Here is a 144,179-nt window from a genome sequence, read left to right as displayed (position 1 = left end):
TTGTTGGCTAGAAAATAAGACATCCTTTTGAAAGGAATGGCTGAGACATAGAGCCGGTAGGATTTTAAGAAATCGGATGATGAGATTTTCATATCACAGATATCAGTAGAGATTGTCGAACCAGTGCCTGCTAAACGCGCCTCTAGACCATTAGCAACATGATGGGCAACCCTTTGGATGCTATCACCATATGGCGAGGAATACTGTCTAATTTGCTTAAGCAGCTCATTAGCCGACCTAAGATCAAAACTTGAAACTGCTTGCGCACATTGAACCAAAAGATTCCTTAAATCAACTTCATCCACCTTGATGCTTTGCTTCTTCCCACGAGCTCCTCTACTTCCATGACCCTTTGTCGTTGATAAACATTCTTTGGGACTTAAAGAGGCATGCATCTTGTTTTCACTACAAAGCAATACATCATCATACTGCTCCAACTCAGCATAATCTTCACTACTAGAGGCTTGAAGTTTGTTACACCTTCCTCCTTCATGATCAACATCATCCCTTTGACGACTTTTCTTCCTCCTCAAGCCCTTAACCGGCTTCTCCCCTTTCTTGGGAGCAGTCGATAAGGGCTTCTTAGGGACAACAACATCATTTACTACCCCATCATCGCCATCCTCAGAGCTCGAGCCAGAGGATTGTGGATTCAATTCCAAGAAGGATTGAACAAAATCATCCACATTGAGGTCTAATTGAGGTTGGCTATGACTCAAATAAGTCAAATTGGACTCAAAAGAGCTAAAACTCTTACCAGAAGAACTATCATCTACGGATATAGTGTTTGGATCCGAAGTTGACGGGGAATAATGAGATGAAGGAGGGTATTGATTTTGGAATGGGTATGACTCCCCAAGAGCATCATACAAAGATTTTTCAGTGGCTTGGAGAGCCCAATGCTCTTGTGCAGAGGCAGGATTCTCATCCAAATCTTCCTCTAAAAGAATATCACTTATGAATTTAAGACAATGGTCAGGAAAATCAGGTATTTTCAAACAACTACTATTGCTCTCATTTTGATCAATTGAAAGAGTATCCAAATTAATCGAATCAGGAGCTTCTAAGCTGATTTTGCTCTCATTTTCTTCAAATTCAAGGGTTTGAGGCTCAACAAATTCAGGGGTTTGAAAGAAATCTCCAAAAGTTGGGTTCTTTAGATAATTTGAACCCATTTCTGCTGGGTAGAATTTGAAGGCAGAGTTCATGAGATCAGAATCAACAAGTACAGAATTCATGGTAGAAAAAGGAAAAAACAGAGTATTTATGGTTTTTCACACAAGCAAATGATCAAACAGGTGGTGGGTGTTACAGAAAACCCAAAACCACCAACAAAATCAGCTAAAAATCAATCAAAAAACAAGAAATCAAGGGATAAATGAACAAATCGAAAGAAAGAAGCAAGCTTTAATTGAATTTTAAATGTAGTGAGAAGAGTGATGATAGAAGTACCTGAAGAAAAATGAGGAAACTAATGAACTCAAGATTGTAACTTTGAATCGATCATAACCCTTATAAGTAGAGGTTGAAATTGTACTGTGCCAGTAATAGTATGAAGCTTCATGGAAGGAGCTTCAAGATAATTAAATACGGTCAATGTGATAACGACAGCATTAGTAGAATGTTGAGTGAACCAAGAAAAAATAAAGGCAAATTTGAGAAATACGAAGTAAGTTGCTACTTTTCTTTCTTGCTCCCCAAGTTTAAATCCTAAATAATTGCATGTGAGTATGCGACTATCATATACGAAGTACTATATGTGAGGACAAAGTCTAGAGGAATAGTCGTTAATATGTTGAAGGGTTTGCCAAATTTAGATTATATATTATTAATAGTATGATTGGCGTTGGCTTGTTGCATGATTGTTATTTCTTGTAGTTATGACAAATTGAGACCAATTAGATGGTTACATGTCATTACGAAAGTTGTTTTTATTGATTTGCTTAATGGCTAAGAGGATATGTTTTTTAATATTGTTTTATTGATATACTCGTAATATTTCAATAGTAAATACGTAATATGATAATAGCATTTTTGACTCAAAATATATATGTTGTAACAACTCATAAGTTTTCTTTTACACTTCGTTGAGAAATACACCCATAATGATGCGCAACGCATGCATGACAAGCTCTTTAATTTCTACACAATTAGTGTGCGATTTATTCGGCTGTTTTTCACTTAATCACTTATGGGGTAAATGAACTTAGTCGAACTAATCTGGTCATATAATAACTGATTTTAACTGTACATTGAGCTTGAGTGATCTTTATTAACCCTTACAAGAACTTATATTTATTAAACATATTTTGATTTATTTATACTTATTTGAATTTTCAACCCTATTCTGAACTAATTTTTCTTGAAAAACAAGTGAAAATTAGGAGAATTAAATAAGGTAGTCTTAGTCAAGTAGTCCCCACGTCTCCTCCTATGTCTTTAATATATCCTTGTTGGATGACCTTAAATCAACACTAAAGTAAAGTATATACGTTCGATTCAAAATTAGTTCTATGTCTTTCTAGCATAGGACGATCAATAATAAGCTATGCTCTATATTTTTACTTCATATATGATAGTTCTGTTATATGGAGTGTCTAATCTATTACAGAGCATTAATCTTCTTTAACCAATTATATATATACAAAGTATATTAGAATAACTTTAACGACTGTTTTATCTTATAAAATTCAACTTTGATTACAGAGTATAAATATCTCTCATTGTATATAGAGGAAAACTTTTACAAATTCATATTGTAAAAGTACCTCTTATTAATACGTTATATCTACCTGTATGTTGTTGTATGAAATATAATATTAATGCAGTATATTTTACAAGTAAGAAAACCAATATTTGGTCAATGTTGATTCTAAAAAAGCTAGAGGAAACAAAATTATATAAACTAGATGGAAGCCTGTGCGATGCACAGTTTTTTCGTCTAAGATTTTTAATTATTTGATTTATTGTATTTAATAATTTCAGATAAAATTACAGAAGTTTAATTTTATTTTATTTTAAATTTTTTTTACTATAATTTATAATGAATTTATTAAATATAAATAAATTGTAAATATGATATTTTTTTTGTTATATAAAATCTTTAATGTGAAATGATAAATTTTTAATAATTTAAATCCTAAATCATTATTCATTGTTTTACCATATCTTTTATTTCGATAGAATCACCAACCTCGTCCACAACCAACCTACTACATTAATGGATAAATTGAACTGTGAAATGTTAGCCAAACTGAAATTGATATAAATTAAATCTTTACATTTATATAAAATAAATCAATATATTTACCAATAAATGAAAAATTGTTGCGATTTTAAATCAAATCTATGCATTGGAATTTTTTCATCATTTTCAAAAATAACCAAAGCTATCCATATATTAAGTACACAACATCTAATCGTATTCCATTACATAAACAAATAATTGTTAAGTATCCTAAATAAATACAATGTAACTAATAATTACAAATACAAATTTAAACATAAGATTTTAAAAATTACCCGGATATTGATGACCTAAAACTAACATAAAATTACTAACACAAAATTCGCTTGATGGGGTTTTGTATTGATACGAAATTTTATTTGTGTTGTATGATGTGTTAGATCTGCATGTAAAAAAATATTTAGTAAATAAAACATAAACATATAATCCTTGAGTATCCCAAATTAATACAATGTAAGTAATAAGTAGAAATACTTATTTAAACATAGGATTTTAAAAATTAAGCTAAAAATTACCCCGCCATTGATGACAAAAAATTAATACAAAATTACTAACACAAAATCGCTTGATGGGGTTTTTTATTGATACAAAATTTTGTTTGTGTCGTATGATGTGTTAGATCTGCATGTAAAAAAAACATTTAGTAAATAAAACATAAACATATAATCGTTGAGTATCCCAAATTAATACAATGTAAGTAATAATTAGAAATACTAATTTAAACATAGGATTTTAAAAATTAAGCTAAAAATTACCCGGCCATTGATGACCAAAAATTAACACAAAATTACTAACACAAAATTCGCTTGATGGGGTTTTTTATTAATACGAAATTTTGTTTGTGTCGTATGATGTGTCAATTTATAATGGTAGGTATCACAAATTTTAATTTAATTATAATTAACGAACAATTTGTATTTCTTATCATAAATACTATCAAAATTTATCTTATAATGATAAGTATCAAACTTTATTATAAGCGTTTATTATTTAAATATTTCTTAGTATATTTTTTTTTGGATTTCTTATACTTGTAGTATTGAATTAATAAATTTATCTTTTCCTATATTTTTACTTTATTTTTTTTTCATTAAAATAATTTAATTCTTAGATTATAATCTACGTGGCATTAAAATTTTAGATATATCAAATCTAATTCGTTACTTTTATCTAGGTGGCGACATAATTTTTTAATTCAAAAATAAAATACAAATCTTTCTTCTTATTGGTCGAAATAAGTATATTTCTTACGTAGCGCTCCGAATGCTCTCCAAAAATGTCTACTTTATTTATATAATATATTAGATTCGGATAAAGTAGTTTATAGAGATATTAGAGGGACTTTATTAAAAGTGAGCCAAACAAATGACATCCTAATCCCAACTTCTTTGTTTCCACTTTCCAGAGTATGTATCTAGACATGCATGATCTTTTCCTTAAAGCTAACCTCCTAATTAAACTATGGTCAAGGTTTCATTTAAATAAGTGGTTGAATTAACAACTCCTTCTATGTTGTATGTAATTGTCCTCATTGGCCTAGCATAAAGTGGATATATGATTATAAAACTAGCTCGATATTTACATAAGCAAGTTGCCTTCTAAAAGAGAGAGACAATTAGTTTTAAATTTAGAACTTATTCTCTTCACCTGAAAGAAAGAGATCTGGCCTGATTTTATTAAAGTCTGATCTTGTTTGATCTAAATTTTTATTATCTGACCTGGTATGATCTGATTTAATAATTTTACTAAACTTTGACTGCATTTTAACACTAATCTATAAAGAAAAACATCATCAAAATGGATCTTGTTAGATTTGTCTCAATATGAACTTTTCAAATATGTAATTTTCATAATTTTTTTAATACGCAATTAGCGATATTTAGCAATAAGTAAATGATAATTAAAAGTTCTGATCTGAATGTTTCTCGTCTGGTCTAATCTGATCTAAATTTATTAAGGAATGAGTAATAAATATCTGAAACAAGTTGAAGAGAACAGTCCTTAGTGACTACAAATAATTATAATTCTAGTGATGAAATGTTAGATTATATATGAAAATGGACATGACCCTGAGCAATCCACCCTGAGCAATCCAAACAACAAGGAGAATTTGGTTCATATGCAAGACCAAAGAATTGAAGGTTCCATGCTAAAAGCTATCATTAATAGTACCGATAATCCCTTCATTTTATAAAATGGTATTTTATGTATGTCATGTTTCTCCAATATATGATACGGAGTAGTGATATATATTACAGTGAGAGGATTACAAAAAACCTGTCTGTGTTTTTCAGTCACCCACCCTAGTGGTATAATTCCTCAATGCGTTGAGATTATTTGATTCAAAAATAACACCCAATCAGAGTCAGTGTTGTTGACATTTTTAATAGTGGTCAAATTTAGCCAATGCATTATAATTGGCCAAAAGAAAGCACAGAAAAGATTAATTTATGTAAAAGCATCTTTAATAAAAATTGATTGGGTATATTGCAGTTATTGGACACTTGGACTCTTGCAGTCTAGATAATTAGTTACAAACTTACAAAATTTAAGATAAACTAATTCAATATCTGACCAAAACAAAGATGGCAACTTAGCCGCCGACCCCACATTTTTTCTAATTCATGGAGTCATAGTGCACGAGCAAGGATTAAAGGAACACAACATCTGCTGTACATTTGATTGTTATATTTGCTTATTTAAAATTTTTAAATGATTAAAAAATAATAAATGAACATAAGATGCATTCGAATATATATATATTTTACTTACAAGGGACATGCTAAATCTCAGGAAAAATATATGTAAGAGATGAGTATGCAATGATTAGATTAAAATTAGTCTAAACTAACTTGTGTAATAAGACGTTTTTGCTAGCTTTGTATTACGTACGCATATTTAATTTGTAAGGGTTTTTTTTTTTTTTTTTTTTTTTTTTTTTTTTTTTTTTTTTTGTAAAAAAAAAAATACTTTTAGTATTAAAAAAATTTATTTAAAAACATTAAAATAGTGTGAGATAGAATTTTAGGAGATTTCAACTTGGTTTCATTTTTTTTTTAAACAAAAAAAAGGAAAAAAACAAAAAAACAAAAATAGAGCTAGTTTGAAATGTAACTTTTGACTTGGGAAAATTTAGAACAAGAAGAATGGCAAAATTTGAACCAATTGAACCCTTTATTAGGTTGCTTGAAAATACCTAATTTTAATTGAATTTTATTACAATCTAAAAAAAATTGAATTTTTGAGAGATTATTTCAAGATGGATAAGCTTGAGTTGAATTTTAAAGAAAATATATACGAAGTATTAAATATTGTAATTTTATAATTGATAAGGGAGTAGTTTTTTAGTATAAAATATAAAGTTGTGCTGATTTCAAATTAAGTTAAAGTATATTTATATTAATAACACAAAAATAGGGTGATGTATTGTGAAAATTGATAATGCCAGTGGAAACACCTAAATAACTTATATGAGTAATCTCAAAACACCTAAACTTACTTATAAGAGTAATTCTTAAACATTTGTGTTACATGTACAACAATATCTTTCCTTTTATCTTACCAATTATTGTTAAGTTTTGTATGCCAACTCACTTCTTCATATAACTTTTGAGCACCTTTATTTTAATTTGCCACACAACTATTAATTGTAAAATAATTTAGGCCCCGTGTCATGTACGGTAATTCTTGTTCTTTTTTTAAGAAAATTTATTATATCTAACAACTAAACTTGATAAAACATACACTACATCAAATATATAGAAATTATAGTGTCATAATCGATATTAAAAGGCAAAGTAAAGGTTTAATATATTTTTTTTAGATACGTTGTAGTAAATTTTCCGAAACAAAATTGTCATTACTTTGAATGTATATTTGATATTTAAATTGAAATAAAATATTATTAGAGGTATTTGACAAAAAAAAAAGTGGTGTTTTAAAGTTATTTTTTTTAATATCAGTTATATGAATCAATTTTATTATTACTTTTTTGGCAAAATCTTATAATACTCCATTTAAAAGATAATTAAAAAATAATTGAAATAATAGTTTAGGCAAATGTGTATGGAAGAATTAAGAACACCAACTTAAAAGGAATACATTTATTATAAAGATAATATAAAAAAGTTGAAATAATATTATTATAGTGGTACTATACAAATATTTCAAAAAATAAAGATTTTGACTAAAAAGGAAAGGGAAGTTTTGGAAAGAAAAAACAACACCAGAATGTGACACGTATCACTCTCGGTGTCTGTTTTAGTATTAAATTATTGATTAATGATTGATTGATTGATTGATGATTGATTTGTAATAAGTAGTATTCAGTTTAGGAATAATGCATATGCATGCATACATAGCATATTAGCGAATTGAACTTATTGTATAGTTCTTACTCCATCCCTTCATTAAAAGTTCTTCATGTTTATTTGCATGTTTGTCGGTACATATCTTTTAACATCTCTAGTTACTTTATAGTAAATTTATTTTAATTTTTTTTTTTGATATTTTGTTAGCAAATTAGCACTCATTGAAACAAATCAAATACGAAGTGGAGTACATTTTACGTACTCTTGTATATAATTAATTGCAAGACTTTAAATGAGAAGAGCATTTAGAGACACGATAAGTAGAATTATATTGATGTACCTTTTAGACTAATAAATTGCAAAGGTTTTGGATGTTGAGAACTTGATCTTATGATTACAAGTTTGGCAAATATATAAAAGCTTTCAAATTCAAAATATTATAAATGAAGCATTGAAGACACCAAGATGCGGCGGGACTTATAGTTTCTCACTAAACTTGTCACACAAAGCTGCGAGTTAGTCAAATAAAGTACTCCGTATATCCAAGTGTTATGGCGTATAATATAAAGCTCTCAATTTTCATCCTCCAAAACTTTTTCAGCTTCTTTTTATTTCCCTGTTTCTGCATTACTTTGAGTCTTTGACTGACCAAACTATGACTGCATCAGCAACCCTAAAGGCCTTAATTAGAAAGTTAGCAGTTATATTTCCTTAGTAGTTCAACCAAGACAACCCAATTAGCATCATATTACTTATGCACGGCAACAATACTTCTTTGATTTTTTGAGTGTAACACTTTACTAAATGCGGCCGTTTTTTTATAAGTGTTATACTTCTATTTTGACACTCAAACTATTCATTTAAACATTATTTTTCTCTCCTTCCATGACCCACACTTAAACCCTGTTACTAGCTACTTTTTTTTTTTTTTTTAATTATTTCTTTCCCTAAAATTCCTTAAAATATTTACTCCACTATCTTTTCTTATACTACTATTTTTAATACCCCAACTACCCCACTTATATTTTTTTTTTTAATATTAGGTCAATTAATTTACGTAAAACTATGTAATGGTTTAAGTGTAACACTAAAAAAATATGAAATGATTATTACAAATTATTTTGAGGTTAAGCTATTTATACTAAGCGCAGCGCTCATCATTACAACAGAATGGAAATGCTCTAACAACTTGCATTAACAAACTAACCAACTCCCTGAGTTTGATAGGACACTAGTAACTAATTTCATAGTTTATTACAGTAGCCATATATATTCTGTTATCACACCAAGAACTCTAGAAGCTTCTAGGAACTTCAGTTAGCCGGCTCAGCATATCAGCCTGAATCCGTGTGATCATGCTGCACGAACATGAGGATCAATAGGATGATCAATAACAAATAATGTACACCGTATTGATGAAAAACTCCGTGAAGATTAAGATATATGCAACCTTGTCTCTAGTTCTCTACATTTGAAAATAAAAAAGTTACCTTGTCTCTAGTTCTCTACAGTCACTGAATTATAAAAAAGTTAGTTTTAAAACGATACTTTTAACATACTACTTTCGTACTTCATGTTATCGAAATCTAGTTTAGCCAAATTAGAACGAAGTGGACATGACACCAACATACTTTGTAAGCTACTCAGGTAGAACACTTACAATTCAATTATCAAATTGTGCAGTGCAAAATGACTAATAATATATGCATATTAATATGAAATGGAGGAAGTATACATCATATAGATCGATATTACAAGTATATGATCATGAGAATAGTTGTCAATCTTATCAGCAGCGTTTCCATAAGGAGAGGGCACAGATAGTTCTTCCCTTCCAACCTTGGAGCATCCAATACTTGTCTTCATCCACGAAAAAGTCTTTAAGATAATTTGCCTTTACCATGGCCTTTGTTTTACTCACAAACTCCCTATCTAATGGTACCTGCTGCAGTCCTGCCCTTGATGAACGCTCCTGCCACTTTTTGTATGTTTCGGGCCTTTGTACTCTCTCCACACCCTCGCACGCAACAACATTTATGATTTCTTTCCCATACATCTCACTCTCAATCAACAGTCTTTCATGTGCATTGCGAGGTAAAGTTGCATCAAGCACTTCGAATGCAGAAGAATAGTGAAAGAGCGCCTCCTTAAATCGAGTGATGAAGAACGGAGTAGTGAATGTACCGTTCACAATTCCATGTATGAAAAGATTGGGATTAATATGTCTTATCAACCTTAAGAATGCATCTTTCGGACAATTTTGTCCAACTGTCTCATCAAGTAGTGTTCCAGACCTGAACATACAGTTCACAATCACCATTTCGTCACCCTCTATCTTCAAGTCTTCTAGCTGTATATTTTCCCATTTCTCAGCTATGCCCTGATACTTGAAGGGAACACCAAATCTTTTACAATAACCAGCTAGCCGGTGCCCTGTAGCATCAACCCTTTCTGCTGGCCGAAAACCCTGCTGAGGAAAGTCTATTCCTGTAATACGAAGTTCTGGTGGACCATTTGGTCTTTTTGAGAGTGTTTGTATGAAGGAGGGCCACTGTAAACCCAAAAATATACCAAAATCAATGATGTGGATTTTGGTTGCTTTCACAGCCAACTTTAAAATAGTGTTGTTAGCCTGAATATAAGACATTCTTTTGAAAGGAATAGCTGAGACATAAAGCCGGTAGGAGTTTAAGAAATCGAATGATGAGATTTTCATATCACAAATATCAGTAGAAATGGTTGAACCAGTGCCTGCTAAACGCGCCTCAAGACCATTAGCAACATGATGGGCAATCCTTTGGATGCTATCACCATGTGGCGAGGAATACTGTCTAATCTGCTTAAGAAGCTCATTAGACGTCCTACGATCAATATTTGAAACCGCTTGTGCACATTCAATCAAAAGATTCCTTAAATCCACTTCATCTACCTTGATGTTTTGCTTCTTCCCTCTTGCACCTCTACTCCCATGACCCTTTGTCTTCGACAATTTACCGCGTGCCTCGACAGCTGAACATTCTTTGGGACTTAAAGAGGCATGCATCTTGTTTTCATTACAAAGCAATACATCATCATACTGCTCCAACTCAGCATAATCTTCACTGCTAGTTGCTTGAAGTTTGTTACACCTTCCTCCTTCATAATCAACATCATCCCTTTGACGACTTTTCTTCCTCCTCGAGCCCTTAACCGGCTTCTCCCCTTTCTTGGAAGTAGTTGATAAGGGCTTCTTAGAGACAACAACATCATTTACTTCCTCATCATCGCCATCCTTAGAGCTCGAGCCAGAGGGTTGAGGATTCAATTCCAAGAAGGATTGAACAAAGTCATCCACATTGACAGTAGTGAGGTCTAATTGAGGTTGGCTGGGACCCCAATTGGACTCAAAAGAGCTAAAACTATTTCCGGAAGAGCTGTCATCTAGGGATATAGTGTTTCGATCCGAAGATGACGGGAAACAATCAGGTGAAGGAGTGTATAAATGCTGAAAAGGGTATGACTCCCCAAGAGCATCATATAATGATTTCTCAGTGGCTTGGAGAGCCCAATGCTCTTGTGCAGAGGCAGGATTTTCATCCAAATCTTCTTTTAAGAGAATATCACTAATGTATTTAAGGCAATGATTGGGAATTTTCAAACAACTATTATTGCTCTCATTCTGATCAAGTGGAGAAGTATTTTCACTAATCAAATGAGGAGCTTCTAAACTTACTTGACTCTCATGTTTCTCAAATTCAGGGTTTTGAAAGAAATTTTCATAAGTTGGGTTTGAACCCATTTCTGGATTTATTTTGAAGACAAAGTTCATGGGATGAGTGTCAACAAGTACAGAATTCATGAACAAAAAAAAAAAAAAAAAACAAAAAAAAACAGAGTATAAATGGTTTTCCACAAGCAAATGATCAAACAGGTGGTGGGTATCACAGAAAACCCAAACCCAGTAACAAAAATAGCCAAAAATCAATCAAAAAAACAAGAAATTTAGGGATAAATTAACAAATTGAAATGTAGTTAGAAGAGTGGTGACCAATAAGCCGAAGAAAAATGAGGAAAATAATGAACATGTACTGAAGAATGTGGGTATGATTCGATTAAAACCGGTATATAAATAGATAGAAATATGAAACTGAACTGTAATACGTAGTACGTATGTACGTAGTATGAAGTTTCATGGAAGGAGCTACAAATGGAAATCGAGACATTTAAATATGGTCAATGTGACTTAGAAAAATGGCGATATGGAGTATATACTTAAATGGCAATAACGCTTGACCATATTTAAATGGGTATAAATCATAGGTTATATCTGATTTGCATATGAGTACAAATTCCATAAGTATATCGTTGATCTTAATATGTTAAATTAATAAATATATTGTCATAAATCTTGAAGATAAACTCTAAAACCCTCAAACTTATTGAATGACACTCCATAATATTTCGTACATAATAATTATTTTATATGGAGTGATTAATCTATTTTGATGTATTATCTTCTTACAGTCAATTCATGTAAGCAAAACTTAGTCTAGTGGAAAAGTTTGCATCTCACAATCAATAGTTTATTGGATCAAACCCTACCAGAGGCACTTTGGGGTGGGCCGAGGATTCCCTTACCCTTCTCCCTCACTTTCAAAGTGCCTAACCTGAACCGAAAGGACATGTGAGAGGTTCTGGCCCGATAGAGTCTTTCTCCTTACTAACCCAAAAAAAAAAAAAATCATATAAGCAAGGCATACGATGATAATAAAAATGATTTTAATAATTTTTTATGTTTTTCGATATCTTGGTTTTGTTCACTTCCTTCTCCTGAAAATGAGGTGTTTTTTATTAAGCCTTAACCTTACATGTATGTCAATATATAAGAAAAACCCTTCCCAAATGAAATTTTGTTATATATGTCTTAATGTGTACATTTTTCATTTGCAACATTTCAATAGGTACATTATTCCCATACTCAACTTAAATTATCTTTCATGAAACATATATACAGGAAAAAAATAGTTATATGAGACCTTGTTAAATTCATCTTAGTATCTACTTAATTTATTAATCTAATGTACATAATTTTTACAAATGCATGATAAAAAATGTATACGATTGAATTTATACATCGACAAACATGAAAAAATGTTATAAGACATGTTCCCTTCAATTTAAAATAATACATTTAGTAAAAATAATTTCACATCAATAAAATTAAATTTTGTTCTTCAAAAAAAAAAAAAAAGGTTTTGTTCAACAAATTAAAATTAGTTTTAATTTAATAAAAAATTAAAAATACTTTGTTTTAGAATATCTTAAGATTCCAAATAGGACAAAAAATGGAGGGACGGAGTATTATTTTAAATTATTCAACAAACCCGCGTACGAACATACTCCGTAATATTTTTACATATATGGCTTAATTGTCTACCTCGCAGGTCAAAGTGTTGCATAAAAAAAAAGATGGGGGGTATGGCGGTAAGAAAATAAAAATAAGAAGAATCGATCTAGTTTGGTTTGATCTAAGCTTTTTTTTATATGATTTTCAAAAATAATACTATGTAATAAATAATGAAAATGAGGTGTCTCATAATAATTAGAAGAAAATCTATAAGCCTTATGTTGGATTGTAAAGGTACCTGCTCAATCTATGTGAGTGTATTTTGTAAATATTTTATGAATAAATAATGGTGATCCTATAAACCAGAGAGCTTATGTCCAAAAGAAAAGCTACAAAACAAAAAATTTATAATGTATGACATCCAAATCCAACACCTTTTGTTTCCGGACTAAGTATCTAGACATGAATGTTAGTTCTTTGTCTTAATTAATGCTAATCAGGTAGCTAACCTCTTACATTTTTTATTTTATTTTATTTATTTATTTATTTTTTTTTTTTTTTTGAAACATAACCATCTACACTTAGAATAATCTAATAATACTTTACGCTCTAGGTCTCATTTAAGTGGTGAAATTAAGTACTCCTATTATGGTGCATGTATTTGGCCTTATTGGGTTAGCATAAAGGGGATCAATAATCCATAAAAAATACTCGTAATATAATAATGTGAGATCTTATTGAATTTTTTATTTTAGTGTTTATTATATATTATAATATCACATTTTATTTATTTATAACAGAAATAAGAGTAAGATGTTAGAAAACATGGTTCACGATGAAAATTCATTATGCTCAGAAAGAGTTAAGATATAATTTTTATACTACCACTGTATAAATGACTAACACTAAGCAATGCAATCCATTGTTTAATTTGCCTCCCAATTGATGTGTCGCAGGCTTCAATTATTGAACTTGTTGAGAAGGGAGCATGCTTGTACATGCACAAATAAATGCATTGAAACTTTTAATTGAAAAATAAGTATACTCAACTTTTGTTGATTATAGTGAGAGTATATTTTATTTGATTGTGTTTGGCTGCCAAAAAAACATCTTGATAGTGGTCAAATTAAGCCAATGCATTCGTTAATTTAAAAAAAAAATTAAAAAAAAATGATATATATAGTCCTGTAAGGGGTAAAGAAAAAAAACTGAGTGCTATAAATTGCAGTTGTTAGATACATGGAATCTTGCAGTCTCTACAATTCTATAATTAGTTAACAAATAATTAGATTAACTAATTGAAGTTCTGACCTAAGCAAATGGCAACTTAGCCGCCGTCCCACATTATTTTTCAAACTCATGGAGTCATGGTGCACAATTTAAGGGCATTAATTTCCAAAAAAAAAATTAAGGGCCTTATATTTACTTAATCTTTGGAAAAATATATGGTGGTCATGGTGTAACACTTAAAAAAACAAAGGGAGTATACAAGGTAACATATCTCATTTATTGCTTTAAAAAAAAATTACTCTATATGAAAATAAATTTATTACAGTATACAAGATTTCTATGATTTGAATAGGGAAGGGTGACTTGGTTGTTATTGAACACTTATGTAGAACTGGCAAACAGGTCGTTTGGGTCGGGTCAAGAAATATTTGGCTCAGGTTTGGGTCGGGTCAATTTGGGCTTCGGGTTAAATTCGGGTCAATACTTTGGGTTAAATTCGGGTCGGTCAGTTTTTAGGACCAATTTTCGGGTCGAGTCAATTCGGGTCGGGTCAAGTTTGGATCAAGTCACCAAAATAAATTCACTTAAAAAAATAGTTGGAAAAAAAGTAAAATCGTGAGTACCTATTACTTAAGAAAGAAAGAAGCCCTAAAATAAGTAATTCACCATTTCACCTGATGCGAGAGCAACAGTCCTTGAAAATTCATGGAATTTTAGAAAGCCTACACTATCTTTTAGTTATTATTAATCACTAGGATTTTGCCTATGGGTTTTTACCTTTCACTTGAAAGGATTTTTCCTTTTAAGCTTTAAGAGTTTTAGTTATTAGGATATTTGTCTGTTTATTAATTTATTTATGTTAGGATAGATTTAGTAGTTGGTTACAAATAAGATTAGGAGATGTATTAGGATTAGGATTCTTAATATTCTATCGAATTAGGATATGTTTATTAGTTTTCTATCTTATCTTTGTACGATTTTTCACCCTATAAATATGGGTGCATATCAATAATGAATAATGAATGATGAGAGATTTGTTTTGAGAATTAATCCTTGAGCGTTGCTCGTTTGATTGTTAATCAAAAACATCACATGTTGCGACTTGTGATCATCTTTTAATTGCGACTAGGAAAAGACCCTCTATTATTTTTGCGAGAATTAGAGTACTATCCTTTTAATTCTCGTGTAATTTCTTTAGTTCTTGTTAAATCCGAAAATCTAATGTTTTTTTGGTAAATAGAATTGTATTACCAAAAGAGGCTGCTAAGCAGCACAAGAAAACAAGTAAAAGGGAGCTAAAAGGCTAACCAAACCACCAAACACCAAAAGCCCGAAGGGCACACAACCACCAGCCGAGGGTACAAAACAAAGGCTACCTTATAGGAGGGGTTCCTTAGTAAATGTACCCAAACAAAGGCTCTTCTGAACTCAAAGGAAGGAACGACCCTCTAGGAGGGCGATTCCGACCCAAGGATCAGGACATCACACAAAACAAACAGGCTGAAAATACAAAGGCAAAACCAGCCAACAAACCGAGACAAACAACAAAAACTAACAAAATCAAACATCCAACAACAAAGAAGAACAAACATCCAATACAAAAACTAATGAAGCAACTAGCAAGATATCAGCACCAGCAAATCCAACTTATCACACCGAGAGCCAAGGCAGTAGCACAAAGAAAGAAGCTTTATGGGCTGATCCAACAAGCAGCAACCACAACAAGGCTTCACAGCAAACCAACCATCCACCAGCACCTCCCAGAACCCCATAACAGCAATACAACCCTGACTCAGCTCAAAATCAGCAAAGAACCAACTTCATTCCAACCCAAGCAGCAAGACAACAACCTTAATTAGGCAGAATTAAAGCCTGCTTATCAATATCCAAACAGCGACAGGCTACCTTGAACATAATTTCTCTAAAAGCAGAATCAACATCAAGACAATTACCTTAAAACATTGTTCTTATAGCTTGCGAGCCTTGTGAGAGTCTTGAGAGTGAGATCCGATATTATTATAGCTTGCGAGCCTTGTGAGAGTCTTGAGAGCGAGATCCACATCATCACCCTATTCACTTCAGGATTCTGGTCACTTTGAGTCGGGTCAATTCGGGTTGCGTCACTTCGGTCGGGTCGATTCGGGTCAATCAAATCGGGTTTAAATCGGGTCGGGTCAAGTTCGGGTTTCGGGTCAATTTTGGGTCGGGTCATTCGGGTTGGGCCATTTCGGACATCGGGTCACTTTCGGGTCAACTCCGTTTCGAGTCGAGTTCGGGTCGGGTCGGGTTAGTTCGAGTTCGGGTCATTCGGGTCAGGTCAGGATTGCCAGGTCTATAATCATCCTTTACGAGATGTAAATTTTCAATACAAGTACTTCGTACTAAACACCCCTAAACTAACTAATGTCATCGCTTTTGAACAGGCCTAGAATAGTTTTAGATGTCTCCATTGATGTATATTCGTGAAAGTGATAAAATTTGAATGATGCTCAAGATTGACAAATTTGCAAGATAAGTCGTCTAAATCTACAACCCTAGACCCAGAGACGCATAAGTCCAAAAATCTGCATGATGTATATTTTAGATTTGTATCGATACACACATGAAAAACTAACAACAAACAAAACTTAATCGTGAGTCCATCTAACTAAACCCTAAATAGAAGGACTGTATATAATCACCATACTACTAATGATTTTTACTTGAAGAAAAATTTGGGACTTATCATCGTTTAATTTTTTAATTTATTGATATTATCCCCTAAGTTTATCTAGATCTTTTTAAGGGTTTCTTATATTTTGCAGGCATATATATATATATATATATACTCATCACCTTTTCTTTTATTACTCCAATTTTTTTTTATTTTTTTTTTAAGAGCCAATAACTTTATAATTTTGACATCATTTAAGTCTATTTGAATATTTTTGTCTATTTGAATATTTTTTCCCTCCAAAAGACCTTAAAATCCCGCCCATTTCCTTCTTGTTTTTTTTACCTACCTATATTTTTGGTTAAGAGATATTTGTGGTTATTTTTTTTTAACCTTTATCACCTATTTTTTGGTAAAGAGATATTTATTGTTGTTTGGCTAAGTACAATATGGTAATACGTTAGGATACATTAAATATTTATTTATTTTATTTACCTTTATCATCTACCTATATTTTTTGGTTAAGTGATATTTATCTAGCTATTTATTTATTTAATCACCTACCTATTTTTTTGGTTAAGAGATATTTATTGTTATTTGACTTCTAATATAATGTTATAAATATTACTATTGTGTTATACCAGCCAAAACAACAATATTTCGTCAATAGTATATTCAAGTAGTTTTTTTTTTCTTCATATATTCTAATAACAACTAATCTGAATATGTTAACACTAAGATTTTTTTGTCATAGACGTACTAAGTTAACAGTTCGGACATCGCACGGGTATTACCTAATACTTGTATAAATCATCACTTAAAAGTCATGTCAATAATGGCATGTGTCAAAATTAGATACAGAATTTCCCACCATTACTTTTTTAAACTAAACTAATAATATTCAATATGTTTGTTATACGTAGTATTTTATTTTGTGCATTATGATTCCAAATTATTCTTGTCCACCTAATGTGTATATGTTACATATTTATAACAATGATTCTAATAACTTCCATTAGCTAATAAATTGGTGGTATATAATAAAGTTGCAACTATTTTTTTTTAATTATAATGCAACTCTTTTGAAAAATAGAAGTACAATTCAATGGGTGTGTTTGGCAAAATATAATTGTGAAGCTAGTTGAAGCTATGATAGTAGTTGTAAGTTGTGCAACTAATTGTTAGATGTCAACAAGCTATTAACTATGAAAATAAATAATTAAAGTATGAGTGTTCAATAATTAAAATGGCAGTTGATTAACCTTTCTAAAATACTTTTTTATTAATTCAGGATTAACTGAAGTAGACATGACTACATGAGACCACCATAGTCTACCTGTCTAAGGCTATTTTGGTCAAGCCATACCTACAAAAATGGCCCAATCAATCTGGCTAGGACCACAATCAAACCAAACTTGGGCCGAATCGAGAAAGTAGAACGGCTAAAAAATTATGCTAGTCTTCAATTGTTCATGGTTATCCCTAAATAGTGAGGAAGCAAAAGTGTTGGACTTTAAAATAAGCAGCAATTTTAAGTATATACTCCCCCCGTCTCAATATATAGTTCCTATTTGTGATTTTTAACGGTATTTAAAAAATAGAGGAGAAAGTGAGTAAAGTACATTTTAAAAAAAAGGGTGAAAAGTACAATTATAGACAAAAGTTAGAGAAGAAAGTGAATAAAGTACAATAAAAAAGTTAAAAAGAACAATTATAGACAAAAGTTAGAGAGAGAAAGTGGAAAAAAGTACAAAACAAGTGGAAAATTTAAGGGTAATTTAGGAAGTAAAATGAATAAATTTTTAAAAAAATTAGAGTATAATGGTCTTTATATAATATTCAAAAATAGAAATAGAAATAACATTTTGATTCTCCAAAATAAAAAAGCAGAAAGTATAATATGGGACAGAGGGAGTACTAACAAATAACAATATAATATCACCTATTAAAAGCTTACTATCTACCATCTACACAATGCAATTGTACAAAATGGTCAGTAATATGACAATTGACAATAAACTCAGCTAAAAACATACAAAAACAAGAACTCTTTAAGTAGGTTTCCAACAAGAAATGGCATATAAGATCCTCCCTTTCCATCCTTGGACCACCCAGTTTCCATCTACATCATAGCTAAACTCTTCACTAAAGCTCCTCTTGACCATAGCCCTTGCTCTTCTCAATAATTCGCGGTCTAATCCTACTTGCTCAAACCCTGCCCTTTGAGTCCGAACTTGCCATTGTTTATAGCTTTCAGGCCTCTCAACCCTCTCTATACCTTCACATGCTATTATATTCAATGCTTGAGGCCCGTATAGCTTGCTTTCAAGTAACAACCTCTCATTATCTTCCTTACTCATTGTAGACTCGAAGATATCAAACAAGGCTGAGTAATGAAACATGACCTCCTTGAATCGATTTAGGAAGAATGGAACACTCGATGTGCTATTCACAACCGCGTGAATGAATATATCAGGATTGATTTTCCTAACCAATTTCAAAAATGCATCCCTTGGACTGTTTTCCTCTACACTTTCATCAAATAGTAAGTGTGCCCTGTACAAGCAGTTTACCACAAGAGGCTCATTTCTCTCAATCTTTAGCTCTTCAAGTTGTACATCCTCCCATTTCTTTGCTATCGGATAATACTCAAAGGGCACATTGTACTTCTCACAATACTTGGCTAAACACCTCCCTGTCTCCTCAACCCTTTCTGCAGGCCGGAAACCACGTTGAGGGAAGTCAATCCCGGTGATTCGTATCTTTGGAGGACCATTAGGCCTCTTGGAGAGATTCTGAATTATGCAAGGCCATTGAAGACCATAATAAATCCCAAAATCAATTATGTGAATACTTGGTGCTTCCTCAACTAGTCTAGCAATTGTCTTGTTCATAGTGTAATAAGACATTATCTGAAACGGTACTGATGCAACATAAATCCGATTAGCTTTAAGCACCTCAGACGGAGAAATCTCCTCATTAGCATGAGTCAATTCCAACCCTTTTCCCTCCAGCCGCGCCTCAAGGCCATTAGCAAGATAATGAGCAACTCTTTGTAGGAAATCTCCATAAGGTGATGAATGTTCCCTAATCTGCTTAAGCATGTCATAAGCACCAGATAAGCTCACCTGCGCGACACATTGAGCACACCGCGTTAAAAGCCCCCTCAAATCAGGAGCCTGTACCTTGTTATTGCCTCGTTTCTTCGAGCCCTTCGAAGAATCACCTGAATTCTGTGTCCTGCTACTGCTATTACACAGTGCACCTGGCTTACTTCTACCTTCAGGGCAGAGTATCACATCACCATATTGCTCAATTTGCTCAATAACTTCATCATTACAAGGTGCTATATTCTTGTTCTTTCTCTGATCACCATTTTCTTCAATATCATGCTTCCTTCTCCTAGTACTATCAGTATAACTCTGATCACCTTTTTCACATATTGGTGCTTCTAAATTCTCCACTGTGCTTACATTATGACCACTCACTTGGTCTTGAAAAAGATAATTATTGTCATTTATTATAAATCCAAAACCAACCTCATAAAAGTGGATCGACTCTCCTCCTCCTCCCCCAATCAAATCCCCAGGGGCCGGATTCAGACCGGCCCCATGGGATATTGATTCATTCATGGGTGAACTTCTAACAAAAGTAGACCCAAAATTATCATTATTACCAAAATTAGGGGCATAGGAAAATGGAATATTAATGTTATTATTGCTAGAAAACATATCAAGGTAATCATCTAAGCAATGGGGAGATGTCTGACAAATATCAGGAGGAGGGCATTGATTATGCATATAATCATGATTAGCTGAAAATGAAATTGAAAAATTCTCACCAAGATGAAGGGCAGCATCTAAGGACTTGTTGTAGGACAATTGAGCAGCCATATAATCTTCAAGGGTTGAATTTGGGGTATGAAAATTATCATCTGGGGAGCAATATTCTTCCCGTAAAAGATCATTTATGTAATTAAAACAAGTATCTGGGATTGCAGGGATTTCTGTTGGGTCATTTGGTAGTAAATTTCCCAAATTATTTGGGACATGTATTTGACATTCATCAAAAAAAGTATGCTCATGAAATTGATCAGAAATATTGTTGTTACTATTGTTAGCAATGTTATTTCCAAATTGATGATTGTAACTTGGAAATGATGGTTCAGCATTTTCTTCATCACCCAGAAAAGGGTATGATATTTCTGGGTTAAAACCATAAAGATTCATGTTTTTTCTGTTGTTTTTGGTGAATTGAATCAGAAAGGAAGAATATTGAGGTCAAAAGAGGTCTAATGGAGGAATTTAGTGGGAAGAACAGTAGGAGGAAAAGTGGGAGCAGCATAAAGGTTAAAGTTAAAAGGGTGTGCACTTTACTAGAATATTTGGATGTGTGAAGTGGGAATCAGATTATGAAGGTTACTCCCTTGGTCCCGTCTCTTGATATTTGCCCCATATCTCAACCTTCGCTTTGTAAAATGATATATTGCTAAGTTATGCACAGCGGAAATACTTTGTGATAATCTTGATTTATTAACTTGAATGTACAAGAAAGGTATATATATACATGTGATACTCTAAAAGATAAATCTAGCTAAGGCCTTGTTTAGTTCAGCTTATTTTTACTTATTTCAGAAAAAATAAGTTCAGATCAGAACATCGTTTTATGTGCGGTTTTTTATCGCTAAATATTCTTAATTTCGTAATGAAAAAAATTGTGAAAATTACATATTAATAAACTACACATTATTACGATCTAATAAGATCTCACTTGATATATTTTTTCTTTATAGATTATCGTACATTTAAGGTCAAAGTTTGGTCAAATCAGATAATCAGATCAGATTAGACCAGACCAGATCAGATCAGTAAAAATAAGGTGAACCAAACAAGGCCTAAATACTATCCAAATACTATCCAAATACTATCAATATTATCATATATCTCCTATAACTCTATCTTCTTTCTTGATCTTGATCCATGTTTATCGTATTATATATACTCCATAATTTGTAACGAGTTGATAACTACTAATTTTTTTCTCTAACACATAGATTTGAAAAGAAGTGAAGATTAATAATAAAAGCTCTATATTAATAATAATCTAAAATAAAAGTGGAGCAAATTTAAATAAACAAATTTAGAAGAATATCAAAATAATACTAAAACGACCAGAAATAGAAAAGTGGAGCAAATAATTAAAAACGGATGGAGTACAATGACATCCAATCAATCAATAGCTCGCTAGTTGCGATCACGTTACCCTAACCATTTTTTCATACTTAGTTTTTCGTTCAAATTAAAATTAATACATACGGAGAAGAAGCCACGCATTGTTCCCAAGCAAAAAGTAGTAAAATTTTGGAGAAGTGGGTCAGAGTCTTTGAGAACATAGAGATTGTGGCGTTGCCATTAATCCCATTATAGAGGTAGTGAGGTCGGATCCCTTAATATTAATTGGTTTAATCCGTTTTTTATGTTTGATATTTTGTATTCACCATTTACTTTAATTTGTTCTTGTCATGATAAGTCATGGTTTGCATCATTCAAGGACCAAAGATAAGAGATTGAACTTCGAAAACTTCGCCAACTAAATTATTAATATTTATATAAATTTAATAACACTTGCAATTATTAAAGAGAATAATGACTTTGCAATTCAATGAAGCTAATATAAGCAAGATCTCGTCATAAATTTATTTATTTTCTTAAAAAAAATAAAATGAAGCAAGTTGTTGTCGATTTCCCCCTACGTGTTCATTTGGATAGACAAATAATGAATCTTAAATTACTATATAAGGTATAGGAATTATTATTTAAAGGGGAAATTACTTTACTAGGGAGCATTAATTAACTTATAAAAGGTCTAGGTCCTTTTAAAAGTGATTATTCCTATTCCTATTCCTATTCTTCATGAGTTGGTACCGACTATCAAATCAAATCCGCTTTAATTTAACATTAGAGGTTTCTTCTGTTCCTTTAATACAAATATTCAAAATAATTTCAATTCAGTAAAATTAATTTTAGTTCAGTAAAAATAATTTTAGTTCACCAAAAATAGTAACTCTAAAGAAGAAATAATATAGAGAATCTGTAAAAAAATAATTTCAGTTCAACAAAATTAATTTTAGTTCAGTAAAAATAATTTAATTTCAGCAAAAATAATCTCAGTTCAGTAAAATTGATTTCAGTTCAACAAAAATAAGGTGAAATGCAACATGGAAATAAACACGAATTTTTTTTTAAAAAAGGATAGAGATAGAGAGGAATAAATATAGAAACTCATATGGTAAAAAGAGGAAAAAAAGAAAACATGTGCAAATAAAAAACATGTGAAATTTCCTAAAATGCTAATAGTTGCAATATTAAAAGAACGAATGAAGCAAAAAGAACATCACAATAAAATAAGAAAGACACATGACCATCATTTAGATGGACATTGAGGCTTGCCCCACTTTCTCAACAAAAAAAAAAAAAAAAAGGGTTATTCTACGTAGTAACCATGTGGTATTCACTTTTCCAAATTGTGCCCCACGCTTTTCGAACTTCTATGTTGTAATCTCAAAGTACATTAAGTGACTATGTTATAACCTTGCCGTTATCCTACCGTTAACGGATACCGTTAGTGGAACCCACTTTGCACTTTTTAATATTTTTTCTCGATTTGTGTGCTGAAAAATTATGTCGTTAAAGGTTTTAAGGGTCATTTTGACTTTAAAGACCCAAATTGAGCTCAGCAAAAGGGGGCCATGGGGTAAGAACTGCAAACACTTTTCTAAATACGGAACTTCGACCTGCATCTTTCAATGGAAGCTTATCAAGTATCACATGGAGAACGAGTTCCGGCAACCACGAGATCCGATCCACGCTTTCATTCTTGCTCACAACGCACATCCTCTTCTCACATAACCTTAAAGCTACCCGATCTTCTCTGTTCTCCATCTCGTTTTCTTTGGGAAAATAGAATATCAACCAGCCATACGTAATTTTAGCTCAGCAAAAGCTCCAATTTCATACTTTCATCCAAACATCAAATCTAAATTTAATTCCATTATCAAATTAGCCTCGAAAAAGGTACAATTAGATAGTTCCATTCAAACATCATATGTAAATTTAATTCCTTTATCAAATTAGGATAAAAAAAATCATATAATTTTAAGTAAAAAAAATAGATCCAATTACACAGTTCTATCCAAAAATCAAAGGTAAATAATTCCATTATCAAATTAGGCTCGAAAAATCAAACAAGTGTAATTTTAGGTAAGAAAAAAAGTCCAATTTCATAGTTTCATCCAAACATCAAAGGTAAATTTGATTGAGCTATGAGATTAATATCGAAAAGACACATAATTTGGTTCTCTAGCAACAATATTGATCGTTGTAATTCATAAAAATATCACAAGTCGCCCCGATGTGAAGTCGCGCTTCAATGGGAAAACTTAGAGAAACAGTTTGACAATTTTTTTTTTAACAAACTGTATATTTATAAGACTGTACTACTTCCGTACTTCGTATCTATTTATTTGATTGTGTTTTTCTTTTTTTTTTTAGGAATATTTTATTGTGTTTTATATAGAGTATATGATGATATTTTTACATATCTTTTTAGTTATCTAATATAATTAGAACTCTGAATTCTCAATATAACCTTATAAATATTGATCAATGAAAAATCACTCTTATTATTAAGGAAGAGTGATTAATGATATTCTAGTTATCTAATATAATTAGAATATATGATGATATTTTTACATATCTTGTTAGTTATCTAATATTGATCAATGAAAAATCACTCTTATTAGAACTCTCTATGTAACCCAACTTGACATTAATTAATGAAATTGCTCTGTTTTCCTAAATAAAAAAAAAAAAAAAGTTTACTTCTCCTGAAAGAGTCTTAATAGTAGAAGAAACAGCTGATGGTGAAGTCCAAATATCAGACAATGACAAAGCGGCGAGGATGAGTTTATATTATCTAACATGATATTAGAGCCGGTGGATTAGATAATTAAACCACCGACGCGATATATACAATTTTTTATGCTTCTCCAAAATGCACAAATATAGATTTTTTTTTCTTTCTCAAAGTTTTTATTTTTTTTTAAAAGAATATGTATGTGGATGAATAGACCGATTTCCCACAATATTGTTAAATAAAAAATAAACTCCCTTTAATCATTGGTTTAAAAACAAATTTCCCACATACGTCGTCCATGTAAGATCGGTGTTAGGCGCTATTTTTTTTTTCTTTTGGTTCAGCTTAAACCACTATTACGATAAGCAGTTCCAAAAAAGAGATTGTATTTTAGTAATTTTACTAAGAAGCGGTCTCTTTGCCACTTAATTGATTAACTGCTTCCTTAGCCGAAATTCGGAAAGACATCGCCAACATTTACATTGATAAGTTCAAAAGGACTAGATTTCAGTAGCAACAGGTCTCTTGCCTTTATTTTAAAAAAAAATTAAAACCGCTAATAATCTCTTTGCCTTTATTTTAAAAAAAAAAATTAAAACCGCTATCAATTAAATTGCCTAAAACTATGTGCCGATCAGAGTATGGACGGTACTTTGGGAATTTGTTTTCAAATCGGTGCATAATAAGAATTTATTTTTTCTTCAACATTATTGAGGGAAACAACTCGAATACATACTACTCTCTAAAAATTTCCAAATTCACTATCCCATCGAGTCATAAATTTCAATATTATCTATCCAATTACTTTCAATTCCCTAAATATTTAATAACTTCACCCAATCATATATGGTGCACAAAAAAAAAAAAACCTTCCACTGTTTACTACTACCTCCGTTTTTTTAGTTTTGTGATTTAGTGTTAGATAAAAATATAGTTAGTTGAAGTCTTGATAGATTTGTCTCAATGTCTATTTTTCAAATATCAAAATTTTAAATTGTTGCTCATACGTAATTAAAAATTTCAACATTTATAAGCGTTTGTTGACAAACATGCCTAATGAAATTATTTTGTCAACTTTTAACAACCCTTAATTATTCATATCCTATTAAATTCGAAGGATATATATAGGGCATGCAATGTTCAGCAGTAGTGTTTATGTACCTTTTGTGTAGCTTTTAATGTTTTGACTTGGTCAAAACACTGTATGATTAAAAACTTGTGTGTTCGATGACGTAGTGGTAAAAGTAGCTTTTAGCGGTGAAAGTAGCTTTTGCTAAAAGTTACAATGTTTAACTCTTAACCCTCTATTTTAAACATTTAATCTTAATCGTTTAAATAATCTATTAAAACAAATAAAAAATAAAAATTCTTCCCAAATAATTCTTTCTTATAACAAATTAAATTAAAAAAAAAAAAATTATTACTGCTAGTAGTACTAGAAAACTAGGGTGTACTATTCATCTTATTTTAACCTATCATATCTTATCCGTATTTTCATGAGTTTAACTGAACTTATTTAAGTTGTAATTTATATTTGGATAACATTTATCAAAACCTATTTTTTTTTAATTAAATCTAATTGAATTAATTTGAACTTATTACACCTGAATAAATTTAGATAAAGTGAACTGAACATACCCTAATATATTGCTCCATATCAATCTATAATTAGGGTTTTCAAATAATATTTTCCTTACCCTTAAAAAAAATCTATAACTAAAGAGTAGTGAACTTACAGATTAATGGGGGAAGAATAATAAAAAATATTGACTTGTGTATTTCTTTTAATAGGAATTTGTAATGGTATTCCTAGCCTTTGATTTTCTGGGAAGAGGAAGAAGATTGGTCGGCCGAGCCTTGAGTTATTTTATGGGATTGAGGATATATACTCCGTGTAAGGACGAGGAACCGAAGAAACCGTGGAAGCTAACTTAGAATAGGATTCTCCGCCTTTTCTTAACTAGTTTGTTCAAAAAGGTCAAAATATACTCCCTTTGACTCTTTTCAAACTTAACTTAGGACCTGTTTTGATTTACTGAAAATAATTGAACTAAACAGATTGGGGCTGAACTGAATTGAATAAAACAGAAATAAATTGTTTATGAGAGAAGAAAATTAGGAACTGAACTAAACTGAAATTAAGCTGAACAGAACAGACCCTTTGAAAACTAGATCTAGTTTAGAGTTTTGATTCCATAAATTCTTAAATGGAAGTACAAAGTACAGTATTTTAATTGTACTCCATTTGTATCAAAATATACTCTCTTCGTTTTTAAATACTTGCTCCATTTCTCCTAGGTATGTATGCCGAGGTTAATCTTTGATCAATAATATCTTTAATTATCATTAAGTATAAATTCTAACAATTGAAAATTAATAATCTAATCATTGAGAAGATTCTAACAAGTATCCACAAGACGACCAATTGACCAAATTGGTAAAAAAAAAAATATCATTCACGATAATTTGGTAAAAAAAATCACTCCAGCGACAATTTGGTAAAAAAATAAACTCAGGCAACATTTAGACCAAAAAATCTGTTTTTTTTTTTTTTTTTTTTTTTTTTTTTTTTTTTTTTTTTTTTTTTTTTTTTTCTCCCGACAAACTCTTCAAAATTAAGTGAAAATTAGTATGTAAACCTTTTTTTCTTCAAATTTTTATTTCCTTATAAAGGGTTGGAAATTTAGGTGAAAAATATAATTTTAAAAAGAAACTACTAAAATGATAGCAATCGCAAGTTGTTTGTTGGAAATTTTGTATTTTTAAGTTTAATTGTCGTCAGAGATTATATTTTTTAACCAAATTGTCGCTTGAGGTTATGTTTTTTTAACCAATTTGTCGCCAAGGTTTTTTTTTTTTTTTTTTTTTTTTTTTTTTTTTTTACCAATCTGGTCAATTGGCCCCCGCAAGATTATATTTTTTCTAATTTATAAATCACAAAAATTAGTCAAAGTAAGATAAATGAATGAATAGTGCAAAAAGTAGAAATGGAGCAAGTATTTAAAAATGGAGGGAGTAGTATTTTTAATGTTCTACCAATGTTTGGGTCAACTTTTATTATCTTTGACCATAAATTCCTATTAATTTACAAGAGATAATATAGTCTCTTACTAGATTTGTCTAATTGTATATTTTATTAATTTTAAGTTTTTATAATTTTTACGCTTATAGAAATAAGGACAAAAAAAATAAGGCACGCATGAGTAGTTCTTTTTGACTTGTTTATTTTGGATGTCCCAAAATATTTTTCCTATTTTTTTTAAAACCCCAATTAAGTGTTAGAAAAAATAAATAGAGAGAAAGTTGCTTTGTCATTAAATATTGGGAGTCGTTGACACAAATCAATCTATACTAATATATTAAAAGGCGTTTCTAAGAGCGTTGATGTGCCACGTAGGCTCTTTCTAGTTATGCCTCGGCAGCTTCCCAACATCTTATGACGCCACTTCATCGGAAAACCAACATTACTCCATATAACAAAGATGATGACTATTTAATCATCTAAGCCAATTATCAACCACGTTATCAATATGTAGAAAATAATTATATAAGTGATGATTCTGATGAAAAGCACAAGGTTCAATTTTTAGAAAAAAAATTAAAAAATTAAGATACTCAAATAATAAACTTAATATGTATTCAATGTAACTATTACTTTATACATACTAGGGACGAAAGACTTGTCAAATTCATCTACATAAGTATAATACATGAAAACTATAATACAATAACATATAACGTATGACCCGGGAAGCGCCCGGGCTAAACACTAGTATTATTGTAAAAATGAGGATAAAGTAGGCAACTCATAATAAGGACAAAAATAAATGAGGGTATATTTGTCATATTTAAGTCACAAAAGCAAGAAAAAATGAAATGGGAAGAACATTAGAGGCACCAAAAATGACAAATGGGAAAAACATTTAGAGATGGGGGAAGTATGAAATATTTAAAATAGCATTATAATTTTTGCCTTTATTCATTACACTACCTAAAATACCCTCAAATTTCTTGTTACTCGGTATTATATATGCCACTAGTTATTATTTGTACCCCATTCACATGTCTATCACTTTTCTACATTGTCATGTACTTCACGTACTTTATTCTCCCATTTCTTGATTACCGTAGAATTTTACAAAAGAATACTATATCACGGGACAAAAAAAATAGTAGAACTTTTGTAAAATATACCTTTTTTTCCAAAAAAATATAACAAATGTCACTTGAAATTTGTACCATTTTCAACTTCAACCATTTATATAGTTTATCCTTAAAGATTTAATTATGAAAGTTACATTGGAATAAAATTTAATACTCCATAATCACATTGAGAAATGACCGACCGTATGATTGAGAAAACTGTTAAGATGAGGCAAAGGGAGAGAAATATTGGGAGTAAACGGCTTAAGCCTCATCTATAAATCATAAACATATATATAGGTCGTTACACCAAGTAGGGTCAAACATAACCCTAATACAATAAGGAAATTATGTACAATACATATTTATCCTAATGCTCCCCCTCAAATTGGAGCATGCAAATCACAAATGCCCAAATTGCGCAACAAATAATGAAACTGTTGATGGCCAAGCGCCTTAGTCAAAATATCAGCTAACTGACCTGTCGAAGCATAGGCGGTAAAAATATTACCACTTTGTAACTCATCCCTGACAAAATGTTGTATGCCTTCACGCTGCGCTAGAGATCGAAGGTTATGGACAAATGGATTGCATTGATCCAGAATAGACTTGATTCTTTGTATAATGTCTCGTCGCAGTGTGTTATTCTCTGCTAATCGATTCTCAATCTCATGTTCAGTGTCGTATATGTACAATTGAAGGAATTGTGGCCAACCTTCTGACTCATTGGGGAGTAAACCACCTATCCTATGATATATGGAACCTTGAACTCGAAAAGTATATACTCTTTGCTGGGCATTTGCTAAACTCTCATCTATGTAAACACCCATGGAAGTGAAGGCATGTATGTGATTTAGTTTTCTAAGATTATGCCTAAAATCCACTCCAATAGGTGTTTAATCAGTGTATAATGATATCAATTCTTCAGGGTCGGGTATGGTTGGCAGCATTATATTTCCGGACATACAACAAATCTATGAAGATTCGTTATGAAAAAGTTTAGCTTGACAATGTGAACATATTCTTGGAGGAGAAAGTTGGACATTTGGGACTCCTCTTTGTTCATGAAAGTTTATTGCACATCGAGGATTCACTCTTTCCCTAATTATTCGTTGATCAACATTGTTTGCATGCATGACATTACGATGGTTAGTGTTTGAAGTGCCACTAATTTCGCCAATTTCTCGGACACTATTTTGACAGTTTTCCATTGCTATATCAAAATTCAATTTATAATAAGATGCCAACATGTTTAACATCTTATCTTAGATCTTACAATAAACATAGGCACATTCAACCTTTCCAAAAACGACGGGTGGGAAAAAATGATATTAATGATGAATGCGAGCTAAGGTTTTTTTATTTTTTATTTTTAATTATGGTTTCAATAAAGTAAAACGTCGCAATTTTTTTTTGTTTTTGTTTTATGTTAATTAAAATTTCTATTATTTTAATAAAAATTGCAAGCAAATTTGTATTGCATAGAATAACACAATTAATTTTGTACATGATATGTTTTTATGATAATAAATAAATAGTAATTTTAATATAATACAATGTCGGTTGGTGTTGTACAAAGATAGATAAATAAAGAAGTAATTAATCAATAAGCTTATCTACAACATTGTCTTTAAGTAAAGTGAACATTTAAAAAGTCTTAAAAGTGAGTGAAAATTTTACGGTAGCCTTTTCAAAAGTGACTACTATAAGTCTTATTATGTGGCATAATTTTATTGGATATACTTTGTCATGTAATCTTTGACTTTTCTGAATATATTTTAATTAAAATTCATTTTTGTAATTTCTGAAATTATTTTTATTTTTGAAAATTATATTAATAATTTCTGAAATTCTTTTTCTAATTTCTTAATTAATTTCAGAAAATTAAAATTATATTAAAAATCAATCGACATCTACCACCATCTACCACCACCATCCCCAGCAACGTCCTACGTCCCCTTCGCCCCTTTTTCTCGCTCCAACAACCCTTCTTCGCCGTCACACTTGCCGCTAATGAAGACTCCTCCTTCCGCCTTGTCGATGGTAAACCCCCACCTCGCCCTAAATTCGGCCCTAAATGGCGCTTCCACCACCACCATAACAACCCATCTTGCCATCTGCCCATCTCTCTCAACGCTGCGACGAAGAAGTCGAAGCTTGTAAATGTGAGGCTGAGAAAGAGCGTGCTCGACTGCTCGCCGCGATCGGCTTTACCGTAACAACCATCTTATTAGTGGTGGACAGCATCAACGCCACGAGGCCGCCGTATTCAAATCATCAGTTGAAATTCAGAGCAATGAAGAACAGTTATTTTAATTTTAACTAGTATTTAGCCCGTGCGATGCACAAGATCATCTTTTTAGCTAAATATATGTATTTAGAATTTTTTTAATCAAAAACTTTTTTTTAAAAAAAAGATAATCAAAAACATTTGTAAATACAAATCGCACTTTTTTAGTAAATTAAAATGTAATACTACGTACATAAATGTAATGCAATATATTCTTAATGGGAAAAAAAAAATACATCATATCATATGTAACATTAAGTAATACAAATTGCATCAAGCAAAAAAGTAACGGTGCCAACAAATAAAGTTTGGTTTTGCCTATTTATTTCAAATTGTAGAAAAAATAATATTAAAAAATACACAAAGGGTTCATATTCCATACAAATAATTTAACTTATCACAATATTTATAATTGAGATTAAAATTGTAAAATTGCAAATTGAAAAAAAAGAGGGAGTTAAACATAGAGAAAACAAACCTTTTTGTGACTAATTTGATGAAAGTGTGAAACTGATCGATACAAAATTTGGCCAAAATGTCTTACAAAATTAATTGACTCAATTGCGGTGTAAGGTTGTATAATTCAAATTAGTGAAATACTTCGTAGGAAGAAAGGAAATCAACTAATTGCGGTGTAAGGTTGTATAATTCAAATTAGAAAAAAGGAAGGAAAATAAATTTTCGACATGCAAAAATGGGGAGAAAGAAGAGAATTTCTAAGTTATAAGTCTATCATTTGGGATGAGAGTTGGAAACTGAAGTTTTTAGCAACTATTATTGGAGGCTATTAAGATTCATAATAAACATTGAAAGAGTTTTCCTAAAAATAAATAAATAAATAAATAAACATTAAAAGAGTACATTTATTCAGGAAATAGAAAACTAATTAACTATATGATGAAAAGACATAAATGAAAAGGTTTCATTTAAATTAATAAAAAAAAATATAAAAATATGTAACTACAAATGGATATTAGGTAGATGCCACGTGGCACTTTGTATGACTTGCAAAATTTCCTGTTTTAAAATATTAGTATACATTTTTTTATATTGATTTTCTGAAATTAATTAAGAAATTAAAAAAATTTGTTTCCTCTATCACCTCCTCTAAAGAAGCACATGTCACATTGAGCTTCTTCTAAATCGATTTCTTACTTCTCCTGCACTTTGTTGGTCTGGTTGAGGTTTGAAACTGGGCAGTTTCCCTTCCTGTGTACTTCAATATCAAGGTCAGCCAAAGTCTTGAAATTCCCTTGCTACACAGATGCTTCCCAATAAGATCATTTCTCCATCGCTATCCATCCAAAAAGTTTGTCCCAGCAATGACGTCTGCCTTGGCGATATACCTCAGTCTTTGTCAAAAAATTATTGCATTCTCATATCCCTGATAATCCTTGCTGAAATTCACGATGGCAAATCCAAAATGCCCTTGAGGACTTCAAAAAGGAATTACCTTCGAACCTTTTTTTAGCAAGTTCATCCTGCAACTTGCTTCCACTCTCTCCAACATACCTTCCATTTTTAATCCAACAGGGAGATTACACACAATGCCCTTCTATGGCCAGACAAATTTCATTATCATCGTGATCATTCAGCTGTGAAATACTTCCTCGAGAGGGTCTTGATGATACTCTAACACAGCATTTGTCATCATGCTTCCCCAAAAGACATTGACGATATTCTTGGACTGCATTTGTCATCATGCTTCACCTGTGTAATGCCTTTTCCAGAAGATGATACTTGTCCATGTAGTAATTAAGTGCTTTGTGCTTCCCCTTAGCTTAACCACATCTCTTCTAGGGACTTTTCTTACAGCTCTAGCATAATCCAAAACATCTCGGAAGGAATAGTCCTGATTATCTTTCCCATCACAACGTGGACACCTAAATGTATTCTTTAATACCTTAATTTTATCTGAATAATTATCAATCATATATATACATCATCTACATAATTATCCTGTTCTGATTCACTTATATTGAGATTCGAGTGCTTCATCTTTGGATGAAAATTCCATCAAATTACAATACCACAAAAACTACTCCTTATTCTAGGTAAGAAGAAATAGTGCTAAACATGAGGCAATCAAAGTCAAATATTATCCGAGCACCATATTTTTAAATGTTTGCTGTTCACAATTGTTCTACAAACTAAGTTATGCAAGCAGTGGAGCAAAACACCAATTTCAACTTTATATGCAGCATATACATGTTACAACTATTAAAGAGTAAGACATTGATATTTAAATGTAGGAACCAAGCAAAAGAAAACTAATTTGCAATTTTTGTTTTCTTTGAAAATATTTTTTACATTAAACCAAATGGCCTAAATTCCATGCAACTACAAGTCTACAACACACAAACATCATAATTAAGTTACACCTCACACCTTACTCAAACACAACAAATATATTGACAAGTAGTTGAGCAATCACGAATACGAGTATATGTTTTAATCAAGCAGTAGGAGTATATGTTTTAAACCTCATGGATTAGAATTTTAATGTCTAACATATGGGTTGCTTTGCCGAATAGTAAGGCAGATGATACCTTTCGAGACATTAACGCTTTGTTTGGATAACAAATAGGGAAGGAAAGGAAGGGGAGGGAAATAGGAGGAAGGGAAGGGGAAAGAAAGGGAGGGGGGAGGTGAATTCCAATTTCCCTCCAAATCTCTCCAATTTTGGAGGGATTATGTTTATTAAAGGGAGAGGGAAAATGGATCCCTCCCTCTCCTTTCCCTTCCTTCCCCCAATCCTTTACCCAAACAAGAGAGTTTGACTCCCTCTCTTTCTCTTCCCTTCTTTTCCTTCCATTTTCTTCTATTCAAACAAAGTGTAAATGATTTTCACCGTAAGTAAATGGTTGTACTAGAAGCACAAAAACAACCTACAAACTATAGGCCTCGTTTGGTTGACAAATAAAAACATGTGAATTTGAAATTTCTAGGAATGGAAATTCTTTGGAGTTGTTTGGTTGACAAAATCATGAGAAGTAGAAATTCTCATGAATTTTCACTTCCCACAAAATAAAGGTATTTAATTACCTAGGGAGACTTAGGTAAGTGGAATTTTCCATGGGAATTTCACTTCCCATGGTTAACCAAACACAATTTAGCATTTCCTAGGAATTCTAATTACATGGGAATATATATTTCCAAGGAATTTGCATTTCCAACATTCAACCAAACGAGACCTATATAGGAAGTTGAAGTTGGGTATACATGAAATTTAATTGCAAATACTAAACTTAAACAAATTACATTTCGTAATTGCTTCAGCCCACATACATTTCTGCAATAAATGAATTTTCTCCCAATGTGGCATTTTTTGTCTTATTTTACAGTAGAAAAACAAAACCCATATATGAACTGAAATAATAAATCAACATACAAGAAACCCACATACATTAAGAAATGAGAAACCCACATTAAGTAAATTACTTAGATTATTAAAAAAATAAAAAAAATAAAAAAATAAAAAAAAAATTCTCATTTGGCTGAATATAAAGTGACAAAAGAAGCAAATATTTGATAAATGCAAGAGGGAGGAGAGAGAATGATAAAAATGACAAACAGCCTTTGGTTGCGGTTAATTGGACGGGTTCTGGGTAGCTGCGACGGTTCCAGCAGTGCCTTCAAACCGGAAAATAGTACACTGGGTGAAAGAAAAGGTTTTTTTTTTTTTTTTTTTTTTTTTTTTTTTTTTTTTTTTTTTAAAAAAAGGTGTTTTGAGCGGAAGGTGTGTATTTTTTTTATCAGAAAATGAAAAGCTTGTGGCCAATGTAATTCTGACACGTGTAATAGTGCTGGCTTTTAAATCAAAAATTACATAGTGCTTGTATTAATTAATTAAACTAGTGAGTAGCCCGGGCGTTGCCCCGGGTTGCTACTTTTGTAATTGTGTAATTGGAGTATTTTTTCAAGGATTTTAAAATTTGAAATTTGTTATAAAATAAGGAGAAAAATATGAGAGATGGAGAGAGAATAGATCCGCTTGTTATTCCATAGAGTACGGATATATATATATACAATATAACTAGGGTTTGCTTAGATAACAATAAACCCTAGATCTAGAATATTCCGGAATGATACAAGGAGGATAATGGATATCCACAAATATTTCATAACACTCCCCCTTGGATGTCCATTATCGAAGAGTGTGCCTCGTTAAAACCTTATTAGGAAAAACCCTGTGGGATAAAAAAAACCTAATGAAGGAAAAGAGTACAACATTCTTCGTAATACGCTCGAGATGCCGCCTCATTAAAAACCTTACCAGGAAAACCCAATGTGGGACAAAACCATGGTCAAGGGAAAAAGAGTGCAGCGCGTATTTTCTCCCCCTGATGAATACATAACCTGAGATCTTCTAGTGCCGCAACAATGAATCCAATATGATTGGATATATTCTAATATGTAGTCAAATATCATTCTTGGTCTTCGATCCTCCTAAACTGAAAGTGCATCTCCAAGTCTTCAAGTGAACATGTGCAGTGTCTTCATTTCACCATACATGTATTTATCTCTAAATCATTCCAAACTCAGTTTGAATAAAATTACTTTAAAAGTTAAACTTATGCGGTTAGGCCTTCTTCTGGAGGTCGTGAATAATAGAAATTGATGATCATTATTTGATCAAACATTCATTAATAATAATTTGATAACAAAACTTGATATTATTAATGTCGTTCTTCAATTTCATATGAATTGTAATATAACACATGTATTTAGATACGCTAATCATGGTTCTTCTGGACCATAAGAAAAAAATTCTCACGCATAAGTATTCCATTGATATCCCTAAATGTTTCATAATTGACACGATAGCTCTCTTGCAAATACAAAAGCAAATCTCACTAACTTACATATGCTCAAACTTCAGGTTGAGAAATCAATGATGTAGTCACATAGACTTTTCAAGAGTTTGATACTAATTGCAATATTCAAGATATAAAATTTGTAAGGCTATAAATACGTTGCATATAAGTTCTTCGGGAACTTCTCTTACATGATTCATAAATAATGTTAGATCAACGTCATGTATAATTTCATCATAATTATAAGCCTGTTGGAATATAAATATGTCTTTCTAATTTTCCATCAAAGTTGTAAATATGCTTTACTATACTTTTGAATGAACATGCACATACACCACAAATATTGTATAGAAACTAATGCATGCAATATGAGATATATAAAACATGATAACATATTAAGGAAAATATACAATAAGTAATGCATCTAACAACTACTGACATATGCAATGAACAATCCGTTAACCTATGACTTATACATGCATATAAACATACATAGTACTCAAAATAATGCAAGACACTGCACAGTGTGGATTTAAAATCCATATTTCATTGAACTTCTGGTCCATAATAAACTTTTGATCATTATATGTCAACATCAAAATGGACATATATTCCAGATCCCTTATTCACTAGTCCATTCTATCATGCATATGCATTATTTGTCGGTTCCATCATATACCGGTATCATCATATAATTCCTCAGGGTAAAGTTGTAATTTGCATGCTATTTCGACAATGATATCTGAATACATTTTTAATTGGTACCATCATTAATTTTTTTTTTCTCTTACATCATAGGCCATCTATTGTAATAATTCAGATATCTATACCACCTTTTCGTATTTATACACTATGGTATTTATATACTATTACACTATTAAAAGTGTTAACTGCACTATCTTGCCACATATCATATCTTTATTTTGGAACCGATCATACAACCCACACTTCAGGTGTAGTAATTCAAGTATAATTGGCAAGATTTTATCTCAATGTATACACATAATATGACCAAAAAGTATCTTCAACGCTATGCAACATGAGTCATAACTAAATACAAATCAAATCATAAATGTGCAACATATCTTGATAATATATAGACAAAAGTTGGCATATAACTTTTCAAACTACCTTTTATAGGGATCATCAATTATATTTTTCGATTTTTCCAACTTTTGCTATTTCTTCTCCCCCTAAGTTGGTGAAATATCTTATTTATAGGGGCGTCTAATTCTATACCAACTTAGTATACAAATTTGCAATAAATTCTTTTCATTGGGAGGATCACAATCAAAATAATTATCTCTGAAGATTTGTATTAAACAAGTTTTATCTCTTCTAGAGAACAATTTCAATGAAGAATCATTTCTTCATTAACTTTACATTGCATGTGTATTTATTGTAACACATTCCATAATATGTTCTCTTCTGGAGATCAATGTCAATGGGGAGATATGTGTCGTGCAGTTGTACGTTTTTCTTTCCTTTCCAATTTCTTATGTGCTGACATATAATAGCCCCAATCAAAAGAATTATTATACAAGCATAAATCACTTGCTTGGAATTCTACTAGGTAGTCATCTTCGAGATCTTTAAAGATTTAAATAGAGTATTTGGTGAGATTATGGTGAACTTCTGGTCACCCATTACTCTTGACATTTTCATTAATACAAATTATTATAAATCACTATTCAATAATAGCTTAATCTCAATGTTATGTCTTGCCATTTAACTCATTTCATATATGCAACATTGAGAGAGCGTCAGCACATTATTAAATGAAACTTCAAGTTTTTATAACGGGTAATTATTAAACCCGGATGGCCTAATTTAATTATCACATCCAGTCACTTCTCTAAATTTGAACTCTAGTCAGTATTCCAACATTAGTGACCACTTTGCTTAAATTACTTTATGCATGACCATGAATATGATGTGATATTAGAACACCAAAATGTGTTTCTTTATATAATTGGCAAGACAATCAACTAATACTTGATCCAAAAATTTTATACTCTGCTGGAGCTTTGACTATAATCTTGATACATGCTAAGCTTGTTAGATAATTCTATACTCTGTTAGAGTACTCTATATAATCATGATACATATCCGTTTTACTAAATATAATCTCTATAAAGATCTATCAAAATGTATTACTTCCTCAAATTTGCTTTTTTTTTTGTTTGAAGATTCTTATATTCGAAATCTATTGGGCTCGGCTATGGCTACCACGCTTTAGGCGTGCTTTAGGGATGAAATCTATTCATATCCAGTATGGTATCATTTTGAAATATATTAATTAACATGTGGCCACTTTTATTAAATAAAACATTAATATTTAAGTTAATGTATGTATCAAACTGACCATCAATATATTTTATTATTTATGTGCAAGGATTACATAAAATAATGATATAAATACTATCTCCCCCTAATCCTTGCATGTGGGGGCATTAAATTAATCCAACTACCTTTAAATCTCTTGCACCTTTTAAGCCATAAATTCTTTTATCAATGCATGTATCAAGCAAAGTAAAATGATTCTTATAAGACTCATATTCGTTCCTCTTGCCCAATTATATGAACCTTTATACTAAAAATTCACAAATTAATATTGTAATAGAATTAAAGGAACTAAAATAATATTCACTAAACCAAATAACTTAAATTAATAAATGACTGATAATAATAATAATGAAATATCCGATAACATAAAAAAAATATCTAAAAACAAATGTCCCATAAAGCATAAAATCATAATACTACGATAAAATTCTATAATAAATGCAAACTAATTAATAGAGTTTATTCGCCAATGGATCATAATTTATTCAATTATTTTCTTCAGAATTAGGAAAGAAATCAGCTGCTTCCAGGTGAGTTTTATCAACGTAATCAAAATCACCTTCGCCATCCTCGTACACCAAATTTGTTTCCAATAATATCAAGAGCTACAAATTCGAGTTTTGCAAGGTTTGACATGATTCACTGATATTTAAAACAATATTATAAATTAGGAACTAAGATGAAATATATATATATATATATATATATATATATATATATATATAGTAATAATCACTAATAAAATCCACCATCACCTAAATTAGGCTTCTAATTTGAGTCAATACCAGTAACACCCAGAGAAAACTATTAATCAACCAAATTAACAAACAAGAATTAGGAAAACTCATGGCCAATTAACTGTTATCAAATTGATTACACCTTTCTACAAATTTTCAATGCCACAACACATGAAATCTGATTATTAACTTTTATATCAGGGTAATAATCCCATGCTATTTTCACACAAATTGCAGGCAACAACTCACTCTAAATTACTCCTCGAAACCGTTCTATACTTCATAAAACACCAATTATATCAATTAAAACCATGACCCAATTAAACTAAGATTCAAGCAACTAATTTAATCATTATAAGTTATGAAAGTCAACTCCCTGTTTCACATAAACCCCATGAAATCATCAAATCCAAGTGATATAAATACACCACGAAACCGAAATGCGCAAATAGCTATCAACTACAATGATCATAATTTATACATGGATTTTGATTCTTGAAAATTAGACAAGAAACTGGAAGATAGCAGGCTCATGATGCATATAAGTCGCGTAAAATCGGTAGGGGGAAAACAGTCCATAATTTCGTCAAATTAAAAACCGATTTTATACAAGGTAAGCCTAAATCATGCATTCTAAACTAGGTGAAATCTAATCTAAGGGATAGTACTAGTTACCTTAAAATTAGAAGTGCAAGAACGAGTACAAACAAGCCCGACGAACAAGAATCGATGGTATCGGCAGAGCAACGGTGGTTTCGGCAGAGGGGTTTGGGAAATTACCTTTCTGGTTGGTGTTCGTGAAATCAAGAGGTAGCAGTATTGGGGAAAATTTGAGAGTATGTTGGGAGTTACTTTGATTGTCGTTTTGAGATGCTTCAATTGATATTGAAATCAATCTAGAGTAATGGTGCTGATAACGTGTTATAAAATAAGGAGAAAAATATGAGAGATGGAGAGAGAATAGATCCGCTTGTTATTCCATAGAGTACGGATATATATATATATACAATATAACTAGGGTTTGCTTAGATAACAATAAACCCTAGATCTAGAATATTCCGGAATGATACAAGGAGGATAATGGATATCCACAAATATTTCATAACAAAATCGACATTGTTGAATGTTTTTTTTTTTTTTTTAAATTATTAAATCATGTGGTTTATATTTATGTACATATCTTTTTCATATTTATAACATGCTTGATAATGGGCTAAGATGGTTAAATAGCCAACTTTGTTATAAATGGTTAGGTGTTTGAATCTCCTTAGCCTTATATTTTTATATGAAGTGATGTGATATAACGATTAAGGTTAATTCAGTGATGAAAATGATTTTTCGTAGCACATGGACGTTTTTATAAACGCCTTTTCTTATATTAGTATAGATTTATTGGCTTTTAAATACTTCATCTGTTTTTTTAGTTGACATGCTTCTTTAGTCATGTTTGCCAATGTACAAATTTAATCATTAATATATTTAATTATCGATAAGCAAAAATTATAAAAAGGTGATATTTGGAAAATATATAGTCACGAATCTAACAAGATCTCACATGACAATATTTTTCATTACGTATAAAGCACAAAATTCGGTTAAAGGAGAGTGTGTGAATAGTGCTAAAGTTAAAACGTGTCAACTAATAAAAAACGGGGGTAGTAAAAAACTAGTACTGGTATTAATTACGAGTAATTCAAGGAAAATGCTATACATTATTCAAAAAAAAAAGGAAAATGCTATACATTAGGGCTATGAATAAAAAGCCAAAAAAGAAAACTATTAGTGAAATATATTTATTAATTACACTGATTTGCGCGTGATTTTATCATGCATTCCTAAACTAATATCAAACAAGGAAAGTTACCCATTATACGAGTATTAGTAAAAGTTGTTAAGTACTCCCTCTACATTTTATTACTTAATTCATTTGCACTTTTTGCACTATTTATTTGGCCTACTTTAACTAATATTTGTGATTTATACATAAAAAAAATATATAGTTTTGTGGATACTTGATATCGTCTCAATGAATAGATTATTATATTTCAATTGTTACAATTTATACTTATGATAATTAAAGATATTACTAATAAAAATTTTACATCAACATAGGTATTCAGGAGAAATAAAACAAGTAATAAAATACGGAGGGAATACTAGTATATTGTTGGGCCCAGTCTCTGAAAGCCCACGTTAAGCAAAGAAGCAGCACAAATACCTACTCATTGTTAGGGATAGATTTCCATACAATGAACGGGACCTAAACTAGTAAGGGGATATTGGATCACGATTCTTGTTTAATTTATACTTCATTCGTTTCTATTTAGTTGACACGTTCAATTTAGGCACACATATTAAGTAAAGGAGAGGATGAGAGAAAATGATAAAGCAAGTGGGGTATAATAAAAAAGCAAGGTATGATACTTACCCAAAAAAAAACGTGTCAACTAAAAATAAACTTCCTAAAAAGGAATACGTGTCAACTAAAAAAAAAAAAGGATTACCATTATCAAATGTTTGGTTAAAAGGTTTGGTAACAATTACCTTTACCTAAGAGGGATTCCACCCATTTGTTACCTCTTTAAAAACTTAAGGTTAAAATACCCTAACCCTTCAAAGATAATAGTTAAATGATTCCTTTCTCTCCTCTTATTTGTTTTTTTTTTCCAAATTATTTCCATTGTTCTAACCCAACGCCCCCTAAATGTGAATGGTGTGTTTTCAAATCTCATACAAAAACTTCACTATTACATTTAAAAGTAGAAATACAATTTCTAATTATTACAATTTAAGTTTTATAATCCAACTATCAATCTATATTCTATCATAGCCGGCATAAACATGATTAAGATCAATAAAACGAGCGAACTGTGGTTAAAGCTTTACAATGCTAATGATTTCCACCAAGAATTTACCTTTTATTCAAATATTGATTTTTCTGTTTATTGTATAATCAGAATCTTTGCTTGACACTCTCCAGAAAGTCTAAAGGACATACAAAACTTAAGAACGAACATACTCAGACGACCAAAACTATAGAAAATTATGCCATCCTAGCTTAGGTACAAGGCTCGTAACAACGTGCACCACAACTTATATCCTTTACAATTTACTCCTCGGCAGAAAGAGGGACTGATTCCACCTGAAGAAATGCAAAAAGAAAAACATCAAAAAGTGTTTGGATCATGATGAAGGTAATTTAGGTGCTATCAGATACCAGAAATTGTTAGATGACCCTGAAAAATAAGTAAAGAGTGCCATTACGATTTGCTATACTAGTGCTGAAGACGGATTTTAAGTGTCAATAATTCTAATTTTGTGCATGTTTGTAATAAAAATTGAATAGAGGTTTAGATCCCATTAAGATGAGCATAATCAACTTACCAACTTGTTATACCCAATGGCCATCAACATATCAATGTAGCGATTAGCCTTGCTCTTATCAGGCTTAGAAGTATACTTCGAAAAGCCATAAACCCCGGCAAGTGTGAGCAGCTTCTTTGAGTAAATTTTCCATGTATATCTGCATAATTTCGAGCAAATCAAACGCAAAATGAAAGTAGACATAGAAAAATGAAAGTAGGGAAAACAATTAAACAAACTGCATTGTGTATAAATATTGGGCTTACTTCTCCTGGATTCGTTCTAGTCCACCCTTTGAGATAAGCTCCCAATGGGTAGGATCAACCTTGCACTTCTCAAAGAAATCAACTATTAGTTCAGCTGCTTTATCACCTTGGTATGGATCAATATGAAACCCGGACTTGCCATGAGCTATAATCTCAGCAGGGCCACCATTACAAGTCGCAAAAGTTGGCAACCCTGAGGTCATTGCTTCAATGACAGTCAACCCAAAGGCTTCGTAGAGAGCAGGCTGAAAAAACGCCCCCTTTGTATCTGCTATGTACCTATAAAGTTCCCCATTTTTCATCCTGCTCATCTGAACAGAAATCCACCTAAACTTCCCATTCAAGTTGTATTTTCCTATGAGTTCATACATCTTCTTTAGCTCCTCCCTTTCCTCAAAGTCCTGAGACTCTTTACTCCGATCTCCGGCTACTATTACAAGGTTAACCAATTCCTGAAGCCTCTTGCTTTTTCCATACCACTCAACAAGTCCTGTGATGTTCTTCACTCGGTCAAGTCTTGCCATAGAGAATATGATTGGCTTGTTTCGGTCCTTGAGCACGCCCCTGTGTCAAATAGTGACTGTTTCAGAATCTAAATAAGTAATAAGCTAAGTTTTGTTAACAAGTGTGGGGGAAAAGATAATTTTACATGTATTCCTTGTTCTCAACAGAGCCATAAAGCATTTCTTCAAGTCCAGGGTGTAGTTGGGTAAATCTCAACTCCTTTTTGGTGTATGGAAAGTAAATCGACATATCAGCTCCTGGTGAGACGATGTTGAATTTAGGATCAAAGATATTAACTCCATTGACAACTCGGAACAATCCAGGAAGAGTGAACGCCATGTGAGACTCATACTGTCCTACTTTGTTCTTACTGCGAAATAAAAGGGCATAGATATTAATGATATAGCTAGAGTAAAAAAAAAATTGGTACAGAAATAATTGCTCAGAAATATTAGAAATGAGGGCATTTACTTTCCAGCAATTTCTTGAAATGAACTAGTAATGATGAAATCCGTGTAGTTCATGGCTATAAGATCAGCTGTGAACTGACAGGAAAAGTGGTATTTGTCCTCGAATTCCTTCCAATACACGTCTGAATTTGGATACTTTGTCTTCTCCAGAGCATGAGCAATCGTGCACTTCAAATATTTATATAACAATGATAGATAAGAGAAAACATTCCAACAATAAGTCTATAAACAAAGAGGGGATTACATAATCAAGGGAACACACCATAGTAACTCCTAGTTTATGTGCCAAAAGCAAGGCAACCATGTTCCCATCACTGTAGTTTCCAATTATCAAATCAGGCGTGGTTTGCAGCTCCTTGGAAAGTTCATTTGCCACTTCCTAAGGTTAAAATAATATTAATGTTTCTAAATTTGAAGGGTGTAAAGAGTGAAAATAATATGAATGATTCATATATGCTATTTACCTCAGTGAATGTCTCTAGGTAAGGCCATACTTCAAATCTTGATATCCATTTCTTAACCATTCCTTTCTTGGTTCTGAATGGAACACGGATGATGTCAGAGTTCTGAGTTCCATAAACCCTCTCAAGGCGCTGCCCACAGGTGGTACCAGCCACATCTGGTAGCAGACGAGTGACCTGTTATATATACGAATTCAGCAGATAGGAAAAATGAGCAAGTAGTTTGTATATATTAGGCCAAGAAATGCGGGAACTAAACCATAAACATACAATAAGGATTCGTGGGATTATGTCTAGTCCTTGCTGCTTAATGCGTAGTATCATTTCAGCCTCTAATGCACGAACTTGATCTAAGATATATACCACCTACAGATCATACATAAGAAATACATGAACTGAATAAAAAGAAGAAAATGTAATAAAAAGTATTTATCAATTGATTCTAAGTTGTGATGATGAACCTGGCCACCAGTGTCAGGATAACCTAAGACGTTTTCCTGGGCAAAGTAACCATGAGGAGATAGAATTACGAGGTTGAAAACCAAAGGGATTCTGCTAAGAAACTTCTCGAGACTGGATGGATCAGGAGCATTAATAAGGCCTAGAAGCAGGCTGATCATGCCCAAAGAACGCTCAGCATTGTCACCCCATCCTCTCTCAAATCCAATCTCCTGGAGCTTCATCTCAAAGTCAGAGTATGGAGTAGTAGGAGGTTGGGCGAGTAGATATTCCTGTGCGTTAAGCAATGCAGACTTAAGAGCATTCAGGTCCTCAATTTTGTCATTCAACATCAAAGACTGCACCCAAAAGAAGAAAAATTAATCAAACATCAAACTTTGGTTAGCCATTAATTAATGAAGTAGTGGGCTTCACTGTTACCTTCCCTTTATAGTGATGAGCTCGGAGAAAATCAAGAAGATTAACCATGCCTTTTCCGTCTTGGAACATCTTAGCAGAAAGGCTGCAGTTGAGGAACTCAGCGCCATTCCCAATTGACTGGGGAAGAGAGGGAAGGTTTAATGATCCACAGGATGGTTCGAAATCCAGTTCGAGTACAAACTTTTCCTTCAAGCTGCATTATATTAAACCAAGATTCACAAAACAACCCTTGTTGAGGAGGAGGTTATAATAGTGTATTTGACTGTTAAAAATAATAATGTTTACTTCTCATCGACCACCATTTCTTTGAGTCTTAGAAACTCTGCCGTTGTCAGTTCCTTAACCACACGATTCTTGATGTCAAAAGATATGTAGTTCCAGACACCCAGATTCTGACGAATAACAAGAGCAATTGATGGAAGGAAAACTATTGCTTCCTGCAAAAAAAAAAAAAAAAAAAAAAAAAAAAAAAAAAAAAAAAAGGAAAGAGAGAGAGAGATCAGAAAAGCAGTATTGCTTTCAGCATAAAAGAAGGGATCAGTAAGGTTGTAGCACCTGAGTAGACCTAATAACTTCAGCAAAAAAACCCATCAGCAAGATTCAGCTCTTCAAATTCAGCAAGCAGTTGCTGACGCTGAAGGATTGCTTTTCCGTGGGTCTCAACTCTGCATCAAAGTTCATAGATTAATAAGCATTATTAAGCATCAAATTTAAACTCGTATATTATATGCATTATTATCACAATTATGCAAGTAGTAAGTTGATACAATGAATGCCACTGCACTACCTCCCTCATGCCCTTCCACCCCCGTAACAAGATATGCAAAGTAAGGAAAAATCACCTCGAGAAGAACATGAGAATCTCATTTTGGTGAGTAGATAATGCTTCATCTAAACGAGCCTTAAGATTAGCAGCCATTTTATTAACTGAAGAAGGGAGAAATAATAGACAATTGAAATTATAAGCGGCTAAAAATATGTATGAACAAGGATGAAAGATTGCAGAATTTATACCTGATGAGTCCTTGGTCCGAAGAAAACCATCAGAAGTATTTTTGGTAAATTTCTTACCACCAATGCTGACATGCTCTGTATGTGATATTTTAAAGATATTTTATCTACTCAGCAAGAAAACTATACGTGTAAATTTTCTACCAAAAAGATAAAATCTAGTCGGATAATAATATGAAAGTTTCCATATATGCATATATTCCTTTGAATATATTGCCCAAGGAGGATTCACTGCTATAGTGCTATCCAAGAAAGAGATAATAAGTCGTGCAAATCTCAATGATTTTTCTATTATTTCTGTCAAAAACTTTACTTTCCTGTCGTGAAGCTTTTGCCCTATGTTACTCGAACCCTAGGGTGTCCATCCTACACCCAAGTGTAATATCACACCTCTCACATTCTCAAGCTAACATGCATTGTACATGAGCAAGTGAGCTTTTTAGTTTGGACATACCTTCTGGGAGGGCCAAGGATTCAATTGTAATTTTGCCTTTACTGGTAAATTGCTTGGCTGCTCATAGATAGCTGACATGTTTTATCAAGTAACTTATCAGACATGATCAGCATAGATAAGTATATTTTGACTAAAAGAGGCGGTTTCAGATTTATACCAACAGTTTGACAGAGTTTTAGAAGCTAACCAATGATAAAACAGAATGCAACTTTTGACTCAGAAAATCAGTGCACTTCTGATTCATAGCAGCTTTATATACCTTGAGAATCTATGCAATTGATCATTGTCATTACATTTCTCACGTAACTTGAAGAAAAAAGCTTTCTAAAAACGAGCTGCATTCTGTAATGGAAACATGAACATCCTGTCATAGAGTTAGCACTGGAAGATGCATATGCTGCAATGGTGTACCACTAACTAGTAACCACAGAGAATGTTTTAGCAGACTTATCAAAGATAATTCATTAACTCACATAAAAAATGTGACAGAAATGCCCAGAAAACTCTTTTCTGCTGGCTTGTCTGAGATCAGTTAGATATCGGTGGAACCACCAGGACTGGATGCATTCTGGAAGATACACATAAGATGGCACTGGCAGCATCCGGAAACCCAAAAATAAAAAAGATAAAAAATGATCTAGGCACAGGAATCACCAGGTACCTATCAAGGTCACCAATAATCGCATGAACCAAATAAAAAGACAGCATTGAATTGGTAAACATTTTGAAAGGGAAAAGCTGAATAGTTCTGTATCTCATAGAATTGAATTCAGATTTACCAGTACCAATACATGACTTTGAAATTACTACAAAAAGTTTTTAGTAATTTTGATCTATGTCAGCTACAACTCCGTACATTCATTTCTGATGCAGCAGAAGTTAACATATTTTTGGCGTTAAATCACAACAGAATAAATTAAAATGTTAATGTTCACTTTGCTCATTTAAGTAGGTTTCCAACAGGATATGGCGAACAAAATCCTTCCTTTCCAACCTTGAACCAACCAATGCCTGTCTTGCTCCACCATAAAATCCTTCTGGTAATTTGCTCTTACCATTGCCCTGGCTGTATTTACAATTCCTTGATCCAGTGGTACCTGCATGAATCCAGCCCTCTTGTGGCGCACCTGCCACTGCTTGTAAGTCTCTGGCCTCTCAATTCTCTCACTCCCCTCACACGCTACTATGTTCATGGCATCTTTACCATACAAGTAATTTTCGATCAGTTGCCTTTGCTGATCTTCACGAAGCATGGTAGCTTCAAACACATCGAACAAAGAAGAGTAGTGGTAAAGTGCTTCCCTGAACCGAGTGATGAAGAAGGGAGCATTGAATGTTCCATTGACAACACCATTGATGAATAGATCAGGATTTAAGCTCCTTACCAACTTCAAGAAAGTATCCCGCGGGCTGCCAGCATCAACAGTCTCATCAGGCAGCCTTCTTGACTTATAAAGACAGGAAACTACAACAAGCTCATCCTTTTCAATGTTGAAATCTTCTGGCTTTATGGTATGCCACCGCTGTGCAATGGCCTGAAACTCGAAAGGCACTCCAAATCTCTCACAGTAACCTGCTAATCTTCTACCTGTCTCTTCAACTGTCTGTGCAGGTTTGAAACCACTCTTGGGATTATCTACACCCGTAATTTTAAGCCTTGGAGGGCCAAGAGGTCTTCTTGAGAGAGTTTGAATTAGGCAGGGCCATTGGAAACCCATAAAGATGCCAAAATCAATAATGTGTATTTTCGGTGCTTTTTCAGCCAACTTTGCTATTGTCTGATTGGCTACATAATGAGTGGTCCGTTGGAAAGGGAGAGCAGAAACATATAATCTGTAGCCTCTCAAGATATCATAGGATGAAAATCGCTTCCAATCAGAAGCTTTGTATAGCTCTGAGCCTGTACCGGTCATACGTGCTTCAAGGCCATTTGCAAAATAATGTGCTATCCTCTGTACACTATCACCAAATGGCGTAGCATGCTGCCTAATTTGCTTGAGTAGCTCATTTGCAGTTCTAAGCTCAGCGCATGATACAGCTTCTGCACACTGAATGAGGAGAGTTCTAAGATCCACCACTTCTGTACTAGTCTTTTTCTTACCACGCTTTGCTCTACGCTTACTCTTGGACCCTTTTGGTTCTTCGTCCTGCTCTGAATCCTGAATGGCATCCTTAACTGCGTTATTGCTGATACAGGTTAAAATATCATTGTTTTCTTCCTTACTAATCATCAACGCGTCATCAAACTTCTCCATTTCCGAATATTCCTCATTATTAGTTGCTAGTTGTTTTGCACTCCTTTCTTCCACCTGACCAGTATTTTCTCTATGAAGATTCTTCCTTCCCCTAGATCCATAACCCTGTTCTTCCCTACTATCTCCAATACCCTCATAATTCTTTTCCTTGTATGCTCGACTAATCCCGGAATTGACTACAGAGCTCAACTCATTGACAAATAATGTGCTGACAGGAGAGTCTGCAACCCCATCCTTCAAACAATTAATGCTACTGCTAGAGCCAGATCCCTCTGAAGTTGACTCCAACACATGATGAGTATCATCAATGTGTTGAAATCCTTCTGACAGACTTTGATGGATCAGCCAGTTGGATTCGACACCGACACCATAGCAACCACTACTCCCCTGATTGCTGCAGTTTATGTTGAGATCATCTGATAACGGCCTTTGATCGGGACAAAGCGGGTATGTCTCACCTGCAAGAACATCATAGAATGACTTCTCAGTGGCTTGGAGTGCATGATAATCCTGTAAAGTAGCAGGGTTATCATCCAAATCCTCTTCCATGAGAATATCATTCATGTACTTAAGACATGCATCAGAAAAATCAGGTATCTCTGAATTGTCTTCATGAGTTTGATAGTATTGATCATATAGTGGGTCATTTACAGAGATGGGTTCTTCATATAAACCATAGTTTTGAAAAGACCCATTTCCATTGACACATCTTTCAGAGCTTGAAAAGCTTGGATACCCTTCTTCAGGAACAAAATACATTTTTTTTTTTAAACCAAAAAAATCAATACTTTTCAGAAAATCAGGGAGTTTCTAACAGACAAAAAATCAAACAGTTGGTGTGCAATGAAGTAGCGAAACTAAAATCCAAACTATCATAAAGATCAACAAGGAAAATCAAGTAAGTAGATGTTTAAATCGATAAAAGGGGGGAAATTGAGTAAAGTCAAAAGATTAACAACAAAAGATAAAGATAGAAATTTCAACAGGAATTTGAAGAAAAGTCAAACGATAGACATTTGAGGAAGTGTTGACTTTTAACTCGTAGATTCAGGTATCTAATCATGCGAAAGAAAAGTTGATGTGATTATATACATAGGATTAAACATCCTTAAGGGTGGAAATTCATGAATTCATAGTATGACATAATTTAATACAAAGTATATATTAATATTAACCAAGAAACTTCCTTGAACATGCTTTATGCTTACATAAACAAGAACAACGACTCAACATTAAGTTGACTGCTACTCCGTACGCCACTTTTGGTTGCATAACATTTTTTAATCAGGAATTTAATTTGATTGATTTAGCTAAAAGTGTGATCGATTTAGTCTTGCATTAACGATAATAAAGTGATTCTGTTATACAAATGCAGTACGAACAAAAGAGGCTAGAGATTAGGAACACAAAAGTATATTTTAGACGTGATTCGAGTTAAGTACAGTTATATTTGTATTAATCACGGTTTGAAATTGATAGAATTATTTCACTTATTTGATTTAAGTTTGTGATTTTAGGTGTTTATTGAGTTTGGAGTTACCTTTACGGTTCCTATGAAGTTCATAATATAGATGATATGAAATTGTTAATAATATATTGGTCTTTGAATCAATTACTACTTACTTCATAGAACATGCATAATACAAGTATTTATTTAACAAAATATTATACTACATTAAGCCATTGATCTATATATTAGTATGTCGATTGAATTATGATTCACCTAACCAATATTTATAGTCAAGTATCCAACACAAATAGAGAGAACTTGACATGGAACAATAGTCAGTATCAAAATTGTTATTAATTTAGGAATAGTAACACGCATCTAATTATTCAAACCTTTTTAATAACGTAATATACCACATTTCAAGTTAAATCGCCGAACTAATCTAATGTGATTATATTTCATACTAAAAAAGTTTATCGACAATAGACCATGTACGATAAACCCCAAATTTACTCAAAAAATCAAACCAATCCCTACTTGAATTTGACATGACCCCTTTGCCAAATCTTCATTGTATCTATTATTCCAATAATAAGGACATACCAATTATACCATTTCATATGAATCATCTCTTGATTGGCCAATGGCCGTCCTCGAAGTTAACGGAATAATTACCGCCGTGACCTCAAACAAGATACAGTACATGTGAAACGTCAAAATGTGCAAGATTCAAGGTTGATGTGTCGGAAACAAAATCTTAATATATGAGCCGCATAATATCTCTTAGGATCTCCATTGATTCAGATCATGTGCTCATTTGCCGTCCATTATGTACTTATCTCCAATTATAATATACCAAATATAATCATCTAGAAATGAAACGACTTCAACTTACCCACGGTATAGTTTTAAAGTATTAAAATGAGGCAAAGTGATTGTTATGGGGTGCTATTTTTTCGAAGTACAGAGGTTGTTATGAGGCACTGCACGCGCAGACACACAATACAGTATTTGCAACATTTTAGTAGGACCCTGCGATGTCAAGTTGGTGATTGGAACATCTCTTGGATTTTTTGAATATCAATACAACATTTCTGAAATAACTCATTTTCGATACTTTATAGACATATTGGTAGGTTTATTATAGTTCCAAACCAACTTTTACAACCCCAAGGGATACCCCACGCAATCACATCAATTTTTAGAAAAAAAAATCCAAAATTGGTCCGAAAGTGTTTATTATAATCTTAAGTTTTGGACAATTTTGACTTTTTTCAGACCTGAAAAGATAAGAGGTCTAGATGTTTTCCATAGACCTCAAGAGGTCATTTGAGTTGCTTGAAATGTCCACTTTGTCTTTACTTTATTAATTTAGCAGTTACGTATGCACTATATTTCATTCACAATAAGGCCACCACAGGCCTTTATGTGACCATCTAGTGGCTGTATATGGTTGCAGTTATGTATGTTTCTTACTCCGTAACAAGAATGAATTTTACTTTGGAACAAACAAAAAGGAAAAGAGAGAGCATCAACTTCTTAAAATTTTAGATTAATAAAAAAAAATTGGCTAACAAAGAAATGATTAATTTGTTTATTAACATTGACCAAAACTGCATAACTCACACCAATAATATAGCACTGACCACTCACTTGACTGAGTCTGAGACAAACGAAGAAACGTCAACAGTGACGCATTCTCATTCATCTGGCTGAGTTGACTCAACCACCTGAACAGTCAACTGCTTTGGCTTAACTCCCAAGCTTCCTTCCAGACATGGGCATCCACCACTACATTCTAGAATCTCCCCTTTATTTGAATTGAAAGTTTGTTAATCATGTTATCCTGTTGTCAAGGGTATCCTAATCATTGAAGTTTTCTTTGGGACATTAGTTTGATTTCTGTTTACAGTATCATTGACTGTAAATATTTGATGAGACTGTGAGCCTTCACAATTTGAGTGACCGTTTCAAAGGCCGAAACTAAAGTAGATGCAGCCACATTGCAAGCCATGACGCCCTTGAAAGGCACACAGAGCCTAAGCAAGCCGTGGAATAAGCACACATCAGCATGTCAGGGCACCTAAAAGGGCTAAATCAGTAGCATACTCCTTTCAGTATAGAGACATGAACAAAACAAGCACAACACATTCTCAAATTGGCATAAACTGCAACATAGTTGAAGTTTAGACTCTTCAGATTATACAACTGAAAATTTCACTGAATATCAGCAATGTCAATTGATTCTTGCAGAGTTGCAAGAAGGGCATAAATAATAAATCACAAATTTTTGGACAAGGAAAATGCTTTTTATGTATCATCCAATAAAAAGTTTCCTTGACAAACTAACTGATAAGTATACAAGGTGGTGGATAACAACAAAGTGAACAAACTTTTCTAAGTCAAATAAAAGAGATGTGACATCATTCTAAATGTCAATCCGTAAAAATGAGCTGACTAACCTCCCCTTCTCTTGCTTTGAGACTTGGGGGCACCAGTACTTTGTAGTCCAGTTTATCTCACTTTGATTACGACCTGACTAACCTCCCCTTCTCTTGCTTTGAGACTTTGGGGGCACCAGTACATTGTAGTCTAGTTTATCTCGCTTTGATTGCTTGTGAAAACTGTTCTCACTTGGAGAAGGCTGCTTGTTCCCTTGACCATCTTTCTGCAACTTCTTGGGCTTGTTTTTCTTTGACAATGTCTCAGGCTGTTTCCGTTTTAGTTCTTCATCAGCATCAATGGTGCCCTTATTCATCTCAGTACGATCTGATGTATCATTTTCCCTGTCAAGGCTTTATATGAAGGCTCACACTTTCTATGAAAAACCAAATACTTCCTCTATTTTTTATTAGATGCATCACTTTCCACATATGGAAGTTTCAATTTAGATGCATCACTTTCCCTTTTAATCAATAAATTCTCTTTATTATCTCTCTCATATCACATGGGCCCTCAATATTTTTTCCCTCTATCTCTCTCTACTCCAAAAATTACACAGGAGTCCGCAATTTCTAAAATGATGCATCTAATTAAAAAACGGAGGAAGTATGATACTTGCCTAAATTATAAGTTACTTGTCTAAAATATAACTTTCAGTCTTTAAGGTACTGGTCTAAATTATTCATTGAGAATAGAGCTGCTTTTAACACACAACACAAAAGATATTTTGGGTCTAATGGACTAACAGAGGAGTTTTTTTGGATTTAAAATTGGAGTTTCGGAGGAAGAATGTATAACAGAATACAGATAAACAACACATGTCCGGTCATTAGTTATTAACATGCAGAAACAGTAATTGATCACAGTTTAATTCCACTCTAATTTTGGATAACAAAGGGTCACACCTCTAATTTAGGTCTGTTTTCTAATGCCCAACAATACAACTACCCTTCATGAAGGTCAGGTTTCAAGTTCTTGATATGTTTCATGTTTCAAAAGGCTCAGAAGAATCCTCCTTTAGAGTTGAGACACTATCACTAAGCAATTCCCACTCTAAGACCTCTGCTGCAGTCACCTTTAAGTTCTACCAATATAATCTTTCAACAGAAATGATGGCACTAAAGTCAAAATATAACAAGGTGATTATCAACATTTTTTCTTAGTTTATCTAAATCAGTTTAGCTAAGACATTTACCAGATGTTTCTAGTTCCCTATAATTTCAGGAAGTCACTTATCTCTTTCCATGCCATATCCACAATGCAACACAGATAGCTGACAGTGAAAAAAACAATATACCTGTCCATATTTCTTCCTGTTTGAAAACTTGACGATGTTGATGCTTCTGCTTCATGACCATTAGCCGCTTCATCTTTCAGTTTCTACCAATTCAAGCTTTATAATGAGAGTAGAAGGCAGAAAACAAATACAGGAGAACAAGAGGATGATAGTTCTTGAGAAATATAAGGCCACTCAACTATTATACTCACATCAATAGTTGGATTGAAGTTCTGAAATGACATGCGACCTCTTACAGTCCCTGGATGGGGGTCTCCTTCCATAATGACCACACTGCGAGTTAAAGTGAAGTCAATGCTTCTGTATCAGCCACAAACAAAGGGCAAATCTAGATAAATGCTTTTAATCAATTCTTCGTGATCAAAACATCCAGGTCAACCAGGCTAAACTCTTAAAAATAAAAGATCACAGCCAAAATCTGTTCATCAAGCTATGATGAAAACAAAACCAAACTTCAAGTCTCAGCAGCAATCCCCTCAGCCACTAACAGCTCAACAACCACCACCACCCCCCCCCCCCCAACCCTCAAAACACTTCCCAAAATCTGTTATTCAATATTACTCCATGTATTACATATTTTACTCTTATCACATACACATATATGGTAGCCAATATGCCATCCAAATTGTTGATGGCCAAGACAAGCCACAATATTGACATGTATAGATAGCCTGAAATTAGTTCTAACCAAAAGCAATCATGGGTGGAAAATATAAAACAGCCCAAAATTAATCGTCAATCTAATTCCTTGAGGGGCAAAACTCAAAAACCCCAGTCAGAAGCCAGGAAAAAGACCCAAGCAGTAAAGGTTCTAGATCTGAATCATCTGAAAACAAGAAGTTTAGCAAGACCCAAGAATGCGGGCAACAAGAGCAATATGTAATGGCCATAGACCCAAAATATAATTGGGGTGAAACAATAACCCGCTTTGCTGGATCAAGATGCAGGAAGGGTGCAAGACAGAGCATGGAGTTCAACTTAAATCTATTCTAGACAAGACATGAAAATTATACAGCAAACACAAGGAGAGCATCAACACAAATCCCAGTCAAAAAGAAAGCACCAATCAAGTATTACAAGTAAAACGAAGAGCTATAATATCAATGCAAGATTATTCAGGAAAGATAAAAAGTAAGATGGAGTTTAGCAAAAACAGTACATGTATGCGACTCATTTTTTCAAGATTAGGGGGAAGTGTTAGAAAAAGTAATCTAGAAAATCTTCTATGCCTAGAAGTATGTATGTAAGATTGTTTTCAATACAAATGAAAAAGACTAGAGAAATCTAGCATAGGAAATGCTATAGTAAACCTAGAAAAATATGGTACAAATTAGGGGAAAAAACCGCAGGCAATGTTGGTGCATCAATACAAACAACATTCTAGTATTTTACTCACTATAAAGTCATGTACACCCACCAATATCTATGATCAAGAGTTCCATTATGGAACCTTGCTTATCCACAAAATAATCTCTCCCTCATTTTAAAACACATCATCTGTTATTCAATATACAAAACATTTCATACTTTGGTGATTTGGGCCCGACAAGCTCCTGTTCCTAGATTCTAACAGCTATACAAAAAGCGTACAGAGAGAGAAATAGGGAGGGGCACAGAGACTTAAAAATATGTCAGGAAACACGGTAAAAGTCATGTTGATATCAAAATTCAAATGTCAAAATTTAAAAAGCACAATACAGTTCTTTTTCACCTTGGGCATATAAAAATCCATGGACAGTCAGATACTAAAGGGATTTCATTGAATAACAAGAAAAAGAAACTTTGTTAAAACGGACAAGAGGCCAAAGTCTGCCTCTGCATACAGATATATGCATGTCTGGCAGACAGGTACTAGAGGTCTAGCACCAAACATAGTTAACAAAGTGCATCAGTTTAAAACAGACGAGAAAATGCAAACAAAGACCCTGAGCAAGAAAGAGGATATTAAAACAGTTAAAACTAGCTTGTATCCAAAAGTAGGTGATGACAAACACTGAAATGTTGCTATAAGCTAAGGAGAACCTGAATGATAGCCTACAGCCAGCGAGGTAGGACTATATTGCGTATGCAAGTTTACAACTTACTAAAACCGTAAAAGTCTCTTGCAGCAAGGTGATCCCTGATAAACATCTAATTTTCAGAAAAGGTGGAGGTACTAAACCCAAAACGCAAAGATGGGCATGAGTTGACCAGCTACATTCAACTTCATTATTGACAAGAGAGCTAACATTCAACTTCAACTGTACAAGAATTGAAGTGAGAAGGGTACAATTCACTAGACTTCATCACAATTTACAACAAACACCACCACATAGTATTAATACCAAGTCATTAGACAGGTTAGGGAGTTAAAATCAAGATCTCTAGATGCAATTAATTAACCACCCTTACCCATTACCTTACAACTTAACTGGTTGGACACAGTCATAGGACTTTACCAGTTCCAAGGTTTAAAAAAAAAAAAAAAAAAAGCATGTACTGTTTAACCATCTTCCACAAAACTTGAAGTTCCCAAACTTGTTTCCTACAAAACTACGGAAGTAGCTTACCCAATGAAAGTTAGGTAAGTTGCACTAACATAGTTCATCTATTGCCCAAGTTATATAGTGTTTTTGTTAACTTGTTCCACTGACTTAGAAACAGTTGTTAAAAAAATTTCCGATGGCTAAAAGCTGATAAGTAAACTTACAATTTAACACATCAGAAATTCACCCTTGTCGACTCAATGCCTAAAAATATTATCCTATGGAGCAACTTCTCTCGACAAAGTCATTGCTGATATGGCCATAAAGATCCAATAGACTTTAGTACTTTACCTAAGATTAAGTGGCCTCTCCCCAATCAACCCTACTTCCAGCATTCTTCTCTTTCAACAGAGGCAGCATTGCTAACCATAACAAGTCCACAAAAAGCCTCCTCCAAAACACACCATGGTGGCAGAACCAACGATTAAATCTAACTGATTCTTTAGGATTGTTCTAAAATTTACACTTAATATACACATGCAGTCATAACGAAAACACATTTCATCAGCTGAAAAATAAAACACTGTTGAAAGTTATAATGAAATTAAATAAAACACCCCTACCATTTTCTACTAACATTACTAGGGAAATTAAATTTCCCATCCGGCTTGGTTTCTTCCACTTCCTTCTTAGGTTTCTCCTCTTTCTGAGCTCCCCTTTGCATAAACTTTTACAAAGCAATTACCCAAGATAACCACACAAATTAGTAACCCAAAAAATATTAGAAAATTTAATAAGTTCAATTTATAACACCAATACAATAAAATTCAAGACCTAATCTTTACACCAAATCTCAACTGAAAACACTATAATAAGACATTCCCAGATCAAATCAAGAAAAAACCCAGATCAAATCTCAAAGTGATATAGCAAATTTACAAACATAAACACATAATTACAAGAATTCTCAATAAAATTTTACCTTCAAGTTCTTCAAAGTAGCCGACATCTCCCTTTTTGCCATACTTTCTCTCTCCTAAAGATGCAATCTTTCTCCCAAAACCTCTAATTTCTCCGGTTTACAATCAGGGTTTTGGGTTTTGGGATTGCAGAACCAAAAATAAGGGTTTGGTTGCCCAAAAAACCTAGAGGCAAAAACACTTCAAAGTTTCTATATTTACTAAATTTGGTCCCTTTTATCTTCTGTTATGCGGCTTATTTTAAGAAAGCTGGAAACACGATATTATTGGTTGATTTGGAATCCCTTGATCACAATATAAAATCAACGGTTATAAAAGATATTCATACTAATTCCCTATTTTAGGAAACACAGACAATAAAATTCTGAGAAACTATAAAATCCTTAACACCCTTATTTTCTCTCTCCACCTCTCATATAAAGGGATCTCTACTTCAAAATTTTCTTTTCACCGTCTTCTTCATCTTCATTATAATTAATTTAAAAGAAATTTCTGGGTAATTTTTTTTTTTTTTTTATATATAATTCCCTCGTCAATTCGTCATAATCTTAATTTTTGTGGGGTACTTTTTTTTTTCTTGTTTATTAGTTCGTCAAGATAAATTATGATTGATTATTGGAAATTTTGATTCAAAATATTGAACTTTATTGTAACTGTTTTTTTTTTTTTTTTTTTTTTTTTTTGAAATCAACTCATCTGATTTAAGTTTCCTGTGTTTTTGACAGGAATTAATTGGTGCTGATTTTGTGAATCTCGGAAATTATGGTATGTGAAGGTTTAAGGGTTGATGATTGATTGTTCTTGTTGCTTAATTTTAATTGTTTTATGTTGCGAAAATTAATGATTTTTTTGTTGGATTGGTTGTTTAATTGGAGTTAAAGAATGAATTTACATGTAATAAATGTACTGAAATTAGAGTTATGTTGTTGTAGTAATCGGATATGATCTGTGTAATCTGGAAATCAGTTTTTGAAGCACTGACACTAGATGGTTGGTGACAAATTAAGTAAATCAATGACAAATTGTAGTTAGAATGCTTGAGATTTTACCGTTAATGACGGGTTTGTTTCGATTGTTGCAGTCTTATAATGAAGATTATGGTCGACACAATTCGACATTTACACAAAGTTACCGATGTTACCCTGCCTCTTTTATTGATAAGGTTTGTCAAATGAGCAGAATTGCATTTTTGTAACTTCTCTTGTTGATGAAACTCTAGTCATACATGTAATAAATCAGCCTTGTTATATGATTCGTGATGTCGCTTTGACCCTCCTTAAGCTGTTATGTGTTCTAAATTGGTGAATATGGTTAAATTGACCCTTAATTAGACCAAAGATTATTGAATACCCTTATTTTCTTTCCCCTTTTACTTTCTTGTATCTAGTAATTACTTTGAATTAGTTCACTTGTACATTTATTGCGGTCAGCAATGCTTTTCCTATATCATGATCAACTCATACAAGTCTTCTTTTTTTGCAGCCGCAACTGGAGAAGGGCGATAAGAGTATGTATATACATGACAGATTTCATGACTTGCACATTTTGTTTATTTACTTAGATGAGATAACATAGTTGTGACTTTTGCTGCATTTCTAGTTGATTTTTATGAAAATTTATTGTGTACTTACGACCTTCTCTACTGCAGTCATAATGCCTCCATCAGCTCTTGATCGACTTGGTAAAAACTATTTTCAAGTACTTGCCTTTATAATTGTGTACAAGATGTGCTTTCTGCTTGAAATAACATATGTTGTTCTTTAGCTTTTCTGCACATCGAGTATCCAATGTTGTTCGAGTTGAGCAATCCATCTGCTGATCGTGTCACTCATTGTGGGGTGCTGGAATTTGTAGCTGATGAAGGCCTAATTTATCTTCCATACTGGGTAATTCTTGCTTGATCTTGTTGACTTGGGCATGAAAGACAAATCAGGGGGGATTGAGAGCTATAGAACAGTCTAATACTGAGTGTTGTTATTACATAGAGTGTTTTATTGAACTTAGCATTGAATGCCTTCTTTCCTTGCACCAGATGATGCAGAATATGCTTCTCCAGGAGGGAGACATTGTGCAAGTTAAGAATGCTAGTCTATCGAAGGGAAAATTTGTAAAACTCCAACCTCACACCAAGGACTTCCTTGATATATCCAACCCCAAAGTCGTGTAAGCTGCTAGCCTGAGCTCAATAGTTGATTGGAAGACAAGCTATGGATCAGTTTGTCAGTGGTTGTTTATTTGTCTGCTTGCAGCTTAGAGACTAGTTTGAGGAGCTTCTCATGTTTAACCACAGGAGACACAATCGTGGTTGATTATAACAACAAAAGATTTTACATTGATGTAGTGGAGACCAAACCCTCTTCAGCTGTCAGTATTATCGAGACTGACTGTGAGGTTGACTTTGCACCACCCCTTGATTATAAAGAACCTGAGAAGCCATCACGTCCAACACCAACAAAAAGATCAAGGCCAGAAGGTTAATTCCTGTTCGTATGGACACTTCCTTGAAAAGTTTTCTTTTTGGGGTATTCATGTCTACTGTCTAGTAACAAATTGTATAAAATTTCTGTAGTTGAAGAAGAGCCAGATAAGAAAATTGCCAAATTTAACCCATTCACGGGACTGGGGAGACGCTTGAATGGAAAACCTTCAACAACTACTGATGAAACAGCTGAAAATCCAGAGTCAAGTACAACTAAAGCAACAGAAACCCCTGCTTCTACCCAGTGCAACAGGAATGAAACACCATCGAGCTCCACTAGTTCTACTCGAAGTTGTGGGAAGCTTGTTTTTGGTTCAAGGTCAGACCAACCTGCAAATGGGACGCCAAAAGTACGTATATATTCTTTGGGCTATCTTGTTTCCATTGTATGTATCATCTTTGCTTTGTTCTGTTTTGTGATTCTTTTGGCTGATCCAAATGCATTTTCTGTTTTTTAGAGCAATCAGAATGTGAAAAAGGAAGAGCCACCTGTAAAAGCAGAAGAACCAAAGTTCCAAGCATTCACAGGGAAGAAATATTCACTGAAAGGCTAAGCTTGGAAAGAGGAATTATAATTCAGTGATGAGCATGAAGCCCCCAACTTACTGATAGTTTGACTCCACCTCTTTTGTTATAATTTGGATAGATTCTAAGAAATTGATCATAACCGATAATTTACATATGATAGGTTTGTAACCATGTTGTTTGAATGACTGTAAAAAAATCATAATTGGTTAGAGCGCTTGGCATACAGCAATTCATAACTTTAATTTCCCGTATCTCTGTTAATTTTTTTGGCTACAGCCTGCAACACCAAAGCCATGACTTGATGAGTCTACAGTATACACTACCGAGATAGTGCCAATGCATGTTTCTATCAATATACTTGCCGTCTCTGTTAATTGCAGGCTGTTTTCCCCAGCCTAGAGATGTTTCTCTGACATTTCCCATCCTTCACCAGAAACACTACTTCCCAGTAGTCGTCTCACCTTCAAAAATCATCTTGACCGCAGTATTACAACTCTATGGCTAGCAACCGCTTTCCCTGCAACTTCTAGATAAATGGTTAATTAAACATTGAATTGTTGTATGAAAACTAGTTGATCAAAGATCCAACATAAGGAAGAAGGGCAAGTGTGGCTTGTAAACTTAATACAAAAGCTGAAAAGTTGAGCAAGGATCAACTTTTTCCCAAGTACTTACTGTAAACTGATCATAAGTTGATAATAGTCAACCTAAGTAGGTAAAGAACTAATGGATGTTACCATCTCCAACTTTCTTACTCCGTATGAGATATGACAGTGACAATTATATAAGCGCCTAAGAATCCAATACCAAGGAAAGTGGAAGTACAGAATATGTCAACCAAATCTCCTCAGCTATGTCTAAACTATTCAAGACAAACCAAGTAAAGGTCATTCATTCAAGAATGTTCCATAACTGAATTCCAACCTTACACACAGCACATCGAAAATTCAACTTCCTAAATCATGGTAGCTGTAAAATGTTTCCTACCACTAAAAATGTCAAGTCGCTATCATCAATCTTTACCGTCTGTGTATGATGATGGTCTAACCATGAGCCATTTTTCGTTGAGACTTTTATATGAAGCACAAATTATGTGCAACTTCGACCTTACTAACATAAACTTCATAGAATGGAAAGTTGCAATATAAGTCGCTAAACTCTTGAATTTGAAAGTGAAGCGATACTAAATTACTATGATTGATGTGCAGATCAGATAAGAAGAGCTATGACATAGAATGAGATACAATATGAGAGAACTTTCATTCTAATAACAAGTAATACATTGAGCCAAAAGGCAATAGTAGGTTTATATTGACACCAAATTCAAAGGCTACTCTACCTCCGCATAATTATATTCTTTTAGTTATACAATAAGACATTGCAGTTAGTAAAATCAGAAAGAAGGGAGATAATCTAGTTTATCTTTGATTCTAAAAGTTAAATTAAGCCTCCACAGCAATCTTCTGTGGGTAACTAACATTCTCCAATCTATCTTCAGCTACTAACAGCTCTGGGAATGCCTCTTTGATGTTGTGTATACTTTCTAAGGCATAATCTGCTCCTACAGATTTTTCAGATTTTCCAACCTGCGTTTGAAAAGAGCGAAAAGAAATTAGCTAAACATCAAACAAGCATTAGCTTCATCACATTTGCCAAATTCGGATGAAAAATCAAGCTTACCAAAACAGTATGAAGACCCAAATTTTTACCAGCACTAATATTGCGAACACTGTCATCAAAGAACAACTGTAATACATGCAACAATATCACTATGTTAATCCATGCAAAAAACAGCTCAACTTAAAAAAAAATTGCATACTGTAAGATCGAACACCAGATGAAAGTACAAACTTACTGTTCTTTGAGGGTCAATTTCTGCTATCTTAAAGGATTGTTCAAATGCTGTTTCAAAGGGCTTACAGACAACTGGTGTTGGTGGAAGAGTTACACCAGAACTAGGCTGATATTCTAAGATGTCGAAAATTTCAGGGTTGGATACCGAACTCTGCAAGTCTGAATCTCCAACAACAGGAGAATTCTCTTCAACTGCACTTAAAGCCACAGGCACTTTACCCTTGTCAGTAGGATTAAGTGTCTCAAAACAGATAATCTTTTCGAAACAATCCTCTAAACCTAGCCTACGTAGAACCTCCGCAGCATGACGCTCATCAGAATTAGTGAGAATCTGTGCACACCACCATAAGTTAGAACATCTAAACATCTATATAAACACTTCATATTCCTAATTCTTCAGCTCATTAGAAAAAGCAAAGGAAATTACCAGTTTGCGAATAGGGAGACTGAGTAATAGATTCCTCAAAACTGGATCAGGTTTCAGCAGATCATAAGGTAACTTCCCATGAACCAAACTGCAAACCAAAAAAGTAAATCAGACTGATATTCTGTTTCAGATAATCAAGCTGTCCCTCAAAAAGTCTCAAAACAATGTCATCTATTACAATGATAGTGAATTAGTAAAGTTAAACCTGTGGTAGTGATCATAGTCAAAGTTATATCCGACTGCCTGGTGACAAGAAAAGTTTCAAATTAACGCGATCATTATACAAATTTACCCGAAAATACTAAAAAATTAAACCAACAAAACTTCAAAGAGAGGATTGAAATCATACCCTAAGACCAGCCATTGTAGTTCCATAATACTTGTACAGAACATAGCACATGTCAGGAACTTTACTCTCTTCTATTCCAAGCTGATGCATCATGTAATCTAAAAATATTACCAATAATATTAAAATTTTGTCAAATTCAATACTAATTAAAAAAAAGGGAATGACAATTAGAAAAATAATTCAAGAATAAAGTACCTTGGATATTTTTGGAACAATGACCAGCAATCCCAGAACTTAGGGGATAGAGGGTATCATCAAGATCTGAAAATCAAACAGTATTTAAATTTTCATTCTTACTTCAGTGAAAATCAAATTAAAAGGTTAAATGAAAAAAATGATTTACCAAATAAAAGGCAGTCATATTTGGCAGGCTGGTTTCTGTGCTCTAATTCGAATTCCATTTTTAACAAAAATCTGCATTCAAACCAAATTTATCCAGAATCAACTATCATTCCCCAAGAAAAATAGTGTCTTTTCTCATAAAAAAATCTACACAAAATGGCAGCAAAAAGGTTTCTTTAAAAGATCTTCAAAAAAACAAACTTAGTAAACGATAGGTTTTGTATACAAGGAGTGCATCGTATTCAAATAATATAAGAATTCACCACACGCGATACTGACATTTTTCCGTATGATTAAGGGTGATTAAGCATTTTGTATGGTGTATACTCCAGGTTTTTTTTTAGAAAAAAAATTAAATAAAAAACTTTAGACGCACACGAAAAGTCCCAATAACAAAACTTTCCTAGATCAAACATACATAAATCAAAAAAAAAATTAATACTTTTCATCAAATGACTATCAAAAAGAAAACCCAATAAACCAAAAAAAAAAAAAAAAAAAAAAAAAAAAAACCCATATCACAAATTTGATAAAATAAATAGTACAATACCAAACCAACATCATTGATCTTCATAGCAATTTGACAACAATAAATCAAAAAAAAAAAATTAACAAAAAGAAATAAATAAAGGGAATTAATTCAAAGAATGAAAAAGGCACATACCAGATCTGAAATGTCGGCAATGAAAAAGCAAGGAAGAAGAGAGAGAATTTAGAGATAATAAAAGAAGGAAAGCAGAAATTGAATGCCTTGAAAATAAGGGGTTTAAATAGAGAAAATCAGAGAAATAGGAAAAATGGGGGTTTAGCCGTTAAACGTAAGAAAAGTTTCATGATATAAATTTTTGTTCCCTCCTATTTTTATTTTATTTTAATTTGGGTATCAATACCGAAAAAATAAAAGAGAAATCATCAAATGGGTTATTTACATGTGTCATAGTCAAAGAATGGGTACCTTACACGTGTATTGTGTATGGTTGAGATTTTATTCAGATTTGGATTTGATGACTGATCTCTCGTGCATGGATGAGTGTATTTTTATTATTAATTAAAAAAATGGTGGATTTATTAAAGTTTTTGATTATGAAGAATTGATAAATCAAATTGTGTAGTACGGAAATTCACATGGAAGGTTTGGACGGTGAATTTAATTGTCTAAAGTATCAAGTTAACATGTAAATATAATATAAAACGAGTTTTAAGTAGTGTTATAAAAATATTAGATTTGATTCCCGACTTTTTACAATGTCTTGTTCTTGTTAAATTCATCATAAGCTTTTTTATTGTCTTGGAATTCTTGTATCTCAAGCAAAAAGATAATAAAGTACAGTACATTTTATCTAGAAATAATAATTTCTTATTCACATTTGTTTTCACTAGTTGTTGCATTGCGGACGCCCTCTAATTTGGTAAAATTAAACAGAAAGTATAAAATGTGTAATTTTTTATCATTAGAGCATTATTTAATGTATTTGTAAGTTTAAGAAGGCTAGGCGAAACTGTTTTAAAATAATAGTGTTGGTGTGTTTAATGTAGTGTGCATTTACCATTTTCAATATTTGCCAAAATTATTGACGGGCTAGTTAAGCATGATAAAGTCTCGCAATGACAATACATATAATACATTTGTTTAGTGTAAATTATCAAAAGAGAAAGTGGAATAGTCAGCAAAATTTATCAAGATTCGAAATTTGGTAAAATACTGTCATTCGTAAATGAAGGAAAGATGTTGATCAGGTGGCCAAAATTGGAATCATTAGATCGACTTCGACTTACATAATACAATATTACTCGAAGATTTAATGTTTTGGGTTTATACTAACACATTGTTGTTTTTTTTTTTTTTTGTATTGGCTCATTCCAATGCATACAATGAAACAAGTATTAAGTAACTAATAATTTGAAGAAAAAAAAAACCAACAAAAAGTCTCGTGTTTGTTCTTTTTTCAATAGTGTGCTGTCACGAGACGAGCGCAAATTGCCCGTGCGACGCCTGAATCCTTGAGGCTTGATCCATGCCGGCCTTCCCCAGATGCGCAACAAGCTACTAATAAGCAATACGCAATGACACTAACCTACACCAATACACCATGAATACATGCATAAGTAAGGCATTGGGGTTTGACCTGCAATTCTATTTAAAAAAAAAAACACAAACCACATCAAAAAATGTCCAAGTCCCATTTAATCGAAGGGCATAAGCATATAAGAGAATAACAACGAACTAACTTGCATTTTTGTCACATTTAATCAATATTTTCAACTGCAAATTCCACTAAATTTCATGTATTATAAGATCACACACTTGCATCCCGATAATCAAATCAAATCAACAAAAGTCAAAACCAACCAAATCTCCCTGATCCAACCAATTCAAATTGAATGAGCACAATCAAAACCTAAAAACCAAAGTAAATCAACTGCAATAAGAATTATATCTGACGAAAACCCTGACATTTATTCCCCATATGCTCAAATTTAGTATAGATCAGCACAGTTGCACCACTAAGGCAATTAAATTGATACTTATATTTGCTAGAAAATATCAGATATTTAAAGCAATAATTGTATGCCTTATATAATGTTTAATACTTATGACCAATATTCCTTTTAAAAAAAAAAAAAAAAAAAAAAAAAAAAAAAAAAAAGAGACTAATATAAAATTGATATGAAGATTTCTGTATTTCAAGCACTCAAACATTCCCCATAAGTTGACATATCAAATTCCTACAAGAGCCCATAACAGATTATTCTCTTTATAGGCATTCTAGTCTTCATAATAATCAAAAGAAAGATAAGTATCACCTCTCTAACCCCAAAGAAAAGGCATGCATGGTAAGTACATCAGATTTGAATTGAAAGAAATGGGGGTGATTAGAAGCATTTTAAGAAGATTGTTTGCAGATATTCGCTTGGAATACAGATTAAAATAAGTAAATAACTGGAACGTTTAATTCATTGCAATAGAAGGAATTTGTAAATTACCCTCTGAAGTTTTCTTGTTTGAAAATGAGCGTCCTGGAGACAGAACTCTAATTTCAGGACTCGCTTCTTCAGCTCTTGATCAGAACTCTAATTTCATCATCCTTTGCTGACAAATTCTCAAAATTCTTGGGAAAACCTCATCTAATATTTTCCTCAGCTCGCAGTCCTTGTTAAAGCCCGATTTGGCATGGCTTCCATGATATCATGCTCAACTCTCAGGACTTCGTCCTTCAATTGCTTCTGTGAAGACTCCCTCACGTGAAGCTGAGTTGGTAAGCCAATATATAACTTGTAATGCAGTAAAGAAAATACTTACCAAGTGTACGATTAGCTATGACCACCTTAGCTCCTTTAGCTTTTCCACCATAGGCAAGTGCCTTTCCTGCACCACCAGCTCCAATAACAACAAAAACTTTACCATCCAAGGGTGATCTTGCAAAAGGAACAATGTTTTATTATATGATAGTGTGATGAAAGAATTCAAGGGGATTGATAAAATGTAATTGATTAACGAACCTTGCAATCTTTCTTCAATAGCTCCAACGTAATCAGAATTATAACCTACCATTTTCCTAGACTGCTTCAATTGCCTAAAGAATTTGGGAAAATTTAGTTTCATTCAATAAACCATTATTTCGTGCATTTTTCTAACAAGCATGGAGTGTGAAAGACAACAGACTGTGGTTCTGTTCTGCTCGCCTATTTTGACTTACTTCAACTCTAATAAGTTCCAATTTGCTCTAATAAGAAAACGGCTAATAAATTCAGATTAGTTGTGATAAAATAAGATGAAGGCTAATAAGTTCAGATAAGATAAGGGTTAACAAGTTTTAATAAGGTCTCATAACACCTTATATAATGTCATATAAGATAAGAGTAAATAAAAAAAACGGATCCATTAATTCAAATAAAATAATACTTCGTATAAGATAAGGGTTAATTAGTTCAGATTAAATAAGTTAAGGACTAATAAGATAAGATAAAATGAGAGAAATTCAGGTGGAGATAACACTGCCTACACCAAATCAGATTTTGAAATGATGAATCTGTGTATTCCCTCACCTATACTTACCCTCCATAGAATACAAAGTTAGTAGATCATAAAATTAGCCAGACAGTTGCACATTGATAATCATGACCGTGGAAATTATAGTATGAACAGAGCTCATTCACAAAATCAAAGCAAAGAGGGTTTTTATATCTTAGCTATGGGATCAACCTACTCCAAGTGCAGCCATCTTATGAGGTAGTGTGACACTGCACAATATGCATCATCGGATGAAAATGTAGTGTATTATGAAATAGCAATAGAACTCTATTTATTTGTTATCTAGGAAATGTAATGATACCTTAAATATGCCATTTCTAATTGCAAAAGGATGACATAAAATCACAAGTTAATAAAACGAATAAGTACGATATAAAGGTACATGCGCATGATAACACAGCTCAACTCCATGTATATCTAAATAACAGCAAGACATGGCACAAATGCCATAACATAACTATCTGCTTTTTTTGTTCCTCAAACTTTGACAACCAAGAAAAAGGAGATTGATCAGCTTCATCATGTGAAGTGGATGTTGCTTCACCAGCCTCTAGATCCAGCACCTAGTTACCAACAAACGGATAACAGCGGATATGTGAGACTTTGAGGACAAAGCTTACAAGATATTCAGCATGTTCATATTTCACGGGCATAAGCCTACAAGCTGCATATTAAAGGATAGAGCGATGTAAGATCACTCTAAACGACCGGCTACAGTAAAAGTTTACAGTAATGGGGCAAAGCTGGAAAAGGAAAAGGAAAAGCTGCTCACACATAACGACAGAAATGAAATTTCATGGCAAGGGCAAAAACGGAAATTTACTGTTGTTAAGCTACAGTAAAAGATTGCATATTTTAGTAAGGGTTTTAGATTCAAGAATATTAGATTTGATTCCTTGAATGGAGTTGATTCTCGCAACAAAGTTCACAAAGGTAGACTACTATTTTCTGAAAACTCAGATGAATTTGTTTGAATAAGAAATTATTGTTAACCCTTCATCAATGGAAAATTATAATCTTCCTTGTCAATAAAACTTGATAGTATGCTGAAACCTGTTTTAAATTCTACCGAAACCTGTTTTAAATTTGGCTATTGCACGAGAAACCCCAGAAACAAAAACATAGACTATTCAATGATTCAATTCATTTTATTAGAGCAAAGAAATTCCGAGCACAAAAATACGCATCTCACGCCCCTGTAAGACACACCAGGTATTATATCAAAGACAATAATCTACACGGTCAGGGCAACCATTATTTGTCTTTCTATCCGATAACATGAAGAAAGCAAGAATGGTGAAGAAGGTCAGCAGCAAACACCAAATTTATCTCATTGAAGAAATAAGATATCTAAGAGTGTACAATGCGAAAAATTTCATTATACACCTTTTCAACGAACAAGAGAAATATAACCCATATACAACACAAAAGAAAGCGTTTCTAAATACTATGTGGGGACCACATCTGGTATAAGAGGCGAAGATCCCTCATCCTCTGACGTCCGTTTCTCAGTTTCCTGGCTAGTTTTGTCACTTTCGTCCTGGAAACCTTGTTTGAACCTATCATAGTTTGTGAGCTCCGCGGACTTGAAAGGACGTTCACCTAAAACTTTAAGCAAGTCCTCTTGATGGAGGACTTCTTTTTCAAGCAACAGTTCAGCAATTTTAGCGACAGACTCCTTGTGTTCCTCGATCAATTCAACAGTTCGCTTGTATGCCTTGGTAACCCACTCTCTGACCTCTTCGTCGATGATTGCACCAGTCTTGTTACTGTAGGGCTTTGACATTTCAAAGCCATCCTCCTTTTGGGGGAACGAGAGAAGACCCACTTTGTCACTGAAACCATAGACTGCAACTTGGGCATATGTCATTTTGGTCACCTTTTCCAAGTCATTCTGAGCTCCCGTCGATATTTTACCAATCAGAACCTAGCAAACCAGAATTATAAAAATTCATGTCAAATACCCAGCAAAATGTTTTCATACCTACATTAGCTCAATTCCTTGTAACCAGGAGATTTAAATCAAATTCAGCTATCATCGTAACCCCTTCGACAAAAATTGATAGTCACATATAAAAGTAGAGTACTATTGAAGTTTAGAAATAGTTGTCATCTTTCCTAATACAGTATTTTTAAATTATAGCCACAAAATTTAAAAGATAAGGAGCGGATAAAAAAAGACAACGTATTTCAAAAGTACTCTGTAATTCAATTTAATCTGCCAATATCTATCGTATTAGGGGTATCCAAGTAGGGACAATGTGACAATGAATTCCAGATACAGGAAGTATAATTGTACTAAGGGGGTGTTTGGTTCATCAAATTGTAATGGATTGGTATGGAATCTCATACTAGACAGGTATGGATTCTAAAGCCCATACTACTCCAAAGTTGTTTGGTTTTATTGTTGGAATGCATTCTATACTTCATTAATAGGATGGATTGTGAATCTTAGGGGGAGAGGTGGGTATGAGATTCCATAGGTATGGGGGGGAGTTAGAACCCCTTGGGTATGAGATTCCATTACTAAAAAACTGAACCAAACAAAAAAGTTGATGGAATGGATCTAACTCCATTCCAAATGATCCAACCAAATGTAATTTAGCACAAGGGAAAGAGGTGCAAGTACCTGTTCAGCTGCTCGGCCACCCAGGGTCATGCAAGTCATGTCAAAAAGCTGCTCTTTGGTCATAAGAAGATTTTCATTTGGAACATATTGTGCAAATCCTAAAGCAGCTGTTCCACGGGGAACTATTGTGACTTTCAACAACGGCTCTGCGTGTTCTAGGAACCACCCAGCAACAGCATGACCTGATTCATGGTAAGCAACAGTCCGTCGTTCAAGCTTGCTTATTACCTGCACAGCCCAACAAAAAAAAGATTAGGGATTCCCTCTCTTCTGAAGTAAGCAAAGCTGCAATTCAGATAAACTCGAACTTTACCCTGTTTTTCTTCTCTAGGCCACCAATAACTCTATCTATAGCTGATTCAAAATGATCCATAGTAACCACTGTCTTCTCGTTCCTTGCAGCAATCAATGCAGCTTCATTAACAACATTTGCTATGTCTGCTCCAGCAAAGCCAGGTGTAAGTGCTGCAAGCCTTTGTGAGTAGTATGAAGGTTCATGATCAAGTTTAACCTTTTGCAAGTAAATCTGAAAGATTTGTTCCCGGCCTTTAATATCAGGTTTGTCAATGGAGATCTGGCGATCAAATCGACCAGGTCTCAACAAAGCTTTATCCAATATATCTGGCCTATTTGTTCCAGCAAGAACCACCACTCCAGTGGTAGTTCCAAAACCATCCATCTCAACAAGCAACTGATTGAGAGTGCTTTCTCGCTCATCATTAGAACCAGAAAACCCTCCACGTCCTCTAGCCCGGCCAATAGCATCAATCTCATCAATGAAAATAATACTAGGTGCACATTGTCTTGCTTCCTGGAATAGGTTTCTTACCCTGGATGGTCCAACACCAACAAACATCTCCATAAAATCTGAACCAGATATGGAAAGAAAGGGTACACCGGATTCCCCAGCAGTTGCCTTAGCTAGAAGTGTCTTTCCTGTCCCTGGTGGGCCAACCAAGAGAGCACCTTTAGGAATTTTTGCACCCAAATCTTCATACTTCTTCGGATTCTGAAGGAAGTGCACAAACTCCATGATTTCTTGCTTTGCCTCATCACAACCAGCAACATCCTTGAAGTACACCTGAACAATGGCTAGTAACTTGTAAGCGTTGAAAAAAAATGCCAAAGTGTAGAATATTAAAAAACTTCAGTCACAGGCCATGCAGCTTCCCAGTCAGTTGGGATAGTGTTCATATAATTAACAATCATACATCCAAATTCAAATTTCAAAATAAATAAATAAATAAATAAATAAGAATCTAACCTTATTCTTGGCATTCTTATCCACTTTTGTAATTTGGGCTTTTCCAATATTAAAAATTCCACGAGCTCCTCTTCCACCAGTGCCACCAACACCTAGTCCGCCTTGCATCCTCCTACCCATGAATAAAAGTGATCCGAGAATTAAAAGTGTAGGCGCAAATCTCATCAATTCCTGATACCAGACCATTTCATTCGTATACGTAACAGGCACATAATCATGGGGATCAATCCCCAAGGCCTCCTGGGCTTCCTCCAACTTTTCTTCAAAGTTTTCAACACTTCCAATGGTGAAATAGTACTTGTACTGGCCTGACTGACCTCTTGAAGGTGAACCACTGGTAGGCCCTTGTACTTCATCATTGCTTGTCTGATTCCGTGGTGAGCTCCTCACATAAACTTTGGCGACTGATTTATTGGTGACAACTATATGATCAACTAGACCAGGTTCCAGAACCTTATTTTTGAATTCTTGGAAACTAATCTGCAAGAAATAAACCAGAACAGCCATCACACAAAAGTAAGCTGAGAGTATAGACCACTTAATAAAAGCATACACAGAGGTGGGGACATAACAATATATAACATAAATCAGGTGAAAAGCCATCCATTAAATAGCAGAATTTTAATCAACCAGTCTCAGCAATAAGCACATAACAGGACAAATAAGCAGCATAGAATACATTTTATTAAGTAATACAAAATAAACAATATCATAAAATCAACAGTTAGGATATTGACAAAACTAACGCTTTCTTCAAGAAATTGCGACATGTAAAAGGTTCTATATAAAGATAGAGTAGAAGAAACACCCAAAATGACTGAAAAATATCCAAAGCACGCTGAATAACACTCTGTAATCTGTACCAGAACTGGTGCCGAAAGAGATCAGTGCTCACACCAAATTGATCAGGGATAATAAATAAATAAATAAACAATGAATAAAAGAAGAAAATCACAAAAGATAGATCAAGCAGAAGGTCTTGACTCCGGAAACTAAATCAAAGAGCACTCTGAAAATGTAACTAGAAAACCCTTCTACTCCCAAACAAGTCAACGACTAATATTCGCGCCTTTCAGTTCCCCATCTTCTTCATAAGCCAAATCCAGGTGTACAGCAACTATAATATTGACAGAAATAACTCTACAAAGTTGCAACTCTTGCAAGAGTACACCATACACTATTCTAACAAACTGTCACCTTTCAACAACAACGATTTGTACATATATGTAAGTATTTAGGATGAAAAGAAATGCAATACTGCATAGTCTGACAATAGTTCCATCTTTATCAAAAGAACACTATGATAGTTTGAGCACTTGCAAAACATTAATGTTTTTCTGACATGTAGTCCTACTAATTGCCTAAATGGCCCAGCCATAAGGGTTAAAAAAAAAAAGTATTAACGATGATATTCTGGCCTTGGTATCGCATAATCCGCACAAAAGGGTCTAAAGTGAATTTGTTAGGGGTTGAAGATTATAAGTTTAAAATCTATATACAGATGGCGACATGTCGTAATTTATCTGAGTCATTTCCTAAAAAAAAAAAAAAAAAAAAAAAAAAGGGTTGCAGTTCTAGCTCTGAACTGCAAAATTGTTTTAGATCCAACAAAAAGCTAAAAGAATGGCTGCTCTATACGACCATATGCAAGATACTGCGAAAACAAAGTCAATAATATTTCTTACCTGCTGCTGCTCACGAGGACCAAAAGAGAATGTTGAGAGGAAAAGCCCGAGCATCAAAAGAGGAGTGAGCAAATTCTGAAACTGCTTCATAAATGCTTCTTGAAAATTTCCTTGATCATCAGTGTTTGAGTTTGATTCCTCTGAAAATTTGAAAAAACAGAGACTTCAAATTAGAATGGATTGAAAATTGATAGAAATTATATGATTATATGTGTCACAAATTTAGGATATATTTTGTATCCTTATCGTACTAGGTTTCCTAACGTGATAAACTTAGGACTAGTCTTCTAAATGCTATATCAATGGTACATACTCCAATTTGAGGAGTTTTCAGAAATCTAACATGGTATCACATCTTAAGCTTATCCTATTACAACTTCCCATTGTTTCCACTTTGACACATCACCTCCACCGGTCAACAAAGGCCATCAAAACCCTGCCTAAAATTTTATGGAGTCACTATACCTAGCAAGCTACGTAATTTTAATTCTATGCGCCTACTAGCAAACAAAAACCACCATCACCATAGCCTTTATCAACTCCACTTCACTGCCTGCAAGTTGCAGACACTAAAATTTTGTGGAGTGAGATAACAGATAAGAGTTAAATCAGCAGTCACAATGGTTATTCATTATAGAGCATAATCTTCACCCATAGTCGTCATAGTTCCTTAAGTCTAATGTTTCAATCTAAAGATTCCTGTTCCCTTTATACATACAAGATTATCTACAAGGTTTCCATTTAATAGATCAGCCTATCTAACAGCATCAGGTAACCAACTCATCCACATCCCTAACAGGAGCCAGATTATCACATAATCACCTGGTTTCTCTCTTCTACTTTTTTTTTTTTTTTATTAGCAAGCTTTTCAGACTACAGCCATCTGATCTTTGATTCAGCCCAATGATTCAGTTGATAGAGGTAGGGGATGAAAAATCCATTGTAAACTGCTTTCACAGGAACCAGATGGTATACAACATAGTCGGCAAAACCTAAGATGGACTGCCAACAAACTGAAAGTAGATGAAATCTGCTTCGCCTAACTCAAGTTTCCAAATGTGTATAATATCCCAACCCCTGGATTCTATATATCTTAATAGTAAACATAGCATGACATGAAATTTAAAGACACTCCATCAAGAAGCTATATGTTAATTAATCTCATAATGTAACATCTTGAGAAATATAAGTGACGAGAATGTAAACTAATTCAGGTTCCACGTAGTTTTTAATAGAGTAGGAACTTAAAAATCCTGACAAATTTGATAGAAATGATTTTATAAGTACCCTAACTACAAAATAAAATTATGAGCTCATACGAATATACGATAGTGATTTATGTAAAACAAAACCTGATTCCAGAAACAACTGCAAACATCTGAGGAAAACCCTATAACAGCAAAGCAGGCATACTAATATACTATTATTAAATGACATCCAATTATATCTTTTCTTTTCGAAATGGTAACCCATTCTAAGCACAATGTTATGGTATGTAAGCTAAATTGATCACTCCAAGATTCCAAGTGGCAAGAACCTGGAGGGTGGAGCCATCCAACTAACTAGAAACAATAGAGTCATTAGTTCTCATTCATAGCAACATAGCAGACCTTCACAGCTAGTCAGTCTCAACAACTTAAGAATGAAGCTCAAGTACAACCCTAAAACTTTGCATGATAAAGCTAATAACCCAAAAGGAAATGAAACCTGCTTCGGAAGCTCAGGTGCACTACTGTATGTGAAGACTTGCTACTCCCCAAATTACATTAACAAATACATACGTCGAGCAAGAGTAATACTTGACTAATCAACCAATCAAGAGTGTTAATTGTTCGATACGCCAACAAGAGGGTAATCCAAACAAGGTTTCTAGCTATCTTCTACTTGCATTGCAATACCCCTAAATACAACTTTTTCTCCAATCAACTATCTTCATATACAAGCAACATTATAGAGAAAGTGAATATACCTTTAGACTCGGATTTCTGCTCATCCGTTTTCGGTATTTCCTTCTTATCCTTAGGATAAAAGTTTTCATAGTCTGAAAACATTCAATTCAACAAGAAGATTAAAACTAGACTTCATAAACTAGAAAATAATCAGAACTTCCGAAATTAACCAAAACAAAAAAAAACTTACTCTTTTTCTTAGGGGCTTCACTTGAGAAAAACCTACAAAGTCTAGGATTTGCAAGCATATATTTAATATCAGATAAATAATCTTTATTTTGAGCTCCAATTGAAGCCAAATAACTCCTCAGAAACCCTAAATTAGAATCAAATCGATTTACAGAGGAATTAACATATGGAATTCTTAATACACTTTCATCAAGAATCGCTGGCCTCCCTTTGTAGCATCCATTGATAAGATTCTGCAATCAAACCAACAACAAAAAAAATCCCAAATCAATTCCCTTCTAAAACCCACTTTTTTCAGCAAATTAATAGTAAAAAATCATTGAAAAAAAAGAAAAATCGATACCCTTGATCGAGAAGAACGAGAAAAGGAACGACCCAACTTAGAAAATATCATAATTATTGTTTTCTGTTCTTGTTTTTTTGGATTGGGTTTGATATTTTGGGAGATACCCAGATGAAAAAAATAAACAGATCTGATGAAAAAAAAAAAGGTGAGAAATGTCAATTTGGTTGAAAAGAAGGAAGAAAGTATAGAAATTAATGGGTGAAGGATATTAATACAGAAAGGCCTGAAATTTCATGAAATCATGGCCATGGAGATTTTTATTTTAAAGACGAATAGGGTTTCATAACTTCGGTAGTTCTACGCTTAAGAAGAGAATTGAGGTTTTTTATTATTTTATTTTTATTTTTATTTTTATTTTTTATTTTTTTTAATAGAATTTTTGGGTTTGAGATTTCTTTTAATGATTTTTACGTAGTAAATAATTTGATTAAGGACTTCGGTTTTCATTTTGACAAACTTTTAAAAACATGCGGTTTACAATAAACTCACTGTAAATCGGCCCATATTAAGCAAATGTAGATGTCTGAGTTTGGGCTGACAAATGTGAGTAATAATACATCAGCTTATTTTTTTACTCGATGTTTTGGAAACATTTCCATTTTCTCTCTCCTTTCTTTCTCTCTCATCCCCCTCCCAAAATTAACCTCTTACTTCTCTTTCTTTATTTTCCCACTTTCAAAAACTCTCTCTCCTGAATTTTTTCTCTTTCCTCTCCATTCTTGAACTATTGCATTCTTCGTCTTCCATTTGCAATATCATCTTGATTTCCAACTTTAAATTTGTTATTTCAACTTTTTGTGTTTTTCTAAAACCAAATTTGATATTTGTTACTTTGTTCATCTATTATTTTATTTTATTTTCAATTAATGTTTTGTTTATTCATGTTAATCTTATGAAGAAGACAACTGCTCTTACTATTCAAAGTTTTAAACGAAAGAATAGAAGTTGTATTTTCTAAATTTGTAATGTAATTTTTTATTTTTATATTACATTGTCGATTTTTCTACATTTTTATGTGTAAACTTTTCTTATATTATGGGTTACTTTTGCAAGATTATGGCCTTATAGGTAATTTATGTGATTTTAAGAGTAACTTTTGTGAGTATAACAATAAATTTTGGGTAACTTTTGTAATTTAAAAAGGTAACTTTTGTAATTTTAGAGGTAACTTTATATGTATTACACTATAATGGGGTGACTCTTATAATGTTTAGGGTAATTTTATATGTATAATGGGGTAACTTTATATATACAAAGAGGTAACTTTGTATTTATTATGGAGTAACTTTCTCTGTCCTTTGAGTCCTCCCTGCTTTCTCACTCTCTCTCCTCCAAATTCCATTGAAGCAGCAGGAGAAAGAAGAACAAATCACATTAGTACATTACAGAGCATGATAATTTCAAGCAATTTCTCATTTTCTATTTATTCAATATTATTTTTGTGTGAATTTAAGTGAATGGTTGTCAGTTTTTAGTAATTTCTCACTCTGTCTCCTCCATGTTTCTCCATTGGAATTTTGCTCCATCTGAATATTGATGCTCATCTGTAATTAGTTTTTAGGGGTACCTGATAAAAATTGGGGTTGGTATTGTTCTATCTTTGTGTAGCATATTTGATAAGTTTTGTTTTTCCTTTTCTTTTTTAGGAGGAATTAGCTTGTTACCTTATCTTAGAGTGGCACGTGAGGGGATCCGATGTACAATAATAATACTGTACACCCGGGGCACGCAAAAGATTTTGTTTCATTTAGCCATACACTCATACTAGACATTAGTTAAACAAAGACATATATTAATTGGCGTGATTGACTAAACGTTTGATCAGACCGTCTGACAAGAGACCAACTATATCTAGTTAATGAAACATTAAAGAGGGAAAAAGAATTAAGGAGTAATCCACTAAAGGTCAATATGTGCTTTGTATCTGATCCAAAATATGCATTTTTGGATGTTATTTTACGCAATCAATTAACTTGATGGGAAAATTGGAAAATCGCGAGTATATGGCCCTTTGAAGTACTTAATTTTAACTCTAGATATGTTACTACTTATATTTAAATAATTTGGATATTGAGCTAAAGATGTGCAATTTTAAAATGACCAAAGTTGCTTGTGCATTTATGCTGATATACTTATCAACATTGTTATGCCAATGTTTGATAAGAAGTGCCTTTTTTGGAACTTAGGTTGTTAATCAGTTGTGAATATGTAGTGAGAATAATCCTTTGCTTGTACACAATAATGAATGAACAATAGGTTTTGTGCATTACAAACAATAAAATAGTTAGCCTCTCCTCTCTCTCATACCCTCTAGTAGAGCTGGGCACGGGTCGGGGTGGCCCACATGTCGCCCGGTACGGCCCGCCCCTCGACGGGGCACGGCACGGCCCAGGCGGTGGCCCGCCGGCATGCCGTGGGCCATGCCACGGACAGGAGCTGCACTTTTCGGCACGAGCCCGCCCCTTGGCCCGCCGTGCCAGCACGCCCTAAATATATATATATATATATATATATATATATATATATATATATATTTATATAGTGTAAACATTAATAAAATAAAAAAATAAAAAAAATCTGGAAACTGCCCAGCCCGCACCTAGCCCGCCAGGCCAGCACGCAGGCCGGCACGTGGCAGGCATGACACGAGCCCGCCAGGCACGAGGGTCGTGCCAGGCCGTGGGCTGGCCTGTGAAAATGGCCGGCACGGCACGGCACGAGGTTTTGGGCACGGTGGCACAACCGGCACGGCACGCCGTTGACCATGGCCCGCCAGGCACGGCCCGCGGAGGCCCGACACGGCACGATGCCCACTTTTACCCTCTAGCCTCCATTGTTAATTTTGAAAGGGCTTCCATCGGATTTCACCGGTGGAAAGCCCCAATCTTTGTTTCTTTTACGTTTTTTTTGTTGTTTCTTAGATTATAATAATGTCTCCCTCGAAATAAAGGGTTTATCTTCTTCGAAAGACATGGTTTTTTCGATCTCATTCGAAAGACAAGGTTTTTCGAACTCCTTCGAACTACAAGGTTTTATTTGTGCTTAATATGGTCTCTAGTTGTGCGAGGCTACAATTGATTATTGTCCGAATTCGGGATACGGAATCAACACAACAATTTTCTCTCTCACAATCAAATTATGAAGCGGCGATGGATCCACTCAAAAAGTTGTATGAGACAACGAATCGAGAATGTGCCGAATTGTTACATCTATGTATTTGGATTCTTAGCACTTCCCCGGTTAATTCTTGTTTGATTTTGTTAAATTTGTTTTCATTATCGTTAATTGTCAATTGTAGATGTCGTATGACTTTCATTAACGAAAATTAATGTCCTTTGAGACTTCTTTCAAAAAAAAAACAAAAAAAAAACAATAAAATAGTTACAAAAAATTAAATATATAATTCATTAATTATGAATATACTCCAAATTTTCTATGTATGAAATCTTAGAAATATATTCATTTAATCATTTTCATTGCCAAGGTAATATGTTTGTAGTATGCAAAGTATATATTTTATAAGATTTTATGAACAGTATGTACAACTGTACAAATTTGAAATTTAGAATACTGTATTGATTTTTTTTTTTTTTTTTTAAATTTTTATTTTGAAGGAATATTGTATTAATTGTTAGTCTGTCACGACTCAGTGTATTGTAAAATCTTATATAAGATGTAATTTTCACCATTATAATAAATTTACATCAACTATATACTTCTTCCATATTTTTTAATCGTAACCTTGAGGTTTTCATGTTTACCGATGCACATTTCATATCATTTATTATACATTAATAAAGTTATAAGAATTAATATTGAAAATATATTAATCAAGACGAATATAACAAGATCTCACGTGACTAATAAATCTCAAAAGCATGTTGTGTGAATATATTGCAAAATATCGAATTAAAAAAATGGTAGAAGTACATCATACTTCGTGTATAACTCTGTAGATACAATAATACATGCAATGACCCATTCAAATCACATCCCAAAAGTTGTGCAATTAAGAAAGTGTAAAATTTTGATCAGGCAATTGTGGAATAGTGATTAATTGATTATGTACTTGGTTTAGCTAGTAATTTAAAAATAGATAAGCAAATAATAATATTTCTTTCTTGTCAAAAAAATAATATTTCTTGATGCCCAAGCCAAGCCAGCAGGCTAATTGACATGACGTGGCCCGTTTTAATGCTTCCTTTGAAATAAGATATTTGAACATCCAAATTATAGAAATAAATGTTGTCATTAAGAAAAGGGGAAAAAAAAAATGTGAAAGTGAGGGATAGCTCAAGGTGGTTAGAGCTCCCCTTCCAGTTTTAAGTGATCCTGAAATCGATTCTTATCATTCGTCCTTGTGGCTCGCTAAACACCAAAGAAGAAGGAAAAAAAATAAAAAAAATAATCATGTACACCAAAGACACATTTTTTGTGCACTTCACAACTTCGCTAATCAATTATAAAGAAATCATGCCAATTTACAACTCTACTTACCCATGGAGTGCTTCATGTCAAACCTTACACCACCTATTGCATAATAAATTATCTCACCTTACATATTAAACAAAAATTTGTTATAATCAATATTACTAACCTTCCATCAGTAACGATTAATTAAATTAGTAGAGGTCAATAATATTAAATAATAAATACAATATCAACTTTAAATTATCACTATTTAGGCCTTGTTTCCTTCAACTTATTATAAGTAAAAATAATTTCAATTCTGTTAAATAAGTTAAGCTTAACAAAGTATAAGTTTAGTTCCCTCTAAAAAAAAAAGGTATAAGTTTAGTTTAGTAATAATAAATATTAATTGAGCAAAAACAACACTACTTAGTTTTTAGAAAGAAACCAAAAAAAAAAAAAAGGAAAAACTACTCAAGGGAGTTTATTAGTTTGGGCTAGACAACCTGCGAGAAGAATCTGGGCTTGTTCATTAGTCCATGGACAGAAGCCATATTTCAGCAAACTTTTGCTTTTAGATGAGATGAGATCCAAAAAACAAACCTTTTCTCTCATGTCCATCGTTTTTCTGTCTTTCTCTCTCCTTCTTCCTCAGTGCGATTGCCACTGAACTTGTACTCACACTGGTAAAGATCATCACTTTACTAAATATCCTTCAATGGGCACTCCATCAGCTGCCCTGTACTCTACTAAATACCCTCTCACTTTCCAATTTAGCAGCAAAATTTCAGCTAGGCATTTCAACAAACACCTGGTGTGCCGAAGACAATCCGCAGTATCCTTCCCCAGTAGCGCGGTAAATTTGTCTAATTTCTCTGCTTTTTCGTTAAATTCAGCTAATTTTAGGCGTGCCCATGTACTTCAACCTATTCAATGTGCTTATGCTGAGAACCCCAGTTCAAATTTTCAGCCCCAGGTGATTTTACAAAATCTTAGGAACTTGTCTTTTGATTCTGTTAAAGGGGGGTTGTCTGAATTGACTCCAATTGGTGCTTGTAAATGGGTTGGGATTGCTGCAGTTGCTATTGCAGCGGTGAAGTGGGCATTTAATTTTGTATTCAACCCTTTTATTTGGATGTACTTTAGTTGGTCATGGTTATTTTGGCCATGGCTTGTGGCAATTGGGCTTGGGGTATATGGTATTTATAGTTTCCGAAAGCATTGTCGTGGTGAAGCTAGTATTGTTGAGCAACTTGCCATTGTTACTTCTACATTCACTTGGCTTACACTAGTTCCACCAGCATTTTTCAATGGGTTCTTAGAAGGATGGCCATTTGTGTTCTTCTTGGTTTATCACTATTTCTTCTTTCTCAATGTGAGCATTCGGAAGCGGCTTTATGGGGATTATTTTCTTAGGTCATATGATCCCAAGTGGGATGTGAATGTTCCTAGTTTGTACCGGGGTTTGTTCAGTGTAGGAGTTATGATTGGACATTGGCTTGCAGCATTCGAGGGGCCAGAATTGCATCTTATTCCGGGGGGATGGAGCAACATTGGGATATGGGGTCTCATAATGGCTACGGTTTTCATGCATTACCATGCCTCATTGTACCTGGCAAAGTACTCGGAGAAGATTGTAGAGCCGACTTCAGTTGTTCAATTTGGGCCATATAGATGGGTTCGTCATCCTATTTATGCATCCACGATGCTTTTATTCCTCACATATTTTGTGTCACTCCGGGCTCCACTGAGTTGCCTTTACACAATTGGCGTTTGTATATTGTATTATGATCAGAAAGCAAAGTTGGAGGAAGCATTGATGATAGACGCATTCAGAGAGAGCTATCTTGAGTACATGAGCAAAGTTAGGTACAAATTTATTCCTTTTGTTTACTAGATACGGAATATGATTCAGTACAAGTATTAGGTGTTTGTGATAATTGATAGATGCAATGGAATATGAACAATTACAGCATTTCCTCAATACTCACTTACTTCTATGGTTATTGATTTGATGTTTTGTGGATCTAGTTAATCAGTCCCATCTTTTCTATTCATCATATTCAGCTAGACTTGTATAATATCATCTTCCCTTTCATTTCATTGTTTATCTGATTGAGAGAAACATGGATTTCTATATTTGTTTGCAATGATTAGTATCTTAATCTGCTTGTTACTGCAAATGTCCTGCAAAATGTTTTACGACTATGAAAAGATTAACTTCTCTCAAGTTGCAAGAGTTTTATGTTAATTGAAAATTATTAAAGTGTAGGGTCTATATTATGTACCAGTACATGCTGTACTTGTAATCTACTGATTATAGTTATTCACTGTTCTTCCAGAGTCTAGATTGCATTAGCTTTGTCCAAATAGTTTATTCTCATAAATTTTTGATTGGGGCCGTTGGGGGTATTGGAACAGAGTTCTCGAGTCAAAGGTCAATTTGCAAACATACCTTATACTGATGCGATAATTTACAATTTTTGTATTTCAAATTCTGCAGTAAGAGATGTCGTATACACCAATACACCAATTCATACTAAGCCTTTTACCACTAGGGTCCTCATCTTAGCTTTTAGGCAATGCTAAGAGGAATCCTTGCTTTTCCCTTACAACTGCCTTTTTCATTCTTATGCCTCCTCTTCATCTCAGGATACTTGGGCTGATTGCAATTAGACAGGCTTTTGGTGACTGTCTTGATTGTTGATTCCATATGATTATGGTTTTGCTTATATCCTATTCATCATATTATTGCTGTAACATTTTTGTTGCCCTGACACCCCCCCCTCCCCAAACAAAAATACTTTTGAACATTGATAAGCTCTAGGCTTCCCTACAGGCTGCAATCATCAATGCATATTTCCTTGACCTGTTAAATCATTTATGTTGGGGGTTCACGTCACTAGATCTCAAGTGCTCACACAAACACACACACATGAATATTTAGTGGACAGAACTATGTATGGAAGACAAAAAACCTAATACAATTACTAACGAGTGAACAGGATTCAATTTATCAATTTCTTGTGTTATATTGATAAATTGAGGGAAGATGGTTCATTGGCCTATTAGAAGATTATTACTTTTTACTTATTGCAAAAAATCAAAGAGATCCATGTTCTTTTCTTGTGCACCTTTGTGATAGTTTGATGAACCTTTCAAGAAGGATGGACTAAATTGAAGTTTCTCTATCTTGTCCATTTTTTATGAGTCTAGTGATTTATTTGTTTGATTGTTTTTATTGCTCTATAATCCGTACAACTTACAACAAAAATGAGAAAAACTCCATGGTTCTAAATGGCTATTCCATTACTACTATTGACTCTAAAACATTGGGCCAACATTGAAACTAATGCTCCTTAACAATTACCTCTTCTGATTACTCAATAAATTTGAACGTCCTCGATCTTATCCTCATTCAACGCAAGTTTAATTGTAAGCCATAAAACTCACAAAAGTCAATGACAAAGTTCTACTCAGAATAAATAGCACAATTCACATTAGAAATTTAATGGTGTAACATTTCATAGGAATAGTAGAGTGGTACAGAATGATCGGGGAAAATTTCACATTAGAATAAAAAAATTCCTCAAGTCTAGAACTTATGTCCTTAAGAATGCACACATCATCTCTAATTTTCTTCGATTTAACCTCATCAGCAGATCCTTTTTTCCCAATGAAGTCGTGTGATCATATCTGACTATAAGAAAAAGTCTGTCAGTTAAAGCACTATGAACCATCTTAATGGTAATCAGTAAAGTTCTTAAGCTTAATATGACATTTTAATATCCTTCTTTGTGCCTCAATAGTCAATTGAGGAAATGTATCATTGTGAGATGCACACATGATGCAATATTTAAGAAAATTAAGACAAGTTAAACCCTATAATACTAATGCAATGCAGCATGAGACTCAAAATTATATTAGTTTCTAACATTAACCATTCCATATACTATGAGTTATATTGAACTAATATACTAACCACCTGACATGAAATCTAAAATTAGTTAAGTACATATGAACATTTAATCATTCAAAATCTGAAAGCCAATCTGCTGAAAGCCTGAAACATCCAAATTAAGTCTCTTAACTTCAGTTTCAGCCTTCCAGGTCTCAGCTGCGTGTTCAGCAATATTGTTTCTTGTATGTTGCCACAAATTAGTTTGGTGTGTGTCTATCTCTTGAGCATCTTTAAAATCTATTAGGGTCAATACTTTGATTTGTTGATGAAAAAGGAATAGATGTAGGTTGAGGTTGACGTCCAAGCTTCGGTTGTTAAACTTTATTAAATGGTTTTGCTGGTGTCTGATGAGAAAGTATCAAGACTGGGTCCATAAATTCAAAAGTTTTGCAATGAGGATTAGGGGAGTCAAAGTTACATAAAAATAAATAAATAAATAAAAAGTTGACAAACCATTACAAAGTTTATGATTAGGTGCTCTTAATGAAAACCAATCAATTGAGGTGAGCAGTGATCTGAAAATCATCAATTAATGTTATTATTTGGGATTGTAAAGCTAAGCACGTGATCAGTGTTCATTTTCAATGTACTGTTGATACTTGATAGACTCTTCCCTTGCAACAGTTGGTGATGGATATCTATGGATCCTGTGAAGATATCATGTTGATGTTGGCCTTTGTATTCTTTAACTGTTGTCCATATTCTGGATTGTCATATTGAAGTGATACAAGAGGCTGTTGCCAAATCAATCCAAATTAAATCAAGTCTTTTTCCATTAGTTGTGGGCTTCATTGACCTCTAAATTGCCATTGGACTCCCTAATGTTTAACATCCTCCAAATCTCACCCTCAATAACTTGTATAACTGTTAAGAGTGTCGAATCCACATAAGAGGGAGCCCATAAACCTTTTTCTCCTAGAAGTCAATTACTTTCACATGTCACTCCTTTAACCAGCCTCTAGACCAGCTATGCTCAGAAATAATCAGTCATGGGGAATCCATGAGGTCAAGCAATGCAGCCTTTTTCTTTATTTTTTGGGTGGGGGGATGATCTGGAAAAAGGCAGTGATCCATCTCCAATGTGCTAACAACTCTGAATTACAATCACCCCATAACTTTCTGACTGTGTAACATATGCAGAGTTTTTGGCTCATGAGCTATCACTTTATCTCAATTTATTCATCAATCTATCAATTTGTCTTGAATTTGGCACAAGCAGCCTGAATTCATGACACTAAAATGATTTAGCATGGCAACTTTTCCTTGGGTGTAAGAAAGATAAACTTCTTTTTATATAGAATTTTCTCCCATAAAAATTAAAACTTCAGTATCAAAATCTGTCTTACAGCCCATTTCAGTAATAAGTGATTATATATGATTTGTGGGCAGCAGCTGGACCTTCTGTGTTTGGCAGGATTTTCAAGACTTAAAATTATTCTCTTTTTGCTGTTATAGCTTGAAAGAATTGTCTGGCCTTCTTTCTTGTTTGTGAAACAGGAAGCTGTAATACATAAGGTTGTTTTTCTTGCTTGCATAATAGGGCTTTGGTTCTGATGTAGTGCCAATCTGTTAAGGCCAATCTGTTTAGGTCTTTTTTCTTCTGTTACCGGTCAGAGAAAGTGGCCAATGATTCTTAAACATGTTAAAAGAGACGATACTACTGAGCCTTTGCAAGGATGAGAAAACTCATGAAAAGGTTTATGAACACTTTTACGATTGTTAGTGTGTACAGTAAGGTTCCCCCTTCCCAATAATTTTGTTAGAACTTACACTGTGGTGTAGATGAAGTGAGAAAGACATTTTGTTGTTTCATCAGATATTTGTCATTCATTACTTGTGATCCCCTTTTTCTTTAGACGTGTCTTTTACATTTTCCATACTTTGGGAGACGGAAACAGACGATTCCAAACTTCCTATCATCTTGCCATTGTAAGAACAAAGATTCTTTTTAGCAAAATTAAGGTGCACTAATTAATTGTGGCAAGCTTTGGCACATTGATAGACGTTTGTCCATACCATTGTGGATGGAGACCAGAGATTCCAGCCTGGAATCAACATTTTGCTATGCTTGGTGGGCGATTTGCTTATAGTTAGGTGCTCTCTGATAATGAAATGTGGGGGCAGCTTTCAGGTTTGTATTTGTCCTGCATCTTTGTGGCTACCACTGGTCTTAAATTTGGTTTCCGCTGCATTCTGATATATATGCATTTATGTGAGTGTATATATGTATACATCATTCACAAACAAACAAGAAGTTTTGTCTTGATTTCCAAAGGGACTGTGTTTGGTTATGTGCCTATGTGGTTATTAAGCTAGAAGTTTTCTGGATCTGAAAAATCTTATTTGCAATTCAACTGCATTGCAATCTTTAGATAAGAAGGTTCTCCTGTTGGATAACTGCATCTACCGTTATATTATAGCGGACAACTTGTGTGTTATCAATGACAACTCATTGATGCTATCTTAGCTGAGGTAAGCAGGAGTACGGAGTTATTCTGAAAGTGACTTTTTAGTATCTATGCATATTATGGTCACTGTACGACCTTTTGCTGCAGCTCTCTGAAATTCGTGTTGTCGCTGCTGTTCATGTCGATTATAGGAACATAGATCATAAATTAGTTATGAGTTGCTTTTTTCATATAAGCTTACAAAAAGGTTTTGTCAAACCATTGTATAATTGGGTGAGAATTTATGCTAAACAAGCAACTTATAAGCTGCCAAATCTCTTATGGTATGTTGGCTTATAGTAATGTGATAATTAGAGCAATGATAACTACTTCACCTTGACTGTAAAGAGTGGAGGGTCACTATCTTTTTACTGACAGTTCAAGGATGACTAACCATCCTAGAGTGGCTCGAGCTTTTCATTTTAGAATTGTTACTGAAACTGCTTGCTGACCTGGGAACTGGATGTATGTCACATTGTTTCGTTGTATATGAAATAGACATATAGATATTAACTTAGTAGGAATGTTTTTCTGGAATGCACTGTATTTCACTGATTGATGAAATAATCAGTCGGCAGACAGACTGTAGATGTACTGTGAATCTGATATAACTACTTGTTTTAGCTTGGCTATTACTTTTGATGTGCCATGAAACACTGAAGTTGTTTCGGCTGGGATGCAGCGGTGACATAACTGTTTGCAATTCTTTTATTTGAACTTATTAGTCCAAATCTAAACTTATGTGTTTGTTATTCTTCATTATCTGAACTTATTAGCACGTAACAAGAACTATGTGAACTTATTTTGCCTGATATCAAGTTATTGATGTCACGGAAGCAAGAAGATGGGAAATAGAGCTGACATACGAACGAAGACACTCAATCCTACACTGTACTCCACTGCTCCACACAACTTGATCCCAATATAAACCTTATTTGTAAAAATGCTGAAGTTGTGGAGCTATCTGAATTGACCATTTAGACTTAAAATTGGAGGAATTTTGTGCAAAGATTCCATTCACATTAGGAGAAGCATTGTCATCCGCCATATTACATCTTGTTTTTATATGGTATGGTTTTAATGTTTTATGCTTTATAATAGACAATTTGCAAAACTCCAAAAGCCTAGTTTTTGCAGGATCAGGTACTTGAGGAAACAGATTATCTTCGACACAGTGCATTCCTACAATTACACAGTATCCGCATCTTTTTTTTTTGGAATAAAAAATTATATATTTTTTTAAAAAATGATTCAACACTATTTTATGGATAGTCAAGATAAGAATATACTACGTAGTAATTTTATGGATAGTTCCTGTTTAAGAATATCCAATTGTATTTCTGTCGAGAGTCTTGAGAGTATCCATTTTTAACTACTTCCATAGTTCTATGTCTTATATGTCACATTTGGCATTTTTTTATTAGGTCTGTCTTGAAAGAAGATAGACCTAATTGTATTTGTGTATTTCTCTTTCTAAAAAACAAATGCATTTTAATTAGGTGTACTCAAGATTATATACACGTAAAATGTGATTTTTTGGGGGGATATGAAATTATCGTCAAATTGTTAATGCGATGCAAGTTTACTTGATAATGTTTTGTTGACACACTATGCTCTCCATTGTTGTGGCTAAATATAGATAGATAAGGAGTTATTCGTGTATTTTTTTATTCTACAAATTTTTATATGTGTATGTGGCCAATCATTATAGGGGTTATTTTGTTAGTGTAATAGGGGGTTACTTGGTCAGTGTTAATGGGGTTACATCGTCAGTGTTAATAGGGTTACTCGGTTAGAAGTTACTTGGTCAGTTTTATAAGGGTTACATGGTCGGTTTTATAAGGGTTATTTTGTTCTTTTATAAGTGGCCACACGGTGTGGCTAATCACACATAAGACAGGCTGTTTTTATTCATCTAATTTTCACTTATTGAATTAATACAAACTTATTTCAAACTTATTAGTTCTTATTCAATTTTAAGATAAATATACTTGGGTACTTATAGGCGTTGTAGCGCTTTTTTTTTTTTTTTTTTTTTTTGAATGGGCGTTGTAGCTTTATTTAACCATTATCATAACTTTATTGATTTGAACTTATTATTCTTTATCTGTTATCCAACATATATTTCATATCAGAAACTACAGTAATGAACAAGGATCCTTTATAAGTTGGGCCCTTGGCAATATGACTTCACAGACTTCTGAGGCTGCTGTCCCATGGGTCACATGCACATTTCTCATGGGTTTCAAAATTGAAATATCCAATTCCAAATTGTGCTTAATTTTCACCAACGTGGCAATCTTAGGTGCACTACCAAATTTGAAGATAATGTTACATTATTTTTTAAGGATTAAATAGAAATAAAAATATTTGACTTTGTGCACAATAAAGTATATTTGTAATATAAACCAAAATTGAAAACCATAAAATAAAGATGGCTAATTTATTTGCAATCTTTTAAAGGCCACAAAGAATTTCAGCCCAAAAACTGAAATCATCTTTAATTTCTCAACCTTTTGGATTTCATTTTGCCTCTTCACAAACTTACATTATTACTTACATTAACCACCATCTTAATGATAGTGATACTACTACTAATCTCAGTGGAGGATACAGAATTGGGCCCTCCCCCTAAAAATTAATAAAAAAAATGTTATAGCTAGGATTTGCTCCAATTTTATTTCATTCACTTTCGTGGGTGCACCATTATGGGAAAACCATGCTTCGGGACAGGAAACGGTCCATATTGTATTCCATCTTCGTCTCCTATAGCTTTCCACCTGAAATAACATATCGTAACCACATTCAATTTATAATGTTTTTGAAATATGATAGTGTAAATGCATAAAGATGTGGTAACAGTAATGCACACATTGCATCTAAATGCACCCGTACACACATGTAGTGCACGTACTATATTATATTTATATATACACAATGCGTGTACCATTGTAGTTTATATCAACTAGGGTTATTTTCATTATGTAAGATTTGATGTGGAGAGTTTAGTTGATCATGTATGAGATCTGATAGATATTAAGCCTTAACAGCTGGCAATGAAGTAGTTTGATAGCCATTTGATTGGTATAATTTCATCACTAGCTGGCAAATAACATATCTCTGACTAATAGGCTCATCCTAGTAGGATAAATAATCATTGGTAGATACTAATATCGTTTACAAGTCAAATAGGACCCAAACCCTCAGAATTATTCTGTGATTTTTGTCAAAACATTTAATTTGCTTTGATGTGGATATAAAATATGCTCTTCTAGTGTTTTTAAACCGTTGGTTTATCTATAATTTGCTAGTAGAATAATTTATTTATTTTGTTATGAAATGAAATCAAGTATATACGTAGTATATGAATTATGTCCTTACTTGTATGTGTGTTGATATGCAAGTTTGAACTACCTAAGAAAGAAATCATGTGCACTCTCACTCACTGTTGGTTGTGTTTTGACTTTTGATATTGATACATATTATTGATGCTTCATTTTCATATATCTTCACAAGTTTATGTTTTATGTGTGTATATAAGTTAACAAGTACTTCTTATTGAGAAAAAAATGATGTATAACTAACTTTCATGAAAAATTGGCTGCAAATTAAGCAACATCCATAAACCCTTTGATTGTATCATTGTAAATGATCACGTAACAAACTGATTGACACATCACTATTAGGTTGGTAGTTTCTTTGACTATTCTGATAAATTTGATTCCGAATAATAAACAAAACGACTATTTGTATATCAACTTATATGAGGCTAAATTTAGTGGGATCTTATTCGGTACCATCACTAAATCATGTTATCTCAATGTTAAGGACCTTTCAACCCCAAAACTATAATGATATGACTACCCTAGCTTCTGAATAAGTACCATTACATTATTGAGGACCATATCTTAGGACCACTAAATACAATTTCAATTGAGCCTCAAAATTCTTAAGTACAATTATATCTTAAAACATAAAAGGTCAAAATATTGCAAATTCAATTGAGTGTTTGACCCCATATAACTCCACAATGCATGACATTCACGTGATTAGATTCATTACATAGTAGACTAGCTAAGCCCAAGTATTAGTGTACTACTCTCCTCTTCCAAAAATTTAGGTCACATTCTTAAATAGGGGATTGGTGGGCCAGGATCAGGCCCACTGGGCCACAAAGTGTAGGTTACATGGACCATCTCCAAAGCTTAAGGAAACCATAAGGTTGTGGTCCAATTTTGGTCCCAAAGTCTGTACAGCCCACTCACTCTAGCTTGATTATTGTAATTTCTTTTGCCTTTTTCGTTTTTTTTTTTTTTTTTTTTTTACCCAATTATTGGTACTTTACTCCACAAAAAGGACCATGACACTCACTCACCTTCATGGCCTCGTCACTTCTTTAATCTTTCCTTGCGCTTGCCTCTTAGGTGAATAACACAAGATCCATGTTGCCAAAATATCCCGTAGAGAGACTTGACTCGTATATTAAAGTAATTTTCGATACATCCAAAGACGTTTTGAATGTTCCATATATAATTGAATAGGGAATATGATATTGATCTCAAATTTAGGTTTCTTTTGGAAGGTAAGGAAAAATATAAACATTAAACTACATGTTACAAGTGGATTTAAAATCTAGAATAACTTTCATAAACTTATCTTGAATATTTTATGGAGTATGACTATACCGTGATATGATGTTAGCAGAATAATAGTGTTATCCTCTCATAATCTCATAAACTATTAAATTAGCATAGCCGAAAACATATATGCTTAAGTAGACAATTTTGAGGAATGCAATGATTTAGAGGGGAAGAGATTGACCTGTAGGTGGTGGTGAGATGGTGCACGAAAATTAGCATTTCAAGCTTGGCTAGCTCACTTCCTGGACAAGAGTGGACTCCATTACCAAATGGCATGTATGTGTTAGGTCTTGGTGGTACCTGCACCATTATTATTTTTTCATAGGTTAGAATAACGAGATCACTCCTGTAAGGGCAGAGTTATGTTCAAAGTTATAAATAAGTACGGGTATATGTGAAATAATAGCGCATTATAATCAAAGTGTGTAGAATAGGATGGAGTTCAAAAGTACTTCATAAACAAAGCTATGAAGCATTGAAGCCTATTAAGGGGGGTACAAACTTGATTTTTTTTTTTTTTTATAAGAAATTCAGGAGATAAATTTATTTAAATTTGACTTGAACCAACTCGAAAAATACTCCAACTTCTACACAACCCAAAACATGGTTGATTTTATACTTGATCTTCATGTATTCCATTATGTAATTATTATACCACAACAAGTTTGATAACGCTATAGCACATACAAAAATTATGCAGAAAAAAAAAATGAAAATTAAAGAATTCCAAGAGAAAGTCACGTGCTTTGATGCTAGTAGTCTAGTAGAGATCTTATAGAGGGTCCCTAATCTTCCAATATTCCAAAGGCCTGAAAACACGAAGATTCATATATTCCACTGATATTGACACTTACCCCAATTAAGTCCCTACCATACATAATCTAGTCATTGCAAACCTTATATTTTCAATCCGCCCAAACATTTCTATTTTTCATTTTTTTTATACTTTCTTTAGTAAATTAAACTATTATGTTTCAAAGATATCAATTATTTATTGTATTTTCTTTATTTTACTAATTCTGATTTCAATTTATACAAACCGAACCATATATAATACTCTGATCGTAGCCAGTCAGCCACTAGTCTCAAGCTAAGTAAAATTCATTTTAAATTAAACATTGTATACATAGAGATTATCAAAGATAGTACAACCAGCCTTCTCATATTTAATTGAAGAAATAAACTTTATATAGTGTAATTTAAATAGCTAGTATCTCGACTAATAAGTAAATAAATACTCTTCTAGCTGGTCATACAATACACATATACGTACGGCCAAAAGACATAAGATATTATTTCAATACAATACAAAAATTAAAATATCTGAGACATAAATTTTGACTAGTAGAGTAAGATTCATTATTAGTGTTGTAATATGTTTACTCATAGCGATTTGACGTCGATCTACTTCATTCTAGAGTCTTTTTCATAGATTTATTTAGATAAACTCGAAATAGGGAGGAAAATTACAAGTACCTCAAATCTTGAAGGGTCAAACTTTTCAGGTTGAGGGAAGAATTCTGCGCAATGGTGAATGCTTCTAAACAAGGGTAACACTTTCCACCCTTTTGGAATCAAATACCCTTCAAACTCAACATCATGGACTGCCTCTCTAAATGTAAATGATAGTATACTTGCTGTTCTCAACGTCTCTTGAATCACCTACGTATAAAACATTATAACTTTTAATTTTCGCGTAAAGATAATTATAAGTGTATTTCGCAATACATTTTTTACCATTAATACCTTAATTATGAAATTTATGATTAAAAAGCAATTAAAACTTGGTATTTAATTTGGAATTTGAAAGTGTATATCAAAATGTACCTAACGAGATTTTACGTGATTTAGTTATTTCTTTTAGTACAAAAATTAATAAAGATGCGCAAATTGTCAAATTTACTTTGTATAACATCATCTAATTACTTAACTAATTAGTTATAAAATGGTATTGAAATGGAAAAGACAAAGAGATGATGAATACCCGGCTAGTCAAAGGCATGTTCCTAGTGTCCTCCCACGTAAGACCACGGTTAGCCTCCTCTATCAAACTTTGTCTAACTCCTTCTTGTTCCTTCTGCAACCCCAAATAAATAAATAAATTACTCCGTAATAAATACATACAACGTACGAAGTATATACAAATATACGTACAAAAATACATTTTTTTTTAATAATATTACACGTATTAGTTAAGGTTTTTTACCCTATCGTTTGTATAACATTTGACAATTTTTTATTTTTTTTTACTGATTTCTCTACTTTTAGTTAATGGTCTAATAATGAACATACCGTATTTCCTTAAATTTACTCCGTAAATTGAAAGAATGACACGAATTATATGACCAGTAAAATATAGATTTGTATAACAAATTAACAATTCAACCTTTAATATGCTAGCTAAGCTATTTGTAAACGTGAATTGTGACGGCTGATGAGATAACTTAAGAATAATTAAATCTCAAAAATTTCTCAACCAAGAAACCCACCAAAAAATCAGGAGCATAATATTTATTTATGACAGTATTGTTATTTTAATACATAGTGAATCTTTTGTTGCTTAGAAATGAACCAAAACAGGCAACTTTCATGGAAATCTAAGAAAAGACAAATCTCAAGTGTTTAAGCACGTAACTACAACAAGTATGGACTAGTTGATACACATGTAACAAACTACAATTTGCCCGTATCTACAATTCAGATTATATCATATGATCCTGAGAATTATTCAAAATAATAAATTAATTATAAGGATCAAATTATAGTATATAATAATAATCTCCGTATCCTCAAAAATTAGATCTATGTTTGTATATATGATACATATACAAAGTCATCTGTTAATGAATCAATTACAAAAATACTCCCGTCATTATTAAATACTCATATCACTTCGTACACAAGTAATTATTATTAGTTGTCTTCCTATATGATGTACGTAAATCATATCATGTCTCATGTTAAATTAGTGTGATAACATTAGATAGAGAATAGAGTAGGATAAAAAAATTACCGTGACAGCTTCGAGAAGATGTTGATTATCATGTAAGTATTTGAGAACCCATGTGAGGACACTAGCAGTAGTATCATGAGCAGCGAAAATGACTCCAATAATATTATCAGCAATTTGTGAATCACTTAATTCATAATTACTTGATGTTTCTTGCTCTCTTGATTTAAGTAACACTCCTAATAATCCTCCATCTATGTTGTTATTCTCCTTTCGTTTTGCAATAAGCTTTCTTAATGTCCCATTTAGAAGCTTCCTTGCCTATAATTGACAATCAAACAATAATTAATTATATTATATAGTCACTAATTAATTGTGTTAATTAAAATGTAAAAAATTAAAGGGGGGTCGGGGGTAAAAGTTAGGTAAAATATGATTTTAAGTAAATATGTCACATATCTTAGTCTTACATAAGAGTCTCGAAATTGATATGGACAAGCGTAAAATAGTTTAGGTAAGAATTATTTTCTTTTCAAGAGAATATGAATAAAAGAAAAAAGGATAATGTGGGGTTGAAAGAAAATGAAATTAACCTTCATAGATTTGTGAAAAGGGGTTCCGGGGAAATTTAGGGGCATAGAATTGTATCCCTTCTCTAAGCATTGATACAAATGCTTGATTCCTTCAACCTCCAACTCTTTTCTGTCACCAAAGGCCGATATTATTGCCACGTCGAATGCATACTGGTCAAAACAATTTACCAACTAAGTTAGTTGATCATGATGAATACGACCAAGGTCAGGTAAGGTAACCATTCTTAGTTCACATATTTATATGAATCTCGAAAATTAAAACAGAACTCGATTATTTAACATAAAGAGGGTAGTTTCATAACATGAACCGACCATATTATGTATACCTTCTTCATCTCAACTAGAGTGTTGATGGAGTTGTTATTCTCCCAAGTAGGAAGAAAGTCGAGGACAATATTTTCAATCTGAGAGACGGCACCCTTAAGAGCACAAGGAAGGAAAGAAGCTTGAACAAGCTTCTTGAGCTTAGAATGGTAGGCTCCTTGGTGGAAAAACAAAGCCTCAGGACCAATCATCTTCTCCTTGCTAGGTGGATATGTTGGCTTAAAAAGATGAGCTTTACTTACTAAAACTATCTTTGCCGCTTCAGGACTTGATATCATAACACATGGACATCCCAATATATGCGTCTTAAATATATCACCATACCTACCCAACACAAAAATACGTAAGTTAGCAAAAAAATAATCTATGAACACAAACCGCGTATATTCCCTGACATGACTGCTGCTCTATCCAGAATTAGCTGTCACATTGACAATGTAATATGATTTGGTTGTGACAATATGACAACTCCCTCTGAACAGATAGGGTCTAATTCATAAATAGAAAGCGAGCATTAGTATATACCTTTTTTTTCTATTAGAGAAGAAGGAGTTGGGATTTTCAGTGTAGAGCTTAAGAGTTTCACCAAGATAAGGCCAACCCATAGACCCAGGGGGTAGTGGTCTTCTATCATTGGGGTATAAAAACCATAGTAATTGGAAAAGAATAACAAGAAATAGGAGAGATAAAAAGAAGAGAAATAGTGAGATCAAGAAAGAAGTAGAAGGAGAAACAACAAGAAGAAGAAGAGGAGAATGAAAGGAAAGGAGAGAAGAGTATTGCATGGTTGTTGTTGTTGGCTTTTGGGGAATAATAAGGGGGGGAAAACAAAGATAGGTGGCAAAATAAGCGAAGGTTTTATTTTGTGTTGTTGAAAATTGTTGTTGTTGTTGTAATTGTGTGGGAATAATGTTAGTTCAAAGTTGAGGTGAAGTGGGGGGCCTTTATATAGAGAGGGAGATAGGTGAGGGCTAATTTTACATGACAAGCGTCACCCTTTCTTTGGCAACACTTTGCTTCTCCCTGTTAGGGCAGTTTTTTTCCCCCTCTCTTACTTCTATTTCTCTATAATTTGTTGATCTTGAGTTCGTTTTCTAGGCCTACCTTAATAATACAACATAATAATATAACACTAGAGTTAGTACTTAGTTACATCATAATTACGCGGTACGTATAGTGGGTCCCTTTACGACTTTTGTAATTATTTATTTTAGAAAGATTCTGATAAGGTATGTTGTAATTTTAAATTTGAATTAGAGACCTGATGTGTGGAAGGCGAAATTTAGAATAATATATAACATTGAATTTATTTGTATAAAAATTAATATGGAAAATGAAAGTGACATTTATTATCTTGAGTTGGTTCCATCCATATATTTCATATTCCTCAATAGTTAAAAATTGTGACATGCATGTTATGAATTGTCATAGTCATCTCTTCTTAAAAGTGTCCATTCACAAATAAGGTTGGATTAGTGACTAGAAAAAATAAAAAGCTATTGTATGAGGATGATTATATAGATTTCTTGCATTTAAGGGACTTAAATATTTTGGTTTTACAGCTTAAGTGTATCTATATGTATATTTTGTGATCATATATAGAATCATTTGTGGTTGTCTTAATATGATCTATTTTTTCAGAGTGCGTGGAATTAAGATTTACCTCAATTTAAATAATGAACGAATTACTATTTATTTACGGAAAAACTATTAATTTATGCGAAAAATCATATAGCGTATTTGTGAATGAAAATTGATTCATTCATCGAGTTACGTTATAGGTTTAGGTTAAGTATATATATATATAAGAAATCTCATGAATTACTACAAACATAATATATAGCTAGATCGAGTTAGATTCTTTTATTGTCAATTTGATTCAAAGTCAATTTTAAGTAGATAATGTTTTTTTTTTTTTTTTTTTTTTTTTTTTTTTTTGCTTGCTTAAATCACATTTTGAATTTGTAATGTTTAGCTTATTTTCACAAAAATACTACGTATATACATTTGAGAAAATTAATCATCTTTGATCAATTATTTATGAAAAAATATTTTACTTTGTAGAAAATTAAATCATAGCACGCAGGACACTGTATATTAACATAATTACATGTACATATATATGCACAAAACCTTATTAAGTCCTTAATTGTAAAACTATATCATTTAGCTATTTAATTAGTGCATGTATATTTTTACGTAAAGGTATATATAATTTATCGGATGTGTTGTCAGTCTTGTCACTGATCAATTGTTTTTATATTGTTAATAAGATATTCCAAACCTTTCATATAAATCGAGACAATGTCATCAAATGACTTTTTATAGATTAGTGGTATACATCTAGCTCGATCGTTAAATAAAGCTTTATAATGATACTTAAATATGTAGTGCGATCCACCTTATTGTATCTATTGCATGTTAAATTTGTAGCCTGCTTACTTATTAATGTACCTTTTAGCTCGTGATGAAGATGATAATTTTGCTCCTATCAATTTACATTATTTTGATATAAACCCCTTTTGTGGAGAGATAGTTACTACTCGTAATTAATTAAAATCACATATATATTTTACTTAAAAAAAAAAAATAATATCTTATTAATAATTTTCTAATATCTTTACAATCAAAGTTTGAATACTTTGACCATATAAATAGTGCACATGGAGAATGAACTTAATAGGATGGCAAAAGTGTAGTGCAAGATTGCATTTTAGTCAAGTTATACTTTGTTGTTTAGGATGAGTTTTGAATACCTAATTTTCACTTATTTAAACTAATTTAAACTTAATTTTTAAATATAAACTAAAATAGGATAATTTTTATGTTTCCTGTCAAACTTAATTTATTTAACTTTATCTTTCCTAAACTTATCTTATAATATATAGTACACTTGTAATATTTTTATCCCTTTATTTGAGCTTAGTTTTTTTGTAAATAAATAGAATAAGATGAACATAATAAATCATAATATAGAATTTTCAATTATATGAAGTATGTTTGTTCATTATATATATATATATTTTTTTTAGAGCGATAAACTGAGTATATTTTGTCTAGTGTGTTACGTATAAAGTCCCTCAAACGAAAGATGACTTAAAAAATCTTATCTTTGTAACTTGAAAGATCGATGAGTCGGCATATTATGGAACGTTGAACGTAATAAGTGGCATCACTCAAAATGTGTTATATGCAAAAGCTTGAGATATTTAACATAGAAAACATCATGTTAGTTGAGTAACGTAGTAATGCCCCAAAAATGGGAGAGTGTAGAAGGTGTGCGTGGGAATTTGAGTTGCTGCTTTGGGAGTTGGGATTTTATTTCTGATATTAATTCCATCTTACTTCTTACTATTTTCAGTTTCTAACCGCCTTACATATTATCCATTTTTCGGACCTTCCAAACAATGAAGAGGCTTCATTTGTAGTTTCATACTTGTCTCCTACACACCCCTATTACTTTGTACTCTGTATTAAATTGTGTCATACGGAGACGATTCTAATGTAGTCTTATGACTTTTGATTACCACAATTTTTTTTAAATGGTCGGCTGAGATTATTTATTTTTGTAATTTATTTTTAATTAGTAATTTTAATTAAAAATAATTTTTTGATTATTTTAAATATATTTTTATCTTCTACAAATTATTTTTTAATATTTTCGAAAATCTGAAAATAAAAAATATAAAATAATTAAAAAGTGATTTTTAATTAAAATAACTAATTAAAAATAAATCAAAAAACAAACAATCTCGTCCATTTTAAAAAATTGTGGTAGTCAAAAGGTATAAGACTACAATAGAATTTTTTTAGTCACACGGAGTAATTTCCACTCGTGAATTATTTATTTGCTTTTCAATTACATTTCGTGATTGATTAATGTTATTTTCATCTAAAATATGATGAGTAGTTATATACAATATGTTTTTTTATTTTGAATTGATTAAATTTTATCTCCATTTTACATTAATGAATTAGAAAATATTATGAGAATCATGTGAAAATTTGTTAGATTTTTCCAATACCTAAAGTGATTTCTTTTGTGCTCTATAATAAGTAAATGAAAAAATTAGTATGATCGTATGGTTAGATTTGCTTCAACAATTACATTTAAAATATTATACGTTGTAAATTTCTTATACAATTAAAGTGAGCAACATTTTCTTAAGTGGTTTCATATTATGGTTTTTATTAGTGATATCACTAACTAGAGATGTAGAGTACATCATGAGGTCATGAAACAACTTTGCCCGTGATCTCATGTCCTAATATCAACATAACATCTCAAAATGTCAGATTCCTTTTCTCTTCTACTCTCCGATAATCAATTTGATTAATTCAGATATTGAATAAAATTCAATTTAATTTTGGATGTTAAATTGAATTCTTCCCTAAATTAAAGTTTTTCCGTACCGTTCAATGTATGTATGTAAAAATGTGGTGTCCAGTGTCCTAGCCCTATTAACAATAAGATGTATATGATTATCTAATCATGCAATAGTGCAATACTCTTATATAAAATGGTGTTTAAATAAAATGTCTCATAAAGTAGAAATAAAAATAGTATGAAAACTCAATGATTGGAATAAGATTGAATATGATTAATGTAGATTAATCAAAACATATGAATAACTTAGTGAGATTTGAACGAAGGGTCCACTCTCAAAGTTCCAAATGCATATTTGCTGGTGTATAACCATGTGACCTTTCTTTTTTGGTGGGTGGCCCAATCACTACTTAATGTATAAGCTGCTTGTGCAAATATTATACGAGTTCAACCTTTGGAACGACATTTTGAGCTAAGCTAGTTACATTAAAATGTGATTTGATTTGTACGAGGAGCCACCTCTCTTCTTAGCTTCATTGAATGCAATGACGTTAGATGCAGCATTTGAATCTTTGATTGCGGTTTAGTTCCTTCATTTTGAACCACACATCGATTTTATTGGGAATGATTGAACTTAATCGCTTACGCCATGAAATACAATAACCGATTTTGAAACAAAAGAATTTCATGTGTTCTAGGAAAAATAGTCCTGTGAGTTTACCATATTCATAATCGAATAATTAAGATTGAGAGACGACAACAAGCTAACATATAAGGATATGACTATATGAGTAAGTCTACTTAGTAAGTCAGATACTCCGCCGACCTAATCCCAATAGAGTTACATGTTTGGTCTTCTCTCCAATCTCCAACGTTTCCTTTTGTGATCAGATTAAAATAAAACCATAAATCAAAATGTGTCATTTTTTAAAGGAATAATTGAGGTCAACACGCATTTAAAACTTATCTAAATTAGGTCAGGATTAGATCTGCAGATTAAGATATAACGATGTGTATAACGACCCTAGGAATTCGATTCTTTGGAACATTCTCTTCCCCTTGCATTGTTGGTAATCTTGGTAAAACACTTGAACTCACTTTCTACATAAGTTCCAAAGTTTGTACAATAACACGTTAACTACATTACCTTACTACAATTGTGATTAAGCGTAGATTTTTATGTACACATGTTTTCCTCTAACTATGGTTTATTTTATAAGCAACTTTCATTCAAAATGATCATGAATAGTTGAGTAAGACACTTTGAATTAAACTTTGCTACTCGTAGTTTATAATATCACTTACATTATTATTTTATAGAAGTATTAAAAAAAATGAAGATGACTGACAAAAGTTACTTAAATTAGTAGCTTTATGCAGCTGCCCGAGAATCTTGACAAACTCTTAATCCAAAGAAGGAAAGCAATGAAACTAAGTGACACGTGGATAAAGAGAATTAAGTCCACGTAAACAAAATGAATCTCTAAGAGATCACCAGATCATAGAAGAAGTATACGTGTAAGCATATAATTGGAAGTTGCATGGTAAAAGAGTGAGGTTTTGATTAATAATAATGGGTAAACTTGTCCTTTGAACACGTTTAAGTGCCTTCCATGTGTGATTCTTAGTTGAGATCATCATTGTTGTTGTGAAAGTACAAGTATTTTATGTACCCCCTAGCTAGGATGTGAACATCGGTCTAGATTTGGATTAGACCGGACCTGAGATGAATTGGACCAATTTACGTGAACCGGCAATGGACCTAAATCTTCCGCCTAAGTCCGGTACGATCCAAATCGGTCCGGTTCAAGTCCGATTTCCGGTCCGGATATTTTGTGTACGCCCCTAAGTACGATTACACACCTAAATATATCAAAGAACTACCAATCATACATAGTCTGGCCTCTTGCTTTTCTTTCCCTTCTCTCCATCATGGAATTGAATATGAGAAAATCCAAGTTTGACTATTTTCATCATATATATACTTGATCGGCCAAAAACCTTATATTGTAATATAATCTGATCATTAAAAATGTATAAGAGAAAACATAAGCATGTACTGTGATTCTGTGAGTGATCGAGTCCATTATTATGTTTAATATCATAGTTTTTTTTCCATATATTTTTATATATGATTCAAAAAATTCTCTTAATTAAGAATGACATAGGAATAATGATGGTAGTACTCATGGAAATAAACATGGAATGAAGTCAAATATTTGTGGGAATTAGCAAAAAATGATGAAGTAATATATATATATATATATATATATATATATATATATATATATATCTTGGTTCATATGAGTCACTTAGGGCGGGGATGAGAATCGATCCCAGAATCACCTGAAATTGGGAGGAAAACTCTTACCAACTGAGCTATATATAATGCATGCCAATAGGGTTTCCCTCTAGATTTCTCCTTGGGAGGGTGTTTTTTCTAATTTTTTGCTAGGGTTTTTTCAGTTTTTTTAGGGTTTTATTTCAATCTTCTGTTATTCTCCCTTTTTCCCCTTCATCCTTCTCTCCTTGATCTCCATTGTGATTATTGGTAGGGGCTACCACTGGTTCCTTAATCAGTGATAAGCCCCAAAATCCCTTTTCAATCGCTTATAATAATAGATCATCCTTATGATGGTCTTGATCGGTGTAGATGATTTCTCTTTTGTCATCGGAAGTTCTAATTTTTTGGTGGTGGTTCGTGCGGCGTTGAATTAGTTGTCAGATCAACGACTAAAATTAATTGAATCTGGTTTTGTACAATTCAAAAACTATCAAAAATCGCAAGCCCCCTTGTAGAAGAAGGCTGTAGAGGACAGTGATTCAAGAGACGAGGGTATTCATCAATGTCAAATCTCACTCGCGATCGTAGTTCTACGGAATTAGAATTGTTATTTGATTTAATTTTCATTGTATTTATTGTTTCTGATATCTTTTGTAGATACCATATGGCTTTTTATTAATAAATTGATCTTCCCTTTAAATATATATATATATATATATATATATATATATATATATATAAATAATGCATGCCAATAATAGTACAAGTATAACAGAACAATACTTGTAAAGGCAAGAAATGTGGAGTGTGAAGACTTATAACTTATAAGGTACAGTATAGGTTAAAGAAAAAAAGAGAAAAAGAAAAAACAAGCTAAGTATGCCTACAAAGGAGAACGTGATTTTGAAACATAAAAATAAAGGGAAAAGTAAAAAAATCAATGGTGTATGTTCAAATTCAGTTTCGATCTTATCTCTCTGATTCAAATGTCTATTCTCAATACATAATTTTCAACAATCATCAAGTTTACAATGTGTTTCGGTTGAAAACAATGGGACCTTGCCGAAGGTCCGTTGAAATGGAGAAGACTGGATTCGATCCAAGTTGTGTTGGGCCGAAGGTTTCCTGCACAGTGAACACACGTAAACTAGCCTCGGGGGTGTTTCCGAGGAAGGCCCCTCCGATGCTAAAGTCAGTATAATGTGTAAAAGGAAGACACTATGCAAGAGAGTTTGTAGCTTGAGGCTTTTGTGGAATATTTCTGAATGCAAGAATGAGCATACGAATTGGAATATGACTCTCTCCTTGAATGTGTTAATATGAGGGCTTTTATACCTCATCATACTTGGAGAGGTTGGGCTTTAGCCCAATTGGCTTACTTTGTGGGCTGACTTTTGACTTTTGAGCAATTGGAGAGTTGAACCTTGACCTTGGGCTTTTAATTGGATCATTTAGTGCTCAGGCCCAATTTTGACTAAATTGGACCCAAACAACTTGCCCCCCAGACCCGATTTGGAAGAATGACGGGTCGGGTTTGATTTAACTCAGAAAAGGAGGGAAGTAAATGATTTAATTGATCCAAAAATTTGAATTTAAACCGTAATTAATGAGATAACAACGGTTAATGATTTGCGGAAGTTGGACGGATAATGGGCGGTTTAATCACAAGACATGTGTTTAATGGTTACTTAGTGGGTACTTAAGAGAAATTAAAGCACAGACTCTTCGTATCCCGTACCTGGAGATATAAACAGAGGCGCGTCATTCTCCTCACTTATTCACCAACACAAACCCAGAATTCTTCGAGAGAGAAACCAAGAACCCGCATCAAAACTTCGCAAATTCCCCCGAGCATTGAGCTTAGAAACTGAGACTTGCCACTACGAACTCGTAAATCGGCAACTTTCGCTTCAGATTAAGGTAAATTCCTTTGATTTCAGTTTATTTTTCTTCGAATTCGAACTCCTTCCCCTTTTCTTTCGACTTTTCTCTTCGAAATAATCCATGGCAAGAGGAGTTAGAGGTAGAGCCCGTGCTCCAAGAAGAGCAAGGCCGATTCCCGATCCTAGGAATAGGATTGGGACCTGGAATGGTCAAAGGCCGGAGTCTGACCCTGCTGAAGGGATTAGGGCGACTCCCCTTTCCTCGGCTCCTCCTCAAAGAACGGATGAGCCGAGTGCTTCTGGACTGGACGATGAAATTCCCGCTGTCCTTTGGGATATCCTCCCTGGGTTTTCAGAGTGGGAGAATGCCGAAGTCGCTTCGGCCATGATAAAGAACCGCCCCTACTCATGGTGGGTAGAGAACGCCGATCAATATCGATTTGCTGAGCAAATTGAGTTGCACTACGACATTTTTGAAGCTGATGGATATTGGTGCCGAATGCCCTCAGCATCCGATAGAATCCATCGTCCACCCCCGGGGTATGTGGGGGTGTACACGAGACAGCTTCAGTATGGGCTGAGGTTCCCTTTGGACGTTTTCGTCCGAGACTTGCTGATCCATTACAACATTTCCCTATGTCAGCTAACCCCCACCAGCATCCGAAGGGTGATGACATACTTATGGGTCTGCAAGTTCTTCAAATACGTGCCGAACCTGCACTGCTTCAGAAAGCTCCATCGGCTAGTGCCAAATATTCAGAGTGGGCACGGAAGCCATGGTTCTGGGTGGTATCGGATTGAGTCCCGGCCCCAATACTTGACCATGTGGCCAAATGACTCTTCAGACAAGGACTGGAGAGGTCAATGGATTTGGGTTAGGGCACCCATAGATCCGGGCCACCCTTGCGTCTTCAGCGCTCCCCGGTACTTAGCTGAGCCTGATCCCGAAATGGGAAGTCTAGGTCCCCCCGCAGATAACGGGGCGGATCCGAACCTGGATCAGCAACATATCTTCGGCAAGCTGCCGAACCCGGGGGGGAGTGGTCGAATGCAGCATATCCCGGAGACTTGGCTCCCCGATACGCATTACGTTTTCCAAGAGAATATGCTAGCAGCTGTTGGCCTCAGCCGAAAGTTTAAGGATGGTAAGCTTCTTCGGCTGGGGCCGAGGCTTTTAACTACCTCTTTTTCTTCTCTCGCTTTGCTTTTTTATGCTGTGCCAACATATCTGAGCTAAACTTTTTCCCTTTCCTTTTTTCAGAGCGGGACGAGACCAACGTTGGTATTAACTACGCTCGTCTTGGTGTTAACCGAGAGCGAGTTGTAACTGAACGGGCCCCGTCTATCACTGAGCCGAGGCATAGGGAAGTTCATCTGGACTCTTCCCACTTCCAAATTGAGGCTGTTGCTCTGTATCAGAGGCAGAAGCCTTGGTGGAAGAAGAGAGACCCTTGGTTTCAGCTGCTGAACGAAGAAGCTGAAGCTGCCCGCACAGCCGAAGAGGTTGCACGGGTACTTGAGGCTTGTGAAGGAGGAGAAGGGTCCTCCAGAGCTGCTGAAGCCGAAGCTGCAGCTAGAGCAGCTGAAGAAGACGAGGCTTTGCTGAAAACCTCGGTGAGTTTTCAGACAACTTTTTTTTTTTTTTTTTTTTTTTTTTTTTTTTTTTTTTTTTTTACTCACACTCTTCTTCCCCCCTGTCTGTTACAGTCTGAAGAGAGTAACAGACACAGAGAAGGCAAAGCTCCTGTTCGTCCCGAAGATCAAATACAAGAGTCTTCAGACTCAGATATGGACGAGCAGCCCCTTCTGAAAAGGCGCCGAAGGATGGCCATCATCGGCCCTCATGATTTTCAGCAGAGGCCGATGACCATCGGCGTCGCAATAAGGGAACCTGAGGAAGGCAATGGATCGCCGAGGGTTCCCCAGCCAACACCCCAATCTCCTCAAAAGACCCCTCCGCCACCTCCTGAGATGGAGGTGGATCAGAGAACTCCCGAACCTAAGGGAGGGGTCCAAGAAGAAATCAAGGAGAGTGCTGCTGAGCACGAAAATAAAGATGCCGTGATGTCAAGTGCTGAAGGCTTCACGGCAGATATCGCAAGAGAGGTTGAGGCTTTCGTCCTCACCCCTGAAGAAGAGGAGGTCATAGTACTTGACTCCTCTGAGAAGGACGATGCTGAGACAACCAAGGCTAATCAAGCTCCATCGTCGTCCTTCCCTTCTTTCCAGACTCTGCATTCTGGAGAAATGGGTTTCTCGGCCCCCCGAATTCCAATCCCAGATCACATCTGGGACCTCATATGGGGTCAAAACCGAGAAGGAGCTGCAGCCTACTTCGGCAATTTTGCTGGCATGTCCGAAGTAGACAGGGCAAGGATCTGGTCGCTGAAGGCCACTGCTGGGATGGGCGAATCCAGTAGATCAGTTCCTGACCCAGCCAGGTCTAACCAACTGCTGATGATGCAGGTAATTTTCCTTCATTTCCTCCGAAATTCAGCTCTATTTTTTTCTTATTACTTATTTTTTTTTTTGTCTTCCTGTTTTCAGTTCGTGCACAATCAGACTCTCACTGTAGAGCTGATTGATACCCTACAAGATAGGGTAGACGCTGCTGTGCACGAAAGGAAGGTGGCTGAAGAGGAAGTTAAGCTTGCTAAGCTGAAGCAAGCAGCAGCTGAAGAGAAGCAGCAGGAGGTTGAGGAGTACGGTAAAAAAGCTGCCGAAGCTCTGAAAACCTTCTGCGATGCTATGGAGATGGAGGTTTTTCCCCCACTGATGGAAGGGAAAAAATTCCTCCAGGAGCATATGGGAGTGGACGTCTCCAAATTCAAGGCTGCTATTGAGAGCCGAATTCAAGAAGGAACTGCTGCACAAGCTGAAGTACAGCAGCGTCTAGAGGCTCTTGAAGCCAGCCGAATGGCTGCTGAAGAGTTGCTCCTGGCCAAAGACGTCCAACTCTCAGAGGCTGCTGCTGCTGCTGGAGCTCAAAGAGCTAAGTTCCAAAAGGCTGAGGATCAACTGCTGATCCAGAAAGTTGAAGTGGCCCAGGCTCAGACAAAGGCTTCCCAAATTCAGCAAGAGCTGAATGAGCTGAAAGGCTCCTCCTCCCAAGTCGCTGATGAGCTGAAGAAATCCAAGGAAGACTTGGAGGAGACCCAGAAGAAGCTGGCTGATGCTGAGGCTTTACTCAAAGTCCGTGTCTATACCCAAGAGGAATATGAGATGGGTTTCAGAAACGGATTCCGAGTATGCCGAAGAGTCTGCCTTCATGCTGAGCCGAAGCTGGACTGGTCTAAATGTGCTGAGTGGGTCCAGAATCCCGAAGACCCTCACATGAAGTTTGCAACTCCAGCTGAAGCTGAAATTCTTAAGGCTGAGGAAGCCGAAGAGGAAGCTGAAAGACTGGAGTTGGAAGCTGAGCAGAGGGAAAGGGAGGCTCGGCAAAGTGCAAAGCCCGCCTCTTCTGCTGCTGGGGCTGAGGCCACCATGGGACTCAACGCTGATCAGTCTGATCCGCCGGCTGAAGCATAGGAACTCGGGCAGTCGTCTTCAGAATCTTGCGGTTCATCATGTGCTTAACTTTAGACTTGCCGCTTTCTGAGTTTTTTGCCTTGTTTTTTGCTTCAGCTTGCCTTGTCGTACAGCAGTTTTATTTTTTTGCTTATGTACGTATTTCGGCAGCTGTTATTTTCCGCTTGTGGGCGGCTGCCGATACTGAATTATTGAACTTGTAGCTCAATTTTTTTTTCTTCAGTTGCTTTATTTTTGAATGCTTTACTGTTTCTTTTCTTCAACTCTGCCGAACATAGCTGCACTGCGTGCTTCTTGCCCCCACAGAAATTGAAGTATGACTTTAGTTGAATAAGCAATTTCTGAACTTCTTCAAAATGGATATCCGAAACACAGGGCCAACTGAAGGCAATGCTTCTGGGATACAAGTCTTACTGAAGATTGACTGTCTGAAAGTTGGATATCCGAAACACAGGGCCAACTGAAGGCAATGCTTGGGATATTAGCTTTCTGGGACTAACCTCTTTAGAACAAGTCTTACTGAAATTTGACTTCAGCTGAAAGACCAGCGTTCTTAAAGAAGACGCATATCCGAAACACAGGGCCAACTTAAGGCAATGTTTCGGATAATGGCTCTCTGGGATACAAGGCTCAGTTAAGGCAATATCCCAGAATTGTCCATGGACTCATGTCTTTGGAGAACAGGTCTTACTGATGTTTGATTTCAGCTGAAAGACCAGTGTTCTTTAAAAAGACTGAGTTTTGTAAGCCATCTGAAACCCAGTTACCCGAAGGCGAAGGTTTCAGACGAGGCTGATTTAAAAAGGCTGTTATCCTTGATTTTCTGTCTATCTTTGAAAAATGGATACCCGAAACACAGGGCCAACTTAAGGCAATGTTTCGGATAATGGCTCTCTGGGATACAAGGCTCAGTTAAGGCAATATCCCAGAATTGTCCATGGACTCATGTCTTTGGAGAACAAGTCTTACTGAAGTTTGACTTCAGCTGAAAGACCAGTGTTCTTTAAAAAGACTGAGTTTTGTAAGCCATCTGAAACCCAGTTACCCGAAGGCGAAGGTTTCAGACGAGGCTGATTTAAAAATTTTCAACTGTTGCTGTTATCCTTGATTTTCTGTCTATCTTTGAAAAATGGATACCCGAAACACAGGGCCAACTTAAGGCAATGTTTCGGATAATGGCTCTCTGGGATACAAGGCTCAGTTAAGGCAATATCCCAGAATTGTCCATGGACTCATGTCTTTGGAGAACAAGTCTTACTGAAGTTTGACTTCAGCTGAAAGACCGGTGTTCTTTAAAAAGACAGGTTTTGTCAGCAATCTGAAACCCAGTTACCCGAAGGCGAAGGCTTCAGACGAGGCTGAATAAAAAACCCTCAAAGAGTAGATAGAACAAAGAAAATTTTGAAAGGATAAAAAGTTGTAAATTTTATATAAATGGCGGCTCCAAGGCCTGTCATTAGTTCAAAATGTACTTACAAAGATTGTTCTGCCCCGAAGGGTTTACACATGGTATTTTTTCAGTACATCAGCATTCCAGTGATTCTTCAACTCAGTTCCATCCAACTGCCGAAGTCGGTATGTCCCTGGCTGAAGCTCATCATAAATTTCATAAGGTCCCTCCCATGTAGCTGAGAGCTTCCCATGGATTCGGCCTTTCTGAACTGCAGCAGCATTCCGAAGGACAAGATCCCCAATTTTGAGAGGCCTTGCATGGACCCTTCGGTTATGGGAGATGAGGTCTGAACTTATCCCGGGCATATCAGCTGCCGAGAAAGCAAACACATCTCTGTTATCCCGCAGGAGCTGAATAAGTTCACAACGGGTGTTAGGATCAAGGTCCATCCCGATTGTTACACATTTCTCAGCATCTCCTTCGGCCAACTCTGCTGTTTCAGTCTGTTGGTCCATGTCCATTGCCGATGGACTGGACTCTTCAGAATCTGGTCTGCTGCCAATGTCAGCAGGTGTCCCAGTCTTTGTGTTCTTCGGCTGGCTCTCTGAGTCTTTCGGCTCAGATGAAGAGTCAACCTTTTCCCTTTCGGGACCTTTTTCTCTGGGCACTGATCCTTGGGCCGAAGCACTTAGGCCTTTCGGCTTTTTTGTGCTTGGCTCTCTTTCTTTTTCTTTCTCCTCCTCATCCTTGTCGTTATCTGGGCGACTACTGGATGGCTTGAGGTAGTTGCACCTTCGGGCGTCCTTCTGGTTGCCCTGTATCCTTTCGGGGAAGCCGGCGTCTGAGACATAAATCATCAGCTGATGATAAGTTGAGACGACCCCTTGGATCTCGTGAATTATGGGTCTCCCCAAAATCACGTTGTACACTGAAGGAGCGTCGATGACCAAAAACTCAATCATGACGTTCCGGGCTGCCTCATCGCAACCGATGGTGACAGGAAGTGTCACCTTCCCATCTGGATAATTTGAAGCCCCATTGAACCCGGATACCGGATAGGGTACCGGCGTAAGGTGCTTGGGCTTCAGCTTAATTTGGTTGTAGGCCTTTCGGAACAGAATGTTTGCTCCGCTGCCACCGTCAACAAGGACCTTACTGACGTCGTGGTTGGCCACCGTGGCGATGATCACCAACGGATCCTCGTGAGGAAACGTAATCCCCCGGCAGTCGGCGGCTGTGAACGTCATGTTCGGCACCGGCGACTGGGGAGATTGAATGTCAGCGTTGTTCACCTGGTGAGTCAAAGCTCTAAGGTGACGCTTGTGCTCCCTCCGAGAGTATATTCCTCCCGAGATAACATTGATCGGAGGGAATTTCCCCTCCGGTTTTTTACTGTTTTTCCGAGGGAAATCAAGGTCCTGCCGAGGGTCCTTTGCTAACCTTTCGGATTCTTTTTTCTCGCGGTGATCCGCGATGTATTTTTTCAAGTATCCCTTCCGGACCATGTCTTCTATCTGGTCCTTCAGCTGGATACACTCCTCAGTGTTGTGGCCCGAAGAATCGTGGAACTCACACCACTGATTTTTATTTTTTCGCTGATACCACTCTGGGAGTGGTCTCGGCTTTCGGTAACTCTGCTCCTCCTTCGTCACACTGTAAATTTTGGCGCGTGGAAGAGAGAGCGGAGTGTAGGACTCATATCTGCCTGTGTATGAGGCAAACCTGTCCTTCTTTAGGTCGCTGGCCGAAGATGGCTCCGAGGCCTTTGATTTTCCCTTTGCCTTATGGCCTTGGCCTTCAGACAAGGGTATTTGCCTCTGTTTCCCTCCCCCGGATTGAGGTTGGGTTTTTGCTTTATTCCATTCTTCGGCTCGGATGAACTTATCCGAAGCACTAAGAGCTTTCTCCAAGGTCTGCGGGGTATGCATGACCATAAAGTCTAGGAATTTTCCTGGCTGAAGGCCATTCTGCATTGCAAAAACAGCTAGCCCCTGGTCCAGCTGGGAGACGCTTGATGACTCGTTACTGAAACGGGTCAGGTAGTCTCGGAGGCTTTCGGTTTCCCCCTGTTGCAGACTCATGAGCTCTGCGGTAGTCTTCTCTCGGCGGTTTGCCGTGGAAAACTTGCTCCTGAACTTGGAGGACAGATCATCCCAACCTGTTATGGAGCCTTGCCTTACTCCCTTGGAGATCCACGCTTGCGCGACCCCCTTGAGAGTGGTTGGGAAATATTTGCACCAAGTCGCCTCGGATCTGGGGCAAAGATGCATATGAGTCTCATACGAGGCCACGTGGTCCTTCGGATCCGTGGTCCCGTCATATGTGATATGCGACGGTATTTTAACCGTGGGTACGCGCTCTTCCAGTATCCATTGCTCGAATGGTGAACTAGCGGGAAGCATAATGGCCTTGCCCTTGTTCCTGGCCGAAGGGACCGCGCTCCGCCCTCTTAGAGAGGTAGGAGTGGTTTTCGTCCCTGGCTGGGAAGTCTGGGCCTCGGCTGCAGGGAACGAGAGGCGACTACGCACGCTCGGTTCCTGGCCGCCGAGTCGGTCAAGGACGCTTCTGCGAGCAGTCTCGGGTTCCCGGCGAGTAGATTCTGGCCGAGAAGCTGAGCTGCTGCTCTTATGCGCTGCTGGTCTTGAGGATGAGGATCCTTTAAATAATTGAGAGTTCTTCTTCCTCTGTTTTTCATTTTTCCAAGAATCCTCCTCCCACTCTTCCAGTTCCCGGAAGGAAGGAAGCTTCCCACCGTCATGGTCTAACTTCCTCCGCTGATGCCGGGTATGCGGAGGAGTTCGATCACGAGGCGGTGGCATATTCTGTGCCCTCATTGCCTCCATGAGTACTGCCAGCGCTCTTGCCACCTCTTCCGAACTGGGCCCCGTCAAAGGGGTCCCCGGCCGAGTGTGGGCATGAGGCCGTGCAGCCGATGGTTGGCTTCGGGACACTGAATATGTCCTATGATCAGACTGACCCCTGCTAGACCGAGAGTGGTCCGGCCTATATTGAGAGTCATGCATTATAGGAGATAGGGAATCCTCCTTGTGTGATCCTCCCCCCGAGCCGGCACCCTTGGGAGAGTTCCGGTCCGGCGAGGGCGATGGTGTAGGGGTTTTAGGCTTTTCGCCCGCTCCTTGACGGAGGCTTTTGCTCTTGCGGTTCTTAGCCATGGCTGCTAAGATAATTGCAAGATGATCTTGGTTAGGAATTTGGCTTAAAGATTTTTGAAAGTCTTCCCCACAGACGGCGCCAAATTGTTTCGGTTGAAAACAATGGGACCTTGCCGAAGGTCCGTTGAAATGGAGAAGACTGGATTCGATCCAAGTTGTGTTGGGCCGAAGGTTTCCTGCACAGTGAACACACGTAAACTAGCCTCGGGGGTGTTTCCGAGGAAGGCCCCTCCGATGCTAAAGTCAGTATAATGTGTAAAAGGAAGACACTATGCAAGAGAGTTTGTAGCTTGAGGCTTTTGTGGAATATTTCTGAATGCAAGAATGAGCATACGAATTGGAATATGACTCTCTCCTTGAATGTGTTAATATGAGGGCTTTTATACCTCATCATACTTGGAGAGGTTGGGCTTTAGCCCAATTGGCTTACTTTGTGGGCTGACTTTTGACTTTTGAGCAATTGGAGAGTTGAACCTTGACCTTGGGCTTTTAATTGGATCATTTAGTGCTCAGGCCCAATTTTGACTAAATTGGACCCAAACACAATGCATGCTACAACTTTACCAAATTACCTATAGATAAGGTATGATAGAGGGATTATGAATTTAATTTCCATCAACCAAGTGTAATGATTTTTGACTTCTTAAGTAGTCAAGTGTAAATACCTTTTTATCCTTTTAATTTTAGTAAAGGAAGATATGAGTACAAAAACTAGTATAAAAGGATAAATATTATTTTCTATTATACAAAATAATTCAACATATTTCAATAATCCATTAGTATGATTAGATGTTAGTAGTTTATTAAATAATAAGAGCAAAATTATGTCCATGTTTCTTATAGTAAAATCAATCTTAATTATTGCTCCGATCTCCTAGCTATATATTTCTATACCTATTGGGCTATCACAACATTGATTCTTTCATAAAATGATTCAAATCAAAGAGATTACTCTATGTCTCTAGTCTCTACCTTATGAGTTATGAACACCGATCTTAATTTTTTCTTTATGATAATAAAGGGAACATCTTAAATTGTGTACACCATAATGCACAATAATAAGTGTAAGAGTACGTGTGAGTAAACACACCAACATAATATATGATCTGATGTATAAATCCTATATTCCTAATCTAACACGTGTGCATTATAAACACGCCAGGGAATAAGAACCGACCAACATGGCACAAGTGTTGACAAAAAAAAAAAAAAGTGACTTGTAACAATTAGTTTCATCAATGGAGACCTTACCATTAAAAGTTGCAATCTAAGATGGATAATAGCCGCAAGCTAATAATAAGTAGATATGGAAGGTATGGAGATATGCCATAATAGGGAAAGATATAGTTAATTGGCCTTTTTGACAAAATAAGAGTGTTATAAATCTCTTTCTCGATGTAGACATTTTCACAAGAGCATGCCGCAATTTATATCGAAGTCATATACTAGATATAGACCATATAGCAACATATATTCATACCATATACGTAGTACAATAAGATCCAAAAATAAATATTACAGCTTGATTTTTTCTTAAATTTTTTTTTTTTAAAAATTTCTTTGGAAACATATGAGATGATATGCCGTAGGCCAATTGAACTAGATAAATAATTGGATGATTGGTTGATGTTGTCTAGAAATATTTTGTCATCGTGAATTATGATATGATCATGTTAGATATTAATGGATGATATGTAAAAAGGAAAAAGAATAAATAAAGATAACAAAAAAAAGTGACTTTTTTCCGTACGTGTTTTAGATCAATGAATAAGAATATTTAAGGAATTTATAGTATGTGCCTTTTTCTTATCTGATCTTTATTTTCTACTATATGATTTTGCATACTTTAAGTAGTAGTATCAAATATTATTGGATTGTGATGCTGTACCTTTTTTTATTTTAAATCTTATTTTTGTGTTGTGGATTGTGATTTGTGAAGTTGTACTTTTACGTTGTCATTATTTAACGATCTATCAGTGATTCAGTGATGAGTTTAGCACTCAAAAAGAAGGAATTTTATGGCGTAAGTTTGTGTAGGATTTGAGCATCTGCACGAATCGCTTTTGAGTTATAGAAGGGTGACAGTTGCCACTGTTTATTTGATTTAACTCTTTTGAGGTGCTTTTTGATACAGTACAAAATACATTATTATTGGACTTGAACTATCAGTTTAACCTTTTAATTGAAATGATCGGTTTTAATTAATATGGTATTAGAGCCAACGTGATACAAAGGTCTTGGTTTCTAATCTCCTCCACCCTCATTATCAAGTGGAATTAAGAGTTGGGTATGAGGAGGACTCATGTTGCATCCACACTTTAAACCCAACGGACTCTCGTATGAGGGGGTGTGATAGAGTATAAAATATATTTATGGGCTATTGGATTTCCTCTAACACTTTTGTACATAGGTTTGGCGTAAAAAGAGAGGATTGATTATTTTAAATCTTTACTTAGGGTGTATCGTTGAGAGAGGACTGGATATTTGAAGGAGAAGTTTGAGTCCAGAAACTAAAATATAAGTGTTGATTGTAGGAGTTTTTAGGAAGAGGGATTTGTGATTGTAATGGTAAAACGATTGTTTTACCTTAAACTTTGTTATTTTACAATCATTAACCGAAGATTCTCCATTCTTATTAGTCATTTTACTAAATAAAATATAGTAGCATTAGAAAACAAACTAACATTTGTTTACCAAATACTTGTAGACAACTATCTATGTAACCAGCTAGTCAAACTAATTAATACAACTCGATAAGAGCTAACATCTAACTCAAACAGCTAACAATTGACCTTTAGATGTCAAACAAAAATTTTACGAGTTTGTATTTAATCATGCAATGCAAAATTAAAATGTGAATTATATGAGTCTGCATTATAAGACTTTTTCATTAGATTTATGTTATACGTTTGTTGTTTTGTTAATAATTATTATAATAATAATTAGTTGGAAAAAAAAACCTAAGAATTGGGAGGTGCCTTCCAATTTGAAAACTTTAATATAGGAATATAGGACCATCATAAATTTATACTAGCTAGAATTGGATAGTTGCCTGGGTTGGTTTGATTTGTTTGGACCAGTGATGGAGATACTCATAAACTTATAAGACTTAATCTCCAATATTCGGTCAACCATGGCCCATTTTCTGCGAACCGGCCATATTGCACCAACCACAACTTATAGGCCGGTTAAACATCTAGTTGAGTATTTGTATTGAATACTTTTTTTTTTTTTTTTTTTTTTTTTTTTTTTTTTTTTTTTTTTAAATAAATGTATTGAATACTTCTTTGTTACATATTGCTTTTGTTTCATATTATTTGCAAACATTGTTAATACATAAAATAATAAAATAAAAGATTAATATTGTTTTTTAATCCCAACTTTTACCAATTTAGTTTCATTAATTCCAACTTTGGATTATTCCTCAATAATTCCAATTTTAAGGTGGCTATCATTCTTCAATCCCGAAAACCGGTTACCGGTTGATTGGGTTAATTTTATTTTTTTTTTGTTAAAGTGACACGTGTCACAAATTAATTGGTTAAAAATATAAAAAAAAAAATCCACCCAGCCCAACCACCTCCATGGCCACGCAGCCCCACCAGCCCAACCCCCTGCCTAGCCCCCAGCCGGAGCGCCGCGCCAACCGCCCTTCCCCTCCCCTGAACCGCCGACTCCCCTCCCCCTCACCCTGAAACCACCAACCACTCCCGAAACCTCTACGCAACCGCCAATAAAACCCTCCCCCTTTCGAAAACTTCCAACCACCACTCCGGTTACCCCGAAACCCTAGTGGCTAGGGTTTTCGACGGTGAGGAAGTGGCTGTTGGGGAGTTTTTGGGAGTGGGGGAGGTGTTTCGAGGGGTCGGTGCGGTGAAAACTTCCGACCAGCCACACCGTACCCAAACATTGCTTCTCTTTCTTCTCTCTTCTCTGAAAACCATCGCCGATCGAGTCACTAAGCTTCCTTTCCCTTGTCAAAGTTGTCACCGGCTCCTTTACCCCTTGTTATAACCGCCGATCATCCTTGGAATTGAAATCCTAAAAATTGATTAGGTTTTGTTGTGGCTGCGAGTTAGTTGAGGTTAGTTTTCGGTGGTTATGGAGGGGTTTCAGATTTTGGTTGTGGTTGCGAATTAGGTGGGTTGGGGTATCGGATCTTGGCGGTGGTGACTGGGTTACGGGTTGCGGTGTTGTTGTGAGTTGTCTGGGGTGGGTTTTGGGTGGTTATGGTGGGGTTTTGGATCATTGTGGTTACGGTATGGGATGGTAGTGGTGATGGTTTTGGGGTACGGTGTGGGTGGATGTGGTTGGTGGAGGAGTGGTGTTGGGGATAGGGAGGTGTTGGTGGTGTACTGGTGGTTGACTAGGGGGGATGTTGCTGCTGGTGGGTGGTGTCGGGGAGAGGATGGCAGTTGGTAGTGTTGGCGTACAGGCTTAATTAATTATCCCCTCTTTCTGTTTTTTTCTTTTTTAAAAAAAAAAAATTGGTTCAGTAAAAAAAAAAAAACCGGACCACTCACATGACGACACGTGTCCAGCAACCTACAATAGAAGGTTGTTGACTTTTATTGACCGGTTTGGGTCTGAAGAAATGATAACCCACCTTAAAGTTGGAATTATTGAGAAATAATCCAAAATTGGGATTAATAAAAATAAATTGGTGAAAGTTGGGATTAAAAAACAGTATTAATCCTAAAATAAAATAAAAAAAAAATTAAAAAAATATATAGATAAGAGAGTAAGAGAATAAAGGGTAGTACTGTCAAAACGGTTTGACAGTTCGGTTTCGGTTCGGTTTGAAATCGGGTCGGTTTGAAATCGGTTCAAATGTCTTACGGGTCGGTTTCAGTTCGGTTTAAATAATTATCGATTCGATTCGGTTTCGGTTTATTCTTGAACGGTTTGAATTCGGTTCGGGTTGTAAACGGTTCGGGTAGTAAACGGTTCGGTGCAAACGGGTTGCGATTTGTTAACGGTTCGGTGTAAACGGTTTTATCCCGGTTTAAATTCGGTTCGGGTTGTAAATGGTTCGGGTTGTAAACGGCCCGGGTAGTAAACGGTTCGGTGCAGACGGGTTGCGGTTTGTTAATGGTTTTTCCCAGTTAGAAACGGTTCGGTTCTTTTTTGGTTCAGTTTTATTTTAGTTCAGTTTATAACTGGTTCGGTTCGTTAACGGGTTCGGTTCTTCTACGATTTAACATTATTTGGATCGATTTTATTTTAGGTTTATTAAATTGCGGTTCGATTCTGTTTTTGATTTCAAAAAATCGGTTTTTTATCGAGTCGTTCAAAAAACCCCTAGTAGGAAGTGGTTTGTAAACGGTTTGAATTATAAGCGATTCGGTTCATAAACGGTTCGGTGCAAACGGGTTGCAATTTGTTAACGGTTCGGTGTAAACGGTTTTTATGCTAGTTTAAACGGTTTCGGGTTAGAAACGGTTCGGTTCATTTTCGGTTCGGTTTCCTTTCAGTTCGGTTTAGATTTAGTTTGGTTCTTAAACGGTTTAACATTTACTCGGATTGGTTCGATTTCGGTTTTACTAACATGCGGTTCGGGTCAGTTTTCGGTTTCATAAAATTGATTTTAAATCGGTTCGGTTCTCATTCGGATCGGTTGAAACGGTTCAGTTTCACCAGTTCGGTTCGATTTTTAACAGTGCTAAGTGGGCATATTATATGAGACGAGAGTGTATTAGAACGCGTAGGTTTAAAATTATCTAAATCCATTTGCAACTTAGGCGGTTCATGTGCTTTTATTAGAGATCTAACTTACCTCTTATTAGAGTTCTAACAAAGGCTTAGCTGTTCAAGTATATTCTCCCTATCAGTCAATTTGCTCCCCTCATTCGATTCAGCACTACAGAAAAATTCACTCACTTTTCTAAGTATTTTCTTTAATCTCGTCAAATTCGATTCAGCGCTATAGAAAAATTCACTTTCACTTTTCTAGTTATTTTGTATTCAAAATTATTGGATTGTATTAAAGAAATGAACACATAACATTTAACGTGGGAAAATTTATAAAAAACCCACAACGACGCACCTAAAATAATCCACTATATGAAAAATGAGTAGTAAATAAAAACTCTTACTATAGGAACTCACAACTTAAATTGGTAGAGAAAATAGGAGAGTACAATAACCCTTGAAATGATGAATAATACCTAAAAATTCTCACTACAGGAATTCACAACTTAGGAATAGTGGATTCGTAAAAGGTGAAATTCTTAAGTGTATGGTATGGCTTCTTGTGGGTGTATTATATGCCTATGACTCATATTTATAATTGTAGAAGAAATGGTCGGAAGATTCTAGGAATCCCTTCATCATTCTTGTATCCATGATGTTTTAGAAAATTCACGATATTTCTAGTTACTTCCAATGTCAAGAATTTTCTAAATCATTTTAGTGGTTTGCATGATACGAGGTTGTAGAAAAATTTAGAGAATTAAGAAGCAATACCAACCATGTTATATGTATTCGGAAGCTTATAGAACATGAACCAATACTCCTTCAAAGTAATGGGCCAATTAAAATTTGGACCACACCCAACACAATAGGTAGCTGAATGCGTATATCATATTTTCTCGTTTCGAATAGTCTTATAATATTAGTTGTGTGAATTTTACTCATTATTTTGCAAGGTTAATGTAAAGTAAATTCTAGGCTTGCCTTCAAAAAAAAAAAAAAATTAAATAAAGTAATCTCTGTACAATAGTCTCTGTATTCTCGCTCATTGATATTCGGCCATAGTACATACACTATGAGGTTGCTTGGTTACACAAATAAAATGGGAGAAGTGGAAAATTATGGGAATTTGAAAATCAATGGGTTGTTTGGTTAACAATAAAATGTGTAAATGAGGAAATTGCAAATTCATAGGAATTGTGACTTTCCACAAAATATGGAAAGTTAATTACCTAACCTCCTAGGTAAGTTAAAATTCCCATGATTTACAACTTCTTTCGTGCCAACCAAACAAATAACTTTATGCAATTTCCATGAATTTGACGTAGGAATTTAATTCCCATAAAATACAAATTCCTATGAAAAGTAAGTTCCCATAGCAACCAAACTACACCTATATATATACAAAGGTTTCCAACCGAACCTTGGTGAGCAACTAGAGCAAGGCTAAATATTCTAAGATATCTTAACTTTACAAAGATTAGCTAGAATATAGAATATTGTTATACAAGATTATTCACCCAAAGATAATACTATCACAAGATAAGATCACAAGATCTCAATAATATCCCAAGCTAATTTTTTCGAATAAGTCAATTAATAAGATGTTATACACTCTGTAATTTGATTAAATAAAAGCCATATAATGATGTGCAAATTAAATATAATTTTGATTTATTTCTTTAGCTACAACTCGTATAATCTGTCATGTTCAGAATAACGTACTTTATTTATAGCATATTACAAGCATTGATTTGATTTGATATTTTTTTCATGTATATACGTAACAGGATGTTTATCATCTTTGTAAATATTACACAGATATGGTGAATTGGTGAGAACAATGGGCAATAATAATAATAAAAGTAATAACAATCACGGAAAGATTGTATCTGTAAAGTCGGATCGAATTTCGCAGTTGCCGGAGCACATCATCCACCAAATTTGATCATTTGTTCCCATCAAAGACGCAGCTCGAACATGTACTTTGTCGAAGTGGAAAAGAGTATGTACATCTTACAACATTATCTCATGTTTATGTTATAATCGTAACTCCTTTGCCTTACAATTACTACTCGGGCATGAACCCGAAGTGTGTGAAATAAGGGACAAATTCGTGGATTTTGTGGATGATAGCTTAGTAAGAATAAACCAACAAAAGTCACCGGTGCTAAGAATTTCATTAGATGTGGTTGTATTTAACGACGAGTTTACTCGTGTGGATGAGTTGATGGAATTGATTGGAAAAACTAAGGTTGAAGAATTGTGTTTTTCTGTGCAAACAATTGACTCTGAACTTGATACAGAGATGTATAAGGCTGTTAAGGAAGATGTATGTTACGAATTTCCCTACCCGAGTGTACTAGCTTCGAACTGGCTTGAATCTCTTACTATTCGATGGTGCAAGTTCCCTGCAACAGCTGCAGGCACGTATGCATCCCTACGACAATTGTTGCTAGAACAGGTCATGTTTACTGAAGAGTCAATAAGCAGTTTGGGAAGATGTTGTCCAGGAATTGAGTTTATAGAGTTGAGTCATCGCGCGTATTGGTTTGAAACTTTTTCAGCTTTCGAAATTTCCCAAGCTAAAGAAGGTTTCTATCATACAAGAATATGGTTTTTTACTTTGAGGTTTTTTACTTTGAAACGACTGAAGTAAATTGGGCGACGAGTCCATCAGATGCCTGTCGAAATACGAAGGAGCTCTGGCTTGACGATTGCCTATGAAGGAAATGTCCGTCGATCAAGTGTAATCACTAATTATAATTAGGACAAATATGGAGATTAATTATAATCGGTTATTTTAGGTAATCATAATGTTTTGCTAGAAACCAATTATGATTTGTGAACTAATGCGATTAGTTTACTACTAATAATAATCCGGTCCTATGAGGTCACACATATGAGTATATGATTGAATTAAGATGCATGAAAAGGCATTAAGCCCAAGAGATGCGATTATGTGAAGAGGTGCGATAGTCTATTATACATATGACTAAGTGACATAAATGAAAATATACAATTTTTCATTAATCACAAAACCACTCTCTCAAATATCCTCCAGTAAAAGCAATAAAGAATTGTTCATTATTCCGTACTAGCATACGTGGAAATTCAATCATTGCTCGTGGACCAATATTAGAGGAACGACAATTGACGTTCTAACGATCTCTTATTGAAGAAAGAAGTGCCCTCTTACTTTGTGGAAATCACGCATTGAGGGTATGATATATTACTTTATGTGATCGTATTATTTATATGCATGAGATCCTGTTTTAGATGCTAAGAAATAGTTTCTTGAAATTCCGCTAAGTGCATCTATAATCCTACAGTGGTATCAGTTTGCCTCTTGCATATAATAATATGATTATTATTAATTCGATTAATTTGTTGTATAATATTAATTTTAATTTCATTAAGGGGAGGAAGTATCGTATTATTGAAATTAAAGTTAAAAACTCCAAATTAATAAGTATGGGGATTTTGCTTTTCTTTGTCTTATAAGCCATTTCGCCATGCCCAGAAGCCACGAATTTCAGAAATTCGTTGGCCATGGAGTAAACCCCAGCCACGAATTTCCGAAATTCGTTGGTCAAGTAACAACAAATTTTCGAAATTTTAAAATGTAATAAGTAGCTTTGAATTGTTCAAATTTTGTATGCTACTATGATAAACATATAATTAAACTTTGCTATATTTCTATTGTAGATATCATGTCTAGTAACAACAACAACAATAGTCCTAACTTACGTTCATACCTTGAGAAGGATAAATTGAACAACACTAACTTCCTTGATTGGGAAAGAAACCTAAGAATTGTTCTTAGGGCCGAAGGAAGAGAGGATGTCCTTGACACCTCTATACCAGTTTTGACAGCCACAGCATCAGATGCTGAAAAGGCCAGTCATAAGGTTGTTAAAGACAAATCAGTGTTTGTCACATGTCTCATGCTAGCTTCCATGGAACCAAACCTTCAAAAGAAGTTTGATGGTATGGATGCTCATAGCATTATCCAGCAACTGAAAAAGATGTTTCAGAAGCAAGCAAGGATAGAGAGATACGAGACTCATAGAGAGTTGCTCCGATGTGTGCAAAAGGTCGATGAACCAGTGGGAGAACATGTTTTCAAAATGATGGAATTGTTCCAGAAAATGTCTAAACTGGGAATGACCTATACCACTGAAATGGCCACTGACATAATCATGATGTCATTGCATGATGGATTTCAGCAATTCAGGCAAAACTTTAACATGCACAATAAAGTGCAAACCTTAGAAGAACTGCACGGAATGCTTGTCACTGCTGAGATGGACATTCCAAAACCAAAGAAAGAAGTTCTTATGGTACAAAAGGGTAAGGGGTTCAAGAGGAAAGGGAAGGGCAAAAAGATTGTCAAAGGAAAGGGGAAGCAAGTTGCTCAGACTAAGACATCTAATAAGCCCAAGGGCTATCCAAAACCGGATGCCAAGTGTTTCTATTGTGATGGAATAGGCCATTGGAAGAGAAACTGCCCAAAGTATTTGGAAGATAAGAAGACAGGCTCTTCAGGTATCTTTGTTATAGAAGTTAATTTAACAACTTCTACTTCTTGGGTATTTGATACCGGTTGTGGTACTCACATTGTTTCGGATGTGCAGGGCCTAAAAAGAAGTAGAAAGCTGGCTAAAGGAGAGGTAGAACTGCGCGTTGGAAATGGAGCAAGAGTTGCTGCTTTGGCAGTTGGAACATATAGTCTACCTTTGTCTTCTGGATTAGTTTTAGAATTAAATATTTGTTATTTTGTTCCTTCTATTACTAAAACATCATTTCTGTTTTCGTGTTAGACACCGAAGGATTTACTTTTGAAATAAAGAACAATGGTTGTTCTGTTTATTTTAAAGAGATGTTTTATGCTAGTGCTAAATTAATAAATGGTTTGTATGTATTAGATTTTGACAAACATATCTATAACATAGACTGCAAGAAAAACAAATCAAGCGATTCAAACCCTACTTATTTATGGCACTGTCGTTTAGGACACATCAAACCAAAACGTATTCAGAAGTTGCAAAAGGATGGCATTCTGACATCGTTTGATTATGAATCATACGATATATGTGAAGGGTGTTTGATGGGTAAATTGACTAAGTCACCTTTTACAAGAAAGGGTGAAAGAGCAAGTGATCTTTTGGGACTCATACATACAGATGTCTGTGGACCAATGAGCACTATGGCCAGGGGAGGGTTTAGTTTCCTTATAACTTTTACTGATGATTTAAGTAGATATGGATATATTTACTTAATGAAGCGTAAGTCTGAATCATTTGAAAAGTTCAAACAATTTCAGAATGAAGTACAGAATCAACTTGGCAAAACAATAAAAGCACTACGATCAAATCGTGGTGGAGAATATTTAAGCCAAGAATTTGATGATCATCTAAAGGGTTGTGGAATACTTTCCCAACTAACTCCACCAGGAACACCTCAGTTAAATGGTGTTTCCGAAAGAAGGAATCGTACCTTACTTGATATGGTTCGATCTATGATGAGTCTTGCAGATCTTCCAATATCCTTTTGGGGACATGCCCTCGAAACTGCGATTTTTACACTAAACAGGACTCCGTCAAAGGCAGTAGAAAAGACACCATATGAGTTATGGACAGGAAGAGTTCCAAAATTATCTTTTCTACGAGTTTGGGGTTGTGAAGCTTATGTAAAACGTTTACTTTCAGATAAGCTGTCTCCCAAATCTGACAAATGTTTCTTCATAGGTTATCCTAAAGAAACAAAGGGCTACTACTTTTACAACCGAAATGCTAACAAAGTGTTTGTTGCTCGAGATGGTGTCTTTCTGGAAAAGGATTTCATTTCCAAAAAGACAAGTGGGAGTAGTATCTATCTCGAAGAAATTCGAGAGGAGCAACAAACGGATGTGGATAAAACCACGTTAGAGACGTAATCACAAGGCTATTTCTTACCGATTAGGCCATTAGTAAATGAGGAAGAGCTAGTGCCTGAAACGCACGATCCTCTCCTCACTACTAACAATGTGATGGAGGAATTGCATTCAACGCAAGAACCTCCTACCGTCCCACTCGAATCAAATTCGTGCGAAATTTCTCAAATAGTTGAGAAGAACATTTCTCCTGTTGTTCAGCCCGTACGTAGATCTAGTAGACCAACAAGACCATCTAAGAGGTTTGTTGAACTTCTATTAACGGAAAACTCTGAAATTATGATTTTGGACCAGGAAGAACCTACTAGTTATAAACAAGCTTTGACGAGTCCAGACTCCAAAAAATGGCTTGGAGCCATGAAATCCGAAATGGAATCCATGTCAGAGAACCAAGTATGGAACTTGGTTGATTTGCCAAATGGGGTAACACCTATTGGATGAAAATGGGTTTTCAAATTGAAAACTGACAAGGATGGAAATGTAACTGTTTTCAAAGCTCGACTGGTTGCTAAAGGTTTCAAGCAAATACATGGTATTGACTATGATGAAACTTTTTCACCGGTAGCGATGCTTAAATCCGTTCGGATACTTCTAGCGATTGCTGCATTTTATGACTATGAAATTTGGCAGATGGATGTGAAAACCGCCTTCTTGAATGGTTTCTTGGAGGAGGATGTGTACATGACACAACCAGAAGGTTTTGTAGATCTAGAAAATCCTACGAAGGTATGCAAGCTTAAGAAGTCCATTTATGGGCTTAAGCAAGCATCTAGGAGTTGGAATTTTCGATTTGATGAGGCAATCAAAAAGTTTGATTTTCTCAGAAACGAAGAAGAATCTTGTGTTTACAAGAAAGAAAGTGGGAACAGCATAGTCTTCTTGGTATTGTATTTGGATGACATACTTCTCATAGGAAATAACATACCAATGCTTGAATCTGTCAAGGAATGGTTGAAAAGTTGTTTCTCTATGAAAGACCTAGGAGAGGCCGAATACATTTTGGGAATCAAAATCCATAGAGATAGGTCTCGAAGGATGATTGGACTAAGTCAAGAAACTTATATAGATAAGGTTCTTGCAAAGTTCAATATGGAAAACTCTAAAAGAGGATTCATTCCCATGCAACATGGCATATCGCTAAACAAGACTCAGTGTCCAAAGACATCTGATGAGACTAAGCGAATGAAAAATGTTCCTTATGCATCTGCTATAGGATCAATTATGTATGCTATGATTTGTACAAGGCCAGATGTCTCATATGCCTTGAGTGTATGTATTAGATTCCAATCAAATCCAGGCGATGCGCACTGGACTGCAGCTAAGAACATCCTTAAGTACTTAAGAAGGACTAAGGATAGTTTCCTAGTGTATGGAGGTGAGAGTGACTTAGTTGTTAAAGGTTACACAGATGCAAGTTTCCAAACCGACAAAGATGATTTTCGATCACAATCTGGTTTCATTTTTTGTCTAAATGGAAGTGCAGTCAGCTGGAAAAGTTTAAAGCAGAGCACTGTAGCAGATTCTACAACAGAAGCTGAATATTTAGCAGCAATTGAAGCGACCAAAGAAGCCGTTTGGATTAAGAAATTCCTCATTGAGTTGGGAGTTGTGCCTACCATTGTGAATGGTATTGATTTGTACTGTGATAATAATGGTGCGATTGCTCAGGCAAAAGAATCAAGATCACATTACAAATCTAAGCATGTGGAAAGGAAATTCCATTTAATCCGAGAAATTGTTGCTAGGAAAGATGTCAGAGTTTGCAAAGTTCATACGGATGAGAATGTCGCTGATCCATTGACTAAACCCCTACCACAGCCAAAGCATGAAAGTCACGCTAGAGCTATTGGAATCAAGCATGTTGGAGAATAGCTTTAGATTATGTAATTGTTTTTCATAATTGTAAAGACATTGAATCATGTAATATTTATGTTTATCAGTAAATTATTCTTATTTAATTGTGGTTTAGAATTAAATATAATGTTCAAAGTAATTGTAATTTTTATAGGTTGTCAAATGCGTGATTTGACAAATGAAACCCTATTAGGAGAACATAAATTATAAATTACTATTGTTCCTAGTCTGAGACATTAATGAACATAAATGGCTCAATCAAAAGACTAGTATGTGGATCGATTGATAGCTCAGTTTCATGAGCTATAGGGACATAGAGATGTTTAGTTGACTACATAGATATGCATTGTGATGTGTATGGAACAGACCAAAATTGAAATAAGATTTCAAACTTATATTTAGTGGATTCCTCAGACATGAGAACAACATTCTTCCATGAGATAATTAGTATATCCTTGATGATGTCAAACGCCGTGCCGTAAAAAGAGGTAATAAAGGCAGCAATCAGGAATGCTAAAAGTTTAGTGGGAGTATTGGTTGGACAAGAATGGATAAGTCCTCCTATTTTTTTAATGGGATTGGTGTCTTGGCCTCTTGAAGAGTTAGAAACTGAAAATGCATGGCCGTGTTCAAGTGGATTAAAGGTTTAATCACTTGTTAGTTCTTAACTCAGATTTCAAGAAACAATTTGAAACTTAATATGGATGACATAAGATGTTATCATATTATCAAATTCGACATTAAGTGACTTAAGGAATTTATGGTTACACACTTGTTCTAGGACAAGTGGGAGATTGAAGCAAATGTCCGTCGATCAAGTGTAATCACTAATTATAATTAGGACAAATATGGAGATTAATTATAATCGGTTATTTTAGGTAATCATAATGTTTTGCTAGAAACCAATTATGATTTGTGAACTAATGCGATTAGTTTACTACTAATAATAATCCGGTCCTATGAGGTCACACATATGAGTATATGATTGGATTAAGATGCATGGAAAGGCATTAAGCCCAATAGATGCGATTATGTGAAGAGGTGCGATAGTTTATTATAAATATGACTAAGTGACATAAATGAAAATATACATTTTTCATTAATCACAAAACCTCTCTCTCAAATATCCTCCAGTAAAAGCAATAAGGAATTGTTCATTATTCCGTACTAGCATACGTGGAAATTCAATCATTGCTCGTGGACCAATATTAGAGGAACGACAATTGACGTTCTAACGATCTCTTATTGAAGAAAGAAGTGCCCTCTTACTTTGTGGAAATCACGCATCGAGGGTATGATATATTACTTTATGTGATCGTATTATTTATATGCATGAGATCCTGTTTTAGATGCTAAGAAATAGTTTCTTAAAATTCCGCTAAGTGCATCTATAATCCTACAGCCTAATAGTCGAGCCTGATAGTCTGTTTGAGGACTTTACAACTTTTCCACTAATTTAGAAATTACGTATTCGATCGAGTTTAAATGTATTTAGGTTCATTGCTACTAATTTTCATCTAAGGAGTTTAGATATATCTGACTATTATAGTAATCATCTTGAGAAAATTCATTTTGATTGTCCAAATATGAGGCATTTTAGTTTTCGTGGTGCTGTTTCTGAGGAGGTTTATATCAATTGTCCAAAGCTCGACGATTTTCGATTTAAATCAGGGCAAAGCAAGTTGCCAACGATTGTAACCCTCAACCAACCGACTGCTATATGGTATAGGCTTGAATTTGATGTATGGTGTGATCTTGATACGGTCGTGGTTCATTCGCTTAAAGAAGCTCCTAGAACAGATACAAGGGCAGAAAAATATTTGGCTATCTCTTAAGATTCTCTCTAACAGGGTAAGTGCAAGTGCAACAATCTTTGATTTTTCAAGTTTTTGTGTTACTTAATTAACCGAAATTCTACGTGGTGTCAGTTGCTCAGGTTAATTTTGTGTTAGTTAACTTTCTTCACTGTGTGGGTTATTAAAAAAAAAAAAAAAAAGGAAAAGCAAGGTAATTAACATATAAGAGCCGGGAGTGTGTAGGAGAGAGAGAGTGGTGTGGGTTTTTTTTTTTAGCCCATGAGTGTGTGAGAAGTGAGTAGAGAGAGAATGTATTTTTCTTTTTTTTTTTTGCCCATGAAAGAGAGTGGTCTAAGGTGTCCCTTAGGGTCTTTAGTAGTAGGGTTTGGGAGTCAGGCCTTATTACTGAATATTTTTTATATTTCATGTGTCATGTGGATTCAATCAACATATACATTGAACAATAAATAAATTATGCTCAAATGTTTTAGTATTCATTTTTTAAATATAAATTTTTTAATGAATCTATAATAAATACTCGAGAATAATATAAAAAAGTAATAACAATTTCAGTTTACATGACTAGATCGTACAACTTTAACTTGTAATACCAAAATCAATACTTGACATGATCCAAACGATTCATCTAATGCAACCTCAACTCATACCATGTATAACAACATATCATACAATACTCGTACATAAAATTTAAGGTAAGTCGGTGGAGAAGTGGAGAACATACCTAAAAGTGTATATTCTGGTGTCTCACCGACCAAACCTCAGTTTGTGCGCAATCTTCCTTTTCTCATTAATAATGCCCACCCCACTACCCTAACCAAAGACCTGAGTTGCTGCTTGCTTCTCTTATCTTATTTCGCGCCATTTTTGTATCAACAGATCAACTTCCTAACTTACGGTAGTTAACTTCACCACGCAAGATTTCTCACTTTTTCTCTCATCTTGCCACCTGTCTATATTCTCATGCTTAGCTGTAACCTCCATCCACCACACGATTTTATCTTTTTTATTATAATTATTATATCCACTCTTATGTAGCATTGTAGCAACTTCCAGAGTACGCCAAACACTTCCCCTCCAAAAAAAAAAAACCAACTATATTTTGAGAAAACTTAAATATATACACACGCACACTAAACCCTTTTCCTCTATTCTCGGTTTCTTAACCTAAAAGACTAAACCCTTTGTTTTCCTTAGACTCTTAGAGAATAGGGAGATGATTAAGGCGAGTAGTAGTATGAATAAGTGTGATTATGGTTATGATTATGATTATGGTTGTATGACGCCGAAGCACGACGGATGTCGTATTCCGGTATCGGAAGCTCCACCACCTGCACCGAAGAAGAGGAGGTATTCCTTTGGGAATAAACGGGTTGATCCGCCTAAGAATGGGTACTTCATTCCACCTGATTTGGAGCTTGTTTTCACACCAATTTCTAATGCTAGGGAAGCTTGCGCTTAATTAGTATTAATAATATATTATATTATTATTACTAGTACTATAATTAGATTATTATGGGGTTTTGGTATAGGGAATATTATATAGGTAGTTCGGGGTTTATTTTGGGTACATATTCATCATAATTTTGTTTATATGATTATCTAATATATTAGTTTTAATTAGATGAACCCTTTAATTGATCGGTTGGAGAACTTGAGATTGTAATATATTCTATTAATTATTACTAGTTTAATGATTTATTTTGGTGTTGATATGCTATTTTAATTCTATATTTTGTTGGATTTTTAGTCGATTTGTTTGTTTGATCAATTTTGCTCGTGTATAGTAGTAGGATTAATGTTTTTTTGTAAGTTTGCCGTTAATGTTTCTGAAGTATCGTTGGAAGTACAATGTTCCATTGTTGTAACGGCAAGTACGCAAAAATATAGGGTAGGGTAATGTAAATTAATTTTGACTCATTATCATAGCCTTAAAATTACTCCTACTCATTGTCTCAATTTGTAATTTGAAGCTGAGTACTATTTAATTTTTTTTTTCTATTAATTGGTTTATGAAATAGTATAAAATTATACAATGTGCATATTGTTTTTTTCATTAAATCATTATTTAATACAATATGAGTGCTCGTATTAACTATCAATAATGTGCACACATGGCCATGACTTACTCAAACGCATCTCTTCTTAGTTTGACTCATTGAGCCATCCAAATTTCAATTGAACTTCGACCGACACACTATAATTTGTACTGTACTCCATTTTTTTTTTTACTTATTTTATCTTATTTTGATAAATTTATCGATGATAATGGAAAAATTTGTTTTATAAGGATTTTTTCATTTAGAATCTTACAACTATTCGTAAGATGGGATAATCTTCTATATTTATTCTTGTGTAAAATGTATACAATGTTATTAGCTTGATCATTAGAGCTTAATTGAAAATGCAATTAGCTTGGCTAAGCAAATTAGCTTTATCTAGCTAATTTGCTTGGAAAAAAACTTACCAAAGTTAAAAAAAATAGAATAAATAAAATGAAATATATAAAGTTAATTAAGGAAGTAGGATTCTTTTAAATTGTAAGCTAATAGCTAGCCATTGGAGCTCAAAGTAGCTAAAATGACAATTAGCTTAAAAGCTTATGTGGCATGCCAAACTAATTGTCAAACTAGCTTACTATTGGAGTTGCTCTTATCTTTCTAGCTATTTTGAGTGACTGAGTCATAATGACTAACTATTAGCTTAGTATTTAAATTATTAATTTAATTTTTTTTATTTTAATTACTAATTTACTTTTAGCATTTTTTTTAAAAAGTTTTTCCCCAGCAAATTAGCTTTGTTAGGCCAAGTTAATTGCATATTCTAGCTTCAATGGTCAAGCTAGTAACTAGGGAGTTTTTAAAATTGAAAGCAAGTCCCTAGCTACAATTATTTGAGTTGTTCTAACAAATATTGCAGAGGGAGTGATTTTAAAGGGAGTAATTTCAGGTAAGTTCAATAAGTTAGCATTAATTCATTTACAAATTAAAAGATAGAGCTAGACTATAACTCAAAATTTAAAGTACAATAAGATAAGATTAGATAAACTTAAATAAGGTTTTATTAATATCCTCTTTGATTTTGAATTCAATTGGTTTTTTTTTTTTTAAGATCAGTTGATAATTTACTACGTATAATTTAGTTAAGATATAGATCAAATATGAGAAGTCGCTCGGGTAATGAGAACCCACCCTAGGCTAGGTCACTATGCGGAGTTTGAGTACATTAAGAAAACAATTTAAATCCAATTAAGAATAGAGTATCATTCATAAGATAAATAACTATTATTCCCTCAAAAAAAATAATTAACTATTAACTTTCTTTAAAAAAAAAAAAACAGATTAGTCAAAATTTTGTTATCACTATTCACTATCACTATTTTTTACTCGTATGTTTGTTAAAAAAAAAAAAAAAAAAAAAAAAAAAAAAAAAAAAAAAAAAAAAAAAAACCAAATTCAAGAATCTTCCTAGGCCCAAGCTACTTTTAATTAGTGGATCTTCAAACTGGATTTTACTGTTTGGCCTGTCCAATGGCCACCATCTCATACTTTTATAGTCTTGGGCCACTAAATAAATGTAAATCATGAATGCTTATATTTTCGTCCATGTTTTTCTTATTGGCTACTTTTTAATCATAACCAACTTATTAACTTGCTATTGTTACTGTTAATATTAAAGACAGGTTAGAGTGTGAACAGGTGAGAATTTACCATTTAAATGTTTGTTAGGTTTTATCTCTTATGGTCAATACAATTGACTAATTAGTATCTACTCTGTATTATCTGTAATTATTCTATGACTTTCAGTGAAATTAATAGTTCATGGTGTTAAGATAATTATACGAATGTGAGTTATGACTAATTGTCTCATATTGGAAAACAAGAGGAGGATGACTAACTTATAACTTTATAAGCCTATAAAGTCTAGTGGGTTGCTGTATCCATTATTAACTATCTGTTTTAAAATAAAACCCTACAAGACTTGTATATAGTTAGACACTCCTCCGACATATTGTACAGTGATCAACTCTATTGACCCATAGAATTGGTTGCGTTAAAGATACATATCAAACATAGAGGTCCCTTGAATACCTTGTTGTAAGAATTAGGTGCCAAATTTCGTAAATAAGAGAGCATGGACCCACCACTTTTAAGTTTTGACAACCTTGGTGATGGCTGATGAGTAGATTTGGAATATGCCAATATTAATCTACTTTAGGAATTGATGCCCTTCTTCTCTTTATATTTCCATTTTATTTGCTTACAAACCTAATAACCCCTTCCTTAAAAAAAAAACCCAATATCCCGGCATTATATTCCCTTGGATACTCCTGAAATGGGTAGGCAGGTAGCAAGTAGCAACTAGCGAGTTACACCAATTGGAGGAATTCGACAAGGATTATCATCTTGGGAGATCAGATTAGAATGAGCAAGTGTTGAGGTGTATACTTGTTTGTATAACCCGTTATAACTTAATGGAAATTCGTCTCGTATACTCTGTAAGGGTTAGCAAATCTTTATTATTGTTAGTATTTAAAATTGTTAAAGTTGCATATTTATGTTGCTACGAAGCAAAGACTTATGCGACTAGTCGTCTTAACATAACCATTTCATGTAAATAATTAAATAATTAATTTGAAGCTCACTAATTTTATTTTTAATTAAAACGTGATTAATTATATTATAGAATATTGGCTTATACATAGTATGGAATAATCGTTAAGGGGAGATTATATGATACCCGACACTTCTTATTTATATATTGGATGAGATCAGACCTACCCAAGACTATGTTGTGCGACAGCGGAAGCAAAGGTCGAAAACAAACAAGAAAACAATAAAGAAATTCAATGCAAACAATAAGAACAACACCAAGAATTTACGTGGTTCACTATCGATGTGATAGCTACGTCCACGGGCACCGAGATCGAATGATTTCACTATAAACTGCAAAGATTACAAAGATGATTCTTGTATTTCTCAAGAACGGCTTTCACTCTGTCTCTCTTCCCCCTAATACTGATTTTAGGGAGGTTTTATATTAATCCCTAATTAAAAGATACTTGGGCAAAAAGATAATAAAATAAGATAACCTAAAACCGCAAAATCCGCGTTCCGTATTTTTCCTTCTCCGCCCGGTCAGACCAGGCAAGGTCTGCCCGATCGGGCGCGAGAAGAAAACTCCATACGAATGCTTCAACGTATCCAACCCCCACCGCCCGGTCAGACCGGGCAAGGTCTGCCCGATCGGGCGAAGGCTCGCCCGGTCGGGCGAAGGCTCGCCCGGTCGGGCGCGAGAGCAGCTTCTTCAACGAATTTGCCAGGCACCTCTTCTTCTTCCGCCCGGTCAGACCGGGCAATGTCCGCCCGATCGGGCGGACAAAGCTACGAAGTACGAGTCACCTAATATACTTATCAACAATCTCCACCTTGACGAGAACTCGTAGTCAGCAAACGACCCCATCAAGACATAGTGAAAAAACATCTCAAGCCAAACCCGATGCAGGACTCATGCATAAGCCATACATCCCGATAAGTCTTCAACCAAGACCCATCACATACTCGTCTCCAAGTATAACAACTCATAATGCTCCACCTGCATCACAAGCCCCGGGCAAGCTCCACCTTAAGGCCAACACACCTACACCAGGAGCTCCCCAACTTCGCCCCTCAGGGCCTACTACATCACGTAGTAATCAATATTTAGCAAGTCTAAGCAATGTTTAAACTTGCTAAACGGAACAGGCTTAGTGAAGAAATCAGCCGGGTTGTCAGCAGTCCCAATCTTCTTCACCTTAATCCTCTTGTCAGTACGCAAGAAATGATACCTGACATCATTGTGTTTCGTCCGATCATGGTGTACTTGATCTTTAGCTAAGCAAATCGCACTTAGACTATCACAATACACTGTAGCAAAATCCTGTGCAATACCCAGTTCACCTACTAGGCCTTTGAGCCAAATAGACTCCTTAGCTGCAGAAGTTAAAGCCATATACTCAGCTTCAGTAGTTGACAACGTAACTGATGACTGCAATGTAGACTTCCAACTAACCACAGAACCACCCAAAGTGAACACATAACCAGTCACAGACCTCCTGGTATCCACATCAGCTGCATAATCAGAATCACTGTACCCAGTGACCAAGCATTCCTTATCATTCCCGTACACAAGACCAATATCAGCTGTCCCTCTCAGGTAGCGAAAAATCCTTTTCACCCCTTGCCAGTGTTCCCTCCCAGGTCGAGCCATAAACCTGCTTACAACACTAACGGCATGCGCAATATCCGGCCTAGTACAGACCATATCATACATCAAACAACCAACCGCATTTGCATATGGAACTCTAGACATATAAGACAACTCCTCCTCTGATTGAGGTGACATAGACAAAGACAACTTACAACTAACAGTAGTTTGCGTACTTATAGGCTTCGATTTTTCCATCCCAAAACGAGACAAAATCTTTTCAATGTAGCTTTTCTGAGTCAAGAAAAGCTTACCTCTAGCCCGATCCCTGTAGATCTCCATACCCAAAATCTTCCTAGCTGCACCCAAGTCTTTCATGTCAAACTCCGAGTTAAGCATCTCCTTTAATCTAGCAATATCAGATTTATTCTTTGTGGCAACCAACATGTCATCAACATATAACAAAAGATAAATCATGGAACCATTATCCAGCTTACTATGATACACACAGCAATCATATGAATTCCTGTCAAAACCTTGTGAAACCATAAAAGAATCAAACCTTTTGTACCACTGTCGGGGGGATTGCTTAAGTCCATACAATGACTTTAGCAATCTGCAGGCATAGTGTTCCTTTCCAGGAACTTCGAATCCTTCGGGCTGCTTCATCAGAATCTCCTCCTCCAAATCGCCATGAAGGAAAGCCGTTTTAACATCCAACTGCTCCAGCTCAAGATCAAAATGTGCTACAATTGACAATAACACACGGATAGAAGTATGTCGAACCACAGGTGAGAATATCTCAACAAAGTCAACCCCTTCTACCTGACTGAACCCCTTAGCAACTAGCCTAGCCTTAAAACGTATTTGCTCAGTTTCCGACAACCCTTCTTTCTTCTTGTAAATCCATTTACAACCCACAAGCTTCCTCCCTTCCGGTACCTTTACCAGTTCCCACACTCTGTTCTTGTAAAGAGACTGCATCTCTTCACCCATTGCGGCAAGCCATTGCGCAGACTCACTACAACTAATTGCTTGTTTATATGTGGCAGGTTCAAATGACTCTACATCATCAGCTACACTCAATGCATAACCTGTCATCGCATCAACACAGCAATTTCTTCCCTCCATCTCTTCAATCAATCTAACAGGCTTCTTGATAACTCGTTTAGGCATCTCAAGAATGGTGTCAGGTTGACTAGATGACCCCTGATTAGATTGCTCCACCTCATCCCCAGAGTTAGAATGAGTAGGAGTAATCTCAGGTTCAGGAGTACCCGGCACTGGAACATCAGCATCATCATCAATATATTGTACCCGAGGTAAATCAGCAATGGTAGACTGATGTACCTCAAGTACCCCATCTGTCTGTAATAAATTGTCTCCTTCCCTTCTCAAATCTGAAATCTCTGCATTTTTAATTGAATACATGGTGTTTTCATCGAAAGTAACATCCCTACTAAGAATGACCCGACCCTCCGAAGGTGAAAAAATTCTAAACCCCTTCACACCATCCCCGTACCCAACAAAACACCCCTTCTTGGCTCGTGGATCCAGCTTACCCTCAATAACATGATAATAAGCAACACAACCAAAAATCTTCAAATTCGAAAAATTAGGCAACTTACCACTCCAGATCTCAAACGGAATCTTGGAATCAATTCCAGAATGAGGACCCCTATTAATGACATAACAAGCTGTTAACACAGCTTCACTCCAGTACCTCCTCCCAAGCCCTGCATTAGAGAGCATGCATCGGACTCTCTCTAGCAGTGTCTGATTAACCCGTTCTGCTACACCGTTCTGCTGTGGTGTCTTCCTGACAGTATGATGCCGACCTATACCCTCATCTGCACAGAACTGATTAAACTCGTCTTTGCAAAACTCTAGCCCATTGTCCGTTCGTAGCTTCTTGATCTTCCTTCCTTGTCGATTTTCCACCAAAGCTTTCCATTGCTTGAAAACTTTGAAGGCCTCATCCTTTGACTTAAGCAACCTAAGCCATGTGTATCGGGACTTGTCATCAACAAATGACACAAAATAGTGGTAACCTCCCATACCTTCAACTCTAGATGGACCCCAGCAATCTGAATGGATGTAATCGAGCACTGCATCAGTAATGTGAGCACCCTTGCTGAACTTTGACCTGTGTTTCTTACCAAACACACAATGCTCACAAAATTCAAGGTTGGCAACCTTGACCCCGGATAGAAGACCCCTCTTGGACAATAGCTGCATCCCCTTCTCCCCCATATGACCAAGCCTCATGTGCCTTAGTCATCTCCTGGTGAGATACAGATGCGCAAACCGCAGAACTAGGCAGTGTAACACCCTCAAAAACATAGAGGGTGTTCCTTTTGATACCCTTAAGTACCAACTCAGAACCTCTGAAAATACACAACTCCCCATCTGAAAACACACCATTGTACCCCAATTCATCCAGGGTACCCAATGAAATCAGATTCTTTCCTAAAGCAGGAACATGTCGTACATTAGTCAAAGTTAACCTCCGCCCATCAACAGTCCTCAACCTCATGGAACCAATACCTGTGACCTTACATGGAGCATTGTTACCGACTATAACCATACCCCCATTGCGAGGTTCATATGTATCAAACCAATCTCGACGTGGACACATATGGAACGAACACCCCGAATCTAGAACCCAGTTATCAGATAAATCATCAGACCTAGCAGAACTGACTAATGCTAAATCTTCCTCTGAATTATAGCTCTCATTCGGTTTCTCTTCAACTACACCAGCCTGGGACTTGTTTTTCCTCACCGGACAATTATTCCTAAAGTGACCCGGTTCTTTACAGTAATAACATGTTTTAGTAGTAGTTTTACTAGATCCATCCTTGCCGTTTCCAGCACCCGACCCAGCATTGTTCCCCTTGTTAAACCCCTTATTCTTTTTAGACTTTCCGGACTTAACAAACAACCCACTACCATTATCCCCATTATCACTCGTAGCTTTCATTCTGAGTTCCCTAGTATGAAGTGCTGCCTTCACTTCTTCTAAGGTTATAGAATCCTTACCAACAACAAAAGACTCTACAAAATTCTCAAAGCTAGACGGTAGAGATACAAGTAAAATCAACGCAGCATCCTCATCATCAATTTTAACATCTAAATTACGTAAATCAAGCAAAATAGAGTTAAGTTTTTCTAGATGTTCCCGTAAGGAAGTACCTGACTGCATCCGGAGGCTAAACAACCGCTGTTTCAGTAATAATTTGTTGGTCAACGACTTAGTCATATACAATGACTCCAGCTTCAGCCACAATCCAGCCGCCGTTTCCTGATCAGCCACCTCCGTGATGATTTGATCATCAAGACTAAGTAATATGGTAGAGTGTGCCTTCTCTTCCATAACTTCTAACTGCGAGTCAGTCGGTCCGTCTCCTGACTCCGAAGTAGTACTCTTTGGAGCCAACGGACGCCATATCTGCTGTTGTTTTAACAGAGCCTTCATCTTAATTTGCCATAGCCCGAAACTATTTTTCCCGGTAAACTTCTCAATTCTTATTGTTGAATCTCCTGCCATTGTTATCTTCAAGAAACTCTCCAAGGATTGAACCTGAGCTCTTGATACCAATTGTTGTGCGACAGCGGAAGCAAAGGTCGAAAACAAACAAGAAAACAATAAAGAAATTCAATGCAAACAATAAGAACAACACCAAGAATTTACGTGGTTCACTATCGATGTGATAGCTACGTCCACGGGCACCGAGATCGAATGATTTCACTATAAACTGCAAAGATTACAAAGATGATTCTTGTATTTCTCAAGAACGGCTTTCACTCTGTCTCTCTTCCCCCTAATACTGATTTTAGGGAGGTTTTATATTAATCCCTAATTAAAAGATACTTGGGCAAAAAGATAATAAAATAAGATAACCTAAAACCGCAAAATCCGCGTTCCGTATTTTTCCTTCTCCGCCCGGTCAGACCGGGCAAGGTCTGCCCGATCGGGCGCGAGAAGAAAACTCCATACGAATGCTTCAACGTATCCAACCCCCACCGCCCGGTCAGACCGGGCAAGGTCTGCCCGATCGGGCGAAGGCTCGCCCGGTCGGGCGAAGGCTCGCCCGGTCGGGCGCGAGAGCAGCTTCTTCAACGAATTTGCCAGGCACCTCTTCTTCTTCCGCCCGGTCAGACCGGGCAATGTCCGCCCGATCGGGCGGACAAAGCTACGAAGTACGAGTCACCTAATATACTTATCAACAGACTAGATATATGCGTTTCTTCACACTAAAAAAAAAATAGATATAGGCTTGGTACGCTCAATCCATGACCTCCAAAATAGATCAAATAATCGACATCCCACAAGTATAATTAATTAGGTATCACTATAAGGTCATGTTTGGCAAAAGTAACGATAATGGGTAGCTTTTAGAGATCGAGTAGCCGGTACCTGTTAAAGTAGCGAGTAGCTGTCAATTAGTAGTGGGTAGAGGTTAGTTGTTAAGATAACGGTTGATAGTATGAGTGTTTGGCAAAAGTAGCGGTTGTAATACTAAAATATATCAAAATTCATATAAATATTAATTAAAAAGTAATAAAAATTTGTCAAACACTACTCGCCACTTTTAAACAATACTATTTTTAACATTTGAGAAAAGCTATCTTTATTGCTAACCGCTACTAGAATCGCTATTTTGCGAAACACTCTCAAATTTTTTCTAGTAGTGTTTTGACTAGTCAAAACGCTATTCGCTACCTAAAACGATACCACCAAGCAGGGCCTAAGTGTCATTCTTCCACTTCCAAAGGATAACTTTATTTTTCGATCTTGTAATCTAATTGAGGATTCATTAGTACAAGCATGACACAAAGATTAGATTTTCAATTCATGCTATCACTAAATGGATTTAGTGTCAAATTAGATATTAATATCCTAAGCTAGATTGATTCCTTTTTACTGTTTCAACCATTTTTTATAGCCTTGAGGCCCCTGATTGTGATGATTAATAAAATTGACAAGCACTTATATATAAAATATTAAGTCACTAATCTAGCCCTAATTATTCTGTGATTGTTTAATTGAATACATGATTATAAATGTTTCCTCACATATGCATACAATGATACAATCTAATAATTTCATTCGATTTTAAAAACACTATCATATTTGGCATTGTTAAGGAATTGAAATCAAACACCCGTCTAAATGAATTGGGCCTCATACCATTATCTAGGTTAGTAGGGTTCTAGAAAATAAATTGATTTACAAATGAGCCAAAATGAATTGAGTTATATACCATCAGTATGTCTAGTAATTTAAATAATTTTGCTACTTCATATTTGACCTAAACGTTTTTATTTGCACTCTAAGCTCCAAAGATTTAAAGTCATCGTTGTACACGTGTGTAATAATCATATGTCAATTCGTTATTATTTTTATTTTATCGTAAAATTAAATGTATCATTCATTATATACCAATATGGTATAGTTTTTGCTTTAAAAAAAGTATCATAAAGTTTTAATAAATAATAATAAAAAAAAAGGGTTTTTTTTTCTTGGTTTTCATTTTAAAGGTTAATACTACTACTGCATTATCTTTATTATTTTTTTTTTAAGGTTATATCTTCAAGCTAAGTTCTCAAATTTAATTATTACAGTTAATTAAATAAAAAAATCATTAAAATTAATTAATAAGCTTATAAACGTTATTCATATGAAGAGTTGAGTGTTTGACTTAACAATTGATGATGATTTAGAACACTAATCAGAATTAAATTACATATACTAAAGGGTAATTAAATGTGGAAACACATAGAGTTGCAAAGGAAGCAAGTAGATGGAACTGTCAAACAAAACAAGTGACTGCACAGAGGTGAGTGCACACACATCACAACATCAGAAACTCAATAATTCAGCGCAGCATACACAAACATTATATTGCTTCCCACCAAATTAAAAGTTGCACATAAAACAAGTATATAAACCAAGTGGGACAATTGGACCATATAATATTTCACCAACTTACAAATTAGAATCTCCTTATCATCTCAAGCCATGTGAATTTTCCAATTTTTTTCAAAATTGAAACTAGGTTATAAGGATAACACAAGTACGTAGTATATTTCTACAGTAATTAAACCAAAGAATTTACTGTATTTTTTAATGGTGGACATAAATAATATAAACTAGCAGGGGAAAATTTACTATCTTAAATTTGCGTAAATTAGTGATGGTGTTATTGATAGACTTTGATATGTTACCTTAGGCCGTTTAGGGTGTTTTTAAGTTTAATGTTTTCATGTACCTACTAAAAAATAATCAGAAATTTCTTTAGTTTAATTACTGATATGTTACCTTAGGCCGTTTAGGTTGCTTTTCAGTTTAAGTTTAATGTTTGAGATCATTCACACTCTCAAAAGTGGTGAGTTGCACTTGAAGTGAAAGTGTACACCTTTGCATACTCTTCAACAATAATGAATGAAATTAAAGGGCTAAAAGTTGCATTTTTAGAGCTACGAAGCTAAGTACTTGATTGCATCACTAATAGTTCATCTAAAATAACAAGTATTCAAAATGTATATGCAATTTAACAGCGAAAATCAGAGAGGAAAGCATAGGAAATTAAATGGATTCTGAACATTAATCCATATTTGCAACCATGTCAAAGACTAACATATACCTCAATACATAACCATTCACATTGTTCAAATATTATTTGGAAATTACTTAATAGCGAAAACGGGATAATCCAAATAAAGGATCTTTATGCCAAACCAAACAAAATTGCTTAGACTAACATCGAATTGAAAATGAGGTCATGAATTCATGAAATCTCAACATTTTTTATATGTATCAAATTCAAAATAAAGGATGAAATCATTGACATAAATAGAACTCGAAAATCGCCTATTTCACACCGCTAATTAACCTAAATTTAGAATACGACTCAAAGTAAAAATACTAGATATAGCAAAATTTTATACCAAAGATTGATTAGTAATAACTCCGTTGATATGAGTATTGAGACATATATTACCTTGGAGGTCTCCGATTCATAATTAACTCGAAACGAGTATTCGTACTCGTTTCGGATGGATGGAAATTAGAGTACAAAATTAAAATGATGATAGTGAGTCAAGTATCGGCTGATGCAGCATCATCAAGATTCTCATATAATCTTACCAATTAATTAATTAATTTATCAACTAATTAAGAAAAGGGTTATTTGTGAATCTTGATGATGCTGCATCTGCAAACACCAACTATGAAATTATAGAGAGATTATATTGAGGAAGAACTGAAGAAGGGTGAAGCTTTTGAATTGAAGCATCTTATGAGTAAAGTAAAGGTTGGAAAAAAAAGGGCAATAAATAAAGGAAAATTTAGGGTTTGATCAAGTATTAGGGGTACAATTTTGTAAAATGAGCACCACCAAATTTAAAGCTGCCAACCCCACCATGCCACTATATTTCATTGAAGGTTTGGACGAAGGGTAATTAAGAACCTTGTGCCAGCTTCATGAATACGAATGATTTTTTATTGAGCTCGTGAATAAATTTTAATATGTTAACGACAATTGAACTTTTAGAGACGAATAAAGCTAATATCAAAATTGGGAGTAATCATCGGTCCATCCTAATATTCTAATGAGTTGAGGATGTAGAAGATGGAGGGATCGTGTTGATTATTTAATTTTTTTTTTCCTCCATATATAGACTTCGCTTGTTTTGTTCAAAACATTTTATAGGTTATATTTCTTTATATAATTTGAGTAAGATAATAGCTCTCGAAAACATTTTCCTTTCATAAATGATGAAAGCCATATTTTCATTCTAACTCCTTAGTCCTTAGCTTACTAAATGCAAAAAATTAGTAGCACTGGAAATAGTAAACAGCTTTAGCAATTAGTATAGCTTTATACAACGAGAATCAAATGGCAAGTGAATGGTGACATAATCGTACGGAATTACTTTATCATTACGCCACAAGAATCAAATGCCAGCTTCAGGTGACTGCTATCTCTAGACATGATTCGTTTTGCTGCCGTCATATGACCTCGTCAGCATCTCTATGCATTTTTTATTTACTTTATAATTTTATTTTATTTTTCCAAAAGTTTAAGCTTGAAATTGATTTTGTAAAAAATTACTTGCACCTATTTAATTAGTATATGCTTGAGGTCGATTAATATCGGTCAAACCAATAGTTAGCTTAGGCTTAATTAGAATAGCTCATTTTAATCTCGTAGTACATAAACTGTTAGCATTACATTATTTGACGACTAACAAAAGAATTAGTCACAACTCACATGTATAAAATTTTTGATCCGATATTAAAGGACCACAAAATGATATTGCAACCCAAGAATCTATACTCATAGCATGCCAAACCAAATTAAAAGGTACAAACGAGATATAGAAATGGAGAGCTTGGAAATTACATCTAAGCACTTAATTAGCAATAGTTAGGGCGAATATAGATCATTAACACATAATATCTACAATGCACCAAAAGAACACTAAGCCATATCACGCCCACGAGTCCACGATCCACCAAAGTAGAGTAGTTTGTGTATGAACATTGTTAGTCTTCTAAGTGCATTATTTCCTTGATCAGACATCCTAACTCATTCACACATTGGCAGTAATTTATTGATTCTAGCTTAGGTCAATGATATTATTTTAATTGTTTGGTATGTTCATTGCCTAAAATTTGATGTTAATGTCCCCTACATTTATCGAAAAGGATATTACACCAAGTTACAAAGAAACGCTGTGCATGTCAAAATTATTAAACATTGTCAGATAATATTGGCATGTATCAGATCACACGTGAGTAGTAAAGCACCAGCAAAACGGCATAAAAGTTTCCACAATACAATAATCTTTGTGCTTTATGGTTTTATTTAATAAAATTTCTCTTTCTGGGCGTTTAAAAAGTGGGAATGGAAGTTTGGGGATTAAAAAAGTGGGAATGAGATTCGAAATTAATGGATGGGAATACATGAAAATATGTCAATACCTTGTTTGGATAGTGGGTTGGAATATATAGGGAATAAGTAACAATTTTACAAAAATACCCTTAATAACACTTCTTTTTTCTTCTTTTCATTAATGGCAAAAATGTCATTTTGTATCTATTCCCATTCCCATTCATTTATTACCTACCCTCCCTAGGTAATAAAATGGTGGAAAGTCACCCCTAAATAATCCCATTCCCAAACTCCTATTGATTGTCATTCTCATTCCCATCAAACAAACAAGGCTTATTTTTTCAATTGAGATTAAAACTCCCAATCTTATCCTCACTTCCCACATACCAAACACCCCTTTTTGGTAATGCAACTATATTGGGTAAGAGCCTAAGAGGATGACTTTAAGGATATGTATCCAATTTTTTTTTTTTTAATTTTTTTTTTCATTTGACGGATTTTATAATATGAAGGTAATGGTGATGAGTTCCACTAGTAATTTTTGCAGAGATAATCATGTTCGTAGTAGTACATGTTATTGTCTTTGTTAGTTGTTTAATTTGGCCAAAATAGTTTTTTTTTTTTTTTTATCTTTTTTTATTTGTCAAATATATTCATTAACACCAATTATCACATTAGATGATAATATTGATACATGCGTTTTAAGATGAAGGTGCATTACAACAAAATTTAAACATTGACTTTTCTTGTATTATACAAGTATATATTAATTTTTGGAAAAAAAAAACAAACATATTATGAATTTTTTAATACATTAATAAATTTGGGGAAAAAAAAAATATAAAAGAACACTTTTCCAACCCTTCTCCGGGCCGGACCTCATAATTGTAGATCAAACTCGCAACCCAACAATAAGACTATCAATTTAAGCCTATCTGAATTGGGTCAATTAGCAATCAGTTTCTTTTAGTCCCATTGGGGTTATGTAATGGACTTAACACCCAATTCCTAAGGCCCAATTGCAATTATACTTTACGGGCTTTGTAATTTCCTTCACCGTTTTATTAGCAGTAGAAAGATTTATAAAAATAATAAAATGAGACATATAGTTTGTACTTAATTGTCGTGAATAATACACCGTATGTGATTATGAAAGTTGAAAGCAATTATATGTCGGCAGATAGGTAAGATTTATAAAAATTTCAAAAATCAAGAAAAAAACAATAAATTGCCATTTATAGATATTATCGACAAAATTCATATATCAAGCCACATTTACTCGCAAAATAGCTCTATAGTTAGACCTAAATATACTATACCGACAACCAAACCGGCAAAAAAACCAAAATAAATGTTAGACCTATCCATAGTAGAATAGATCAACACGAATTAAATGATCTTATACATACATGTGTATTACATGATCAATCAATACTTCACATGTTTAGTCTTTAGCACGCTTGCAACCTTATGATTTAAAACATCCACATCATGATATATATAAACCATGTCACTATAATTCAAAGTTTAATAATTGCACAACAACATTTTTCAACTGCTATATACTTCAATTCATGCCCTTTTGAATCATTTAAAACGACTATGACACTAAAATATCTTCATCTATTTTCTTCTACCTCATTTCTTATTTGTATTTCTGTGAACAGCAATAAATGACGCACCATTAAACATCTAGCTTGGTATATCATATATTATATATACTATAAATTCATACAATCGTGTCAAATAAATAAAACATGCATGCGAATATATATTAGCTAATGATATCTCATAATTTGATTGTATAGGTTCGTAAGCTATAATTATTAATTAGTCTTACACTTGAATTAGAGAGGATGATTTGATGAGGGTTCAAGTATGTTTGACTTATTTTTCACGTGTGAAAATTTTCAATGTTAAATACTATTTGTATTTTGTACAACTCATATATAGGTTTCTTTTGCGAGTAGTACTAGTCTTCACTCTGCATATCCCACGAGCGTATTGAGGATGGGCCAACTTTGATAACGAGTGGCACCACCCTTCAATTAATTATGTATAGTGATACCAAAATAATTAAGAAAGTTTTCACCGATCTAAATTCTACACTAGAATATATTTACGTACTCATATCATAACATTTCCTTGGTAAATGCAAAAGTGTATATAATAACTTCTGTATGTTATATCAAATTGATATCACCTAAATTAATTGATCATTTTGCATACTTTTGTAATCGCATGTATATTTTAGTTTCTCGATCTTTTTTCTTTTCTTTACAAATGAGATGGCTATTACATAAAATTATTAGACATTAGAATTTGGAAATTTACTACATAATACAAGCAAAATGAAAAATAAATCAACATCAATCACAGGCGTCTTATGTGTGCAATATATCTTTCTGATTGGATGAAAGATACGGAGTAATTAATTGCATACATCACACAATGATGAAGTATAAAATAGTTGGACAGTATAATTTGGGGAAGAAT

At 34.4% G+C, this 144,179-nt stretch overlaps 10 protein-coding genes and 1 pseudogene across 11 annotated transcripts in view; 2 read left to right on the top strand and 9 right to left on the bottom strand.

The window, feature by feature from the left end:
• The window catches only part of LOC110688397 (scarecrow-like protein 30), a 3,028-nt gene extending 1,319 nt beyond the window's left edge, over positions 1 to 1,709 (bottom strand). The window contains exon 1 of the mRNA XM_021865137.1: positions 1 to 1,709. This exon is cut by the window's left edge and continues 1,319 nt beyond it. Coding sequence (XP_021720829.1) covers positions 1 to 1,238 — 1,238 coding nt within the window. The 5' untranslated portion in view covers positions 1,239 to 1,709.
• A 7,559-nt stretch (positions 1,710 to 9,268) lies between these two features.
• Positions 9,269 to 11,703, bottom strand: LOC110687637 (scarecrow-like protein 30). The gene has a single exon (XM_021864274.1). The coding sequence runs from the start codon at positions 11,393 to 11,395 to the stop codon at positions 9,347 to 9,349; it is 2,049 nt and encodes a 682-aa protein (XP_021719966.1). The 5' UTR covers positions 11,396 to 11,703; the 3' UTR covers positions 9,269 to 9,346.
• A 6,769-nt stretch (positions 11,704 to 18,472) lies between these two features.
• LOC110688396 (scarecrow-like protein 30) lies at positions 18,473 to 21,325 on the bottom strand. The gene has a single exon (XM_021865136.1). The coding sequence runs from the start codon at positions 20,993 to 20,995 to the stop codon at positions 18,818 to 18,820; it is 2,178 nt and encodes a 725-aa protein (XP_021720828.1). The 5' UTR covers positions 20,996 to 21,325; the 3' UTR covers positions 18,473 to 18,817.
• A 20,420-nt stretch (positions 21,326 to 41,745) lies between these two features.
• LOC110688395 lies at positions 41,746 to 45,933 on the bottom strand (annotated as a pseudogene).
• Positions 45,934 to 47,152: 1,219 nt separating this feature from the next.
• On the bottom strand, positions 47,153 to 49,828 carry LOC110688394 (scarecrow-like protein 30). The gene has a single exon (XM_021865135.1). The coding sequence runs from the start codon at positions 49,433 to 49,435 to the stop codon at positions 47,366 to 47,368; it is 2,070 nt and encodes a 689-aa protein (XP_021720827.1). The 5' UTR covers positions 49,436 to 49,828; the 3' UTR covers positions 47,153 to 47,365.
• Positions 49,829 to 52,254: 2,426 nt separating this feature from the next.
• On the bottom strand, positions 52,255 to 57,496 carry LOC110688393 (M-phase phosphoprotein 6-like). The gene is made up of 5 exons (XM_021865134.1): positions 57,313 to 57,496; positions 56,954 to 57,057; positions 54,057 to 54,138; positions 53,866 to 53,948; positions 52,255 to 52,912 (listed from the first exon to the last, which is right to left on the bottom strand). Exons 1-5 carry the CDS (start codon positions 57,352 to 57,354, stop codon positions 52,666 to 52,668), a joined length of 558 nt encoding a protein of 185 aa, XP_021720826.1. The 5' UTR covers positions 57,355 to 57,496; the 3' UTR covers positions 52,255 to 52,665.
• Positions 57,497 to 57,588: 92 nt separating this feature from the next.
• On the top strand, positions 57,589 to 60,568 carry LOC110688392 (ubiquitin recognition factor in ER-associated degradation protein 1-like). Of its 2 annotated transcripts, XM_021865133.1 has the most exons (11): positions 57,589 to 57,806; positions 58,036 to 58,075; positions 58,243 to 58,300; positions 58,392 to 58,472; positions 58,793 to 58,817; positions 58,959 to 58,991; positions 59,075 to 59,196; positions 59,343 to 59,473; positions 59,560 to 59,783; positions 59,880 to 60,139; positions 60,248 to 60,568. In XM_021865133.1, the coding sequence occupies exons 3-11, from the start codon at positions 58,298 to 58,300 to the stop codon at positions 60,341 to 60,343; spliced, it is 975 nt and encodes a 324-aa protein (XP_021720825.1). In that variant the 5' UTR covers positions 57,589 to 57,806; positions 58,036 to 58,075; positions 58,243 to 58,297; the 3' UTR covers positions 60,344 to 60,568. The 2 variants fall into 2 exon arrangements, with proteins under 2 accessions (XP_021720825.1, XP_021720824.1); XM_021865132.1 differs by lacking the exon at positions 58,243 to 58,300.
• Positions 60,569 to 61,553: 985 nt separating this feature from the next.
• LOC110688391 lies at positions 61,554 to 64,148 on the bottom strand. Its single transcript, XM_021865131.1, has 9 exons — positions 63,954 to 64,148; positions 63,291 to 63,361; positions 63,143 to 63,208; positions 62,948 to 63,045; positions 62,804 to 62,841; positions 62,599 to 62,686; positions 62,173 to 62,502; positions 61,998 to 62,063; positions 61,554 to 61,903 (listed from the first exon to the last, which is right to left on the bottom strand). Exons 2-9 carry the CDS (start codon positions 63,346 to 63,348, stop codon positions 61,760 to 61,762), a joined length of 888 nt encoding a protein of 295 aa, XP_021720823.1. The 5' UTR covers positions 63,349 to 63,361; positions 63,954 to 64,148; the 3' UTR covers positions 61,554 to 61,759.
• A 4,468-nt stretch (positions 64,149 to 68,616) lies between these two features.
• LOC110688390 (ATP-dependent zinc metalloprotease FTSH 10, mitochondrial-like) lies at positions 68,617 to 75,782 on the bottom strand. The gene is made up of 8 exons (XM_021865130.1): positions 75,382 to 75,782; positions 75,040 to 75,271; positions 74,870 to 74,941; positions 72,901 to 73,040; positions 71,216 to 71,695; positions 70,265 to 71,032; positions 69,952 to 70,179; positions 68,617 to 69,249 (listed from the first exon to the last, which is right to left on the bottom strand). The coding sequence occupies exons 1-8, from the start codon at positions 75,430 to 75,432 to the stop codon at positions 68,770 to 68,772; spliced, it is 2,451 nt and encodes an 816-aa protein (XP_021720822.1). The 5' UTR covers positions 75,433 to 75,782; the 3' UTR covers positions 68,617 to 68,769.
• Positions 75,783 to 80,117: 4,335 nt separating this feature from the next.
• LOC110688389 lies at positions 80,118 to 81,897 on the top strand. The gene has a single exon (XM_021865129.1). The coding sequence runs from the start codon at positions 80,513 to 80,515 to the stop codon at positions 81,689 to 81,691; it is 1,179 nt and encodes a 392-aa protein (XP_021720821.1). The 5' UTR covers positions 80,118 to 80,512; the 3' UTR covers positions 81,692 to 81,897.
• A 6,808-nt stretch (positions 81,898 to 88,705) lies between these two features.
• Positions 88,706 to 95,791, bottom strand: LOC110688388 (abscisic acid 8'-hydroxylase 2-like). The gene is made up of 8 exons (XM_021865128.1): positions 95,235 to 95,791; positions 94,712 to 95,033; positions 94,386 to 94,535; positions 93,856 to 94,113; positions 92,827 to 92,919; positions 92,319 to 92,504; positions 91,024 to 91,142; positions 88,706 to 88,982 (listed from the first exon to the last, which is right to left on the bottom strand). The coding sequence occupies exons 1-8, from the start codon at positions 95,492 to 95,494 to the stop codon at positions 88,889 to 88,891; spliced, it is 1,482 nt and encodes a 493-aa protein (XP_021720820.1). The 5' UTR covers positions 95,495 to 95,791; the 3' UTR covers positions 88,706 to 88,888.
• Positions 95,792 to 144,179: the final 48,388 nt, after the last annotated feature.

This window comes from Chenopodium quinoa, unplaced genomic scaffold (assembly GCF_001683475.1).
Source record: "Chenopodium quinoa cultivar QQ74 unplaced genomic scaffold, ASM168347v1, whole genome shotgun sequence".
In the NCBI taxonomy this organism is placed as follows: domain Eukaryota; kingdom Viridiplantae; phylum Streptophyta; class Magnoliopsida; order Caryophyllales; family Amaranthaceae; genus Chenopodium; species Chenopodium quinoa.
The sequence above is the reverse complement of the archived record's forward strand: the minus strand, read 5'-3'. Positions and strand labels throughout refer to the sequence as shown.

Coding starts and splice junctions, on each gene's coding strand:
- LOC110688396 (XM_021865136.1), bottom strand. CDS start 20,995: ATGAATCTTTATGGTTTTAACCCAGAAATATCATACCCTTTTCTGGGT.
- LOC110688393 (XM_021865134.1), bottom strand. CDS start 57,354: ATGGCAAAAAGGGAGATGTCGGCTACTTTGAAGAACTTGAAG. Junction 57,058..57,312: donor CTACTTTGAAGAACTTGAAG/GTAAAATTTTAT, acceptor GCTTTGTAAAAG/TTTATGCAAAGGGGAGCTCA. Junction 53,949..54,056: donor ACTTCAATCCAACTATTGAT/GTGAGTATAATA, acceptor TTGAATTGGTAG/AAACTGAAAGATGAAGCGGC.
- LOC110688388 (XM_021865128.1), bottom strand. CDS start 95,494: ATGCAATACTCTTCTCTCCTTTCCTTTCATTCTCCTCTTCTTCTTCTT. Junction 94,536..94,711: donor CTCTAGTTGAGATGAAGAAG/GTATACATAATA, acceptor TGTTTTGACCAG/TATGCATTCGACGTGGCAAT. Junction 88,983..91,023: donor CATCTCACCACCACCTACAG/GTCAATCTCTTC, acceptor ATGTTATTTCAG/GTGGAAAGCTATAGGAGACG.
- LOC110688389 (XM_021865129.1), top strand. CDS start 80,513: ATGGGCACTCCATCAGCTGCCCTGTACTCTACTAAATACCCTCTCACT.
- LOC110688392 (XM_021865132.1), top strand. Junction 58,818..58,958: donor ACTGGAGAAGGGCGATAAGA/GTATGTATATAC, acceptor TCTCTACTGCAG/TCATAATGCCTCCATCAGCT. Junction 58,992..59,074: donor ATCAGCTCTTGATCGACTTG/GTAAAAACTATT, acceptor GTTGTTCTTTAG/CTTTTCTGCACATCGAGTAT.
- LOC110688390 (XM_021865130.1), bottom strand. CDS start 75,432: ATGATATTTTCTAAGTTGGGTCGTTCCTTTTCTCGTTCTTCTCGATCA. Junction 75,272..75,381: donor CTCGTTCTTCTCGATCAAGG/GTATCGATTTTT, acceptor GTTTGATTGCAG/AATCTTATCAATGGATGCTA. Junction 74,942..75,039: donor TGAAGCCCCTAAGAAAAAGA/GTAAGTTTTTTT, acceptor GAATGTTTTCAG/ACTATGAAAACTTTTATCCT.
- LOC110687637 (XM_021864274.1), bottom strand. CDS start 11,395: ATGAATTCTGTACTTGTTGACACTCATCCCATGAACTTTGTCTTCAAA.
- LOC110688391 (XM_021865131.1), bottom strand. CDS start 63,348: ATGGAATTCGAATTAGAGCACAGAAACCAGCCTGCCAAATATGACTGC. Junction 63,046..63,142: donor TTGTTCCAAAAATATCCAAG/GTACTTTATTCT, acceptor TAATATTTTTAG/ATTACATGATGCATCAGCTT. Junction 62,064..62,172: donor AAATTGACCCTCAAAGAACA/GTAAGTTTGTAC, acceptor CATGTATTACAG/TTGTTCTTTGATGACAGTGT.
- LOC110688394 (XM_021865135.1), bottom strand. CDS start 49,435: ATGTATTTTGTTCCTGAAGAAGGGTATCCAAGCTTTTCAAGCTCTGAA.